Genomic DNA, 144,179 nt, shown 5'->3' on the forward strand with positions numbered 1-144,179 from the left:
ACAAAGCAGTTGGGCATGTCCTTAAAGATTCTTGGCAGAGGAAAAACCCTAACTCCGCATTTCACAAGCAGCCTCCCATTGCTAATCTCTTTGCCACCTTACGGCCTCTTCACAGTGTCACCCTGTGCCTCTATTCTGGTTCCACCCTTTACTCACATGCCCCCCCCCCCCTCTCGCATCTCACTTCTTTGTCCCTCTCCCATTCGACACCCTCTTTTGAGCACGGACTCGAGACCCATTTCTCCATTTCCATATGGCAAGGACTAGAGGGGCCCTTGCTGATTCTTCACAGAGTCGCACTCTGAGGTAGAGAGCCTCCTTTGCTCGGGTGCCTCATGATTCACCACCACAGAGGCCCCATAGATTCCCCTTTCTGAGGGCGGAGCGCCTACTAGTCCTTCCTCTTCTGCTCCTCAGAGCAGGTATGAGACTAGGAGACCAGCTACTACACAAGGGGCGAATTCTTCGTGCCCTCAGAGTTCAGTGCGGCGTCCTCCTTCCAAGAGGGCCAGGACTTTAGGCCTAGGCGAGTCATTCAGAGCTTCACAACTTAAGCCTCCTATAGCTACACATGCTCAAGCTCCTGCAAATTTTGAGCTTCCTTCCAACATGTCACCAAGGTCTATTATCAGACGCCCGATGCTCACAGCACCGCCCATTGAGGGTAACTCAGATTGAAGATCGAGACCTTTCCACTTAGAGTTCTATTTTGATCATGAGGCCTTTCGACAGAAGCTTGAGCTCCAAGACTCTTATGGCTTACTGTAGAGGTATTATCTTGAGCAACTTATGACTCCTCGTGAGTTCTTTTATCCCAGAGTAGCATTAGACTTTTACCAGTCCATGACTACTCGTGGCGTCCCAAGTCCTACCTCGATTCACTTCACCATTGATGGACGTCATGGTATTCTCAAGGCCAGAGATATTGCAGAGGCTCTATAGATTCCTTTTGAGCCAGTTGATCCATCTGCTTTCTGCCAGTGGTTCCCAGTATCTCAAAGGGACATGGTCCATATTTTATCCAGGGGGACCTCTATAGATTTGATCCTTCTTCGGAAGGAGTTTTCACCTGGAGCGGTTGTCAAGAACTACTTCAATTGTTCAAAACTCTTTTGACATCTCTCACCCCATACAAATTTAGCATCTTTCACTAATAGTTCACAAAGAGGCTTTGAAAGTTTAGAAAAATCTTTAATAAACCTCCTGTAGAACCCAGCATGGCCAAGGAATTGCCTCACTCCTTTTATAGTTGTTGGGGATGGCAATTTGACAATAAGTTCCACCTTTGCTTTATCAACTTCAATGCCTTTCTTGGAGATGATGTGGCAAAGGATGATTCCTTGCTATACCATAAAATGGCATTTCTCCCAGTTAACCACTAAGTCCTTTTCAATGCATCGGTTCAGAATAGCTTCCAAGTTGACTAAGCATTCCTCAAATGTGCTTCCATATATGGTGATATCATCCATAAATACTTCCATAATATGCTCCACCATATCACTGAAAATGCTTAACATACATCGTTGGAATGTTGCAGGTGCATTGCATAAACCAAAAAGCATTCTTCTGTAGGCATATGCTCCAAATGGACATGTGAAAGTGGTCTTCTCCTGGTCTTCATCATCAATTTCTATTTGAAAATACCTGGAGTAGTCGTCCAAGAAACAATAGAAAGGATGACTTGAGACTCTCTCAAACACTTGATTAATAAATGGCAATGGAAAATGATCCTTCCTTGTCACAGCATTCAATTTTCTATAATCAATACACACCCTCCAACCTAAAGTGAGGTGTGTAGCAACTTCTTCTCGCTTATCATTTTGCACCAATGTGATCCCTGATTTCTTTGGCACTACTTGAGTAGGACTCACCCATGGGCTATCTGATATGGGGTCGATAATATCGACCTGAAGTAGCTTAAGAACCTCAGCTCGCACCACATCTTGCATATGAGGATTCAATCTTCTTTGAGGTTGATGAACTGGCTTAGCTTCTTCTTCCATGTATATATGATGTGTATAGACTAAAGGGCTGATACCTTTCAAGTCAGATATTTGTCATCCTATTGCTTTCTTACATTTCTTGAGAACTTCAAGTAAACACTCCTCCTGAGGAGTGGTAAGAGATGAAGATATAATAATAGGGCACTTCTTATTCTCTTCTAGGTATGCATACTCCAACTCTGTGGGTAGTGGCTTCAGACTAAGCTTTGGGGCCTCCTATTTAACCATTTCTTGTGCCTTCTCCTCATTGAACAAAGATAGAATTTCTTCTATCCTCCTCCAAGGTGGTAGAGTAGCAAGCAAATATAAGGGTTCAGGTAACCCTTCATTAAGATCCCCAAGACTTTCATTCAACTTCCCTTGTATTTTCTGATTACAATGCTCTTCCACTAAAGTGTCAATGATGCACACCTCTTCTAGACCTTCTTCTTCTTCCGGATTGATTGGCTTCTTGCACATATAGAAGATATTGAGCTCTAATGTCATGTTGCCAAATGTGAGTTGCATGAGCCCATTCCTACAATTGATGATTGCATTTGATGTAGCTAGGAATGGTCTTCTAAGTATGATAGGTGATTACTACTCAAAAAGTGCTATTTCATAGCTTGTAATTAACTCTTTTAAACACTTTTGAGTAGTAGTTATTGCCTTTTAACCCAATTAACATGTTAAGGACCTTTGCAATCAATTCTAATCAAATTGTGTTAAGTTTTGGTGTTTTGATAGCTTTTTGATCACCAAAGCAATCTGAGATTGAGGAGAGTTATTTGGAATCCATGGCAAAGCAATGGAAAGCTCAGAAACCAAAGCTGTGAAGTCCTTTGCCATAAGCAAATCCGGAATGCAAGGAGAGAAGCAAAGAGGAGAAAAACAAAGAGGAAAACAGAGGACATCAGCTGCAGTCTTCCTTTGCACTTTTGGAGCACTTCCCGAAGTCCATTTTCTACATGCTATATACCATTTCAAAGATCAGGAAGTCAAGAATCCAAAGCTTCAAACTGTGTATGATTTGGACCTGAAAAGAGGAAGTTACAGCCTTTGGAAGACAACTGCATCAAGCTGAAGGAAGAATTTTGCTCGGCTGTGAAATCACCCTTTTGTTGCGAAATGATTTCGCAGCCATTTTGCACAGTGCTATGGAATTCCTCCTGAAGTTTCACGGCAAGTTGGAAGGCGACCACCGCAAGCTGAAAGACCACTTTGCAGTGGTGCGAAATCAGCCGTTTGCTGCGAAGTAATTTCGCAGCCCTTTTTGTGCATCTGCGAAATCTCGCAGACCTCATTTTCACCTGCGAAATGGTCCTTAGTGCTTCTCGATATTTGTGACCGACACTTTGAGACATTTTTCTTCAGATTTTTGTGTCTAAATTTCCATTTTCTCCTTGTATTCAACCACTCATGTAATTCTTTAGCTAGGAAGTATCCAAGGAAGGGTAAATTACCTTCCTATATAAACTCTCTTGTAAACACTAAAAAATGACTCTTGGAGGAGCTTGTTCCAGGGTGACTCTCGGGGAGCTTTTTCCAGGAGATCCATTATATAGTATATAATTATATAGAATATACAGAGCCTTTCTCTATTTTTCCTTCTCTTTCATTTTCATTTTCTTGCTAGCCAAACATTCTCTGAGATGTTTTCTCAGAGAATGAGAGGCTAGGTTCTTTGTCTCTTGGAGTGAAGAAAGCCGGGTAAGTTCCCTCATGCATAAATTGGAAGTTTTGTTGTTTTAGTTTTTAATGAAGAGAAAGAGTGACCCGTTAATGGTTTTTATCTTTTTAGTTAACTTAAAACGCCTTTAAATCACCTGGGCCAACACTTGGTAAGGCAAGTGATCTCTGTCCATGGAGATTCACTAGTTTACCCCTTGCGAGCCTCTGGGAGGTGACTTGAAGGTAGGATTTTCTAGAATAGCCAACACTTGGTAAGCTTTTGGACTCCAAGGAGACATCCATTAGTTATCTCTTGCGAGCTTTTGACGGGTAATCCAAGGTTAAAGATCACCTTGAATGACAAGTGCTAGGTGAGAGGTATGAGCCATTGCAAGGTGCATCAGTGAGAGGGATTTAGTGTTTGAACCCATTAATGGGAAGCATCTGTATAACACCAGTTGGAGAAGGAACTATATGTTAATTCTCTAATGTGAGGAAAAGAAACAAGTGACCGGAACTCCCTTTTTGTATGAGGAATCTGAGCCTAGTGATCTGAAACTCCAAGAAACACTTTTCTTTATAATTAAAATCAGTTACTATTTTTGGTTAGTTTAAAACCAAACCTTTTTCCACCAAAGATCATGTTTTCTTTTAAAGCTAACCTTGAAATGAAAAGGCACCAATTCAACTTTGAATTAATATCATTTGTGAAGTGAAAACCCATCCCAGTGAACGATCCTAGAGCCACTATGCTATAGTAGCTTTGTCTTTGCTACCCTAGTATATGGTGTAATAGGTTATAAATTTTGTTGATTACTCCCTCAATCATGGAGCACCAGCTGGACACGAATCAGCTGAGACACCAAATGGGCATGAATCAAATGGCGCCGTTGCCAGGGATGGTGCCACTTTACAGTGATATCACCTTTCTAGAGTACTTGTGATCTTCATCACAAGTTTGGTGACTTTTCTTTTCCTTTTACTAACTCTTTTTATTTGTTTCTTTTTCTTTGTTCATATTTTAGTATACCTTTTCTTTAGTTTTTAGTCTACCTTAATTTTTTTTTCTTTGAATTGTTTTTCTTTTGTTTCTTTTGTTTTCTTTGTTTTATAATTCACAAATTGCTAGTTGTGCATGCCATATTGAATATGAGATAGCAGAGGAAGCCATGAACTTCATCAGTTATGAGGCTGAATTTTCAAGAGAATGGGATGAACCAAATGCTAGAGATATGGGAAGAATGACGTCTCAACATAAAGCTAAGGGTGAGATGTATATTTTGAATGACGGCATGGACATGAAGGCAAAGTTTGCAACTATGGAAAGGAGATTGGAAAAGCTAGAAATGACGAATATGCAACCAGTGCAAGCCATCTCTCAAACACCATTGCAAGCTATGCCTTGTGCCATTTGTCTATCTTATGAGCACTTGGGGGAAGAGTGTTCTACCATACCAAGGGTGAGAGAAATGTTTGGTGATTGCAACACCTACAATTCCAATTGGAGGGACCATCCAAATTTCTCTTGGAAACCACAGCCGCCTCAATACAAGCAACCTGCTCAAGCACCACAGCAAGCCTCAAACCTTGAACAAGCTATGATGAATCTTAACAAGGTCATGGAAGACTTTGTTGAAGCTAAAAAATCCATCAATGCTCAGCTCAGTCAAAGAATTGACAGTGTAGAGAGTTCATTGAACAAAAAGATGGATGAAGTGCAAAATGATCTATCTCAGAAGATAGATAATCTCCAAGATTCAATCTCAAGGTTTGCCAACCTCAACACGATGCAAGAGAAAGAAAACTCTCCTTCTCAACCTTATCAAAATTCCATGAGTATCCATGAAATGGAGGCTAAGGAGGGAGAATCTTCACAAAAGAGGGAAGTCAAAGAAGTGATCACTCTGAGGAGTGGTAAAGAGGTTGATCTGCCCACATGCAAGCTAGAGCATAAGGTAGAGAGTGAAATAGAGAAAGAAAAGAGGGAGGTAATCAAAGGAAAGAAATAGGGGAAAAGCAGAGAAAGATGACTATGATCTTAATATAGATGAAGAACCACAGAGGATAGTCATCAAGGAAGAAATGACGAAGAAACACATGCATCCGCTTTTTCTCCAAGCTTTGTATGGGAAAATCATACAAACCAAGTCTCAAGTGAGGGATGCAAACTTCATATGGGATCCAGGCAAGCTAAATCAGGATCAAATTTTTTTGATGGACTTAGTCTTTCTAAAGACTAGCTAGTCCATATCTTTTTGTTTTACTTATTAATTGTTTTAATTTTGATTTCAATGTTTTAATTTTAATTTAAATGTTTTAATTTTGATTTAAATGCTTTAATTCTAATTTATGTTGATGTAATATAGGTTTTTGGATGATCAAAATCAGGAGGAATTGCAAAGAAATTGAAAGGAAGTCTTTCGAAGCGAGAAAAGTGCAAAAACAGGGCAAAAACAGGGGTCTGCGAGATTTCGCAGCCTCTGTGAAATTGGCACTTTGTTGCGAAACCATTTTGCAGCCTCAGGAACCTCTCTGCGAAAATTTTTGCAACTGCGAAACCAAGTTTGGCACACGAGTGTGATTCGACTCATGGTAGCTTAGCTTTAAAGGCGTATCAACAAAATTTATACCTAAGATACTATTACTAAAGTAGCCAAGCTACTATAGCATAGTGGTTCTAGGATCGTTCACTGGGAAGGGTTTTCGCAAACATAAGTGATATTCAAATTAGGAAAATATGTGATTTTCTTATGGATGTTAGCTTTAAAAGAAGATGTAAATGTTTTAAAAAGATTTAAACTAATTTAAGCTAACATTAAAGACTAAAATGAAAGGGTGTAAAAACAAGTTTCTCAAAGATAGGATAGCTATGCTCTAGCTCTTATGCAAATTGGAAATTCCAGGATAGGCTCCTCGCGTTGGGGTTGCAACTATGGTGATGCTTGCTTTCCAAACCGGTATGGATTTAGCAAATCAAGTTTTAATCCTTTAAAATGGCAAAACAGATGGTAGTGAATTTCATCAATGGTTATTCACCTTAGACTTCCTTTGAATGGCTCGTAAGAGATAACTAATAGTCTAAAGCTAAAAGCTTACCAAATATTGGCAACTCAAAGTCATTCTAGGTGATAAACTCACCTTTCAATGGCCATTGAAATTGGTTCTAATGGATTAATGCAAAACTTGGAATTGAAAACCTCACCTTCCAATAGCTCGTAGGAGATAACTAATGGATAGAAATCCAAAAGCTTATCAAGTATTGGCCGTTGGAAGTTGTCCCAAGGAAATAAAAACTAAACTTTGCATTAATGAACCATTAATGAAAAACGACTGCCTTACCTTCTGGGTGCGAGAAATTTCCATGGGAATGCATCCAAGCCATCACATAACATCCATACTTTGAGAAACTTAAAAGGTTAGCCTCTCATCCTTGGGGATTTCATCCACCAAGGATGTTTGGCTACTAAGAAAATAGAAATGGAGAAGAACCGGAGAAGAGAAAAAAACCAAGCTTTATATATTTCTATATATATCTTACATATCTTCCATATATTCCATACCTATTACAACGGATGCAAGGGAGTATAAATAGAGAAGTTTTTCCAACTTTCCTAGCTAAGAAATCTTATGATTGGTGGATTACAAGGAGAAGAATGGAAATTTATACAAAAATATCTAAAAGAAAAGATCTTGTGTGGAGTTGGCAAAACAGGGGAAAATTTGCACCAAGGGGTGTGCGAAATTTTCGCACACCTGAAGGGGGTGTGCGAAACTCGCACACCATTCGCACACCTGAAGGGGGTGTGCGAAATTTTCGCACACCTAGAGCAGTTGTCTTCCGAAGGCCATAACTTCCTCGTTTCAGCTCCAAATCGTACACGGTTTGAAGCGTTGGATTCTTGACTTCCTGAGCTTTGAAATGGTATATAGAATGTAGAAAATGGACTTTGGGAAGTGCTCCAAAAGTGCCAAAGAAGACTGAAGCTGCTGTCCTCTGTTTTCCTCCTTGCTTCTCTTTGCTTCTCTTTGCTTTTCTTTGCTTTTCTTCTTTGGTTGGCTTATCTAAGTAGCTCCTCTATCATTTGGCATGCTTGAATTGATTCATAAGCTGATATAAACATGTAAACTTGCCACAAAATGGTTAAAACCAATTACTAAGGACCTTAATGAATTAATTGGGTTAAATGAATATGATTACTACACAAAGGTGCTTAAAACCATTATAATTAGGTCTACAAAATAGCACTTTTTGGTAGTAATCAGAGTGCCACTTCGCAGCATAAGAACCCCCATTTCGCAGCTGCAAAACGGCTGCGAAGCTCCAAAGCGTAAAAACTTCCAATTTCGCAGCCAAAGCTCCATTTTGCAGGGTATTTCAAAGCTGCGAAGCCAACTTTTGGCACACGAGTGCCATTTCGCAGCACAGTGACCCTCATTTCGCAACTGCGAAACGACTGCGAAATCATAAAGCGTAAAAATTCCCAATTTCGCAACCAAAGCTCCATTTCGCAGGGTATTTTGAAGCTGCGAAGCCAACTTTTGGCACACGAGTGCCATTTCGCAGCACAGTGACCCTCATTTTGCAGCTGCGAAACGGCTGCGAAATCACAAAGCGTAAAAACTCCCAATTTCGTAGCCAAAGCTCCATTTCGCAGGGTATTTCGCGACTGCGAAACCAAATTTTGGCACACGAGTGCCATTTGGAAGCCCCGTACACTCATTTCGCAACTGTGAAATGGCTGCGAAACCTCCACACCTTAAAATCCTTCAGCGTGCACACCATGAACAGACATGTCATAGCCGCTCCCCCATTTCGGCAACTATTGGACACATTTGGATCACTTTCTGAAGTTCATTTCATGCATACCATATATCATTTGAAATCTTGGGAAGTCAGGAGTCCATAGCTTCAAACGGTGCTCGATTTGGATTTGAAACGGAAAAGTTATGGCTGTTTGAAGACGACTATGCAAACCATGAGCGGAAATGTCGTACCTCCATTTCGCTACTATTGGACACATTTTTGAAGCACTTCTTGGAGCTCGAATTATGCATACCATATCTTGTTTCAAAGCTTGGGAAGTCAGGAGTCCAGTGCTTCAAACGGTATGCAATTTAGAGGTGAAATGAAGAAGTTATGGCGTTTGAAGACGAGCGCGCAAAGCTGAGCGGGAATTTCGTAGTCGAGACACCATTTGGAAGGGTGTTTCGCAGCTGCGAAACCACTTTTTGGCACACGAGTGCCATTTTGCAGCATAGTGACCCTCATTTCGCAGCTGCAAGATGGCTGCAAAATCCCAAAGCGTAAAAACTTCCAATTTCGCAGGGTATTTCGAAGCTGTGAAACCACTTTTTGGCACACGAGTACCATTTGGAAGCCCCGTACACTCATTTTGAAGCTGCGAAATGGGCTGCGAAATCACCTTTAGGCTGCGAAATGGTTTACGAGCTTCGAAATGGCTGCGAAATCACCTCCAAGCTTCAAAATGGCTGCGAAATCACCTCCAAGCGTCGAAATGGCCTTCAAATTGCGAAATTGACTTGCAAAATGGAGGGAAGTTTGCAAAAACACCTTGCAAAGCTAAGGGAAGTTGCTAAAATGCCAACAGAGCCCCACGCACTAGCTGAGTACCCTCTAGAACTCATGAACAGCCACCTCTCCATTTCAGCCATGGCCAAGACTAGAGGAAAGCCCCGCGCACCCTGAGATCACACACATAAAGCCTCTCATTCCATTTCTGACCTCCTTAAAACCATCAAAGCCCATAGCTCCAGCTGAGGATACTATGCCACCAAAGGAGACTACCAGAACATAGGCCAAAATCCTAATCCAATCCACTCAAGAGGCCACCAGAGATGCATCAGCTCCATAGGACCCTACCACTACTTGATCATCTTTTTATTTTTTGTATTTACTTACTATATTAGTATAAATAATTCCATATTTTGATGTCTTATATTCTAGGATTGGATGTATTACTGATGATGCATCATATATAGACATCAATTCTTGTTTAAACTTGGCATTTTTCTATTTCCTCTACTCACTAACTCTTATGTTTTCTTTGAAACATGTGGTTTCTCCTCTACGACCAAGACTCCATGTCACTAAGGAGGTACCACTTCCTCCCTATTTTTTAATCGCTTTTGGCACATTGAGGACAATGTTCAGCTTGGTTGGGGGGAGAGTTGAGGAAGTAAGTATTGTTATTAATGCTAAGTTATTTTGGTAATTTAGTTGCTTTTTGTTTAATTTTAAAAATTTTTTAAGTTTTTTATTCTACTATCCATGGTTATTAAGGAAAAATTTTCAAAATGAAAAGGGAGAAATTGAATTTTTGTCTTTTTACTTGACTTAGAGTTTGTATTATGCTTATTAAAGTTGATGAATTGTTGAAACATCTATTGAATTCAACCTCAGTTCTTCCACTTTAAGCTATTCACACACTGTGCACAATAGGTTCTGATTATAAAATGAAAAACTATTTCCCTCTTGACTTAGGAAAATTTTAGACTTGGTACATTTGACCTCATTTAATAGTGTTGGGACACCTTATAAAAGGCCAATGAGTCTTTGAAAAAAGAAAGAAAGAAAGAAAGAAAAATGTTTGCTTACCTTGAAACCCGAGCAAGGTCTAAGGGCTATATGGTGAAAATCTTTAATGCCTGGTGCCCTAAGCCTTCATTGGTTGGGAGTCACCGGCCTCAATGCTCGTTATAAGGGTGGATAGGTGGAGTTTAACATACTGTAGGTGCTTGGGTATTAAAAATTAATTCTCAAAAGTCCGGGGTGAAATCCGAGGAGTTAGTGGTTGAAAAATCCTTAAAGCTTGATGCCCTAAACCTTGATTGGTTGGGAGTCATCAATGGACCCCCGTTACATGAACAATTTAGAAAAGAATGCCTTTAAGCTTTGCACTCCTACAAGAAAAAAAAAATTGTGAAAAAAAAAGGTGCGTTCTTAGCCTATTGGAGGTTGATTAGTTTGCTAAGCTTTGAAAAAAAACTAGGTTGAGGGGAGAGATTAGTTCAACATACTATATTCGGAAGCTAATAAGTAACACTTAGATTTTTGTGGAAGAGTAAGGTTTGGTCCTTTGGAAGTGGAAATGATTTTAAAGCTTAATGCCTTCTCTTTAAGAATTGTGATTAGACAAGTTATTTGATAACTCTTGTTGAAGTTTGAGTTTTATTTCTTTAATGTTCCATGTGAGAGTTTGATCAGTCATGCCACTTAAACAATTTTTGAAGTGATCAGCATGATGTTGTAAATTATGGTACTTTTATTTTATTTTTCTCTCCTTCATTGCTAAAGGACTAGCAATATGTCGGTTGGGGGAAGTGATTACTACTCAAAAAGTACTATTTCATAGCTTGTAATTAACTCTTTTAAACACTTTTGAGTCGTAGTTATTGTCTTTTAACCCAATTAACATGTTAAGGACCCTTGCAATCAATTCTAATCAAATTGTGTTAAGTTTTGGTGTTTTGATAGCTTTTTTATCACCAAAGCAATCCGAGATTGAGGAGAGTTATTTGGAATCCATGGCAAAGCAATGGAAAGCTCAGAAACCAAAGTTGTGAAGTCCTTTGCCATAAGCAAATCCGGAATGCAAGGAGAGAAGCAAAGAGGAGAAAAACAAAGAGGAAAATAGAGGAAAGCAGCTGCAGTCTTCCTTTGCACTTTTGGAATACTTCCCGAAGTCCATTTTCTACATGCTATATACCATTTCAAATCTCAGGAAGTCAAGAATCCAACGCTTCAAACCGTGTATGATTTGGAGCTGAAAAGAGGAAGTTACAGCCTTTGGAAGACAACTGCATCAAGCTGAAGGAAGAATTTTGCTCGGCTGCGAAATCACCCTTTTGTTGCGAAATGATTTCGCAGCCATTTTGCACAGTGCTATGGAATTCCTCCTGAAGTTTCACGGCAAGTTGGAAGGCGACCACCGCAAGCTGAAAGACCACTTCGCAGCGGTGCGAAATCAACCGTTTGCTAAGAAGTAATTTCGCAGCCCTTTTTGTGCATCTGCGAAATCTCGCAGACCTCATTTTCACATGTGAAATGGTCCTTAGTGCTTCCCAATATTTGTGACCGACACTTTGAGATATTTTTCTTCAGATTTTTGTGTCTAAATTTCCATTTTCTCCTTGTATTCAACCACTCATGTAATTCCTTAGCTAGGAAGTATCCAAGGAAGGGTAAATTACCTTCCTATATAAACTCTCTTGTAAACACTAAAAAAGGACTCTTGGAGGAGCTTGTTCCAGGATGACTCTCGGGGAGCTTTTTCCAGGAGATCCATTATATAGTATATAATTATATAGAATATACAGAGCCTTGCTCTATTTTTCCTTCTCTTTCATTTTCATTTTCTTGCTAGCCAAACATTCTCTGAGATGTTTTCTCAGAGAATGAGAGGCTAGGTTCTTTGTCTCTTGGAGTGAAGAAAGCCGAGTAAGTTCCCTCATGCATAAATTGGAAGTTTTGTTGTTTTAGTTTTTAATGAAGAGAAAGAGTGACCCGTTAATGGTTTTTATCTTTTTAGTTAACTTAAAACGCCTTTAAATCACCTGGGCCAACACTTGGTAAGGCAAGTGATCTCCGTCCATGGAGATTCACTAGTTTACCTCTTGCGAGCCTCTAGGAGGTGACTTGAAGGTAGGATTTTCTAGAATAGCCAACACTTGGTAAGCTTTTGGACTCCAAGGAGACATCCATTAGTTATCTCTTGCGAGCTTTTGACGGGTAATCCAAGGTTAAAGATCACCTTGAATGGCAAGTGCTAGGTGAGAGGTATGAGCCATTGCAAGGTGCATCAGTGAGAGGGATTTAGTGTTTGAACCCATTAATGGGAAGCATCTGTACAACACCGGTTGGAGAAGGAACTATATGTTAATTCTCTAATGCAAGGAAAAGAAACAAGTGACCGGAACTCCCTTTTTGTATGAGGAATCTGAGCCTAGTAATCTGAAACTCCAAGAAACACTTTTCTTTGTAAGTAAAATCAGTTACTATTTTTGGTTAGTTTAAAACCGAACCTTTTTCATTCAAACATCTTTATGTTTTCTTTTAAAGCTAACCTTGAAATGAACAGGCACCAATTCGGCTTTGAATTAATATCATTTGCAAAGTGAAAACCCATCCCAGTGAACGATCCTAGAGCCACTATGCTATAGTAGCTTTGTCTTTGCTACCCTAGTATATGGTGTAATAGGTTATAAATTTTGTCGATTACTCCCTCAATCAAGGAGCACTAGTTGGACACGAATCAGCTGAGACACCAATTGGGCACGAATCAATAAGAACATAATTAGTTTCCTTGACAATTGGGTTTATATTAAGAACAACAAAATCCACTGGATAGTAGAAATTGTCAACTTGAACTAAGACATCTTCAATCATCCCTCTTGGAATCTTCACTGATCTATCCGCTAGAGATAGAGTGATTGATGTTGTCTTCAATTCACCAAGTCCCAATTGCTTGTAGATAGAGTATGGTAGCAAATTCACACTTTCCCCAAGTCCAACAAAGCTTTCTCCACTATCTTCCTTCCAATCATGACTGAGATGGTAGGGCAACCCAGATCTTTGTACTTCACTGGAGACTTGCACTGTATGATAGCACTTACTTGCTCAGTCAAGAAGGCTTTCTTAGTCACATTCAACCCTCTTTTGATAGTGCACAAGCCCTTTAGGAATTTTGCATAATTCAACACTTGTTTGATCATGTCTAGCAATGGGATGTTGACCTTCACTTGCCTTAACACTTCAAGAATTTCTGATGCATTATTGATTCCCTTCTTCCCATGCAAAGCTTGAGGAAAAGGTGGAGGCATGTGTTTCTTCATCACATCTTCATTGATAACTATCTTCTCCAGAACTTCATTCATTGTTGAATCATGGTCCTCTTTTCTTCCACTTCTTCCTTTCTTCTTTCCTTTGATTTCCTCGCTCTTCTCTATCTCTTTTTCACTCTCTATTTCATCATGTGGCTTAGGTGGTTGCAGCTCAACCTCTTTACCACTTATCAGAGTGATAATGGATTTGACATCCCTCACCTGTGAAGATTCTCCCTCATGAGCCTCCACTTCATGGATACCCTTGGGGTTTTGGAGAGGTCGAGAGGGAAATCTTCCCTTCTCTTGCATTGTGTTAAGGTTGGTGAGCCTTGAGATTGAGTATTGGAGATTATCTATCTTCTGAGATAGATCATTTTGCATTCCATCCATCCTTTTATTCAACGTATTCTCTAGATTGTTGATTCTTTGACTGAGTTGAGCATTGATGGACTTATGGTCTCCAAAAAAATCTCCCACGACCTTGCTTAGATTCACTATTGCTTGCCCAAGATTTGAAGCTTGTTGAGATGTTTGGCCTGGTTGCGTGTACTGAAGTGCTCTTGGTTTCTAGGAGAAATTTGGATGGTTCTTAATTTCATGCCCAACTGGTGTATGTCTTGTTGATTGGTGATCAATTAACTAGTGTACCTTGATTTCGGTCCTCAGACAGGAGTAATCAACAAAATTTATAACCTATTTCACCATGTACTAGGATAGCCTCAGCTAGCATAGCATAGTGGCTCTAGGATCGTTCACTGGGAAGGGCTTTCAAATTACAACTGATATTAATTTAAAGTTGAAATGGTGCTTTTACATTTCAAGGTTAGCTTTAAAAGAAAACATAAACTTTGGTTAAAAAGGGTTGGTTTTAAGCTAACCAAAAATAGTAACTAAAATTACTTATAAAGAAAAGTGTTTCTTGGAGTTTTTGTATTACTGGGGTCAGGCTCCTATTACAAAAATAGAGTTTCGGTCACTTGAATCTTTTTCTCGCATTGGGGATTTAACATATAGTTATTTCCCGAACCGGTGTGGTAAAAATGCTTCCCTTTTATGGATTCCAACACTAATTCCCTATCATTGAATCATCTTGCAATGGCTCATGCCTCTCACCTAGCATTTGCCATTCAAGGTGATCCTTAACCTTGGACTACCCTTCAAAAGCTCACAAGAGATAACTAATGGATGTCTCCTTAGAGTCCAAAAGCTTACCAAGTGTTGGCTATTCTAGATGATCCTACCTTTGAACCACCTCCCAAAGGCTCGCAAGAGATAAACTAGTGTATCTCAATGGACGGAGATGACTTGCCTTACCAAGTGTTGGCCCAGGTGATTTTAAGGCGTTTTAAGTCAACTAAAAACACAAAAACCATTAACAGGTCACACTTTCTCTTCATTAAAAACTGAAACAAAAAAACTTCCAATTTTGCATTCGACACCTTACCCAGCTTCCTTAATTCTAAGGGACAAAAAGCCTAGCCACTCATTCTATGAGGAAACATCCTCAAAGCTTGTTTGACTAGTGAGAAAAATACAATCAAAATGAGTAGGTAAGGCAGAACAAAGCTTTGTGTATTACTTTCTTCAAAACTATACAAAAGTTGGTCTCTGAGAAAAAGCTCCCGAGATATCCTTATGTAAAGAAAATTACAAATGATATATAAGAGGTTATTCACCCTTTCTTCTTACTTCCTAACTAAGGAATCTTATGATTGGTGGATTATAAGGAGAAAATGGGGATTTAAACAACAAATATCTGAAGAAAAAAATCTAAAAGAGTCGGTCACAAATATCTGGGAGCACACAGGTGGATTTTACAGCTTGCAACATGAGTTGCAAAAATTTCTCAAGCTGAAAGTGTCAATTTCACAAGAAAAGGCTGATTTCGCAGCTTGCACTTTGTGATTTCGCAGCTTGTGAAATTGCCTTTTGGCTTGGTGCGATTGTCTTCCAATGGCCACAAATTCTTCATTTCAGCTCTGATTTACACACCGTTTGAAGCATTGGACTCCTAACTTCGCAAGCTTCAGAAACGACATATAGTATGAATAAAATAGACTCTAGAAAGTGGTTTAAATGTGTCCAACAGTTGCTATTCTCTTGGATTTCTTCACGTTAGATTCCTCTCTCTGTTTTTCCTCCTTGCATTCTTTATTTACTTTTGGCAAAGGACTACAAAGCTCAAAAGCTTGGATTCTTCCTATAAATGAGCTTCCATTTGCTTTTCCATGGATTATATAAAACTCTCCCTCATCTTAGATTGCTTTGGTGATCCTAAAGCTATCAAAAACACCAAAACCTCACACAATTTGATTAGAAATGATTGCAAGGGTCCTTAACATGCCAATTGAGTTATAAGGTAATAACCACTACTTAAAAGTGTTTAAAAGAGTTAATTTCAAGCTATAAAATAACACTTTTTGAGTAGCAATCACTCCTCTCAACTGACATATTGCTAGTCCCTTAGCAATGAAGGAGAGAAAAAGGAAAATAAACAGTACAATAATTTACAAAATCATGCTGATCACTTCAAAAAATTTTAAGTGGCATGATGATCAAACTCTCACATGGAACATTAAAGAAATAAAACTCAAACTTCAACAAGAGTTGTCAAATAACTTGTCTAATCCCAATTCATAAAGAGAAAGCATTATGCAAATTTAAGCTTTAAAAGAGTTTCCACTCCCAAAGGGTCAAACCTTAATCTTCCATAAAAATCTAAGTGTTACTTATTAGTTTCTGAAAATAGTATGTTGAACTAATTTCTCCCCTCAACCTAGTTCTTTTTCAACACTTAGCAAACTAACAACCTTCAATAGGTTAGGAACACACCTCTTGGTTCACAATTTTTTTTTTTATTGTAGGAGTACAAGGCTTAAAGGTATTCTTTTCTAATTTGTCCATGTAACGGGGGTCCATCGATAACTCCCAACCAATTAAGGTTTAGGGCATCAAGCTTTAAGGATCTTTCAACCACTGACTCCTCAGATTTTACTTCGGACTTTTTAGAATGAATTATAATACCCAAGCACCTACAGTATGTTAAACTCCACCTATTCACCCTGGTACGAGCATTGAGGTCGGTGACTCCCAACCAATGAAGGCTTAGGGCATTAAGTTTTAAAGATTTTCACCATATACCCCTCAAACCTTGCTCGGGTTTCAAGGCAAGTAAACATTTTTTCTTTCTTTTTTCAAAAGGCTCATTGGCCTTTTATAAGGTGTCCCAACACTATTAAATGAGGTCAAAAGTACCAAGTCTAAATTTTCCTAAGTCAAAAGGGGAAATAGTTTTTCATCTTATAATCGAAACCTAGTGTGCACATTGTGTGAATAGCTTAAAGTGGAAGAAATAAGGTTGAATTCAATAGAAGTTTCAACAACATCAACTTTAGTAAGCATAATACAAACCCTAATTCAAGTAAAAAGATAAAAATTCAATTTCTCCCTTTTTAGTTTGAAAATTTTTCCTTAATAACCATGGAGAGTAGAATAAAAACCTAAAAATTTTAAAAATTAAGCAAAAACAACTAAATTACCAAATTAACTTAGCATTAAAAGCAAAACTTTCTTCCTCAACTCTTTTCCCCCCAACCAAGCTGAACATTGCCCTCAATGTGGCTAGAGCGATTGAAAATATAGGGAGGAAGTGGTACCTCCTGAGTGACATCGAGTCTGAGTCGTCTAGGAGAAACCACATGATTCAAAAACAACAAAAAATTATGAGTAGAGAAAATAAAATGAGATTATGCCAAGTATACTAAAAAATGATGGATATGTATTACTTTAAGAAAGTACACTATGAACTAAGAACAAGTAATACATCCAATCCCAGTATATAAAACATAAAAAAAACATGGGATTACGAGTTCTACTATAATAAGTAAATACAAAAAAGAAAATAGATAGATGATCAGGTGGTTGTGGGAGGATCATGTGGAGACGATGGCTCAGCTATAGAAGTCTGAGTGCTTGGGATCAGTGTCTTGATCTCCCCTGTAGTCGTCTCCTTAGTGGGCACAGTCTGCTATGCTAGAAGAGCGTCCTGTGATGGATCTATAGCCTCTGATGGGCCAGGCATATCATGCTCAGGTGGCGATAAAATACCCAAATGCTACTGTATCTACCTAAGGATGATAGTATGCTGAGTCTATGTGGTAATAAGCTGATCCTGATGTTCATGTACAATTGTCATCTACTGGGCAAGGATGCTCTGAGTAGCGGTCAATGTTTGCAAAGTATGACATAGGCCTCTGAAGTCTGAAATAGATATGGCGATAGTAGACTCAGATGGATGAGGCGCGGATGTAGCTGGTACAACTGGGGGAGTCCTAGAAGTGGTAGGAGAATTAGATGATGTGGCCTCAGGCGTGGGTACCGTAGAAGGAACTGTAGGGGCAGGTGCTATGATCTCTGTAGGTATCTCAGCCTACTATGGCTCCTCTGGTTGTGGTATCTTTGGATGCTCTGGTCCAGTTGGGGCTTCTGTTTATGCAATATAAGCCGTCATACTAGTCCATTTGTCGAGAGTGAATATCTCTTGGCAAATGCATTTGCATTCAAGCTGAGGCTCAGAAGGATAACCCAAATGCTCTAATATTTGACAGAGCAACCTCGGGAATAGTAGTGGAATCGCATCTGCTCTCAATAGCTTCTTCTTGTGGTCCTTCTCTTCAAAGTAAAGAAGAGTAGTCATGATCAAATGATGAGGGCCAAAGTAAAAACCCTCTGAAATCCTAAACAAGGCCTCCAGTATAGCTCCCCTCCTTTGCACCATGTGCTGAAGTGGAAATATGTTGTGGCGTAGGAGTGCATCTAGAAGAAACATGGTGGGTGGAAGCTCCTTCTTCAAAAGAAATGAGCGTGTGGATGTCCCCTTGGACAATATACGAACCATATCACTCTGAGAAGGATAAGCCCACTCTCTATAATCCTCGGGATGCACTGGCTCATATGGAATGCTCAAGGCCTTTGCAATGTGTCTGCCTCCTAAGATACCATGACGTCCATCAATAGTGAAATGGATGACAGTAGGATTCCGGATGTGATGCGTAGTCATAGACTGATAAAAGTCTAACACTACTCAGGGATAGAAGAAATCCCTTGGAGTCATCAGGTGCTCTAAATGGTAACTCTGAAGTAAGTGGAATGAATTTTTGAGCTCTGGCTGGTGTCTAAAAGTCTCTCTGTCAAAACATAGCTCAGAGTAGAATGGCCTAGCCCGGTAATCCAAATTTCTCTCTATGGGCGGCTGAGTAACCATAGGTCGCCTGATAACCACTTCCAGAGTCATCCTAGAAGGAATCTAAGACTCTATAGTAGGCGGCTATGGTTGTGGAGGCTCAGATGGCTCTACTAGAGCTGAGACTCTGGCTTTCTTTGTAGGAGGATGACTAGCTAACTTCTTGGGACGTGAGGAGCTTACCCCTGGTGTGGTGGGTGGTCTCCTGGTCTGATATCTTCGCTGAGGAGGACTAGACAACACTCTATCTTCGGAAGGCAGAATGGTGGGTGGCTGTGGAGGCTCAATCATGGAGTCTCACACAAGTGAGGCTCTTAGTGTACTGCTGCGGGCTGATGGAGATGGGGTCTTGGCTCCTCTCATTTTGGCCATGGCTGAAGTGAAGAGGATTCAAAGGGTGGGCGGAGGTGCGCGGGGTGCTTTGGACTTCCCTTGGAGATGGCTCTCTAATTTTGGTTGAGTTTTGCACTTGAAAAGGCTTTTCCTAGGTCAAAATAGTTGTGCGAAATGAAATTTATGAATTTAGAGGCTTAAATAGATATTCAAATGACGGTTGGAATTTTCACAGGAGGAGGCCCATTTCACAGCCAAAGGAGGATTTCACAACAAAAGGGGAATTTGGCAGGTGGTTTTGCAGCAGAGAAATGGACTTTGGAGGCTGCGAAATGGCACACGTGTGCCTGGGGGTAGTTTTGCAGCTGCGAAAATTTTCATAGGCGGGGTCTTGTGGCTGCGAAATTTTGCTTTAGAGGGTTTCGTAGTTCATTTCACAGCTGCGAAATGGGCTTTTGGGCTGTGAATTGGCACACGTGTGCCTAGGGATGGTTTTGCAGCTGCGAAAATTTTCGCGGGGGGGGGGGGGGGGGGGGGTTTTGTGGTTACGAAATTGTTTCGTAGGGGGACCCTCTTTTCGCAGGCGGATCCTCTTTTCGTAGGGTAGCTCTTTTGGCAGTGAAATTTTCGCAGGAGAATAAATTTCCTCTGTTTTTGTGCTTCTTTGGTTCCTTATGGCTTCTCTCCACTTTTTTTGAAATTCCTCTTGATTTTGATCATTCAAAAAGTCTAAGTTATATCAAAATAACATAAATCAAAGCTAAGATCAAAATTAAAACAATTAATAAAGCTTTAAAATTAACAAAATTAAAACAAAAACATGGACTTTGGCAAGACCAAGTCCATCTAACCCCTTTTTGGTCAGGATTTATGTGGCTCAAGGAAGTTGACTTCCTCTTTGTCTTGATTGAATGGCTCCATGAATGGTTTGAGACGGTGGCCATTGACTTTAAAAGTGTTTGTGCTGTTGCAATTTAGTAGTTCCACCACTCCATGGAGATGCACTTGGTGAATAATGAAAGGGCCTATACACCTTGACTTTAGCTTTCCAAGAAAGATATGGAGCCTAGAGTCATGAGTAAAACTCTTTGTCCCTTCTAGAATTCTTTGTTGGAGATTAACTGATCATGCCACTTCTTCATCCTCTGTTTTGCAACTTTGGAATTGATGTAGGCATCATTTCTTAATTCCTCCATCTCATTAAGGTCTAAGCACCTCTTTGCCCCAGCTCTGGTCAAGTCCATGTTTACTTTCTTAATTGCCCACCAAGCCTTATATTCAACTTCCACAAGGAGACATGCTTTGCCATAGACTAGGCGATAAGGAGACATGCCAAGAATAGTCTTGTAGGCTGTTTTATATGCCCATAGTGAATCATGGAGCTTAACAGACCAATCTCTTCTGCTCGTGTTTACCACCTTCATCAATATATTTTTGATTCCTTGTTTGCTAACTCAACTTGTCCATAATTTTGAGGGTGATAAGGTGTAGCTACCTTATGCTTCACCCCATACTTGGCTAAAAGGGTTTCAAAAGGCTTGTTGCAAAAATGAGAACCCCTATCACTGACATAGCCTTGGGCACCCCAAATCTTGAGAAGATGTTCTATTTGAGAAACTTAAGAACAACTTTGTGATCATTGTGTTTACATGGGATTGCCTCAACCCATTTAGAAACATAGTCTACCCCCACCAAAACGTAAGAGTTACCAAAAGACATTGGGAAAGGTCCCATGAAGTTAATGCCCCAAGCATCAAAGAGATCAACTATTAAAATGGGGTTCATAGGCATTTGATTTCTCTGTGTCAGCTTCCCAAGCCTTTGGCATCTATTACAGCTCCTATACATGGTGTGGGCATCTTTGAAGAGTGATGGCCAACTAAAACCTGATTGCAACACCTTCATAGTTGTTTTCTGAGAGGCCAAGTGGCCCCACATGCACTCTCATGGCAATGACTGAGGATTCCTTGTTGCTCTTCTTCAGGGACACACTTCCTTATTATTTGATCTACACAATACTTGAAAAGAAAAGGTTCTTCCCAATAGTAGGCATGAATCTTTGCAAAGAAGTGCTTCCTATCTTGTGCTTTCCACTCACTTGGAACTTCACTAGTAACTAGATAGTTAGCAATATGAGCATACCAAGGAGTATTTGCTAGCAACATGAGCGATTCCTCTGGAAAGTCATCATTAAAAGGTAAAACATGGGAATGATGTGTTATTGCCAACCTTGAAAGGTGGTCAGCTACCACATTCTCCACTCCTTTCTTATCTGTGATTTGGAGATTAAACTCTTGTAGTAAGAGGATCCATCTAATCAACCTTGCTTTTGCATCTTGCTTTGTTAATAAATAGTTCAAGGCTGCATGGTCAGTGAAAACAATGATGAAAAACCCTACTAGATAAGCACAAAACTTGTCTAAGGAAAACACTACAACTAACAATTCTTTCTCTGTGGTTGTGTAGTTCCTTTGCGTTTCATTCAATGCTTTGCTTGCATAGTAGATCACATAGGGCTTTCCATCTTCTTTTTTGGCCAAGAACAGCTCCTATAGCAAAGTCACTGGCATCACACATCACTTCAAAGGGTAGTTGCCAGTTAGGAGCCCTCATTATTGGAGCGATTGTCAAGAATTGCTTCAATTGCTCAAAACTCCTTTGACATCTGACATCCGATACAAATTTAGCATCCTTAGCCAATAGTTCACAAAGAGGCTTTGAAAGCTTAGAAAAATCTTTTATAAACCTCCTGTAGAACCCTGAATGGCTAAGGAATTGCCTTACTCCTTTTATAGTTGTTGGGGACGGCAATTCGACAAAAAGTTCCACCTTTGCTTTATCAACTTCAATGCCTTTCTCGGAGATGATATGGTGATTCCGTGTAAATCCAGTCGGGTCATTTAATCAAAAACATTTATAAAACCTATGACCTCATACTAGCATAGCAAAGCTACTATAGTATAGTGGCTCTAGGGTCGAACTCTGAGATGGGTTTTCATTCTACTAGTGATATACTCAAGATTAGAAATTGAATTTAATGATTTCCTTTATCAAAAACTTAAAGTTTAAAAGAAAATAAAATTTGTTTTGAAAGTGTTTGAAACTAAATTAACATAAACTAATTAAAAATGGAAGAAAGAAAGTCTCCCGGAGCTAAGGATTGCTAGGATCAAGTTCAGAATGCAAAGTGGAAAATTCCGGATTTTTCTCCTCGCATTGGGGATTTAACCTATAGTTATTTCCTGAACTGGTATAGGTTTAACAATGAAGATTTAATCCATAAAAAGTCAATAGAAATGGTAGTCAAGGTCCGTTAATGGCTTTAGACACTATGGGTCTTCACCTTGAACCACTTTCCAATGGCTCGTACATGATAACTAATGGACTGATATGGATCTAGCAATAAGCATCCATAGAGACCTGAAGCTTACCATGTATTGGCCATTCAAAGTGATTCTAAGGGATTTAAAGAAAAACTTTGGATTTAAAAACCATTTATGAACTCCAACTACCTGTATTTAATGCACGGGAACTTTCCACCTTTGCATCTGGACTTTTCACCTAGCTTCCTTCACTCCAAGAAACTATAAGTTTAGCCTCTCATCCTCTAGGAAAACATCCTCAGAGGTTGTTTGGCTTCTGAGAAAAAGAAAATAGTAAAGAGAAAAGGAAAATGAGAGAGCTCTATATTTCACTAAGTGTAAAATGTAACATACATGTTCCTCCTTCGAGAGGTGATTTCCACCCCTTATATAGTCTTTACAAAAGCAAAGCTTGTGATTGGTTAGTTACAAGGATAAGAAAGGAAATTACATAAAAAATACATAAGAAAAGATCTAAAGTGGAGTTGGAAAAAACAGAGGAAAATTCGCACCACGCATGGGCTGTGCGAATTTGGAAGGTGTTGTGTGAATTTCGCACAACCTGGAGGTGTTGTGCGAATTTCAAGGTGTTGTACGAATTTCGCACAAGCCTGGAGCAGTTGTCTTCCAAAGGCCATATCTTCCTCATTTCAGCTCCAAATTGTACACGGTTTGAAGCGTTGAATTCTTGACTTCCTGAGCTTTGCAATGGTATATAGTATGTAAAAAATGGACTTCGGAGAGTGCTCTAAAAGTGCAAAAGAAGACTGCATCTGATGTCCTCTATTTTCTTCACTGTGCTTGTTTTTCCTCTTTGCTTCTCTCCTTTACTTGGCTTGTCTTAATGATCCAAAAAGCTGTCAAAACACTAAAACTAGCTACAAATATGATTATAAGTCATTGATAGGTCCTTAACATGCCAATTGGAATAAAGATGGAGAACTACTACACAAAAGTGCTTAAAACATAATGACTTAAAGGTGTAAAATAACACTTTTTGGGTAGTAATCACTCCCCCCAACTAACACATTGCTAGTCCCTGAGCAATGAAGGAGAGAAAATAGATAATATAATAATTTACAAAATCATGCTGATCACTCCAAAAAATAATCAAGTGGCATGATTGGATCAAACTCTCACATGGCAAGTCAAGGATATAAAACTCAATCATCAACAAGAGTCATCAAATAACTTACCCATCACAACATACAAAGAGTGGGCATTATGCAAATTTGAGTATCAAAATAATTTCCACTCCCAAAGGACCAACTCTTAATCTTCCACAAAAATCTAAGTGTTAAGGTGCTTAGTTTCCAGTTATAGTATGTCAAACTATATTCTCCCCCCAACTAAGGTTTTTCTCTAACTTTAGCAACACTAACTCATATATAAAAGGCTAAGAACGCACCTCTTTTTCTTTTTTCTTTTTTTTTCTTTATATATATATATATATATATACTCCACCCATCCACCCATGTAACGAGCAGTGAGGTCGGTGACTTTCAACCAGTAAAGGCTTAGGGCACCAGGCTTTAAAGATTTTCACCATATACCCCTCGGACCTTGCTCAGGTTTCAAAGCAAGTGAAGCAAAAAAATTTTTTTTTTCATAAGACACATTGGCCTTTTATAAGGTGTCCCAACACTAATAAAATGAGGTCAATGACACCAAGTCGAAAATTTCCTAAGTTTAGGGGGGTGAGAAAGTTTTCCATCTTATAACTAAAATCTAATGTGTTCAGTGTGTGAAAAGATTAGAGTGGACGACTTAAGATTGAAATCAAAAGGAACTTCAACAATTTATCAACTTTAATAAGCATAATACAAACTCTGAGACTATGGCAATGATTCGTGCCCAGTTGGTGTCTCAGCTGATTCGTGTCCAGCTGGTGCTCCTTGATTGAGGGAGTAATCAACAAAATTTATAACCTATTACACCATATACTAGGGTAGTAAAGACAAAGCTACTATAGCATAGTGGCTCTAGGATCGTTCATTGGGATGGGTTTTCACTTCACAAATGATATTAATTCAAAGCTGAATTGGTGCCTTTTCATTTCAAGGTTAGCTTTAAAAGAAAACATAAAGATGTTTGAGTAAAAAAGGTTTGGTTTTAAACTAACCAAAAATAGTAATTGATTTTACTTACAAAGAAAAGTGTTTCTTGGAGTTTCAGATCACTAGGCTCAGATTCCTCATACAAAAAGGGAGTTCCGATCACTTGTTTCTTTTCCTCGCATTAGAGAATTAACATATAGTTCCTTCTCCAACCGGTGTTGTACAGATTCTTCCCATTAATGGGTTCAAACACTAAATCCCTCTCACTGATGCACCTTGCAATGGCTCATACCTCTCACCTAGCACTTGCCATTCAAGGTGATCTTTAACCTTGGATTACCCGTCAAAAGCTCGCAAGAGATAACTAATGGATGTCTCCTTGGAGTCCAAAAGCTTACCAAGTGTTGGCAATTCTAGAAAATCCTACCTTCAAGTCACCTCCCAAAGGCTCGCAAGGGGTAAACTAGTGAATCTCCATGGACGGAGATCACTTGCCTTACCAAGTGTTGGCCCAGGTGATTTAAAGACGTTTTAAGTTAACTAAAAAGATAAAAACCATTAACGGGTCACACTTTCTCTTCATTAAAAACTAAAACAAAAAAACTTCCAATTTTTCATTCGGAAACTTACCCGGCTTTCTTCACTCCAAGAGACGAAGAGCCTAGCCTCTCATCCTCTGAGGAAAAATCCTCAGAGTTTAATTGGCTAGAAAGAAAAATAACGAGAAAACAAAAATATAAAGAAGAAACAGAGCAAGCGCTCTGTTTGTCAATTTCACATATATTATATATCTATCTATCTATATGATGGATCTCCTGGAAAAAGCTCCCCGAGAGTCTCTTTTTTAGTGTTTACAAGAGAGTTTATATAGGAAGGTAATTTACCCTTCCTTGGATACTTCCTAGCTAAGGAATTACATGAGTGACTGAATACAAGGAGAAAATGGAAATTTATACAAAAATATCTGAAGAAAATATCTAAAAGAGTCGGTCACAAATATCGGGAAACTTCAGGAGAAATTCCACACCACTGTGCAAAATGGCTGCAAAATCATTTCGCAGCAAAAGGGTGATTTCGCAGCCGTGCAAAATTCTTCCTTCAGCTTGGAGTGATTGGCTTCCAATGGCTGTAACTCCTTCATTTCAACTCCGAATCGTGTACCGTTTAAAGGATTGGATTCTTGACTTCCTGAGCTTTGAAATGGTATATAGCATGTAGAAAATGGACTTCATGAAGTGCTCCAAAAGTACAAAAGAATACTATAGCTACTGTCCTCAGTTTTCCTCTTTACTTTTCTCCTCTTTGCTTCTCTCCTTTGCTTGGCTTGTCTTAATGATCCAAAAAGCTGTCAAAACACTAAAACTAGCCACAAATATGATTAGAAGTCATTTCTAGGTCCTTAACATGCCAATTGGAATAAAAATGAAGAACTACTACACAAAAGTGCTTAAAACATAATGACTTAAAGGCGCAAAATAACCCTTTTTGGGTAGTAATCACTTCCCCCAACTGACACATTGCTAGTCCCTGAGCAATGAAGGAAAGAAAAATAAAGAAAAATAGATAATATAATATTTTATAAAATCATGCTGATCACTCCAAAAAATAATCAAGTGGCATGACTGATCAAACTCTCACATGGAACATGAAAGAAATAAAACTGAAACTTCAATAGGAGCTATCAAATAATTTTCCTAGTCACAATTCATAAAGAGTAGGCATTATGCAAATTTAAGCTTCAAAATAATTTTCACTCCCAAAGGTCCAACCCTTACTCTTCCACAAAAATCTGTGCTATTTATTAGTTTCCGGATATAGTATGTCAAACTAATCTCTCCCCTCAACCTAGATCTTTTCAAAGCTTAGCAAACTAATCAACCTCCAATAGGGTAAGAACACACCTTTTTTCTTTCACAATTTTTTCTTGTAGGAGTGCAAAGCTTAAAGGCATTTTTTTCTAAATTGTCCATGTAACGGGGGTCCATCGATGACTCCCAACCAATCAAGGTTTAGGGCATCAAGCTTTAAGGATTTTTCAACCACTAACTCCTCGGATTTCACCCCGGACTTTTGAGAATGAATTTTTAAATACCCAAGCACCTACAGTATGTTAAACTCCACCTATTCACCCATGTAACGAGCATTAAGGTCGGTGACTCCCAACCAATGAAGGCTTAGGGCACCAGGTTTTAAAGATTTTCACCATATACCCCTCAGACCTTGCTCGGGTTTCAAGGCAAGCAAACATTTTTCTTTTTTTTTTTTTTTTCAAAGACTCATTGGCCTTTTACAAGGTGTCCCAACACTATTAAATGAGGTCAAAGGTACCAAGTCTAAAATTTTCTTAAGTGAAGAGGGAAATAGTTTTTCATCTTATACTCAAAACCTAGTGTGCACAGTGTGTGGATAGCTTAAAGTGGAAGAACTGAGGTTGAATTCAATAGATGTTTCAACAATTCATCAACTTTAGTAAGCATAATACAAACTCTAAGTCGAGTAAAAAGACAAAAATTCAATTTCTCCCTTTTCATTTTGAAAATTTTTCCTTAATAACCATGGAGAGTATAATAAAAACTTAAATTTTTTTAAAAAAATTAAGCAAAAAAACAAAAACAACTAAATTACCAAAATAACTTAGCATTATTAACAATACTTACTTCCTCAACTCTCCCCCCAACCAAGCTGAACATTGTCCTCAATGTGACAAAAGAGATTGAAAAATAGGGAGGAAGTGGTACCTCCTGAGTGACATGGAGTCTGAGTCATATAGGAGAAACCACATGTTTTAAAAAAAAAACAAAAGAATCAATGAGTAGAGAAAATAGAAAAATGCTAAGTTTAAACAAAAAATGATGTTTATATATGAATTTGAGAAAGTAGAATATAAGATATGATCAATGGATACCTCCAATCCCAGAATATAAAACATCAAAACATGGAGCTATGTATAATATATAAAGACAAAAAGTAAAGAGATGATCAAGTAATGGTAAGGTCCTGTGGAGCTGATGCATCTGCGGTGGCCTTTTGAGTGGGTTGGATCAGGACTTTGGCCTTTGTTCTGGTAGTCTCCTTAGGTGGCATAGTCTCCTCAACTGGAGCTCTCAGTTGGTAGCTATGGGATTTGATGGTTTAAGGAGGTCAGAAATGGAGTGAAAGGCTTCATGTGTGTGATCTCAGGGTTCGCGGGGCTCTCCTCTTCATATGCATGGTCGTGGGGCTCTGTTGGCATTTTAGCAACTTCCCTTGGCTTTGCAAGGTGTTTTTGAAAACCTCCCTCCATTTTTCAAGTCAATTTCGCAATTTGAAGGCCATTTCGACGCTTGGAGGTGATTTTGCAACCATTTCGAAGCTTGGAGATCATTTTGTAGCGGAGAAATATTTTCGCAGCCAATGGGCAATTTCACAGCCCATTTCGTAGCTTCGAAATGAGGGGAAATGTGCTGCAAAATGGCACTCGTGTGCCAAAAAGTGGTTTCGCAGCTGCGAAACACCCTTCCAAATGGCGTCTCGACTGCGAAATTCCCGCTCAGCTTTGCGCGCTCATCTTCAAACAACCATAACTTCTTCATTTCACCTCCAAATCGCATACCGTTTGAAGCGCTGGACTCCTGACTTCCCAAGATTTGAAACCAGATATGGTATGCATAATTTGAGCTCCAGGAAGTGCTTCAAAAATGTGTCCAACAGTAGCGAAATGGAGGTGCGACATTTCCGCTCATGGTTTGCATAGTCATCTTCAAACAGCCATAACTTTTCCGTTTCAAATCCAAATCAAGCACCGTTTGAAGCTATGGATTCCTGACTTTCCAAGATTTCAAAAGATATATGGTATGCATGAAATGAACTTCGGAAATTGATCAAAATGTGTCCAATAGTTTCCGAAATGGGGGTGCAGCTGTGACATGTCTGTTCATGGTGTGTGCACTGAAGGATTTTAAGGTGTGGAGGTTTCAAAGCCATTTCACAGCTGCGAAATGAGTGTATGGGGCTTCCAAATGGCACTCGTGTGCCAAAAAGTGGTTTCGCAGCTGCGAAATACCCTGCGAAATGGAGCTTTGGCTACGAAATTGGAAGTTTTTACGTTTTGGGATTTTGTAGCCGTTTCGCAGCTGCGAAATGAGGGTCACTGTGCTACGAAATGGCACTCGTGTGCCAAAAGTTGGCTTCGCAGCTTCGAAATACCCTGCGAAATGGAGCTTTGGCTGCGAAATTGGGAATTTTCATGTTTTGGAGCTTCGCAACCGTTTCGTAGCTGCGAAATGGGGGTTCCTATGCTGCGAAGTGGCACTCGTGTGCCAAACTTGGTTTCGTAGCTGCGAAAATTTTCGCAGAGAGGGGCCTGAGGCTGCGAAATGGTTTCGCAGCAAAGTGCCGATTTCGCAGAGGCTGCGAAATCTCGCAGACCCCTGTTTTTGCACTTTTCTCGCTCCGAAAGACTTTTCTTCAATTTCTTTGCAATTCCTCCTGATTTTGATCATCCAAAAACCTATATTACATAAAAAAAAAAAATTAGAATTAAAGCATTGAAATCAAAATTAAAGCATTGAAATCAAAATTAAAACATTGAAATCAAAATTAAAACAAGTAATAAGTAAAACAAAAAGCTATGGACTAGTTAGTCTTAAGAAAGACTAAGTCCATCAAAAAATTTGATCCTGACTTAGCTTGCCCGGATCCCATATGAAGTTAGCATCCTTCATTAGAGATTTGCTTTGTATGATTTTCCCATACAAAGCTTAGAGAAAAGGTGGAGGCATGTGTTTCATCATTTCTTCCTTGATGACTATCCTCTGTGATTTTTCATCTATACTTAGATCATAGTCATCTTTCTCTATGCTTTTCCCCTTTCTCTTTCCTTTGATTTCCTCCCTCTTTTCTTTCTCTGTTTCACTCTCTACCTCATGCTCTAGCTTGGATGTGGGCAGATCAACCTCTTTATCTCCCTCCTTAGCCTCCATTTCATGGATACCCTTTTGATTTTGATGAGATTGAGAAGGAGAGTTTTCTTTCTCTTGCATTGTGTTGAGGTTGGCAAACCTTGAGATTGAATCTTGAAGATTATCTATCTTCTGAGATAGATCATGTTGCATTCCATCCATCTTTTTGTCCAATGAACTCTCTACACTGTCAATTCTTTGACTGAGCTGAGCATTGATGGATTTTTGAGCTTCAACAAAGTCTTCCATGACCTTGTTAAGATTCATCATAGCTTGTTCAAGGTTTGAGGCTTGCTGAAGTGCTTGAACATGTTGCTTGTATTGAGGTGGTTGTTGTTTCCAAGGGAAATTTGGATGGTCCCTCCAATTGGAATTGTAGGTGTTGCAATCACCAAACATTTCCCTTGCCACTGGAATGGTAGGACACTCCTTCACCAAGTGCTCATAAGATAGACAAATGGCACAAGGCATAGCTTGCAATGGTGTCTGAGAGATGGCTTGCACTTCTTGCATCTGTTTCATTTCCAGCTCTTCCAATCTCCTTTCCATAGCTGCAATCCTTGCCTTCATGTCCATGCCATCATCCAAAATATACATCTCACCCTTAGCTTTAGGTTGAGACGTCATTCTTCCCATATCTCTAGCATTTGGTTCACCCCATTCTCTTGAAAATTTAGCCACATAACTAATGAAGTTCATGGCTTCCTCTGCTATCTCAGATTCAATATGGTATGCACAACTAGCAATTTGTGTATTAAAAACAGAGGAAACAAAAGAAAACAAAATAAAACAATTCTAAAGAAAAAAAGAAAATTATTAAGATTAACTAAAAACTAAATAAAAGATATACTAAAATATAAACAAAGAAAAATAAACAAATAAAAAGAGTTAGTAAAAAGAAAAGAAAAGTCACCAAACTTGTGATGAAGATCACAAGTACTTTGAAAAGGTGATATCACTGTAAAGTGACACCATTCCCGGCAATGGTGCCATTTGATTCATGCCCAGTTGGTGTCTCAGGTGATTTGTGTCCAGCTGGTGCTCCTTGATTGAGGGTGTAACCAACAAAATTTATAACCTATTACACCATATACTAGGGTAGCAAAGACAAAGCTACTATAGCATAGTGGCTCTAGGATCGTTCACTGGGATGAGTTTTCACTTCACAAATGATATTAATTCAAAGCTGAATTGGTGCCTTTTCATTTCAAGGTTAGCTTTAAAAGAAAACATAAAGATGTTTGAGTAAAAAAGGTTTGGTTTTAAACTAACCAAAAATAGTAATTGATTTTACTTACAAAGAAAAGTGTTTCTTGGAGTTTCAGATCACTAGGCTCAGATTCCTCATACAAAAAGGGAGTTCCGGTCACTTGTTTCTTTTCCTCGCATTAGAGAATTAACATATAGTTCCTTCTCCAACCGATGTTGTATAGATGCTTCCCATTAATGGGTTCAAACACTAAATCCCTCTCACTGATGCACCTTGCAATGGCTCATACCTCTCACCTAGCACTTGCCATTCAAGGTGATCTTTAACCTTGGATTACCCGTCAAAAGCTCGCAAGAGATAACTAATGGATGTCTCCTTGGAGTCCAAAAGCTTACCAAGTGTTGGCAATTCTAGAAAATCCTACCTTTAAGTCACCTCCTAAAGGCTCGCAAGGGGTAAACTAGTGAATCTCCATGGACGGAGATCACTTGCCTTACCAAGTGTTGGCCCAGGTGATTTAATGACGTTTTATGTTAACTAAAAAGATAAAAACCATTAACAGGTCACACTTTCTCTTCATTAAAAACTAAAACAACAAAACTTCCAATTTTTCATTCAGAAACTTACCCGGCTTTCTTCACTCCAAGAGACGAAGAGCCTAGCCTCTCATCCTCTGAGGAAAAATCCTCAGAGTTTGATTGGCTAGAAAGAAAAATAACAAGAAAACAAAAATATAAAGAAGAAACAGAGTAAGTGCTCTGTTTGTCGATTTCACATATATTATATATCTATCTATCTATATGATGGATCTCTTGGAAAAAGCTCCCCGAGAGTCTCTTTTTTAGTGTTTACAAGAGAGTTTATATAGGAAGGTAATTTACCCTTCCTTGGATACTTCCTAGCTAAGGAATTACATGAGTGGCTGAATACAAGGAGAAAATGGAAATTTATACAAAAATATTTGAAGAAAATATCTAAAAGAGTCGGTCGCAAATATCGGGAAACTTCAGGAGAAATTCCACACCACTGTGCAAAATGGCTGCAAAATCATTTCGCAGCAAAAGGGTGATTTCGCAGCCGTGCAAAATTCTTCCTTCAGCTTGGTGTGATTGGCTTCCAATGGCTGTAACTCCTTCATTTCAATTCCGAATCATGTACCATTTGAAGCATTGGATTCTTAACTTCCTGAGCTTTGGAATGGTATATAGCATGTAGAAAATGGACTTCGGGAAGTGCTCCAAAAGTGTGAAAGAAGACTGCAGCTGCTGTCCTCTGTTTTCCTCTTTACTTTTCTCCTCTTTGCTTCTCTCCTTTGCTTGGCTTGTCTTAATGATCCAAAAATCTGTCAAAACACTAAAACTAGCCACAAATATGATTAAAAGTCATTGCTAAGTCCTTGACATGCCAATTGGAATAAAAATGAAGAACTACTACACAAAAGTGCTTAAAACATAATGACTTAAAGGGCGCAAAATAGCACTTTTTGGGTAGTAATCAGGCAATAAGATAAGAATTTTATTTCTCCCATTTACTTTTGAGAATTTATCTTTGATAAAACAAAGGAAGTTTGCAAAAAATTTGTTAGCAAAATAACTTAACCAAAAATTCAACAAATTACTTCCTCAACTCTCTCCCAACTAGGATGAACATTGTCCCCAATGTTCCAAAAGCAAATGATAATAAAAGGGAGGAAGTGATACCTCCTGATAGCAAGGGACTCTGAATAGACAGGAGAAACCACATGTTGCATAAGAAAAGAAAAATCATAAGAGTGATGATTAGAGGAAATAAAAAGGAATAGCTAAAATACACAAAAAGGAAGATGTCTATATAAACTGAGAGAGTGCAATATACAAGATAAACATGGAATATATCCAATCCCAATATAAAAGTGGTCAAAAATATATAAGACATCCAAAAACGTAGAATATAGATACAAAAAGGGAGAGGAGTGATCGTATGATCAAGTACTAGGCTCCTTTGGTGGATAGGAGGGGTCCTCCGCTACAACTGTGGAAGGTACCACTACAGGTGGAGCTGGTGGCAAAAGACCGAGGTGCTGCTGAATCTCACGGAGAATGAGAGTCTGTTGGTCCTGCCTAAGCTGGAAGTGGTCCATCCGCTCCATAATGGCCATCTAAGTAGTGGTTAGAGTCTGGAAAGAAGCAAGCAAGGCACGGTACTCTACACCAAGGATAGTAATGGGCAGCTCTGAGGTAGGAGGAATAGCAGGTGGGGCATCAGATGATGCTGCCTCTGGTACAGGCTCCGAAGGAGCTGAAGTGGACGGAGCAGGAGGGACTTCCCTTGGCTTGGGAAGTTTTGGGGAATGCTGATGGAGCCATACCTGATTCCATTGGTCAAGAGAGAAGCTCTCTCGACAATGGCGGCAGGGCTCAGAATGAGGGTCTACAGGAAAACCCATATGCGCCAGAACATGGCATAGCAGCTGAGGGAAAAGTAAATGAATGGTGTCTACCCTCGCAAGACGCCGTGTATGCACCTTCTCCTCAAAATGGAGGAGAGCGGCCATAATCAAATGATGGGGGCTAAAGTAGTAGCCCTCAGAGATACGGAATAATGCCTCCAGAATGGCCCCTCGCCTCTGCACTCTATGTTGAAGAGGAAAAAGATTGGCGCGAAGCACCACATCAACTAGGAGCATCCCTGGGGGAAGCTCCCTCCTCAAAATGGTCCTCTGGGAAGATGTCCCTCGAGATAGGATACGAACCATGTCCCACTCAGAAAGTGGGGCCCAGCGTCTAAATGCAGTGGGATCTACTGGTGCATAAGGGATATGGAAAGCATCGGCAATTTGTCTAGCCCCCAAAATACCCTGGCGTCCACCAATGGTAAAAAGGATCGAGGCTGGTACCGGGATGCCACGAGTAGTCATAGACTGGTAAAAGTCTAAAGTTACTCGAGGATAAAAGAACTAAGGCAGAGTCATAAAGGGTACAAGATGGTACCTCTCAAGTAGGCGATATGAATCTCGCAACTCAGTCTGCTGTCGCAAAATAGAGTGATCAAAATATGCCTCGACATGAAATGCTCTCGATTGGCAATCTGAGTTGCCCTCAATGGGCGAGCTAGCTCTAGGGCGCTTGGCGGAAGGAGGCGGAGATTGTTAATCTTGAGGTGCTCTGGAGGACTCTCCTGGCTCTGAAGTCTTGGCTTTCTTTGTAGGAGGACTCCGAGGTGGAATCTGAGTAGGGGCCACATGCGTGGCAGATGCTCTCCTCGTATGATATCTGCTCTGAGGGGCAGAATCAAGTAAATGTGGAGGTGCATCTAGTGGGGCCCGCACAGGGGCAGCTCTTTGACTGCTCTAGGGAGCTGAGGTATATCCTCCTCGGGTCTTAGGCATGAGGAAGCGATGAAATGAGGCTCAGAGGCTTGGGATTAGGGAGGGTAGGGATGGAGAAGCTGAAAATTTCGTACAAGGGGGGTGTTGTGCGAAAATTTCGCACAAGGGAGGGTGTTGTGTGAATTTTTCGCACAAGGCACTATTCACCCGTCCTTTTGAAAAATTGAGGCTCGTTCAAATGGTGAAAATTTTTGGCTTTTGAGGGTGGGAAATGCTGGCTGAGGTAGGAAAAGGATTTTTCATGGTGGCTAGGCTTGGAAATTGGAGCTTTTCAAGAAGAGAATTTAGGATTTGGAAGCTCCTCTAACCGGCGGAAATGGGTTTCTTATGAAAAAACCGTGGCTTGAATCCTTAGCTTGAGGTTTTGGTTTGGTAAAAGCAAGGTTGGGATTGGTTTAGGGATGGATTTAGAGTGTTGAGTGAAGAATTGAAGGGTTTTTGATGGTGGAAGGAGGAGATAGAGCTGAAAATTGAAGGTGTGGACTGTGGTGAATAGTGAAGGCCACGGCTATGGAGTGGAGCTATGGAGATGGGCTGCCATGGTGGTGTTGAGGATGGGGGATGATGAAGGAGAGGAACTTTGTGGATGGAAATGGGTGATCGGAAGAGAGGTGTTGAGAGAAATGAAGAAGCTTCTTAGAATTTGAAGAGGAGAACATGGCTTTTAAAGAGGAAGTGCGAATTTCGCATAAGGTGATACGTAGTGCGAAATTTTCGCATTCCTAAGGTTCTCCAAGACAGAGAGCTTGGTTTTGAAAATTTGTCACAAAAAACGAATTCGCACAAGGTTCGCATTCCTGTGAAATTCGCACTGAGATTTTTGGGAAGGGACCGAGAGCATGCATTTTTGAAAATTGGTACAAAAGCGAATTCGCACAAGGGATGTGTTGTGCGAAAATTTCGCACAAGGGGAAGTGTTGTGCGAAAATTGCTGAGTCTTGGCTTTTCTCCCCTGTTTTCCCTTGTTTTCCCCATGACTTCATTCTTCAAGCTTTCCTACCTACATGTTAACACAAAAAACCAATTCAAACCACATTAGAATGAAATTAAAGTCAAAAATAAAAATCAAAACATGCATAAACACAAGAAAAACACTAGATTAAACTAAAATCAACTTAAAAAGAAAACAAAAAGAGGATGAACTTTTTAGTCTTTGGAGAGACTAAGTTCAACCATGAACCAAGTGTTTTCATGTTAGAGGTGGATCAAAGAGGATGAATTTCTCCTTGTCTCGGGAAAATGATTCGATATAGGGCTTGAGACGATGCCCATTCACTTTGAAAGTTCGAGTGCTATTGAAGTTGAGTAGTTCCACTACTCCAATTGGTTGCACATCATGAATTATGAAAGGACCCGTCCACCTTGATTTCAATTTTCCCGGAAAAAGATGAAGCTAAGAGTCATAAAGTAAGACTCTTTGCCCGTTGGCAAAATTCTTCTGATTTACCAACTGATCATTCCATTTCTTCAACCTCTCCTTTGTAATTTTTGAATTGAGGTAAGCATCATTCCTCATTTCCTCCAATTCATTCAAATCCAAACATCTTTTCAACCCGGCTCTTGTCAAATCCATGTTGAGCTTCTTGATTGCCCACCATGCTTTATATTCAACCTCCACTGGAAGATGACACGCTTTGCCATAAACAAGGCGATAAGGAGACATTCCAAGAATGGTCTTGTAAGCGGTCCTATACGCCCATAAGGAATCCAGGAGCTTAATAGACCAATCCTTCCTATTCACATTCACCACCTTCATCAATATATTCTTGATCTCCCGGTTGGCTAACTCAACTTGGCCACTTGTTTAAGGGTGATAAGGTGTAGCTACCTTGTGCTTAACCCCATATTTGGCTAGAAGAGTCTCAAAAGGTTTATTGCAAAAGTGGGTTCCTCCATCACTTATAATGGCCTTAGGCACTCCAAATCTTGCAAAGATGTTGTCCTTGAGGAATTTAAGAACCACCTTATGATCATTGCTCCTACATGGGATTGCTTCTACCCACTTAGAGACATAATCCACTCCCACCAAAATGTAGGAATGTCCAAATGACATTGGAAATGGTCCCATGAAGTCTATCCCCCAAACATCAAACACATCCACTATCAAGATGGGGTTCAAGGGCATCATATTTCGGCGTGTAAGCTTACCAAGCCTTTGACACCGATCACATCCCTTGCACATAGAGTGGGCATCCTTGAAAAGAGAGGGCCACCAAAAACCTGATTGGATCACTTTCATAGCTATTTTCTGAGAGGCAAAATGACCTCCACATGCACTATCATGGCAATGGGAAAGAATTCCTGATTGCTTTTGTTCAGGAACACATTTCCTTATGATTTGGTCCGCACAATATTTGAAGAGAAAAGGCTCCTCCCAATAATAGGCATGGATCTTAGCAAATAAATGCCTCTTGTCTTAGGCACTCCACTCACTTGGAACTTCTCCAGTAACCAAGTAATTTGCAATGTGAGAATACCATGGAGCTACCCCTATTAACATGAGAGACTCCTCAGGGAAGTCATCATTGATAGGTAGACCATGTGAGTCATGTGCTATCACAAGTCTTGACAAGTGGTCAGCTACCACATTTTCTACTTCCTTTTTATCTCAGATTTGGAGATTGAATTCTTGGAGCAAAAGGATCCATCTTATCAATCTTGCCTTGGCATCTTGCTTGGTTAGCAAGTACTTTAAAGTGGAATGGTCAGTGAACACCACTATAGAGGACCCTACCAAATAGGCACGAAACTTATCCAAGGCAAAAACTACTGCCAACAACTTCTTCTCAATAGTTCTGTAGTTCCTTTGAGCCTCGTTCAAAGTTTTGCTTGCATAATAAATCACATAGGGCTTTCCATCTTCTCTTTGCCCCAAAACAGCCCCCATAGCAAGATCACTTGCATCACACATTACCTCAAAAGGTAATTTCCAATTTGGGGCTCTCACTATTGGTGCAGTTGTGAGGAATTGCTTCAGTTCCTCAAAACTCTTCTGACATTTCTCATCCCACACAAACTTGGCATCCTTTACCAAGAGTTCACAAAGAGGCTTTGAGATTTTTGAGAAATCCTTAATGAACCTCCTATAGAACCCGGCATGTCCTAGGAATTGCCTAATTCCTTTAACATTTGTGGGAGGTGGCAACTTAACAATTAGCTCCACCTTTGCCTTATCTACCTCAATGCCATTTTTGGAGATTATATGTCCTAAGACAATGCCTTGTTGTACCATAAAAATGGCACTTCTCCCAATTTAGCACTAGGTCTTTCTCAATACATCTTTGGAGAACAACTTCTAAGTGCAAAAAACACTCCTCATAAGAACTTCCATATACAGTGATGTCATTCATGAAGACTTCTATGATGCGTTCCACCATATCACTGAAGATGCTGAGCATACATCTTTGGAAAGTTGCAGAAGCATTACATAAACCAAAGGGCATTCTCCTATAAGCAAAAGTACCAAAGAGGCAAGTGAAGGTTGTCTTTTCTTAATCTTCAAAATCAATCTCTATTTGGAAGTACCCCGAGTAACCATCCAGAAAACAGTAGAAAGGATGTCCTGAGACTCTCTTAAGGACTTGGTCCATGAAAGGCAATGGGAAATGGTCCTTCCTAGTCACTGAATTCAACCTCCTGTAGTCTATACACACCCTCCATCCTGAGGTAGGACGTGTAGAGACTTCCTTCCCTTTCTCATTCTGGATCACAGTAATTCCAGATTTCTTTGGAACTACTTGGGTGGGGCTCACCCACAAGCTATCTGAAATGGGATATATGATCCCTGCTTGAAGTAGCTTCAGAACTTCACCCCTCACCACCTATTGCATGTGAGGATTCAACCTCCTTTGGGGCTACCTCACTGGTTTTGCATCTTCCTCCATATAGATATGGTGGGTGCACACCAAAGGGCTAATCCCTTTCAGATCATAAATTTGCCATCCAATGGCTTTCTTGCATTTTCTGAGGACTCCCAAAAGACTATCCTCTTGATCACTAGTGAGAGTTGAAGAAACCACCACTGGACATTTCTCATCTTCCTCCAAAAATGCATACTTCAAATTAACAGGAAGCGACTTCAAAACAAGCTTTGGAGGGTCCTCCATAGCTACTCCTTTTGAGTCCTCCTTATTGAACAGTGGTAAGATCTCTTCCCGTCTCCTCCAAGGAGACATGATGGCTAGCACATCAAAGGGTTCAGGTAACCCTTCTTCAAGCACTTCAAGGCTTTCATTCAAGCTCTCTTCTAAATTCTTGTCACAATGCTCTTCAACCAAGGTGTTGATCAAGCACACCTCCTCCAATCCTTCCTCCTCTTCTGGGTGAAGATGCCTCTTGCATAGGTGGAATATGTTTAATTCTAAAAGATTCAAGTGACCGGAACTTTGTTTTTGTATTAGGAGCCTGACCCCAGTGATCCTAAAACTCCAAGAAGCATTTTTCTTTATAAGTAATTTCCGTTTCTTTATTTTTAGTTAGCTTAAAACCAACCCTTTCTAAACCAAAGTTATGTTTTCTTTTGAAGCTAACCTTGAAATGAAAAAGCATCAATTCAACTTTGAATTAATGTCAATAGTAAGTTGAAAACCCTTCCTAGTGAACGATCCTAGAGCCACTATGCTATACTAGCTGAGGCTATCCTAGTACATGGTGATATAGGTTATAAATTTTGTTGATTACTCCTATCTGAGGACCGAAATCAAGGTACACCAGCTGGGCACGAATCAGCTCTCGATGCTATGAACAACTTAGGGTTGTGCATAACATGAACAACTTTTGGTCATGAGCTCTAGCCTCTAGATACTATGAACAACTCAAGGCTATGGTTGACATGAAAGACTCCAAGTCATGTGCCTAGGGCTCTAAATGCTATGAACAACTCAGGGTTTTGGTTGACATGAACGCCTACGATTCATGGGCTTAGGGCTATAGAAGCAATGAACAACTCAAAGTTTTGGATTATATGAACGACTCAGGATCCCATGGGCTTAAGCCTCTAGTTGCTACAAACCCTTTAAGGCTATGGATGAAATAAAGGATTTTGCATCATGAGCTAAGGACTCTAGATGCTATGAATAGCTTAAGGTTGTGGATGACATGAACGACTCCTAGTCGTGAGCTCTATGCTCTAGATACTATGAACATCACAAGGCTATGGTTGACATGAAAGACTCCAAGTCGTGAGCTTAGGGCTCTTGATGATATGAACACTCAGGGTTATGCATGACATGAACAACTTCCGATCATGAGCTCTAGCCTCTAGATACTATGAACAACTCAGAGCTATGGTTGACATGAAAGACTCCAAGTTGTGAGCTCAGGAATATTGATGCTATGAACAACTCAGGGGTGTGGTTGACATGAACGACTACAAGTTGTGAGCTCAGGGGTTTAGATGTTATGAAGAACTCATGATTGTGCATGACATGAACTAGTCTCACTCATGAGTTTAGGGCTCATCATACTATGAACTACTAAGGGTTGTGGCTGACATGAAAGACTCCGAGTCGTGAGCTTAGGCCTTTAAGTGCTATATATAGCTCAGGGTTGTCAATGACATGAGAGACTCCAGGTCGTGAGCTCAAGGCTTTAGATGCCATGAACATCTATGGGTTATGGTCAACATGAATGACTCTAGGTCGTGAGCTTTGGGCTTTAGATACTATGAACAGATTACAACTATTGTTGACATGGACGATATCGGGTCATCATCTCAAGGCTCTAGATGTTATGAACAGTTCGAGGTTGTAGTTGACATGAATAACTCTGGGACATGAGCTTAGGGCTTTAGAAGCTATGAACAACTCAAGGTTGTAGATGACATGAATGAATCTGGGTCATGACCTCAGGCCTCGAGATACTAAGACCAACTCAGGGTTGTTGTTGAAATGAAAGATTTTGAGTCATGAGCTAAGGCATTTAGATGTTATGCACAACTTAGGGCTATTGATGACATTAAAGACTATGGCTTCTGATCTTGGGGCTCTAGATGTTATGAACAGCTCTCATGGTTGACATGAACTACTCTGGGTCGTGAGCTCAAGGCTCTAGAAACTATGAACAACTCAGGGTTGTGTTTGACATGAATGGTTCTAGGTCGTGAGCTCATGCCTCTAGATGCTATGAACAACTTAGCACTATTGATGACATAAGCTACTACGGGTCATGAGCTTAGGGCTATGGATGCTATTAACATCTTAAAGTTATGGATGATATGAATGACTAAGGATCCCTTTAGCTCAAGCCCCATGATGCTATGAGTCGCTTAATGTTGTGGATGATATGAAAGATTCTATGTCATGAGCTCAATCCTTAAGATGTTACGAATGGCTCATGGCTGTGGATGATATGAACAACTTCAGGTTGTGAGCTCAAGGCTCTAGATCTTATGAATAGCTCAAGGTTGTGGTTGACATAAACGGCTACAAGTTTTGAGCCTAGAGTTTTAAATGTTGTGAACAACCCAAGGTTGTGGATGATATGAATGACACTAGGTGATGAGCTCAAGGCTCTAGATATTATGAACAACTCAAGGCTATGGTTGACATGAAAAACTCAAGGTCGTGAGCTCAAGGCTCTAGAAGCTATGAATAGCTCAGAGTTATAGATAACCTACTCCAGATCATGAGATCGGGGCTTTAGATGCTATGAATAGCTAAAGGTTGTGAATGACATGAGCTACTCCAGGTCATGAGCTCAAGGCTCTTAATGCTATGAACAACCTAGAGTTGTGAATGATATGAATGACTAAGGATCGCATGAGCTTAAATTGCTATGAACAACTCGGGGTTGTGGATGACATGAATGACTCCAGTTCATGAGCTCAGGCCTCTAGATACTATGAACAACTCATCAGGGTTGTGATTGACATGAAAGACTTCGGCTCATGTGCTCAAGGCTCTAGATGCTATGAACAACTCTAAGTTGTGGATGAAATGAGTGTGGTTCATGAGCTCAAGCTTTTAGATACTTTGAACAGCTCAAGGATGTGGTTGACATGGAAGACTTCGTCACATGTGCTAAGAGCTCTAAATGTTATAAACAACTCAAGGTTATGGTTGACATGAATAAGTACGAGTAATCACCTCAAAGCTATAGATGATACGAAAAAATCTCGGTCATGAGCATAAACCTCTAGATACTATGAATAGCTCAGGGCTATGGTGGACATGAAAGACTTCAATTTGTGAGTTCAGGCCTATATATGCTATGCACCGCTAAAGGTTGTTAATGACATGAAAGACTCCAAATCATGAGTTAAAGGCTTTAGATGCTATGAACATCTCTTGGCTATGGTTAACATGAACAACTCCAGGTCGTGAGCTAAACGTTCTCGATACTATAAACAATTCACGGCTATGGATGATAGGAATGATTTTGTGTCATGAGCTCAAGCCTCTAGATGCTATGAACAACTTAGGGATGTGGATGACATGAACGACTTTGGGTTGTCATCTTAGGACTCTAGATGGTATGAATATCTTTATGCTATGATTGTAATAAATGACTCTGGGTCATGAGCTTAGGGCTCTAGATGCTCTAAAGAACTCATGGTTGTAGATGACATGAACAACTCTGGGTCATAAGCTAGGGCCCCTAGATACTATGAACAGGTTGGGACTATAGTTGACATGAAAGACTTTGAGTCGTGAGCTCAAGGATTTAAAAGCTATGAATAACACAAGGTTATGGTTAACATGAATGACTTTCAGTTTGAGCTCAACTTAGGGTTGTGCATGACATGAACGACTCCCAATCATGAGCTCAAGCCTCTAGATACTATGAACGGTTGAGGGTTATGGTTGACATGAAAGACTCTGGGTTGTGAGCTCAGGTCTTTAGATGCTATGCACAACTCAAGGCTATCGATGACATGAAAGACTTTAGGTCGTGAGTTTAGAACTCTAAATTCTTTGAACAACTCTTGGTTGTGGTTGACATGAACAACTCTAGGTCGTGAGCTTAGTGCTCTAGATACTATGAACAACTCAAGGTTGTGCTTGACATGAATGACTTCAGCTTGTGAGCTCAAGGCTTTATATGTTATGAACAACTCAGAGTTGTAGATGATATGAACGACTCAGGATCCCTTGAGCTTAGGCCTTTAGATGTTATGAACTATTTAGGGTTATGGATGATTTGATCAATTCTACATCATGAGCTCAAGCCTATAAATGTTATAAAGAGCTTAGGGTCATGGATAACATGAACAACTCAAGGTTGTGGATAACATTAAGAACTCCGGGTCGTGAGATTAGGGCTTTAGATGTTATGAGAAACTCTTGGCTATGGTTTACATGAATCAATCTAGGTTGTGAGCTTAGGGCTTTAGATGCTATGAACAACTCAAGTGTATAGATGAAATTAACTACTCCAAGTTATGTGCTCAGGCCTCTAGATACTATCAACAACTTAGGACTTTGGATGAGATGAATGACTCCCATTCATGAGCTGAAACTTGTTGATGCTATGAATAGCTCATGGCTATGGTCGACATGAAAGATTCCGGGTCGTGAGCTCAAGCCTCTAGATGCTATGCACAATGGAGGTCGATCATTGACATGAAAACTCTTGGTCCTGATCTCAAGGCTAGCTCTAGATGCTACACACAACTATGAGCAATTGATGACGTAAAGACTCCGAGTCATGAGTTTAAGAATTTAGATGCTATGAACAACTTCGGGCTATGGATGACATGAACAACTCTAACTTGTGAGCTCAAGACTCAAGATGCTATGAATAGTTGAGAGTTGTGGATGATATGAATAACTCGATTCATGAGGTGAGACCTCTAGATAAAATGAATAGCTTAGGGTTGCGGTTGACATGAAAGCCTCTAGGTCGTTTCCTTAGGCCTTTAGATGTTATGAGCAGCTCAAAGCTATGCTTGACATGAAAGACTATGTGTCATTAATTCAAGGCTTTAGATTTTATGAACAACTAAGGGTTGTGGATGACATAACGACTCTCGATCATGAGCTAAGACCTCTAAATACTATGAACAACTCAAGGCTATGGTGGACATGAAAGACTCCGAGTCATGAGCTCAGGCCTCTAGATGCTATGCATAACTCACAGTTGTCTATGACATGAAAGACTTTGGGTCGTGATTTCAGGGCTAGCACTAGATACTATGCACAACTTAGGGCTTTCGATGACATGAAAGACTTTGGGTCATGAGCTTAGAGCTTTAGATGCTATGAACAACTCAGGGCTATGGATGACAAGAATAAGTTAGGGTCATGAGCTCAAGGCTCTATGTGCTATGAATAGCGCATTGTTGTAGATGATATGAATAACTTGAGAACCCATGAGGTTAGGCCTCTAGTTGCTTTGAACAACCTAGGATTGTGGATGACATGAACAACTCTAGGTCCTGAGCTCAAACCTCTAGATGGTATGAAAAACTCTAGGATGTGGTTGACATGAATGATTTTAGGTCGTGAGCCTAAGACTCTAGATGCTCTGAACAGCTTAGGGTTATGGTTTATACAAATGACACTGGGTTGTGAGCTCAGGACTCTAGATGCTATGAACAACTGAAAGTTGTGCATGACATGAATGACTCCCGATCATGAGCTCAAGCCTTTAGATATTATGAACAACTTAGGGTTGTGGTTGGCATGAAAGGCTTTAGGTCATGAGCTCAGCCTCTAGATGCTATGTACAACTTAGGGTTGTCGATAATATGAAAGACTCCAGGTCGTGAATTTAAGAATCTAGATGCTATAAACAACTATGGGTTATGGTTAACATCTAAGACTTCAAGTCGTGAGCTCAGGGCTCTAGAAGCTATCAACAACTCAAAGTTGTGGATGATATGAATGACTCGAGATCCCATGAGCTCAAGCCACTAGATGCTATGAACCGCTTAAGGATATGGATGGTATAAACAATTTTGTGTCATGAGCTCAAGCCTCTAGATGCTTTGAACAACTCATGTTTGTGGATGACATGAACGACTCTAGGTACTTGATTCGTGATTCCCAATTGGTGTCTCAATTGGTGTTCCTTGATTGTGGTCCTCAGAAGGGAGTAATCAACAAAATTTATAACCTATGTCACCATGCATTAGAATAGCTTTAGCTAATGTAGCATAGTGGCTCTAGGATCGTTCACTTGGAAGGGTTTTCAACTTACAACTGATATCAATTCAAAGTTAAATTGGTGTTTTTTCATTTCAAGGTTAGCTTAAGAAGAAAACATAAACTTTGGTTGAAAAAGGTTTTGTTTTAAGCTAACTAAAAAGAAAGTAATGGAAATTACTTATGACGAAAAACATTCCTTGGAGTTTTAGGTTTGCAGGGGAGGCTCCTCATGCAAAAACAGAGCTCCGGTCACTTGGTTCTTTTCCTCGCATTAGAGAATTAACATATAGTTAATTCTCTAACCGGGGTTGTACAGATGCTTCCCTTTAATGGATTTCAGCACTAATTCCCTCTCATTGATGCAACTTGCAATGGCTCGTACCTCTCACCTAGCATTTTCCATTCAAGGTGATCATTAACCTTGGACTTCCCTTCTCAAGCTCGCAAGAGATAACTAATGGATGTCTCCTTAGAGTCTAAAAGCTTACCAAGTGTTGGCAATTCTAGAAAATCCTACCTTCAAGTCACCTCCCAAAAGCTCGCAAGAGATAAACTAGTGCATCTCGATGGACGGAGATCACTTGCCTTACCAAGTGTTGGCTCAGGTGAATTGAAGGTGTTTTAAGTTAACTAAAAACATAGAAATCATTAATGGGTCACACTTTCTCTTCATTAATGGCTGAAACAACAAAACTACCAATTCTTGCATTTGGGGTCTTACCCGACAACCTTAGCTCCAAGGAACTAAAAGCCTAGCCACTCATTCTTTGAGGAAACATCCTCAGAGCTTGTTTGTCTAGTAAGAAAAATTAAATAAATATATACATTCAAAACGAGAAGGTAAGGCAGAGCAAAGGCTCTGTATTTTACTTCCTTGCAAAACTATACAAAGTTGTCTAAGAACAAGCTCCCGATCTCTCTCTTTGTAATGGAAATTACAAACAATATATATGGGGTTATTTATTTACCCTTTGTTCTTGCTTAAAGACTAAGGAATCCTATGATAGGTGGATTACAAGGAGAGTTTGGGGATTTAGACATCAAATATCTAAAGCAAAAAATCTCAAAATGTCGGTCGCAAATATCGGGAATCTTCAGGAGAATTTCGCAGCCGTGTAAGAGAGCTACGAAATTTCGCAGCATGAAGGACACCATTTCGCAGCCAAAGGCTGATTTCGCAGCCATCCTCTTGTGATTTCGTAGCCAAAGGCTGATTTCGTAGCCCTGCAAAATTGGCCTTCAGCTTGGAGTGATCGGCTTCCAATGGCTGTAACTCCTTCATTCAACTCTAAATCACGTACCATTTGAAGCATTGGATTGCTAACTTCCCTAGATTCGAAACGACATATAGTATGCATAAATTGAGCTCCAGGAAGTGCTCTAAAAGTAGCTGAGCTTTGGTTATGGCAAAGGACTATATGCATAAATTCCGGATTTGCTTATGGTAAATGACTATAAAGCTTCAAAACTTTGGTTCTTCATGTTTCTGAGCTTTCCATTGCTTTGCCATGGATTTCAAAGAACTCTCCTCAATCTCAGATTGCTTTGGTGATCAAATTACTAACAAAAACACCAAAACTTACACAATTTGATTAGAAATGATTACAAAGGTCCTTAATATGTTAATTGGGTTAAGAGGTAATAACTACTACTCAAAAGTGTTTAAAAGAGTTAATTACAAGCTATCAAATAGCACTTTTTGAGTATTAATCACTCCCCCCAACCGACATATTGCTAGCCCCTTAGCAATAAAGGAGAGAAAAAGTACTAAAAAGTAATATACTTTACAAGATCATGCTTATCACTTCCAAAAAATTTTAAGTGGCATGATGATCAAACTCTCACATGAAGCATTAAAGAAATATAAACTCAAATTTCAACAAGAGTTATCAAATATAGCATGCATTAGGATAGCTTTAGCTAATATAGCATAGTGGCTCTAGGATCATTCACTGGGAAGGGTTTTTAACTCACAACTGATACCAATTCAAAGTTAAATTGGTGCTTTTTTATTTCAAGGTTAGCTTAAGAAATAAAACACAAACTTTTTTTAAATGAGGTTTTGTTTAAAGCTAACTAAAAAGAAAGTAATGGAAATTACTTATGAAGAAAAAAATTCCTTGGAGGTTTGGGTTCACATGGGAGGTCCCTTATGCAAAAACAGAGCTCTGGTCATTTTGTTCTTTTCCTCGCATTAGAGAATTAACTATAGTCAATTCTCTAACCGGTGTTGTACAGATGTATCCTTTAAATGGATTTCAGCTCTAATTCCCTCTCACTGATGGAACTTGCAATGGCTCGTGCCTCTCACCTAGCATTTGCCATTCAAGGTGATCTTTAACTTTGGACTTCCCTTCTCAAGCTCGCAAGAGATAACTAATGGATGTCTCCTTGGAGTCCAAAAGCTTACCAAGTGTTGGCAATTCTAGAAAATCCTACCTTCAAGTCACTTCCCAAAAGCTCGCAAGAGGTAAACTAGTGCATCTCAATGGATGGAGATCACTTGCTTTACCAAGTGTTCACTCAAGTGAATTGAAGGTGTTTTAAGTTAACTAAAAACATAGAAATCATTAAAGGATCACACTTTCTCTTCATTAATGGCTGAAACCACAAAGGTATAAATTCTTGCACTTGGAACCTTTCCCGGCAACCTTAGCTCCAAGGAACTAAAAGTCTAGCCACTCATTCTCTGAGGAAACTTCCTTAGAGCTTGTTTGGGTAGTAAGAAAAAGAACGAGAAAACAAATAAAATATATAGGAAAAATAGAGCAAGTGCTCTGTAAAATATATTTCTTGCAAAATTGTACAAAGGATGCGTCTGAGAATAAGCTCCCGACTTTATATTATATGCTTGTGTAAAGAAAATTACAAACTATATATTAGAGGTTATTCACCCTTTGTTCTTACTTAAAGACTAAGGAATCCTATGATAGGTGGGTTACACGGAGAGTTTGGGGATTTAGACATCAAATATCTAAAGCAAAATATCTCAAAAAGTCGATCGGAAATATCAGGAAGCTTCAGGAGAACACCGCGGCACTGTATACTAAGAGAAAAACTCTCCGGGTAAGCGCTATCAGAGGATCCGGACATGTCTGATCGGGGAAGTTGAAACGTCCTCCTCTCCCATCCGACTGTGAGATATCTGGATGTGAAATATCCGATCAGAGGATCCGGACATGTCTAACCGGGGAAGTTGAAACGTCCTCCTCTCCCATCCGACTGTGAGATATCCGGATGTGAAATGTCAGCGGACGGAATTCCGGATGTGAATTATCCAGAGAAGGTGGAAAGTCGGCCGGATAGAATTCCTCCCCCGGGTGGAATGAGCTATGTTGCAAGGGGGACCGTCTGTGTGTGCAAGGTGTAGGGACCCTTCCCCCTGATGACACGGAGCGCGCAAGGCTATCCGGATCAACTCCATCCGGATTCCCCAAGAGGACATGTGGCACGCTCCCCTATCCGAACTCCCTCAGGGAGAAGCACACGACACTCGTGAACATCACACCCGGACGATAGCATATCCTATCCGGATATGTTATCCGAATCATTGACTAAAGTGAGCAAGCCTTGCTACATCATTCCGCCATCATCCGATGGTGTGTCCGGACACCTTGTCCGGACATCTTTTGCTCCTTGCATTCCTGATTTGCTGATGGCAAAGGACTTCAAAGCTTCGGTTCTTCATGTTTCTGAGCTTTCCATTGCTTTGCCATGGATTCCAAAGAACTCTCCTCAATCTCGGATTGCTTTGGTGATAAAAAAGCTATCAAAACACCAAAACTTAACACAATTTGATTAGAATTGATTGCAAGGGTCCTTAATATGTTAATTGGGTTAAAAGGTGATAACTACTACTCAAAAGTGTTTATAAGAGTTAATTACAAGCTATGAAATAACACTTTTTGAGTAGTAATCAATAGGTTAAGAACACACCCTTTTGTTTCACAATTTTTTTCATTGTAGGAGTACAAGGCTTAAGGGTATTCTTTTCTAAATTGTCCATGTAATGGGGGTCCATCGATGACTCCCAACCAATTAAGGTTTAGGGCATCAAGCTTTAAGGATCTTTCAACCACTAACTCCTCGAATTTTACCCCGGACTTTTGAGAATGACTTTTAATACCCAATCACCTATAGTATGTTAAACTCCACCTATTCACCCTTGTAATGAGCATTGAGGTCGGTGGCTCCCAACCAATTAAGGCTTAGGGCACCAGGCTTTAAAGATTTTCACCATATACCCCTCAGACCTTGCTCGGGTTTCAAGGCAAGCAAATATTTTTCTTCTTTTTTTTTTTTTTTTTCAAAGGTTCATTGGCTTTCTATAAGGTGTCCCAACACTATTAAAATAAGGTCAAAGGTACCAAGTCTAAATTTTCCTAAGTCTAGAGGGAAATAGTTTTTCATCTTATAATCGGAACCTATTGTGCACAGTGTGTGAATAGCTTAAAGTGAAAGAACTAAGCTTGAATTCAATAGAAGATTCAACAATTCATCAACTTTAGTAAGCATAATACAAACTCTAAGTCAAGTTAAAAACAAAAATTCAATTTCTCCCATTTCAATTTGAAAATGTTTCCTTAGTAACCATGGATAGTAGAATAAAAAACTTAAAAAATTTTAAAATTAAACAAAAATCAACTAAATTATCAAAATAACTTAGCATAAATAACAAAAAACTTCCTTCCTCAACTCTCCTCCCAACCAAGCTGAACATTGTCCTCAATGTGGCATGAGCGATTGAGATTATAGGGAGGAAGTGGTACCTCCTAAGTGATATCAATTTCGAGTATTGATTGGAGAAACCACATGTTTCAAAAACAATAAAAGATATGAGTAGAGGAAATAAGAGTAAAAATAATGCTAAGAGTGATAAAAAAGTGATAGATTTGTATTACTTCAATTCATGTAAGTACAAAATGGAGAATAAGTAATACAAGCAATCCCAATATATAATATCAAAAGTATGGGATATCAAGTGCTACTATGATAAGGAAATACATAATCGAAATATATAAAGGAAACTATCAAAATGATCAGATGGTGGGTGGAGGATGTTGTAGAGATGATGGCTCAGCTGCTTCTACCTCTCATGTACTCGGCTCCTCAGGAGGCATAGGCTGATCGACGAAAGGAGGGGCCTGTGCAGGCTCTAGTAGGCTAGGAGTGGCATGCTCAAGAGCTGATATAAGACCCAGATGATGCTGAATTTGCCTCAGGATGGTAGTGTGTTGGGCCTGAGTGGCAATAATCTGCTCTTGATGAGCACGAAGAGCTATCATCTGCTAAGTGAGGATGCTCTGAGAAGTGGCTAATGTCTGGAAAGTGTGGCATAGGCCTCTATACTCGATAATGGGTATAGCTATCCTTGGCTCAGCTGAAGGAGATGACTCTGAAATAGGTGGAATAATAGGGGGAGGATGTGGTGTGGCCTGAGGAGCAAAGGGTGGAACCTCTGGTATAGGCTCACTAGAGGCCACTGCAAGAGCAGGTGGCTAAGTGAAAGCAGGTGTGTCAACTAGCTCCTCTGGCTGCTCTGGATGCTCTAGTCCAGCTGGTGCTCCCTGGTCTACACCACCATAAGCTGTCATACTGGTCCATTTGTCGAGAGTGAATATCTCTTGACAAATGTGTCTACGCTCATGTTGAGGCTCTGTTGGTATCCCAGGTGCTCCAATATCTGGCATAATAGTCTGGGGAAGAGAAGTGGAATGGCATCTGCTCGGAGTAGCTTTTTCCGATGCACCTTCTCTTCAAAGTACAGAAGAGGGGCCATGATGAGATGGTGAGGGCCAAAGAAGTATCCCTTAGAGATCCTAAACAATGCCTCCAGCAAAACTCCTCTCATCTGCACCCAATGCTGAAGTGGGAAAATGTTATGGCGGAGGAGTGCATCAATGAAGAACATGCTGGGAGGAAGCTCCTTCCTCAAGATATAGTGGCGTGAGGATGCCCCTCTAGACAAAGTATGAACGATGTCGCTCTGTGAAGGATGAGTCCAGGCTTAAAAATCCTCTAGACATGCTGGCTCATAGGGGATATGGAGTGCCTCTGCTATATGTCGAGCTCCCAAAATACCATGGCGTCCGTCTATGGTAAAATGGATGACTGTAGGATCCCAGACCTGGTTTGTGGTCATGGACTAATAGAAGTCCAATGCCACATGGGGATAGAAAAAATCCCTGGGATTCAGCAAGTGCTCCATATGATACCTCTATAGCAGAAGGAAGGAATCCTTGAGCTCAGGCTGAAGTCTAAAAGTGGCTATGTCGAAACAGAGCTTGGAGTGGAACGACCTTACCCTGCAATCCAAATTTCCTTCAATTGGTGGCTGAATGACCATGAGTAGTCTGATAATGACCTCAGGGGTCATGCTTGAGGGGATTTGAGATTCTTTTGTAGGTGTCTGAGATGGCTGAGGCTTCTTCGCAGGTGCTGGAGACTTTTTGGCAGGCGGTGGAGATGGCGTAGGCTATGATTCAGGCTCTGAAGACGACTTTGTTAGATCAATTGGCTCAGAGACCTTGGCTTTCTTCTTTGGGGGACCCGTACCTGATTTTTGTCCTCTAGAAGAGCTCGCATTGGCTATGGTAAGTGACCTCCTTGTCTTATAACGCCTGGGTGGAGGACTGATGGGTGCGTCCTCTACCGGAGGTGGGATGACTCGTAGCCTCAGAGGCTCGGAGGTGGAACCTTGGATAGGTGTGTCTCTTGGGATTCTCAGGCGAGTCGATGGGGGCGAGGACTTAGCTCCTCGGGTTCTAGCCATGGCTATGTTGGATAAAACGGTCGGAGGTGCGTGCGGTTTGTTCAGGCGGAGGAGGCAGACGGGAGGGTGCTCTGGCTTGGCTCCTCTTGGTACCTTTTTGAAGTTCAAATGACCAGTTAGACTAGGAAAAATGGAATTTATACCGTTTAAAAGGGACGCCAAGGGACACTGTTCATTTTCGCAGTAGGGGGTAATTTCGCAGTGGGAGGCGGATTTCGCAGAGAGGGCCATTTTTGTAACATTTTTCACAACCCATTTCGCAGCTGCGAAACAGGGGTACGACGCTGCGAAATGGCACTCGTGTGCTAAGGGGTGGTTTCGCAGTTGCGAAACCACCTGCGAAATGGAGTCTCGGCTGCAAAATGAAGGATTTCAAGGCATGGAGGTTTCACAACCATTTCGCAGCTACGAAATTTCGCAAACCATGCTTTCTCCTTGCTTTGAGCTCCTCTTGATTCCTAGCTTCCTTCTTTTAATTTCTTTGCAATTCCTCTTGATTTTGATCATTCAAAAAGATTAAGTTACATATAAGTAACATAATTTAAGACCAAAATTAAAAGCAAAACAATTTACAAAGCTTATAAATTAACATAATTAAACAAAAATATGGACTTTGGTGAAACCAAGTCCATCTAACCCTTCTTTGATTAGGCTTTTTGTGGCTTAAGGAGGTTGATTTCCTCATTTTCTTGCTTGAATGGCTCAATAAATGGCTTGAGACGATGACCATTGACTTTAAAGATGTCCATGCCATTGGAATTCAGTAATTCCACCACTCCATTGAGATGCACTTGGTGAATAATGAAAGGACTTATCCACCTTGACTTGAGCTTCCTAGGAAAGATATGGAGCCTTGAGTCATAGAGTAAGACTCTTTGTCCTTTTCGGAATTCTTTGTTGGAGATTAGTTGATCATGCCACCTCTTCATCCTCTGTTTTGCAACTTTGGAATTGATGTAAGCATCATTTCTTAATTCCTCCATCTCATTAAGGTCTAAGCACCTCTTTGCCCTGGCTCTGATCAAGTCCATGTTTAACCTCTTGATTGCCCACCAAGCCTTATATTCAACTTCCACAGGGAGATGGCATGCTTTTCCATAGACTAGGCGATAGGGAGACATACCAAAATAGTCTTGTAAGTTGTTCTATATGCCCATAATGAATCATGAAGCTTAATAGACCAATCTTTTCTGCTCGTGATCACCACCTTCATCAATATGTTCTTGATTTCCCTGTTTGCTAGCTCCACTTGCCCGGAAGTTTGAGGGTGATAAGGTGTAGCTACCTTATGCTTCACTCCATACTTGGCTAATAGGGTTTCAAAAGGTTTGTTGCAAAAATGAGTACCTCCATCAATGATTATGGCCTTGGGCACCCCAAATCTTGAGAAGATGTTTTCCTTAAGAAATTTGAGAACCACCCTGTGATCATTGTGTTTATAGGGGATTGCCTCAACCCATTTAGAAACATAGTCCACCCCCACCAAGATATAAGAGTTGCCAAAAGACATTGGGAAAGGTCCCATGAAGTCAATACCCCAAATATCAAAAAGATCAACTATTAGGATGGGGTTCATGGGCATTTGATTTCTTCTTGTAAGCTTCCCGAACCTTTGGCATTTATCACAACTCCTACACATGATGTGGGCATCTTTGAAAAGTGATGGCCAAGTGAACCCTGATTGTAACACCTTCATGGTTGTTTTCTGGGAGGCAAAGTGGCCTCCACATGCATTCTCATGGCAATGGCTGAGGATTCCTTGTTGCTCTTCTTCAGGGACACACTTCCTTATGATCTGATCTGCACAATACTTGAAAAGAAAAGGGTCTTCCCAATAATAAGCATGAATCTTTGCAAAGAAGTGCTTCCTGTTTTGTGCTTTCCACTCACTTGGAACTTCACCGGTAACCAAATAGTTAGCAATATGAGCATACCAAGGAGTTTTCTCTAGCAACATGAGTGATTCCTTAGGAAAGTCATCATTAATAGGTAAGACATGGGAATTGTGTGCTATAGCCAACCTTGAAAGGTGGTCGGTTAGCTACCACATTGAACTCTTGTAATAAAAGAATCCATCTAATCAACCTTGCTTTTGCATCTTGCTTTGTCAATAAATACTTTAAGGCTGAATGGTTAGTGAAAATAATGATGAAAGACCATACCAAATAAGCACAAAACTTGTCTAAGGCAAACACCACAACTAACAATTCTTTCTCTGTAGTTGTGTAGTTCCTTTGAGCTTCGTTCAATGTTTTTCTTGCATAGTAGATCACATAAGGCTTCCCATCTTCTCTTTGGCCAAGTACAGCTCCTATAGCAAAGTCACTGGCATCACACATTACTTCAAAGGGTAGTTGCCAGTTGGGGGCCCTCACTATTGGAGTGATTGTCAAAAATTGCTTCAATTGATCAAAACTCTTTTCACATCTTTCATCCCATATAAACTTAGCATCCTTAGCTAAAAGTTCACAAAGAGGCTTTGAAAGCTTAGAGAAGTCTTTTATAAATCTCCTGTAGAACCCTACATGGCCAAGGAATTGCCTTACTCCTTTTACAGTTGTTGGGGATGGAAATTTGACAATAAGTTCCACCTTTGCTTTATCAACTTCAATGCCTTTCTCGGAGATGATATGGCCAAGGACAATTACTTGATGTACCATAAAGTGGCATTTCTCTCAGTTGAGCACCAAGTCTTTTTCAATGCATCTATTAAGAACAACTTCCAAATTGACTAAGCATTCTTCAAATATACCTTCATATATGGTGATATCATCCATGAAAACCTCCATAATTGCATAAACCAAAAGGCATTCTTCTGTAGGCATATGTTCCAAATGGACATGTAAAAGTGGTCTTCTCCTGATCTTCAACATCAATTTCAATTTGGAAATACCTTGAGTACCCATCTAAGAAGCAATAGAAAGGATGGCCATAGACTCTTTCCAGCACTTGATCAATAAACGGGAGTAGAAAATGATCTTTCCTTGTCACAGCATTCAATTTCCTATAGTCAATACACACCCTCCAACCTGAAGTGAGGCGTGTAGCAATTTCTTCTCCTTTTTCATTTTGAACCACAGTAATCCCTGACTTCTTTGGTACCACTTGAGTATGACTCACCCAAGGGCTGTTAGATATGGGATAAATAATACCCGCTTGAAGTAGCTTCATCACCTCAGCTCGCACCACTTCTTGCAAATGAGGATTCAATCTTCTTTGAGGTTGACGAATTGGTTTAGCTTCTTTCTCCATATATATGTGATGTGTACAAACCAAAGGACTAATTCCTTTCAAGTCAAATATTTTCCATCCTATTGCTTTCTTACACCTCTTGAGAACTTCAAGTAGAGAAATTTGCTGATGAGTAGTAAGAAATGAAGATATAACAACAGGGCATTGGTTATTTTCTTCTAGGTACATGTATTTTAACTCCATGGGTAGAGGTTTCAAATTGAGCTTTGGGATCTCTTCCTTAGCAGCTTCTTGTGCCTCCTCTTTATTGAATAAAGGTAAAATCTCTTCTTTCCTCTTCCAACCTTGTAGAGTAGCAAGCACATCAGCGGGTTCAGACAACCCTTCTTCAAGATCCTTAAGACTTTCATTCAACTTGTCTTGCATATTCTGATTACAATGCTCCTCCACTAGAGTGTCAATAATGCATACCTCTTCTGGACCTTCTTCTTCTTTTAGAGTGATTAGCTTCTTAGACATATAAAATATATTAAGGTCAAGTGTCATGTTGCCAAAAGTGAGTTGCATAAGTCAATTCCTACAATTGATGATTGCATTTGAGGTAGCAAGAAATGGCCTTCCAAGGATGATTGGAACATAATTAGCTTCCTTAACAAAGGGGTCAATATCAAGAACAACAAAATCTACTAGATAGTAGAAATTATCAACTTGAACTAAGACATCTTCAATTATCCCCCTTGGAATTTTCACTGATCTATCAGCTAAAGATAGAGTGATTGATGTTGGCTTCAATTCACCAAGTCCCAATTGCTTGTAGACAGAGTATGGTAGCAAATTCACACTTGCTCCCAAGTCTAACAAAGCTTTTTCCACTACCTTTCCTCCAATCATGACTGAAATGGTAGGACATCTCGGATCTTTGTACTTCAAAGGAGATTTGCATTGTATGATGGGACTCACTTGCTCAGTCAAGAAGGCTTTCTTATTCACATTCAACCCTCTTTTGATAATACACAGGTCCTTTAGGAATTTTGCATATGTTGGAACTTTCTTAATCATATCCAGCAATGGAATATTAACTTTCACTTGTCTCAATACTTCAAGGATTTCTGATGCATTTTTTATCCCCATTTTCCCATGCAAAGCTTGAGGAAAAGGTGGAGATGTGTGTTTCTTCATCATTTCTTCCTTAATATGTTCTTTCTTCGGATTTGCATTCACTGTTGAATCATGGTCCTCTTTCCCTTCACTAATATCTTTCTTCTTTCCTTTGATTTCTTCCCTCTTCTTTGTCTCTTCTTCTTCTTCCTCTTCAACATGTGGCTTGGGTGTCGGTGACTCAACCTTTTTACCACTCCTTAGAGTGATCAAGGCTTTGACATCTCTCACCTGTGAAGATTCTCCCTCATGAGTTTCTACTTCATGGATACCCTTGGGGTTTTACTGAGGTTGAGAAGGAAATCTACCCTTCTCTTGCACTGTGTTCAAATTAGTGAGCCTTGAAATTGAGTATTGGAGATTATCTATCTTCTGAGATAAGTCATTTTGATCCCATCCATCCTTTTATTCAAAGTATTCCCTACATTGTCAATTCTTTGACTGAGTTGAGCATTGATGGATTTTTGGTCTCCAACAAAATCTCCCACAACTTTGCTGAGATTCACTATTGCTTGTTCAAGACTTGAAGCTTGTCGAGATGGTTGAGCCGGCTGTTGGTACTGAGGTGCTCTTGGCTTCCATGAAAAATTTGAATGATTCCTCCAACTTGAGTTGTAAGTGTTTCCATACGAAGCATTTCTATTGGTCTTGAATTGTCCAATGACATTTGCTTGATCTCCAAACATTTCTCTAGCAACTGGAATTGTAGGGCACTCCTCCACTAAGTGTTCATAAGATTGAAAAATAGAACATGGCTTTACTTGCACTGGTGCTTTATCAACAGCTTGCACTTCATGCACCTTTTTCAGTTCTAGCTCCTCTAATCTTCTTGTCATAGCTGCAAATTTTGCTTTCATATCAACTTCTTCATTCAAGGTGTACATCCCAGCCTTAGCATGAAAATCATTTGGTTCAGACTTCATTTTTCCCACTTTTCCTTTATTCGGTTCATCCCATCCCCTTGAGACTTCAGCCACATAACTCAAGAAATCCATAGCTTCCTCAGGATTCTTACTCATGAAATCACCTCCACACATTGTTTCGAGGAGTTGCTTCATTGAGGAAGACATCCCATCATAGAAATAACTCACCAATAGCCATGTATCAAAACCATGGTGAGGACAAGCATTAATGGCTTCCATGTATCTTTCCCAACACTCATAGAATTTCTCATTCTCTTTAGCTAAGAAGTTTGAAATTTGCCTTTTCAAGCCGTTTGTTATGTGAGTAGGAAAAAACTTTTTGAGGAATTCAGCTTGTAAATCAGTCCAAGTACGAATACTCCTTGGCCTTAAAGAATTAAGCCAAATCTTGGCCTTATCCTTTAAAGTAAAAGGAAATAGCTTAAGCCTCATCAAGTCGATTGAAGCTCCTCTCCCTCGAAATGTATTACAAACATCCTCAAATTCCTTGATATGTGCATAGGGATTCTTACTTTCCATTCCATGGAAAGTTGGTAGAAGTGGAACAATATGGGGTCTGATCACTAGCTGCTCTGTAGGGGGCACTATACATGATGGTGCACTCATACGAGGTAGATGCATGTGGTCCCCCATTGATCTGAATTCATTGGGATTGTCCTGATGACCATGGTGACTATGCTAATCTTCAGGTGTAGTTTCCATGATGTTCAAGGTCAATTCCAATTCCTTGTTATGAGGTGTTTCACGTTTAACAAGCCTTCCTCCACTATCTCGTATCCAATTTAGCATACACAACTAGTATCAACTGTAACAAAAAACAAAAACAGAGGAAAACAAAAAAAACAAGACTACAAAAAGACTTAGATTAACTAAAACTAAATTAAAAGCTATGTTAGAATATGAACAAGTAAAAGAAACAACTAAAAGAGTTAGAAAAATGAAAGAAAATTCACCAAACTTGTGATGAAAATCACAAGTACGCTAAAATAATATCACTGTGAAGTTGGCACCTTCCCCGGCAATGGTGCCATTTGATTCATCATTCCCAATTGGTGTCTCAGCTGATTCATGTCCAGTTGGTGTTCCTTGATTGTGGTCCTCAGAAGGGAGTAATCAACAAAATTTATAACCTATATCTCCATGCATTAGGATAGCTTTAGCTAATGTAGCATAGTGGCTTTAGGATCGTTCACTTGGAAGGGTTTTCAACTTACAACTGATATCAATTTAAAGTTAAATTGGTGCTTTTTCATTTCAAGGTTAGCTTAAGAAGAAAACATAAACTTGGTTGAAAAAGGTTTTGTTTTAAGCTAACTAAAAAGAAAGTAATGGAAATTACTTATGAAGAAAAACATTCCTTGGAGTTTTAGGTTCACAGGGGAGGCTCCTCATGCAAAAACAGAGCTCCGGTCACTTGGTTCTTTTCCTCGCATTAGAGAATTAACATATAGTTAATTCTCTAACCGGTGTTGTACAGATGTTTCCTTTTAATGGATTTCAACACTAATTCCCTCTCACTGATGCAACTTGCAATGGCTCGTACCTCTCACCTGGCATTTGCCATTCAAGGTGATCATTAACCTTGGACTTCCCTTCTCAAGCTCGCAAAAGATAACTAATGGATGTCTCCTTAGAGTCCAAAAGCTTACCAAGTGTTGGCAATTCTAGAAAATCCTAGCTTCAAGTCACCTCCCAAAAGCTCGCAAGAGATAAACTAGTGCATCTCCATGGACGGAGATCACTTGCCTTACCAAGTGTTGGCTCAAGTGAATTGAAGGTGTTTTAAGCTAATTAAAAACATAGAAATTATTAATGGGTCACACTTTCTCTTCATTAATGGCTGAAACAACAAAACTACCAATTCTTGCATTTAGGGCCTTACCCGCCAACCTTAGCTCCAAGGAACTAAAAGCCTAGCCACTCATTCTCTGAGGAAAGATCCTCAGAGCTTGTTTGGCTAGTAAGAAAAATTAAATAAATATATACAATCAAAACGAGAAGGTAAGGCAGAGCAAAGGCTCTGTATTTTACTTCCTTGCAAAACTATACAAAGTTGTCTGAGAACAAGCTCCCGATCTCTCTCTTTGTAATGGAAATTACAAACAATATATATGGGGTTATTTACCATTTGTTCTTGCTTAAAGACTAAGGAATCCTATGATAGGTGGATTACAAGGATAGTTTGGGGATTTAGACATCAAATATTTAAAGCAAAAAATCTCAAAATGTCGGTCGCAAATATCAGGAAGTTTTAGGAGAATTTCACAGCCGTGCAAGAGGGCTGCGAAATTTTGCAGCATGAATGACACCATTTCGAAGCCATCCTCTTGTGATTTTGCAGTCAAAGGCTGATTTCGCAACACTGCGAAATTGGCCTTCAGCTTGGAGTGATCGGCTTCCAATGGCTGTAACTCCTTCATTTCAACTACAAATTGTGCACTGTTTGAAGCATTGAATTGCTAACTTCCTGAGCTTCGAAACGACATATATTATGCATAAATTGCGCTTCAGAAAGTGCTCCAAAAGTGGCTGACAGTGGCTGTCCTCTAGAATGCTTTATGGTAGATTTCTCTTTGCTTCCCCTCCTTGCATTCCGGATTTGCTTATGGAAAAGGACTATAAAGCTTCAAAGCTTTAGTTCTTTATGTTTATGAGATTTCCATTGCTTTGGTGATCAAATTACTAACAAAAACACCAAAACTTACACAATTTGATTAGAAATGATTGCAAAGGTCCTTAATATGTTAATTGGGTTAAAAGGTAATAACTACTACTAAAAAGTGTTTAAAAGAGTTAATTACAAGCTATCAAATAGCACTTTTTGAGTAGTAATCAGTACTATGAACATCTCAGGGTTTATGTTCACATGAATGACACTGGATCGTAAGCTGAGAGCCTTAGATGCTATGAACAACTCAAGGTTGTGGTTGACATGAACGACTACATGTCGTGAGCTCAAGGCTCTAGATGCTAAAAACAACTTAAGGTTGTGCATGACATGAGTAACTCTCGATAATGGGCTTAGACCACTAGATATTATGAGCAGCTCAAGGTTATGGCAGATATGAAAGAGTCTAGGTCGTGAGCTCAGGCCTCTAGATGTTATGTAAAGTTAAGGCCTATTGTTGACATGAAAGACTTTGGGTCGTGAGCTTAGGTCTAGCTCTAGATGCTACACACAACTCAGGGTTTCGATGACATGAAAGACTCCAGGCTCTAAGTTCAAGGCTTTAGATGCTATAAACGGATCAAAGCTATGGATGACATGAACAACTCTAGCTCGTGAACATAGGGCTCTAGATACTATTAACAACTCAGAGTTGTGGATGATATGAACGAATCAGGATCCCGTGAGCTTAGGCCTCTAGATGCTATGAACCGGTTAGGGCTATGGATGATGTGAACAATTTTGAATCATAAGCTCAAGCCTCTAGATGCTAGGAATAGCTCAAGGTGGTGGATGACATGAACAACTCTAGGTTGTTAGCTTAGGGATCTAGATTCTATGAACAACTAAGGGCTATGGATGACATGAACTACTCCATGTCAGCTTAGGACTTTAGATGCTATGAACAGATTTAGGCTATGGTTGACATGAACAACTTTAAGTCATGAGCTCACGACTCTAGATACTATAAACAACACATGGTTGTGGATGATATCAACGATTCTGAGTCATGAGTGAAATTCTTTATATGTGATGAACAGCTCAGGGTTATGGATTACATGAACAACTTTGGGTCCTAATCTCAAGGCTCTACATGTTGTGCATGGCTCTCGGCTATGGTTGACTGAATGACTCCAGGTCATGAGCTTAGGCCTCTAGATACTATGAATAACTCTGGGTTGTGGTTGACATGAAAGACTCTGAGTCGTGAGCTCAAGGCTCTAGATGCAATGAACAACTTAGGGTTGTGCTTGACATGAACGACTTGTTGTGGTTGACATGAACAACTCTGGTTCATGAGCTTAAGCCTCTAGATACTATGAACAGTTATGTGTTGTGGTTTAGATGAAAGACCCCAAGTCATGAGCTCAAGGTTTTAGATGTTATAATCAACTTAGAGTTGTGGATGATATGAACATGTCCCAGTCATGAGCTTAAACCTCTAGATACTATGAACAACTCAAGATTGTGGTGGACATGAAAGACACCACTGAGTCATAGGCTTAAGCCTTTATATGTTATGCATAGCTCAAGGCTCTCAATGACACGAAAAACACTAGGTTGTGAGCTTAGGGCTCTAGATGCTATGCACCACCCAAGGCTTGCAATGACATGAAAGACTCCAGGTCATGAGCTTAAGGCTTTAGATTCTATGAACAACTCAAGATTGTGGATGACATGAACAACTTTGTATAGTAAGCTCAAGGCTCTAGATGTTATGAACAACTTAGAGTTGTAGATGAAATGAACGACTCATGATCCCGTAAGCTCAAGCCTCTAGATGTTATGAACCGCTCAAAGTGTTGTATGATATGAATGATTCTATGTTATGAGCTCATTCCTCTAAAAGCCTTGAATAGGTTAAGGTTATGAATGACATGAATGACTCTTGGTCATGAGTTCAGGGCTCTAGATCCTATGAATAGCTCTAAGTTGTGGTTGACATGAATGACTCCTAGTCATGGGCTTAAGCTTCTAGATAATATGAAGAGTGTAAAGATGTGGTTAACATTAAATACTCCAAGTTGTGAGCTCAGGGTTATAGATGCTATGCACAGCTCAGGGTTGTCGATGACATGAAAAACTCCAGGTCGTGAGCTTAGGGCTCTAGAAGCTACACACAGCTCAAGGTTTTCGATGACATGAAAGACTTTAGGTCATGATTTCGTGCCCAGTTGGTGTGTGTCTTGTTGATTAGTGTTCAATCAACCAGTGTACCTTGATTTCGGTCCTCAGACGGGAGTAATCAACAAAATTTATAAACCTATTTCACCATGTACTAGGATAGCCTCAACTAGCATAGCATAATGGCTCTAGGATCATTCATTGGGATGGGTTTTCAAATTACAACTGATATTAATTCAAAGCTGAATTAGTACTTTTTCATTTCAAGGTTAGCTTTAAAAGAAAAATAAAGATGTTTGAAAAGGTTGGTTTTAAAGTGAAACCAATAAAGTAACGAAAATTACTTACAAAGAAAAGTGTTTCTTGGAGTTGGATCACTGGGCTCAGGTTCCTATTACAAAAATAGAGTTCCGATCACTTGAATCTTTTCCTCACATTGGGATTTAACATATAGTTATTTCATGAACCGGTGTGGTACAGATGCTTCCCCTTAATGGGTTCAAACACTAAATCCCTCTCATTGATGCATCTTGCAATGGTTCATACCTCTCACCTAGTATTGGCCATTCAAGGTGATCCTTAACCTTGGATTACCCATCAAAAGCTCACAAGAGATAACTAATGGATGTCTCCTTGGAGTCCAAAAGCTTACCAAGTATTGGCTATTCTAGAAAATCCTACCTTTAAACCACCTTCCAAAGGCTCGCAAGAGACAAACTAGTGTGTCTTAATGGACGGAGACCACTTGCCTTACCAAGTGTTGGCCCAAGTGATTTTAAGGCATTTTAAGTTAACTAAAAACATAAAAACCATTAACAGGTCACACTTTCTCTTCATTAAAAGCTGAAACAACAAAACTTCCAATTTTTGCATTCGGCACCTTACCCAGCTTGCTTCACTCCAAGAGACAAAAATCCTAACCACTCATTCTCTGAGGAAACATCCTCAAAGCTTGTTTGGCTAGTGAGAAAAATACAATCAAAACGAGTAGGTAAGGCAAAGCAAAGCTCTGTGTATTACTTTCTTAAAAACTATACAAAAAGTTGGTATCCAAGAACAAATTCCCCGAGAGATATCTGTAAAAAGAAAATTAAAAATGATATATAGGAGGTTATTCACCCTTTTTTCTTACTTCCTAACTAAGGAATCCTATGATTGGTGGATTACAAGGAGAAAATAGGGATTTAAACAACAAATATCATAAGAAAAAATCTAAAGAGTCAATCGCAAATATCTGGGAGCACATAGGTGGATTTCACAGCTTGCAACATGATCTATGAAAATTTCGCAAGCTGAAAGTGTCCATTTTGCAAGAAAAGGTTGATTTCGCAGCTTGCATTTTGTGATTTCTGATTACTACCAAAAAGTGCTATTTTGTAGACCTAATTATAATGGTTTTAAGCACCTTTGAGTAGTAATCATATTCATTTAACCCAATTAATTCATTAAGGTCCTTAGTAATTGGTTTTAACCATTTTGTGGCAAGTTTACATGTTTATATCAGCTTATGAATCAATTCAAGCATGCCAAATGATGGAGGAGCTACTTAGACAAGCCAACCAAAGAAGAAAAGCAAAGAAAAGCAAAGAAAAGCAAAGAGAAGCAAAGAAAAGCAAAAGAAAAGCAAAGAGAAGCAAGGAGGAAATCTGAGGACAGCAGCTGCAGTCTTCTTTGGCACTTTTGGGGCACTTCCCGAAGTCCATTTTTTACATGCTATATACCGTTTCGAAGCTCAAGAAGTCAAGAATCCAACTCTTCAAACCGTGCACAATTTGGAGCTGAAACGAGGAAGTTATGACTTTCGGAAGAAAACTGCTCCAGGTATGCGAAAATTTCGCATACCTTCTGAAGGGTGTGCGAAATTCGCACACCTGTGCGAAATCTCTTCTGAATGGTATGCGAAATCTCCCCTGTTTTGCCGACTCCACACGAGATCTTTTCTTTTAGATATTTTTGTATAAATTTCCATTCTTCTCCTTGTAATCCACCAATCATAAGATTTCTTAGCTAGGAAGGATGGAAAAGCTTCTCTATTTATACTCCTTTGCATCCGTTGAAACAGGATGGAGAAATATATGTAATATACCCATATGTATTGAAATATACCACAGAGCCTTGCTCTGTTTTCTCCTTCCTTTCTTATTTCTATTTTCTTAGTAGCCAAACATCCTTGGTGGATGAAATCCCCAAGGATGAGAGGCTAACCTTTTAAGTTTCTCAAAGTATGGATGTTATGTGATGGCTTGGATGCATTCCCATGGAAATTTCTTGCACCTGGAAGGTAAGGTAGTCGTTTTTCATTAATGCAAAGTTTAGTTTTTATTTCCATTGAACAACTTCCAACGGCCAATACTTGATAAGCTTTTGGATTTCTATCCATTAGTTATCTCCTACGAGCTATTGGAAGGTGAGGTTTTCAATTCCAAGTTTTGCATTAATCCATTAGAACCAATTTCAATGGCCATTGAAAGGTGAGTTTATCACTTGGAATGACTTTGAGTTGCCAATATTTGGTAAGCTTTTGGCTTTAGACCATTAGTTATCTTTTACGAGCCATTCAAAGGAAGTCTAAGGTGAATAACCATTGATGAAATTCACTACCATCTGTTTTGTCATTTTAAAGGATTAAAACTTGATTTGCTAAATCCATACCGGTTCGGGAAGCAAGCATCACCATAGTTGCAACCCCAACGCGAGGAGCCTATCCTGAGATTTCCAATTTGCCTAAGAGCCAGAGCATAACTATCCTATCTTTGAGAAACTTGTTTTTACACCCTTTCATTTTAGTCTTTAATGTTAGCTTAAATTAGTTTAAATCTTTCTAAAAACATTTACATCTTCTTTTAAAGCTAACATCCATAAGAAAATCACCTATTTTCCTAATTTGAATATCACTTGTGTTTGCGAAAACCCTTCCCAGTGAACGATCCTAGAACCACTATGCTATAGTAGCTTGCCTACTTTAGTAATAGTATCTAAGGTATAAATTTTGTTGATACGCCTTTAAAGCTAAGCTACCTTGAGTCGCATCAAATGGCACTGTTGCCGGGGATGAATCAAATGGCGCCGTTGCTTGAGTCGCATCAATTTCGCAGCTTGCGAAATTGTCTTTTAGCTTGGTGTAGTTGTTTTCCAATGGCCATAACTTGTTTATTTTAGCTCTGATTTACGCACTGTTTAAAGCGTTGGACTCCTGACTTCCTGAGCTTCGAAACAACATATAGTATGCATAAGATAGACTCCAGGAAGTACTCAGAATGTGTCCTACAGTTGCTGTCCTCTTGGATTTCTTCATGTTAGATTCCTCTCTGTTTTTCCTCCTTGCATTCTTGATTTGATTTTGGCAAAGGACTACAAAGCTCCAAAGCTTGGATTATTCTTGTAAATGAGCTTCCATTTTCTTTTCCATTTATTATATAGAACTCTCCCTCATCTTAGATTGCTTTGGTGATCAAAAAGCTATCAAAAACACCAAAACTTAACACAATTTGATTAGAAATGATTGCAAGGGTCCTTAACATGCCAATTGAGTTAAAAGATAATAACTACTACTCAAAAGTGTTTAAAAGAGTTAATTATAAGCTATAAAATAACACTTTTTGAGTAGTAATCGCTCCCCCCAATTGACATATTGCTAGTCCCTTAGCAATGAAGGAGAGAAAAAGAAAAATAAACAGTACTATCATTTACAACATCATGCTGATCACTCCAAAAAATTTCAAGTGGCATGATGATCAAACTCTCACATGGAACATTAAAGATATAAAACTCAAACTTCAACAAGAGTTATCAAATAACTTGTCTAATCACAATTCATGAAGAGAAAACATTATGCAAGTTTAAGCTTCAAAATGATTTCCACTCCCAAAGGTCCAATCCTAACTCTTCCAGAAAAATCTTTATGTTACTTGTTAGTTTCCGAATATAGTATGCTAAACTAATCTCTCCCCCCAACCTAGCTCTTTTTCAACTCTTAGCAACTTGACAACCTTCAATAGGCTAAGAACGCACCTCTTGGTTCACAATTTTTTTCACTGTAGGAGTACAAGGCTTAAAGGTTTCTAAATTGTCCATGTAACGGGGGCCCATCGATGACTCCCAACCAATTAAGGTTTAAGGCATCAAGCTTTAAGGATCTTTCAACCACTAACTCCTCGGATTTTACCCTAGACTTTTGAGATTGGAATTCAATACCCAAGCACCTACAGTATGTTAAACTCCACCTATTCACCCTTGTAACGAGAATTGAGGTCGGTGACTCCCAACCGATGAAGGCTTAGTGATTCGTTCCCAATTGGTGTCTCAGCTGATTCATATCCTCTCAATGGTCCCTGACAGTGGTGCCATTTGATACGTGTCCAGCTGGTGTTCCTTAATTGTGGTCCTCAGAAGGGAGTAATCAACAAAATTTATAACCTATTACACTATGTACTAGGATAGCCTTAGCTAGCATAGCATAGTGGCTCTAGGGTCGTTCATTGGGATGGGTTTTCACTCCACAATTGATATTAATTCAAAGATGAATTGGTGCCTTTTCATTTCAAGGTTAGCTTTAAAAGAAAACATAAACTTTGGTTGAAAATGTTGGTTTTAAGCTAACCAAAAATAGTAACTGATTTTACTTACAAAGAAAAGTGTTTCTTGGAGTTTAGATCACTAGGCTCAGGTTCCTCATACAAAAAGGAAATTCCGGTCACTTGTTTCTTTTCCTCGCATTAGAGAATTAACATATAGTTAATTCTCTAACCGGTGTGGTACAAATGCTTCCCTTTAATGGGTTCAAACACTAAATCCCTCTCACTGATTCATCTTGCAATGGCTCATGCCTCTCACCTAGCATTTGCCATTCAAGGTGATCCTTAACCTTGGATTACCCGTCAAAAGCTCGCAAGAGATAACTAATGGATGTCTCCTTAGAGTCCAAAAGCTTACCAAGTGTTGGCTATTCTAGAAAATCCTACATTTAAACCACCTCCCAAAGGCTCGCAAGAGATAAACTAGTGCATCTCAATGGATGGAGACCACTTGCCTTATCAAGTGGCCCAAGTGATTTAAAGGCGTTTTAAGTTAACTAAAAAGATAAAAACCATTAACGCGTCACACTTTCTCTTCATTAAAAACTAAAACAACAAAACTTCCAATTTATGCATGAGGAAACTTACCCGACTTTCTTCATTCCAAGAGACAAAGAGCCTAGCCACTCATCCTCTGAGGAAAAATCCTCAGAGTTTGATTGGCTAGAAATAAAAAGTAAATAATATACAATACAATCGAAACGAGAAGGTAAGGCAGAGCAAAGGCTCTGTATTTTACTTCCTTGCAAAACTGTACAAATGATGCATCTCTGAGAACAAGCTCTCGAGATTCGATTGATGCTTGTGTAAAGAAAATTATAAACTATATATAAGAGGTTATTCACCCTTTGTTCTTACTTAAAGACTAAGGAATCCTATGATAGGTGGGTTACAAGGAGAGTTTGGGGATTTAGACATCAAATATCTAAAGCAAAAAATCTCAAAATGTTAGTTGCAAATATCGGGAAGCTTCAGGAGAAATTCTGTTGCACTGTGCAAAATGGCTGTGAAATTTTCGCAGCAAAAGGACAACATTTTCGCAGCCCAAGGCTGATTTCGCAGCAGTGCAAGAATTGCCTTCAACTTGGAGTGATCTGCTTGCAATGGCTGTAACTCCTTCATTTCAACTCCGAATCATGTACCATTTGAAGCATTGGATTGTTGACTTCCTAAGCTTCGAAACAACATATAGAATACATAAATTGAACTCCATTAAGTGCTCCAAAAGTAGCTGACATGACTGTCATCTAGAATGCTTCATGGCAGATTTCTCTTTGCTTCCCCTCCTTGCATTCCGAATTTGCTTAAGGCAAAGGACTTTAAAGCTTCAATACTTTGGTTCTTCATGTTTCTAAGCTCTTCATTGCTTTTCCATGGATTCCAAATAACTCTCCTCAATCTTGGATTGCTTTGGTGATCAAATTACTAACAAAAACACCAAAACTTACACACTTTGATTAGAATTGATTGCAAGGGTCCTTAACATGCCAATTGAGTTAAAAGGTAATAACTACTACTCAAAAGTGTTTAAAAGAGTTAATTACAAGCTATGAAATAGCACGTTTTGAGTAGTAATCACTTAGGGCACCAGGTTTTAAAGATTTTCACCATATACCCCTCAAACCTTGCTCGGGTTTCAAGGTAAGTAAAACAATTTTTTTCTTTCTTTGTTTTTTTTATCAAAGGCTCATTGGCCTTTTATAAGGTGTCCCAACACTATTAAATGAGGTTAAAAGTACCAAGTCTAAATTTTCCTAAGCCAAGGGGGAAATAGTTTTTCATCTTATAATCGGAACCTAGCGTGCACAATGTGTGAATAGCTTAAAGTGGAAGAAATAAGGTTGAATTCAATAGAAGCTTCAACAATTCATCAACTTTAGTAAGCATAATACAAACTCTATGTCAAGTAAAAAGACAAAAATTCAATTTCTCCCTTTTTAGTTTGAAAATTTTTCCTTGATAACCATGCAGAGTAGAATAAAAACTTAAATTTTTAAAAAAAATTAAGCAAAAAGCAACTAAATTACTAAAATAACTTAGCATTAATAACAAAACTTCCTCTCTGCCCCCGAACCAAGCTGAACATTGCCCTCAATGTGGCAAGAGCGATTAAAAATACAGGTAGGAAGTGGTACCTCCTGAATGACATGGAGTCTGAGTAGTCTAGGAGAAATCACATGATTCAAAAACAACAAAAATTTATGAGTAGAGGAAATAAAATGCTATTATGCCAAGTATACTAAAAAATGATGGATATGTATTACTTTAAGAAAGTACACTATGAACTATGAACAAGTAAGACATCTTATCCCAGTATATAAAACATAAAAAACATGGGATTTCGAGTTCTACTATAATACGTAAATAATAAATAAAAAAAAATAGATAGATGATCAGGTGGTGGTGGGAGGATGGTGTGGAGACGATGGCTTGGTTGTGGAAGTCTGAGCGCTCGGGATTGGTGTCTCTATCTCTCCTATAGTAGTCTCCTCATGGGGCATAGTCTGCTCTACTGGAGGAGCGTCCTGGGATGGATCTATAGGCTCTGATGGGCCAGGCATATCATGCTTAGGTGGCGATACAATACCCAAATACTGTTGTATTTGCATAAGGATGACAATATGCTGGGTCTGGGTGGCGATAAGTTGAGTAGCGGTAAGGTTGCCATCTACTGGGCAAGGACGCTATGAGTAGCGGTCAATGTCTGCAATGTATGACATAGGCCTCTGAACTCTGAAAGAGATATGGTGATACTAGACTCGGATAGATGCGGCGCGGATTTAGCTAGTACAATTGGCAGAGTTCCAGGAGTGGTAAGAGGAGTAGAAGATGTAGCCTTAGGCGTGAGCACTATAGAAGGCGCTGCAGGGGCAGGTGCTATGATCTTTGTAGGTATCTCAGCCTGCTGTACCTACTGTGGCTGTTGTGGCTGCTATGGCTGCTCATCCTGTGGTATCTCTGGATGCTCTGGTCCAGCTAGGGCTCCTAGATGTGCAACATAAGCCGTCATACTAGTCCATTTGTCGAGAGTGAATATTTCTCGGCAAATGTGTCTACGCTCAAGTTGAGGCTTAGAAGGATAACCCAAATGCTCCAATATCTAATAGAGTAGCCTAGGAAAAAGTAGTGGAATGGCATCTGCTCTCTGTAGCTTCTTCCTGTGGACTTTCTCTTCAAAGTAAAGAAGAGCGGTCATGATATCCTGAACAAGGCCTCCAATATAGCTCCCTTCCTCTATACCATATGCTAAAGTGGAAATATGTTGTGGTGTAGGAGTGCATCCAGAAGAAACATGCTGGGTGGAAGCTCCTTCCTCAAAAGAAATGAGTGTGTGGATGTCCCCCTGGACAATATATAAACCACATCGCTCTAAGAAAGATGAGCCCACTCTCTATAATTTGCTGGACTCACTGGCTCATATGGAATGCACAGGGCCTCTATAATGTGTCTGGTTCCTAAGATACCATGACGTCCATCAATAGTGAAGTGAATGACAGTAGGATCCCAGACACGATGCGTAGTCATAGACTGATAAAAGTCTAATGCTACTCAGGGATAGAAGAAATCCCTTGGAGTCATCAGGTGCTCCAAATGGTACCTCTGTAGTAGGTGGAATGAATCTCTGATCTCTGGCTGGTGTCTGAAAGTCTCTCTATCAAAACATAGCTCAAAGTGGAATGGCCTAGCCCGACAATCCAAATTTCCCTCTATGGGTGGCTGAGTAACCATAGGTCGCCTGATAATCACTTCCGGAGTCATCCCAGAAGGAATCTGAGACTCTATAGTAGGCTGCTGAGGCTGTGTAGGCTCTGATGGCTCTACTGGACCTGAGACTTTGGCTTTCTTCGCAAGAGGGCGACTAAGACTTCTTGGGGAGTGAAGAGCTTGCCCCTGGTGTAGTGGGTGGTCTCTTAGTCTGATATCTTCGCTGAGAAGGACTAGGCGGCGTTCCATCTTCGGAAGGTGGTATGGCGGGTGGCTGTGGAGGCTCAGTTATGGAGTCTCGCATAGGTGAGGCTCTTGGTCTACTGCTACGAGCTAATGGAGATAGGGTCTTGGCTCCTCTCATTTTCGCCATGGCTGAAGTGAAGAGGCTCCAAAGGGTAGGCAGAGGTGCATAGGGTGTTCTTCTTCAAACGCACGTCCTCTAGACTTCCCTTGGAGAGGGTCCTCTAATATTCTTGAGTTTCGTAACTTAAAGAGATTTTTCATAGGTTAAAATAGCTGTGTTAAATGAAAATTTAGGAAATTATAGGCTTAAATAGATATTCAAATGACGGTTGACATTTTCATAGCTGGAGGGCCATTTCGCAGCATGATGGAGATTTTGCAACTAGATGGGAATTTCGCAGGTGGTTTCACAGCTCATTTCGCAGCTGCGAAATGACACACGTGTGCCTGAAGGTGGTTTTGCAACTGCGAAAATTTTCATGGCTTGGGAGCCTGAACATGCGAAAACATGCTTTGGGGATTTCGTAGCTCATTTCGTAGCTGCGAAATGGGCTTTGGAGGCTGGAAAATGGCACACGTGTGCCTGGAGGTGGTTTCGCAGCTGGAAGCCTTTCGGTTGCGAAATTTTTTCACAGAAGGACCCCATTTTCGCAAGATAACCTCATTTTCGCAGGATGGCTTTTTAGCTTGCAAAATGTTTTTGCAGGATGACCCCATTTTCCCAAGATGACTTTTCATCTTGTGAAATTTTCGCAAGTAAAATGAATTCCTCTGTTTTTGTCCTTCTTTGGTTCTCTGTGGCTTCCCACCACTTCTTTTGAAATTCCTCCTAATTTTGATCATTCAAAAAGTCTAAGTTATATCAAAATAACATAAATCGAAGCTAATATCAAAATTAAAACAATTAATAAAGCTTTTAAATTAACAAAATTAAAACAAAAAACATGGACTTTGGTTAGTATTCAAAAAGACCAAGTCCATCTAACCCCTTTTTGGTCAGGATTTTTGTGGCTCAAGGAGGCTGACTTCCTCCTTGTCTTGATTGAATGGCTCCATGAATGGTTTGAGATGGTGGCCATTGACTTTGAAAGTGTCTGTGCTATTGGAATTTAGTAGTTCCACCACTCCATTGACATGCACTTGGTGAATAATGAAAAGGCCTATCCACCTTGACTTTAGCTTTCTAGGAAAGACATGGAGCCTAGAGTCATAGAGTAAAACTCTTTGTCCCTTCCGAAATTCTTTGTTGGAGATTAACTGATCATGCCTCTGTTTTGCAACTTTGGAATTGATGTAGGTATCATTTCTTAATTCCTCCATCTCATTAAGGTCTAAGCACCTCTTTATCCCGACTCTGGTCAAGTCCATGTTTACCTTCTTAATTGCCCACCAAGCCTTATATTCAACTTCCATAGGGAGATGGCACGCTTTGCCATAGACTAGGCGATAAGGAGACATGCCAAGAATAGTCTTGTAAGTTGTTCTATACGCCCATAGTGAATCTTTGAGCTTAACAGACCAATCTCTTCTGCTTATGTTCACCACCTTCATCAATATATTCTTGATTTCCCTGTTTGCTAATTCAACTTGCCAGGAAGTTTGAGGGTGATAAGGTGTAGCTACCTTATGCTTCACCCCATACTTGGCTAAAAGAGTTTCAAAAGGCTTGTTGCAAAAATGAGTACCCCCATCACTGATTATGGCCTTGGGCACCCCAAATCTTGAGAAGATGTTCTCTTTGAGAAATTTGAGAACAACTCTGTGATCATTGTGTTTACATAGGATTGCCTCAACCCATTTAGAAACATAGTCTATCCTTACCAAAATGTAAGAGTTACCAAAAGACATTGGGAAAGGTCCCATGAAGTCAATGCCCCAAACATCAAAGAGATCAACTATTAAAATGGGGTTCATAGGCATTTGATTTCTTTGTGTCAGCTTCCCAAGCCTTTGGCATTTATCACAGCTACTACACATGGTGTGGGCATCTTTGAAAAGTGATGGCCAACTGAAACCTGATTGCAACACCTTCATGGCTATTTTTTGAGAGGCAAAGTGGCCTCCACATGCACTTTCATGGCAATAACTGAGGATTCCTTGTTGCTCTTCTTCAAGGACACACTTCTTTATAATTTGATCTGCACAATACTTGAAAAGAAAAGGTTCTTCCTAATAGTAGGCACGAATCTTTGCAAAAAAGTGCTTCCTATCTTGTGTTTTCCACTCACTTGGAACTTCACCAATAACTAGATAGTTAGCAATATGAGCATACCAAGGAGCATTTTCTAGCAACATGAGTGATTCCTCTGGAAAGTCATCATTAATAGGTAAAACATGGGAATTATGTGCTATAGCCAACCTTGAAAGGTGGTCAGCTACCACATTCTCCACTCATTTCTGATCTTTGATTTGGATATTGAACTCCTGTAGTAAGAGAATCTATCTAATCAACCTTGCTTTTGCATCTTGCTTTGTCAATAAATACTTCAAGGCCGAATGGTTAGTGAAAACCATGATGAAAGACCCTACTAGATAAGCATGAAACTTGTCTAAGGCAAACACTATAGCTAACAATTCTTTATCTATGGTTGTGTAGTTCCTTTGCACTTCATTCAATGTTTTGCTTGCATAATAGATCAGATAGGGTTTTCCATCCTCTGTTTGACCAAGAACAGCTCTTATAGCAAAGTCACTGGCATCACACATCACTTCAAAAGGTAGTTTCCAGTTAAGAGCCCTCACTATTGGAGCGGTTGTCAAAAATTGTTTCAATTACTCAAAACTCCTTTGACATCTCTCATCCCATACAAATTTAGCATCCTTACCTAATAGCTCACAAAGAGGCTTTGAAAGCTTAGAGAAATCATTTATAAACCTCCTGTAGAAACTTGCATGGCTAAGTAATTGCCTTACTATTTTTACAGTTGTTAGGGGTGGCAATATGATAATAAGTTCCACCTTTGCTTTATCAAATTCAATGCCTTTCTCAGAGATGATGTGGCCAAGGACAATTCCTTGTTGTACCATAAAATGGCATTTCTCCCAGTTAAGCACCAAGTCCTTTTCAATGCATCTGTTTAGAACCGCTTCTAAGTTAACTAAGCATTCCTCAAATGTACTTCCATGTATGGTGATGTCATGCATAAAAACCTCCATAATTCGCTCCACCATATCACTTAAGATACTTAACATACATCGTTGGAATGTTGTAGGTGCATTGCATAAACCAAAAGGCATTCTTCTGTAGGCATATGTTCCAAATGGACATGTGAAAGTGGTCTTCTCCTGATCTTCAACATCGATTTCTATTTGAAAATACTCGGAGTAGCCGTGCAAGAAACAATAGAAAGGATGGCCTGAGACTCTCTCCAACACTTGATCAATAAATGGCAATGGAAAATGATCCTTTCTTGTCACAACATTCAATTTTCTATAATCAATACACACCCTCCAACCTGAAGTGAGGCGTGTAGCAACTTCTTCTCCCTTTTCGTTTTGCATCACCATGATCCCTGACTTCTTTGGTATCACTTGAGTATGACTCACCCATGGGTTATCTGATATGGGGTAGATAATACCTACTTGAAGTAGCTTAAGAACCTCAGCCCGCACCACCTTTTGCATATGAGGATTCAATCTTCTTTGAGGTTGATGAATTGGTTTAGCTTCTTCTTCTATGTATATATGATGTGTACAGACCAAAGGACTGATGCCTTTCAAGTCAGATATTTGCCATCATATTGCTTTCTTACACCTCTTTAGAACTTCAAGTAGACACACCTCCTAAGGAGTAGTAAGAGATGAAGATATAACAACAGGGCACTTTTTATTCTCTTCTAGGTATGTATACTTCAACTCTGTGGGCAGGGGTTTCAGATTGAGCTTTGGGGTCTCCTCTTTATCAGCTTTTTGTGTCTCCTCTTTATCGAACAAAGGTAGAATTTCTTCTATCCTCTTCCAACTTTGTAGAGTAGTAAGCAAATCTAAGGGTTCGAGCAACCCTTCTTCAAGATCCCCAAGACCTTCATTCAACTTCTCTTGCATTTTCTAATTACAATGCTCCTCCACTAGCGTGTCAATAATGCACACCTCTTCTGGACCTTCCTCTTCTTCCGGAGTAATTGGCTTTTTGGACATGTAGAAGATATTAAGCTCCAATGTCATGTTGCCAAACGTGAGTTGCATGAGTTCATTCCTACAATTTATGATTGCATTTGATGTAGCTAGGAATGGCCTTCCAAGTATGATAGGAACATAATTAATTTCCTTCACAATTGGGTCTGTGTCAAGAACAACAAAGTCTACTGGATAGTAGAAATTATCAACTTGAACTAAGACATCTTCAATTCCCTCTTGGAATTTTCACTGATCTATCTGCTAGAGATAGAGTGATTGATGTTAGCTTCAATTCACCAAGTCCCAATTTCTTGTAGACAGAGTATGGTAGCAAATTCACACTTGCTCCCAAGTCTAACAAAGCTTTTTCCACTACAATTCCTTCAATCATGACTGAGATGGTAGGGCAACCCGGATCTTTGTACTTCAATGGAGACTTTCACTGTATGATAGCACTTACTTGCTCAGTCAAGAAGGCTTTCTTATTCACATTCAACCCTCTTTTGATAGTACACAAGTCCTTTAGGAATTTTGCGTAAGTTGGCACTTGTTTAATCATATCTAGCAATGGGATGTTGACCTTCACCTGTCTCAATACTTCAAGAATTTCCGATGCATTTCTGATTCCCTTTTTCCCATGCAACGCTTGAGGAAAAGGCGGAGGTGTGCGTTTCTTTATCACATCTCCCTTGATAACTACTTTCTCCGGATTTTCATTCACAATTAAATCATGGTCCTCTTTCTTTTCACTGTTATCTTTCTTCTTTCCTTTGGTTTCCTCCCTCTTCTCTGTCTCTTCTTCTTCTTCCTCTTTCTCAACATGTGGCTTGGATGTTGGCAACTCAACCTTTTTACCACTCCTTAAAGTGATCAAGGCTTTGACGTCTCTCACCTGTGAAGACTCTCCCTCGTGAGTTTCCAATTCATGGATACCCTTGGGGTTTTGGTGAGGTTGAGAAGGAAATCTCCCTTTCTCTTACACTGTGTTAAGGTTAGTGAGCCTTGAGATTGAATGTTGGAGATTATCTATCTTCTAAAATAAATGATTTTGCATTCCATCCATCCTTTTATTCAATGTATTCTCTACACTGTCAATTCTTTGACTGAGTGGAGCATTGATGGATTTCTGATCTCTAACAAAATCTCCTACGACCTTGCTTAGATTCACTATTGCTTGCTCAAGATTTGAAGCTTGTTGAGATGCTTGGCTTGGCTGTGTATACTGAGGTGCTCTTGGCTTCTAGGAGAAATTTGGATGGTTCCTGCAATTTGAGTTGTAGGTATTACTGTATGAAGCATTTTTTTTTGGGCTTGAATTGTCCAATGACATTTGCTTGATCTCTAAACATTTCCCTAGTAGCTGGAATTGTAGGACACTCCTCCACCAAGTGCTCATAAGATTGACAAATAGGACATGGCATGACTTGCACTGGTGTTTCAGCAATAGCTTACACTTCATGTATTTTTTTCAGTTCTAGCTCCTCCAATCTTCTTGTCATAGCTGCAACTTTTTCTTTCATGTCAATATCTTCATTCAAGGTATACATCACAACCTTATCATTAAGGGAATTTGGTTGAGACTTCATCTTCCCCACTTCTCCTTTGTTCAGTTCATCCCATCCCCTTGAAACTTCGGCCACATAACTCAAGAGTCCATGGCTTCCTCCTGATTCTTACTCATGAAATCTCCTCCACACATGGTCTCGAGGATTTGCTTCATTGAGGAAGACATTCCATCATAAAAGTAACTCACCAATAGCCTTGTATCAAAACCATGGTGAGGACAAGCATTGATGGCTTCTATGTATCTTTCCCAACACTCATAGAATTTCTCATTCTCTTTAGCTGAGAAGTTTGAAATTTGCCTTTTCAAGCCATTTGTCCTATGAGTAGGGAAAATTTTCTTGAGGAATTCAACTTGCAAATCAGTCCAAGTTTGGATACTCCTTGGCCTTAAAGAATTAAGCCAAATCTTGACCTTATTCGTCAAAGTAAAAGGAAATAGCTTTAGCCTCATCAAGTCGATTGAAGCTTCTCCCTCTTGGAATGTATTACAAGCATCTTCAAATTCCTTCATATGTGCATAGGGATTCTCACTTTCCATCCCATGGAAAGTAGGTAGAAGTGGAACAATATGCAGTCTAATTACTAGCTGCTTTGTAGGAGGCACTATACATGATGGTGCACTCATACGAGGTGCATGCATGCGGTCTCTCATTGATCTGAATGCATTGGGATTGTCCTGGTGACCATGGTGACTATGTTGATCTTCAGGTGTAGCTTCCATGATGTTCAAGCTCAATTCCAACTCCATTTTATGAGGTGTTTCAAGTTTCACATGTCTTCCTCCATTGTCTCGTATCCAATTTAGCATACACAACTAGTAACAATTGTAACAAAAATAAAAAAAAAAGAAAAGAAAACAAAACTACAAAAAGACTAAGATTAACTAAAAATAAATTAAAAGATATGCTAAAATATGAACAAGGAAAAAGAAACAAATAAAAAGAGTTAGTAAAATGAAAGAAAAATCATCAAACTTGTGATGAAGATCACAAGTACTCTGAAAAGATGATTTCATTGTAAAGTTATCACCATCCCTAGCAATAGCGCCATTTGATTTTGTGCCCAGCTAGTGTGTGTCCTGTTGATTGGTGTTCAATCAACTGGTGTACCTTGATTTTGGTCCTCAAACAGGAGTAATCAACAAAATTTCTAAACCTATTTCACCATGTACTAGGATAGCCTCAGCTAGCATAGCATAGTGGCTCTAGGATCATTCACTAGAATGGCTTTTCAAATTACAACTGATATTAATTCAAACCTGAATTGGTGCTTTTTCATTTCAAGGTTAGCTTTAAAAGAAAACATAAAGATGTTTGAAAAGGTTGGTTTTAAAGTGAAACCAATAAAGTAACGAAAATTACTTACAATGAAAAGTGTTTCTTGGAGTTTTTGGATCACTAGGCTCAGGTTCCTATTACAAAAATAGAGTTCCGGTCACTTGAATCTTTTCCTCGCATTGGGGATTTAACATATAGTTATTTCCCGAATCGGAGTGGTACAGATGCTTCCCCTTAATGGGTTCAAACACTAAATCCCTCTCACTGATGCATCTTGCAATGGTTCATACCTCTCACTTAGTATTGGCCATTCAAGGTGATCCTTAACCTTGGATTACCTGTCAAAATCTCGCAAGAGATAACTAATGGATGTCTTCTTGGAGTCCAAAAGCTAACCAAGTGTTGGCTATTCTAAAAAAATCCTACCTTTAAACCACTTCCCAAAGGCTCGCAAGAGATAAACTAGTGTGTCTCAATGGACGGAGACCACTTGCCTTACCAAGTGCTGGCCCAAGTGATTTTAAGGCGTTTTAAGTTAACTAAAAACATAAAAACCATTAACGGGTCACACTTTCTCTTCATTAAAAGCTTAAACAACAAAACTTCCAATTTTTGCATTCGGCACCTTACCCGCTTCCTTTTTTCCAAAAGATAAAAAGCCTAGCCACTCATTCTCTAAGGAAACATCCTCAGAGCTTGTTTGGCTAGTGAGAAAAATACAATCAAAATGAGTAGGTAAGGTAGAGCAAAGCTCTGTGTATTACTTTCTTCAAAACTATACAAAAAGCTGGTCTCCGAGAACAAATTCCTCGAGAAATATCTATAAAAAGAAAATTATAAATGATATATAGGAGGTTATTCACCCTTTCTTCTTACTTCCTAACTAAGGAATCCTATGATTGGTGGATTACAAGGAGAAAATAGGGATTTAAACAACAAATATCTGAAGAAAAAATCTAAAAGAGTCAGTCGCAAATATCTGGGAGTACATAGGTGGATTTCGCAACTTGCAGCATGACCTATGAAGATTTCACAAGCTAAAAGTGTCAATTTCACAAGAAAAGGCTGATTTTGCAGCTTGCACTTTGTGATTTCGCAACTTGCACTTTGTGATTTCGCAGCTTGCGAAATTGTCTTTCAGCTTGGTGTTGTTGTCTTCCAATGGCCATAAATTCTTCATTTCAGCTTTGATTTGTGCACTGTTTAAGGTGTTGGACTCTTGACTTCCTGAGCTTCGAAACAACATATAGTATGCATAAAATGAACTCCAGGAAGTACTCAAAATGTGTCCTACAATTGCTATCCTCTTGGATTTCTTCATGTTAGATTCCTCTCTCTGTTTTTCCTCCTTGCATTCTTGATTTGCTTTTGGCAAAGGACTACAAAGCTCCAAAGCTTGGATTCTTCTTGTAAATGAGCTTCCATTTGCTTTACCATGGATTATATAGAACTCTCCCTCATCTTAGATTGCTTTGGTGATCAAAAAGCTATCAAAAACACCAAAACTTAACACAATTTGATTAGAAATGATTGCAAGGGTCCTTAACATGCCAATTAAGTTAAAAGGTAATAACTACTACTCAAAAGTGTTTAATAGAGTTAATTATAAGCTATAAAATAACACTTTTTGAGTAGTAATCAGGTCATGACCTCAAGGCTCGAGATGCTAGGAACATGTCAGGGTTATGGATGACATGAGCTACTTCAAGTCGTGAGCTTAGGTCTCTAGATGCCATGAACAACTCAGAGTTGCTAATGATATGAACGACTTGGGATCCTGTGAGCTCAAATCTCTAGATGCTATAAATTGATTAGGCAGTGGATGATATGAACGATTCTATGTCATGAGCTCATGCCTCTAGATGCTATGAACGACTTAGGGTTATGAATGACTTGTACAACTCCAAGTCATGAGCTCAGGGCTTTAGATGCCATGTACAACTTAAGGTTATGGATGACATGAATGACTCCGGGTTGTGAGCTCAAGGCTTTAGATACTATGAACAACTCAGGGTTGTGGATGACATGAACGACTCTAGTTCATGAGCTCAAGCCTCTAGATACTATGAATAACTCAAGGCTGCAGTTGACATAAAAGATTGCATATAGTAAACCGAGGGCCCTAGAAGTTATGAACACCTCAAAATTATGGATGATATGATTTACTCGGGATCCCATGTCCTTAATGCTTTGAATGCTATGAAGTAGTTAGGACTGTGGATGATATGAATGGTTCTGCATCATGAGACCAAGCCCCTAAATGCTAAGAACAGCTCACAGCTATGGATGATTAGAACAACTATAAGTTATGAGCTCAAGGTTCTAGATACTATGAAAAACTTAGGGTTGTGGTTGACATGAATGACTCTAGATCGTGAGCTCATGCCTCTAGATTCTATGAACAACTCAAGGCTATAGATCACATGAATGACTCCGGGTCATGAGTTCAAGCCTCTAGATACTATGAAAAGCTCAGGGTTGTGGTTGACATGAAAGACTCTAGGTCGTGAGCTCAAGGCTTTAGAGGCTATGCATAACTTAAGGTTGTTGATAACATAAAAAACTCTAGGTTGTGAGCTCAGGGCTCTAGACGCTATGAACAACACAAGTCTATGGATGAAATGAATAACTATACGTCATGAGATCGGGGCTCTAAATGCCATGAACAACTTAGTGTTGTGGTTGACATGAATGACTCTAGATCATGAGCTTGAGCCTCTAGATATTGTGAACAACTTAAGGTTGTGGTTGACGTTAAAGACATCGGGTTGAAAGCCTAGAGCTCTAGATTCTATGAATAGTTCAAGGCTGTGAATGACATGAACGACTCAAGGTCATGAGCTAAGGGCTTTAAATACTATGAACAACTTAAGATTGTGGTTGACATGAACGACTTTGGGTCAAGAGCTTAGGGCTCTGGGTTCCATGAACAACTCAAGGTTGCGGATGACATGAACGACTTAGGCAACTGAGCTTAAGCCTCTAAATACTATGAATGGATTAAGTTTGTGGTTGACAGGAAAGACTCTGGGTCATGAGCTGAGGCTCTAGATGCTATGCACAGTTTAAGATTGTCAAAGACATGGAAGACTCTGAGTCGATAGCTCAAGGCTCTAGATGTTATGCATAACTCAGGGTTGTCGATGACATGAAAGACTCTAGGTTGTGAGCTTAGGGTTGTAGAAGCTATGAATAGCTTAGGGCTTTGGATGACATAAATGACTTTGGGTCATGAGCACAGGGCTCTAGATGCTATCATAGCTCAGGGTTGTCAATGACATGAAAGACTCCAGGCTGTAAGCTCAAGGCTCTAGATGCTATGAACAACTCAAGGCTCTAGATGACATGAACGACACTAGGTCATGAGAACTCAAGGTTGTGTTTGACGTACATGACTCTGGATCATGAGCTTAGGGCTCCAAATACTATGAACAACTCAGGGATGTTGTTGATGTGAACGACCCTGGGTCGTGAGCTTAAGGCTTTAGATACTATAAACAACTTAGAGCTATGGATGACATGAACGACTCTAGGTCGTGATTTAAGGGCTCTAGATACTATGAATAGCTCAGGACTGTGGTTAACATGAACGAATTTGGGTCAAGAGCTTAAGGCTTTAGGTTCTATGAACAACTCAGGGTTGTGGATAACATGAATGACTTTGGGTCTTAAGCTTAATCCTCTAGATACTATGAACAGCTCAATATTGTGGTTCACATGAAAGACTTCGGGTCATTAGCCTAGGGCTCTATATGCTATGCATAACTCACGATTGTCAATGACATGAAAGACTCAGGGTCGATAGCTCGGGGCTCTAGATGTTATCCATAACATAAGGTTGTCGATGACATGAAAGAATTTGAGTCGTTAGATAAGCATTGTAAATAATGCTATGAATAGCTCAAAGCTATGGATGACATGAATGACTCTAGGTCGTGAGCTCAGGGCTCTAGATACTATGAACAACTTAGGGTTGTGGTTAACATGAACAATTCTAAGTCATGAGCTCGAGGCTCTAGATGCTATGAACAACATAGGGCTATAGATGACATGAGCTACTCTGGGTCATGAGCACAGGACTTTAGATGCCATAAACAGCTCCAGGTCATAAGCTCAAGGCTTTAAATACAATGAACAACTCAAGGTGATGGTTGATATGAAAGACTCTAGGTCCTGAGCTCACAGCTCTAGAGCTATGAATAACTCAGAGTTGTGGTTGATCTGAATGACTCAAGATGTCATGAGATCAGACCTCTAAATGTTATGAACCACTCAAGATAGTGGATGATATGAACAATTTAGCATCATGAGCTCAAGCCTCTAGATTCTATCAACGGCTCAAGGCTATGGATGACATGAATGAATTCTAGTCATGAGCTTAGGGTTATAAATGCTATGAGTAGCTTTGGGTTGTGGTTGACATCAATGACTCCAGGTCATGAGCTTAAGGTTCTAGATGTCATGAAAAACTCAAGGCTGAGGATGACATGAACAACTCTAGGTCACAAGTTTAGTCCTCTAGATACTATAAACAACTCAAATTTGTGGCAAAGACAAAGGTCATTGAGTCGTGAGCTCAGGGTTCAAGATGCAATGAACTGCTCAAAGTTGTGGTTGACATGAATGACTTCGGGTCGTGAACTCAAGGCTCTAGATTCTATGAAAAACTTAAGGTTGTGGATGACATCAATGACTCTTGGTCATGAACTCAGGCCTCTAAATGTTATGAACAGCTCAAGGCAGTGGTTGACATGAAAAACTCTGGGTCATGAGTTCAAGGCTCTAGATACTAAGCACAACTAGGGTTGTTAATGACATGAAAGCCTCTAGGCTGTGAGCTTAGGGCTATAAATGTTATGCATTACTCAATGCTATCGATGATATGAAAGACTCTTGGTTGTGAGCTTTAGGCTTTAAATGCTATGAACAGCTCAGTGTTGTCGATGACATGAACAACTTAGGTTGTGAGCTCAGGTCTTTAGATGTTATGAACAACTCAAGGATGTAGTTGACAAGAATAACTCTAGGTCATGATCCAAGGGTTCTAGATGTTATGAACTACTTAGTGTTGTGGATGACATGAACAACTCTATGTCATGAGCTCAAGGCTCTAAATACTATGAATAGTTCAGGCCTATGGATGACATTAATGACTCCGAGTCATAAGGTTAAGCCTCTAGATTCTATGAATAGCTCAGGGCTATGGCTAACATGGATGACTCAGGGTTGTGAGCTCAGGGCTTTAGATGTTATGAATAACTTAAGGCTATCGATGACATGAACTACTCCGGGGCATGAGCTCAAGGCTTTGGATGTCATGAACAACCTAGAGTTGTGAATGATATGAATGACTTGGGATGTCGTGAGTTGAGACCTTTAGATGCTATGAACTGTTTAGGGCTTTGGTTGACATTAACAACTACAGGTTGTGAGCATAGAGCTTTAGACATTATGAACACCTACAAATAGTGGATTATATGAAGGACTTGGTATCTCGTGAGCTCAGACCTCAAAATGCTATGAACTACTCAAAGTTTTGGATGATATGAATGACTCGGGATCCCATGAGCTCAAGCCTCTATATGGTATGAACCACTCAAGGCTTTAAATGATATAAATGATTTTACATCATGAGTTAAAGCCTTTAGATGCTATGACCTACTCATGGCTCTAGATATGTTGAATAGCTCAAGGTGGCGGTTGACATGAAAGACTCCAAGTCCTGAGCTCATGACTTTAAAGCTATGAAAAGCTCAGAGTTATGGTCGATCTGAACGACACAAGACACCATGAGCTCAGGCCTCTAGATGTTACTAACTGCTCAAGGCTTTTGATGATATGAACAATTTTGCATCATGAGATTAGGCCTCTAGATGTTATAAACAACTCAAGGATGTAGATGACATGAATAACTTTAGGTCATGAGCTTAGGGCTCTAAATGCTATGAACAACTTAGGGCTTTAATGAGATGAGATACTCTAGGTCATGAGCTCAAGGCTCTAGATGTTATGAACAACCTAGAGTTGTGAATGATATGAACAACTCAGGGCTCTAGATGCTATAAACAACTAAAATTTGTGGATAATATAAATGACTTTGCATCCCATGAGCTCAAACCTCTAGATGCTATGAACAACTCAGAGTTATGGATAATATGAATGACTCGGGATCCAGTGAGCTTAAGCCTCTAAAGGGTATGAACCGCTCAAGGATGTGCATGATATGAACAATTCTGCTTTATGAGCTCTAACCTCTAAATGCTATGAATAGCTCAGGGTTGTGGTTGACATGAATGACTTGGGGTCGGGAGCTTAGGGCTTTAGATGCTATGAACAACTTAGGGTTATGGATGAGATGAGCTACTCTGAGTGATGAGCTTAGGGCTTTGGATGCTATGAAAAACTCAGGTTTAAGCTACTCTGACTCATGAGCTCAGGGCTCTAGATACTATAAACAACCTAGAGTTGTGGATGATATGAATGACTCGACATCTGGTGAGCTCAAGACTCTAAATGCTATGAATCAATTAGGGCTTTGGTTGACATGAACGACTCTAGGTTGTGAGCTTAGGGCTCTAGATCCTATGAACAATTCAAAGTTGTGGATGATATGAACGACTCAGGATCCCATGAGCTTAGGCCACTAGATGCTATGAACCACTCAGGACTATAGATGATATGAACAATTATGAGTCATGAGCTTAAGACTCTAGATGCTATGAATAGATCTGGGTTGTGGTTGACATGAACAACTTTGAGTCGTGAGATCAAGACTCTAGATGTTATGAATAGTAGAGGGTTGTGGTTGACTTGAATGACTCTAGATCGTGACCTCAGGGCTCTAGATGCTATGAACAACTTAGGGTTGTCGTTGACATGAACGACTCTAGGTCGTGAGCTCAAGGCTCTAGATGTTATGAATAATTTAGGGTTGTGGTTAACATGAACAACTCTGGGTCATGAGCTCTGGGCTCTAGATGCTATGCACAACTCAAGGTTATGGATGACATGAATGACTCAAGGTTATAAGCTGAGGGCTCTAAAAACTATGAACAACTTAGAGTGGTGGTTCACATGAAAGACATTATGTCCTAAGTTCAAGGCTCTAGAAGCTATGAACAACTCAGAGTTATGTTTGATATGAATGACTAGGGATCCCCTAAGCTCAGGCCTCTAAATGTTATGCTTACTCAGGGTTGTGGATGATAAGAATGATTCTATATTTTGAGCTCTAGCCTCTAGATGTTATGAACAACTAAGGGTTGTGGATGACAAGAATGACTTCAGGTCATGAGCTTAGAGCTCTAGATGCTATGAACAACTCTAGGCTATGGTTGAAATGAATGACTTTGGGTCATGAGCTCTAGGCTCTAGATGCTATAAATAGCTTAGGGTTGCGGTTAACATGAATGAAACTAGGTGGTGAACTTAATGCTCTAAATGCTATGAATAGCTCAGGGCTATATTGACATCAATGACTCTGGTTTGTGAGCTCAAGGCTCCAGAGCTCAGGGTTATGGTTGACATGAAAGCCTTTGAGCCATGAGCTCAAGGCTCTAAATTCTATGAACAACTTAGTGTTGTTGATGACATGAAAGACTCCAACTCATGAGGCTAGAGCTCTAGTTGCTATGAACAACTCGAGGCTATGGATGATATGAAAGATTCAGCGTCATGTGGTCAAACCTTTAGATGTTATTAACAGCTCAAGGCTGTGGATGACATGAAGGACTTTAAGTCGTTAGCTCAAGGCTCTAGATGTTATAATCAACTCAGGGCTATGGTTGACATAAATGACTCTGGGTCGTGAGCACATGGCTCTAGATGCTACAAACAGCTCAGGGTTATGGTTTACATGAACGAATCTAGGCCGTTAGCTCTAAGCTGTAGATGATATGCACAACTCAAGGTTGTGGATGACATGAACAACTCCATGTAATGAGCTGAGGGTTCTAGACACTATGAACAACTTAGGGTGGTGGTTGACATGAAAGACCCCAGGTCCAGAGCTCAAGGCTCTAGAAGTTATGAACAGCTGAGAGTTATGGATGATATGAATGACTTGAGATCCCATGAGCTCAGGCCTCTAGATGCTATGAACTACTAAAGGTTGTGGAAGATAAAAACGATTATGTGTCTTGAGCTCAAGCCTCTAGATGCTATGAATAGCTTAGGGTTGTGGATGATAAGAATAACTCTGAGTCATGAGCTTAGGGCTCTAAATGCTATGAACAACTCAGGTTTATGGTTGACGTGAACAACTCTAGGTCATAAGCTCGAAGCTCTAAATGTTATGAACAACACAGGGTTGTGGTTGACATGAACAACTTTGAGTGCTGAAATCAAGGTTATAGATTCTATGAACCTCTTAGGGCTATGGATGATATGAACAATTCTATGTCATGAGCTCAATCCTCTACATGCTATGAGCAGCTCAGGGTTGTGGATTATATGAATGACTCAAGGTGTGGAACTCAGAGCTCTAGATGCTATGCACAACTCGGTTCTATCAATGACATGAAAGACTCTAGGTCATGAGCTCAAGGCTCTAGATGCTATGAAAATCTTTGGGCAATGGATGATAAGAATGATTTGGTGTCATGAGCTTAAACTTCTAATTACTAAAAATAGCTCAAGGTTATGGAGGACATGAATGACTCTGAGTTGTGAGCTCAAGGTTATGGTTGACATGAACGACTTTAGGTCATTTGATTAGGGCTCTAGATGCTATGCACAACTTAGGGAGACTATGGGTCCTTAGCGCAAGGCCCTAAAAGATATGAAAAGCTTAGAGTTATGCATGATATGAATGACTTGAGATCTCGTGAGCTTAGGCCTATAGATGTTATGAACTGCTCAAGGCTGTGGATGATAAGAATGATTTTGCATCATAACCTCAAGCCTCTAGATGTTATGTGATTACTACTCAAAAAGTGTTATTTTATAGCTTGTGATTAACTCTTTTAAACACTTTTAAGTAGTAGTTATTACCTTTTAACTCAATTGGCATGTTAAGGACCCTTGTAATTGTTTATAATCAAATTGTGTTAAGTTTTGGTGTTTTTGATAGCTTTTTTTATTACCAAAGCAATCTAAGATAGAGGGAGAGCTCTGTATAATACATGGAAAAGCAAATGGAAGCTCATTTACAAGAAGAATACAAGCTTTGGAGCTTTGTAGTCCTTTTCCAAAAGCAAATAAAAAATGCAAGGAGGAAAAACAGAGAAAGGAATCTAACATGAAGAAATCCAAGAGGGCAGCAACTGTAGGACACATTTTGAGTACTTTCTAGAGTCCATTTTATGTATACTATATTTTTTTTTGAAGCTTGGGAAGTTAGGAGTCCAACACTTCAAACGGTGCACAAATCAGAGCTGAAATGAAGAAGTTATGGTCATTGGAAGACAATCTCACCAAGCTAAAAGGCAATTTCGCAAGCTGCGAAATCACAAAGTGCAAGCTGCGAAATCAGCCTTTTCTTGCGAAATTGACACTTTCAGCTTGTGAAATTTTCGTTGGTCATGTTGCAAGCTACGAAATCCACCTATGTGCTCCTAGATATTTGCGACCGACTCTTTTAGATTTTTTTCTTTAGATATTTGTTGTTTGAATCCCCATTTTCTCCTTGTAATCCACCAATCATAGGATTCCTTAGTTAAGAAGTAAGAAGAAAGGGTGAATAGTCTCCTATATATCATTTGTAATTTTCTTTCTAAAGATATATCTCGGGAGTTTATTCTTAGAGACCAACTTTTGTATAGTTTTTGGAAGAAAGTAATACACAGAGCTTTGTTATACCTTACCTACTCATTTTGATTGTATTTTTCACACTAGCCAAACAACTCTGAGGATGTTTCCTCAGAGAATGAGTGGCTAGGATTTTTGTCTCTTGGAGTTAAGGGAGCTAGGTAAGGTGCCGAATGCAAAAATTGGAAGTTTTGTTGTTTCAGCTTTTAATAAAGAGAAAGTGTGACCCGTTAATGGTTTCTATCTTTTTAGTTAACTTAAAATGCCTTAAAATCACCTAGGCCAACACTTGGTAAGGCAAGTGGTCTTCGTCCATTGAGATACACTAGTTTATCTCTTGCAAGCCTTTGCGAGGTGGTTTAAAGGTAGGATTTTCTAGAATAGCCAACACTTGGTAAGCTTTTGGACTCTAAGGAGACATCCATTAGTTATCGCTTGCGAGCTTTTGATGGGTAATCCAAGGTTAAGGATCACCTTGAATGGCCAATACTAGGTGAGAGGTATGAACCATTGCAAGATGATTCAGTGACAGGGAATTAGTGGTTGAACTCATTAAGGGGAAGCATCTGTACCACACCGGTTCGGGAAATAACTATATGTTAAATCCCCAATGCGAGGAAACGTTTCAAGTGACCAAAACTCCCTTTTTGTATGACGAACTTGAGCCTAGTGATCTAAAACTCCAAGAAGCACTTTTCTTTGTAATTAAAATCAGTTACTATTTTTGGTTAGCTTAAAACCAACCCTTTTTCAACCAAAGATTATGTTTTCTTTTAAATCTAACCTTGAAATGAAAAATCACCAATTTAACTGTTTAACTAATATCAATTGTGGAGTGAAAACCCATCCCAGCGAATGATCCTAGAGCCACTATGCTATGCTAGCTGAGGCTTTCCTAGTACATGGTGAAATAGGTTTAAATTTTGTTAATTACTCCCGTTTGAGGACCGAAATTAAGGTACACCAATTGATTGAGCACCAATCAACAGGACATACACCAACTGGGCACGAAATCAAATGGCGCCGTTGCCGGGGATGGTGCCAACTTTACAGTGATATCATCTTTTCAGAGTACTTGTGATCTTTATCACAAGTTTGGTGATTTTTCTTTCATTTTACTAATTATTTTTAATTGTTTTTTCTACTTGTTCATATTTTAGCATATCTTTTAATTTAATTTTAGTTAATCCTAGTCTTTTTGTAGTTTTGTTTTCTTTTGTTTCTTTGTTTTTGTCACAGTTGATACTAGTTGTGTATGCCAAATTGGATACGAGACAATGGAGGAAGACTTGTGAAACTTGAAACACCTCATAAAACGGAGTTGGAATTGAGCTTGAACATCATGGAAGCTACACTTGAAGATCAGGATAGTCACCATGGTCAGTAGGATAATCCTAATGCATTCAGATCAATGAGGGACCGCATGCATCCACCTCGTATGAGTGCACCATCATGTATAGTGCCCCCTACAGAGCAGCAAGTAATTAGACCGCATATTGTTCCGCTTCTACCTACTTTCCATGGGATGGAAAGTGAGAACCCCTATGCACATATCAAAGAATTTGAAGATGTTTGTAATACATTCCAAGAGGGAGGAGCTCCAATCGACTTGATGAGGCTAAAGCTATTTTCATTTGCTTTGAAGGATAAGGCCAAGATTTGGCTTAATTCTTTAAGGCCAAGGAGTATCCGAACTTTGATTGATTTGCAAGCTGAATTCCTCAAGAAATTTTTCCCTACTCATAGGACAAATGGCTTGAAAAAGCAAATTTCAAACTTCTCAGCTAAAGAGAATGAGAAATTCTATGAGTGTTGGGAGAGATACATGGAAGCCATCATGCTTGTCCTCACCATGGTTTTGATACATGGCTATTGGTGAGTTACTTTTATGACAGAATGTCTTCCTCAATGAAGCAACTCCTCGAGACTATGTGTGGAGGAGATTTCATGAGTAAAAATCCGGAGGAAGCCATGGACTTCTTGAGTTATGTGGCTGAAGTTTCAAGGGGATGGGATGAACCGAACAAATGAGAAGATGGGAAGACGAAGTCTTAACCAAATTCCTTTAATGCTAAGGCTGGGATGTATACCTTGAATGAAGATATTGACATGAAAGCAAAAGTTGCAGCTATAACAAGAAGATTGGAAGAGCTAGAACTGAAAAAGATACATGAAGTGTAAGCCGTTGCTGAGACACCAGTGCAAGTCATGCCATATCTTATTTGTCAGTCTTATGAGCACTTGGTGGAGGAGTGTCCTACAATTCCAGTTGCTAGGGAAATGTTTGGAGATCAAGCAAATGTCATTGGACAATTCAAGCCCAACAACAATGCTTCATACGGTAATACCTACAACTCAAATTGGAGGAATCATCCAAATTTCTCCTGGAAGCTAAGAGCACCTCAGTATACACAACCAGCTCAAGCATCCTAACAAGCTTTGAATCTTGAGCAAGCAATAGTGAATCTAAGCAAGGTCATGGGAGATTTTGTTGGAGATCAGAAATCTATCAATGCTCAACTCAGTCAAAGAATTGATAGTGTAAAGAATACATTGAATAAAATGATGGATGGAATGCAAAATGATTTATCTCAGAAGATAGATAATCTCTAATACTCGATCTCAAGGTTCACTAACCTTACCACAGTGCAAGAGAAGGGGAGATTTCCTTCTCAACCTCACCAAAACCCCAAGGGTATCCATGAAGGGGAAACTCATGAAGGAGAGTCTTCATAGGTGAGAGATGTCAAAGCCTTGATCACTCTAAGGAGTGGTAAAAAGGTTTAGCCGCCAACACCCAAGCCACATGTTGAGAAAAAAGAAGAAGAAGAAGAGACAGAGAAGAGAGAGGAAATCAAAGGAAAGAAGAAAGATAGCAGTGGAAGGAAAGAGGACCATGATTCAACAGTGAATGCAAATTCGGAGAAAGTACTTATCAAGGAAGATGTGATGAAGAAACACACACCTCCACCTTTTCCTCAAGCTTTGCAAAGGGAAAAGGGAATCATAAATGCATAAGAAATTCTTGAAGTATTGAGACAGGTGAAGGTCAACATCCCATTGCTAGATATGATTAAACAAGTGTCAACTTATGCAAAATTCCTAAAGGACTTGTGTACTATCAAAAGAGGATTGAATGTGAATAAGAAAGCCTTCTTGATTGAGCAAGTAAGTGCTATCATACAGTGCAAGTTTCCTTTGAAGTACAAAGATCTAGGTTGCCCTACCATTTCAGTCATGATTGGAGAAACTATAGTGGAGAAAGCTTTGTTAGACTTGGGAGCAAGTGTGAATTTGCTACCATACTCTGTCTACAAGCAATTGGGACTTGGTGAATTGAAGCCAACATCAGTCACTCTATCTCTAGCAGATAGATCAGTGAAAATTCCAAGAGGGATAATTGAAGATGTCTTAGTTCAAGTTGATAATTTCTACTATCCAGTAGACTTTGTTGTTCTTGACACAGACCCAATTGTCAAGGAAACTCATTATGTTCCTATCACCCTTGGAAGGTCATTCCTAGCTACATCAAATGCAATCATAAATTGTAGGAATGGACTCATGCAACTCATGTTTGGCAACATTACATTGGAGCTCAATATCTTCTATATGTCCAAAAAGCCAATCACTCCAGAAGAAGAGGAAGGTCCAAAAGAGGTGTGCATCATTGACACTTTGGTGGAGGAGCATTGTAATCAGAAAATGCAAGAGAGGTTGAATGAAAGTCTTGGGGATCTTGAAGAAGGGTTGCTTGAACCCTTAGATTTGCTTGCTACTCTACAAGGTTGGAGGAAGAGAGAAGAAATTCTACCTTTGTTCAATAAAGAGGAAGTACAAGAAGCTGCTAAAGAGGAGACCCCAAAGCTCAATCTGAAGCCCCTACCCACGGAGTTGAAGTATACATACCTAGAAGAGAATAAAAAGTGCCCTATTGTTATATCTTCATCTCTTACAACTCCTCAGGAGATGTGTCTATTCGAAGTTCTCAAGAGATGTAAGAAAGCAATAGGATGGCAAATATCTGAATTGAAAGGCATCAGTCCTTTAATCTGTACACATCATATATATACATGGAAGAAGAAGCTAAACCAATTCGTCAACCTCAAAGAAGATTGAATCCTCATATGCAAGAGGTAGTGTGAGCTGAGGTTCTTAAGCTACTTCAAGCAGGTATTATTTACCCCACATTAGACAGCCCATGGGTGAGTCCTACTCAAGTGGTACCAAAGAAGTCAGGGATCACGATGGTGCAAAATGAAAAGGGAGAAGAAGTTGCTACATGCCTTACTTCAAGTTGGAGGGTGTGTATTGATTATAGAAACTTGAGTGTTGTGACAAGGAAGCATCATTTTCCATTGCCATTTATTGATCAAGTGTTGGAAAGAGTCTCAAGCCATCCTTTCTATTGTTTCTTGGACGGCTACTCCGGGTATTTTCAAATAGAAATCGATGTTGAAGATTAGGAGAAAAGCACTTTCACATGTCCATTTGGAACATATGCCTACAGAAGAATGCCTTTTGGTTTATGCAATGCACCTGCAACATTCCAATGATGTATGTTAAGTATCTTCAGTGATATGGTGGAGCAAATTATGGAGGTTTTCATGGATGACATCACCATATATGGAAGTACATTTGAGGAATGCTTAGTTAACTTGGAAGCGATTCTTAACAGATGCATTGAAAAGGATTTGGTGCTTAACTGGGAGAAATGTCATTTTATGGTACAACAAGGAATTATCCTTGGCCACATCATCTCTGAGAAAGGCATTGAAGTTGACAAAGCAAAGGTGGAACTTATTGTCAAATTGCCATCCCCAACAACTGTAAAAGGAGTAAGGCAATTCCTTGGCCATGCAGGTTTCTACAGGAGGTTTATAAAAGATTTCTCTAAGCTTTCAAAGCCTCTTTGTGAACTATTGGCTAAGGATACTAAATCTGTATGGGATGAGAGATGTCAAAGGAGTTTTGAGTAACTGAAGCAATTCTTGACAACCGCTCCAATAGTGAGGGCTCCTAACTGGCAACTACCTTTTAAAGTGATGTGTGATGCCAGCGACTTTGCTATAGGAGTTGTTCTTGGCCAAAGAGAAGATGGAAAGCCCTATGTGATCTACTATGCGACTGATTACTACCAAAAAGTGCTATTTTGTAGACCTAATTATAATGGTTTTAAGCACCTTTGAGTAGTAATCATATTCATTTAACCCAATTAATTCATTAAGGTCCTTAGTAATTGGTTTTAACCATTTTGTGGCAAGTTTACATGTTTATATCAGCTTATGAATCAATTCAAGCATGCCAAATGATGGAAGAGCTACTTAGACAAGCCAACCAAAGAGGAAAAGCAAAGAAAAGCAAAGAAAAGCAAAGAAAAGCAAAGAAAAGCAAAGAGAAGCAAAGAGAAGCAAGGAGGAAAACAGAGGACAGCAGCTGCAGTATTCTTTGGCACTTTTGGAGCACTTCCCGAAGTCCATTTTTTACATGCTATATATCATTTCAAAGCTCAAGAAGTCAAGAATCCAACACTTCAAACCGTGTATGATTTGGAGCTGAAACGAGGAAGTTATGGCCTTCGGAAGACAACTGCTCCAGGTGTGTGAAAATTTCGCACACCCCCTTCAGGTGTGCGAGTTTCGCACACCCCCTTCAAGTGTGCGAAAATTTCGCACACCCCTTCCCCTGTTTTGCCAACTCCACACGAGATATTTTCTTTTAGATATTTTTGTATAAATTTCCATTCTTCTCCTTGTAATCCACCAATCATAAGATTTCTTAGCTAGGAAGGTTGGAAAAACTTCTCTATTTATACTCCTTTGCATCCGTTGAAACATATATGGAATAGATGGAAAAATATATGTAAGATATATATAGAAATATATAAATCTTGGTTTTTCTCTCTTCTCCGGTTCTTCTCCAGTTCTATTTTCTTAGTAGCCAAACATCCTTGGTGGATGAAATCCCCAAGGATGAGAGGCTAACATTTTAAGTTTCTCAAAGTATGGATGTTATGTGATGGCTTGGATGCATTCCCATGGAAATTTCTCGCACCCGGAAGGTAAGGTAATCGTTTTTCATTAATAGTTCATTAATGCAAAGTTTAGTTTTTATTTCCATTGGACAACTTCCAACGGCCAATACTTGATAAACTTTTGGATTTCTATCCATTAGTTATCTCCTACGAGCTATTGGAAGGTGAGGTTTTCAATTCCAAGTTTTGAATTAATCCATTAGAACCAATTTCAATGGCCATTGAAAGGTGAGTTTATCACTTGGAATGACTTTGAGTTGCCAATATTTGGTAAGCTTTTAGCTTTAGACTATTAGTTATCTCTTACGAGCCATTCAAAGGAAGTCTAAGGTGAATAACCATTGATGAAATTCACTACCATCTGTTTTGCCATTTTAAAGGATTAAAACTTGATTTGCTAAATCCATACCGGTTCGGGAAGCAAGCATCACCATAGTTGCAACCCCAACGCGAGGAGCCTATCCTGAGATTTCCAATTTGCATAAGAGCCAGAGCATAGCTATCCTATCTTTGAGAAACTTGTTTTTACACCCTTTCATTTTAGCCTTTAATGTTAGCTAAAATTAGTTTAAATCTTTCTAAAACATTTACATCTTCTTTTAAAGCTAACATCCATAAGAAAATCACCTATTTTCCTAATTTGAATATCACTTGTGTTTGCGAAAACCCTTCCCAGTGAACGATCCTAGAACCACTATGCTATAGTAGCTTGGCTACTTTAGTAATAGTATCTAAGGTATAAATTTTGTTGATACGCCTTTAAAGCTAAGCTAGCATGAGTCGAATCAGCGACCAAAACATTGAACGAAGCGCAAAGGAACTACATAACCACAGAGAAATAATTGTTAGCTGTAGTGTTAGCCTTGGACAAGTTTGTGCTTATCTAGTAGGGGCTTTCATCATGGTTTTCACTGAACATTCAGCCTTGAAGTATTTATTGACAAAGCAAGATGCAAAAGCAAGGTTGATTAGATGGATTCTCTTACTACAAGAGTTCAATCTCTAAATCAGAGATAAGAAAGGCGTGGAGAATGTGGTAGCTGACCACCTTTCAAGGTTGGCTATGACACATAATTCCCATGTTTTACCTATTAATGATGACTTTCCAGAGGAATCAATCATGTTGCTAGAAAATACTCCTTGGTATGCTCATATTGCCAACTATCTAGTTACTGGTGAATTTCCAAGTGAGTGGAAAGCACAAGATATGAAGCACTTCTTTGCAAAGATTCATGCCTACTATTGGGAAGAACCTTTTCTTTTCAAGTATTGTGCAAATCAAATAATAAGGAAGTGTGTAGAAGAGCAACAAGGAATCGTCAGTCATTGCCATGAGAGTGCATGTGGAGGCCACTTTGCCTCTCATAAAATAGCCATGAAGGTGTTGCAATCAAGTTTTAGTTGGCCATCACTCTTCAAAGATGCCCACACCATGTGTAGGAGCTGTGATAGATGCCAAAGGCTTGGGAAGCTGACACGAAGAAATCAAATGCCCATGAACCTCATTCTAATAGTTGATCTCTTTGATGATTGGGGCATTGACTTCATGGGACCTTTCCCAATGTCTTTTGGTAACTCTTACATTTTGGTGGGGGTACACTATGTTTCTAAATGGGTTGAGGCAATCCCATGTAAACACAATGATCATAGAGTTGTTCTCAAGTTTCTCAAAGAGAACATCTTCTCAAGATTTGGGGTGCCCAAGGCCATAATCAGTGATGGGGGTACTCATTTTTGCAACAAGCCTTTTGAAACCCTTTTAGCCAAGTATGGGGTGAAGCATCAGGTAGCTATACCTTATCACCCTCAGACTTCCAGGCAAGTTGAGTTAGCAAACAGGGAAATCAAGAATATATTGATGAAGGTGGTGAACACGAGCAGAAGAGATTGGTCTATTAAGCTCCATGATTCACTATGGGCATATTAGACAGTTTACAAGACTATTCTTGGCATGTCTCGGATTACTACTCAAAAAGTGCTATTTTGTAGCTTGTAATTAACTCTTTTAAATACTCTTGAGTAGTAATTATTACCTTTTAACTCAATTGACATGTTAAGGACCCTTGCAATCGTTTCTAATCAAATTGTGTTAAGTTTTGGTGTTTTTGATAGCTTTCAGCTACACCAAAGCAATCCAAGAATGAGGGAAAGCTGTATATAGTTCATGACAAAGCTTTTGGAAGCTCAAATTCATGAAGAACCAGGGTTTGGGGCTCCATATCCCTTTGCTTTGCCAAAGTCGTTCAAAGTATGCAAGGAAAGAACTACGGAGAGAGGAAAAACAAAGTGAAGAAAACAGAAGACAGCAGCTGCAGTCTTCTTTCACACTTTTGGAGCACTTTCCGAAGTCCATTTTCTACATTATATATACCATTTCAAATCTCAGGAAGTCAAGAATCCAACACTTCAAACGGTGTATGAATTGGAGCTGAAATGAGGAAGATATGGCCTTCGCAAGACAACTACATCCAGCTGAAAGACAAATTCGCATCTTGCGAATTTGGAACTCCAACGTGCGAAATTAAAGCCTACCTTGCGAAATGGAAATGAAATACAGCCGCACAGTCACAGAGAAGCCCAACTTGCGAAAGTGATTTTGCAACTTGCAAACTTGGAGCTCAACGTGCGAAAATGGATTCCAAGTTGCGAAATCAACTTGCGAGATTTTCGCAAGTCACCATGCAACGTGCGAAATCTACATGCGAACTAGGATATTTGTGCACCGACTCTTTTAGATCTTTTCTTCAGATATTTTTGTATAAATTTCCATTCTTCTCCTTGTAATCCACCAACCATAAGATTTCTTAGCTAGGAAGGTTGGAAAAACTTCTCTATATATATTCCCTTGCATCCATTGTAAAAGATATAGATAGATACGTATGTAGAATCGATCAATATATAGAATATACAGAGCCTTGCTCTGTTTTTCCTTCTCTTTCATTTTCATGTTCTTGCTAGCCAAACATTCTCTTAGATGTTTTCTCAGAGGATGAGTGGCTAGGCTTTTTGTTTCTTGGGTGAAGGAAGCTAAGTAAGGTTCCGGCTACATAAGTGTGAGATTTTGTTGTTTCCATTTTTAATGAAGAGAAAGTGTGATCCGTTTTTGGTTTTTATATTTTTAGTTAACTAGGATTACCATGAATAGCCAATACTTGGTAAGCTTTCAGATTCCATGGATTCTTATTGCTTACAATCTTGCTCCATGGAGGTCTAATTGTTATCTCTTGTTCGCTTGTGAAGGATGATCCAATGCTAAGGATCACCTTGAATGGCAAATACTAGGTGAGAGGTACGAGCCATTGCAAGGTGTATCAGTGAGAGGGATTTAGCGTTGAAACCATTAATGGCAAGCATCTGTATCACACCGGTTCGGGAAATAACTATAGGTTAAATTCCGAATGCGAGGAAAAGATTCAAGTGACCAGAATCTCCCTCTTTGTAGTTGGCACCTGATCCTAGTAACCTGAAATCCCAAGAAACACCTTTCTTTCTAATTTCTTTCTAGTTAATTTTAGTTACTTTATGTTAGGTTAGCTTAATACCATCCATTTTCATTCAAACTTATGTCTTCTTTTAAAGCTAACAAAGAAAAGAAAAAGCACCAATTCAGTTTTTGAACTAATATCAATTGCGAAGTGAAAACCTATCTCTGTGGACGATCCTAGAGCCACTATACTATGCTAGCTAAATGCTACCCCGGTATATGGTGAAATAGGTTTATAAATATTGTTGATTACTCCCGTCTGAGGATTCAGATCAAAGCACATCAATTGAGTTGAATCAATTGGAACACCAATCGGGCACGAATCAAATGCTTATCGCCTAGTCTATGGCAAAGCATGCCATCTCCCTGTGGAAGTTGAATATAAGGCTTGGTGGGCAATTAAGAAGGTAAACATGGACTTGACCAAAGCCAGGGTAAAGTGGTGCTTAGACCTTAATGAGATGGAGGAATTAAGAAATGATGCCTATATCAATTCCAAAGTTGCAAAACAAAGTATGAAGAGGTGGCATGTTCAATTAATCTCCAACAAAGAATTTCAGAAGGGACAAAGAGTCTTACTCTATGACTCTAGGCTCCATATCTTTCCTGGAAAGCTAAAGTCAAGGCCCTTTCATTACTCACCAAGTGCATCTCAATGGAGTGGTGGAACTACTAAATTCCAACAGCACAAACATTTTTAAAGTCAATGGCCACCGTCTCAAACCATTCATGGAGCCATTCAATCAAGACAAGGAGGAAGTCAACCTCCTTGAGCCATAGAAATCCTGACCAGAAAGGTGTTAGATGGACTTGCTCTTTTTGAAGACTAACCAAAGTCCATGTTTTTGTTTTAATTTTGTTAATTTAAAAGCTTTATTAATTGTTTTAATTTTGATCTTAGCTTTGATTTATGTTATTTTGATATAACTTAGACTTTTTGAATGATCAAAATTAGGAGGAATTTCAAAAGAAGTGGAGGAAAGCCACAGAGAACTAAAGAAGGACAAAAACAAATCAATTTATTTTCCTTGCGCAAATTTCACAAGGTAAAAAATCACCCTGTGAAAATAGGGTCCTCTTGCGAAAAAATTTCACAAGTCAAAGAGCCATCCTGCAAAAATGAAGTTGTCCTGCAAAAATATGGTCCTTCTGTGAAACAATTTCATAGCCAAAGGGGTTCAAGCTGCAAAAATTTTTGCAGCTATGAAACCACCTCCAGGGACACGTGTGCCAATTCGCAGCCCCAAAGCCCATTTTGCAGCTGTGAAATGAGCTGTGAAACCCTTCAAAGCATAATTTCACAAGCCAAGGCCCTAAGCTACGAAAATTTTCGCAACTACGAAACCACCTCCAGGCACACGTGTGCCATTTCGCAACTAAGAAATGAGCTGCGAAACCACCTGTGAAATCCCCCTTTTGTTGCGAAATGGTCCTCCAGCTGCGAAAATTCCAACCGTCAATTGAATACCTATTTAAGCCTCTGATTTCCTAAATTCTCATTTTGCACAGCTATTTCCACCTACGAAAAGCCTCTTCAAGTGCGAAACTCAACCAAAATTAGAGGACCCTCTCCAAGGGAAGTTAAGAGGACATCCGTCTGAAGCATAGCCCCCTGCGCCCCTCCGTCCACCCTTTGAAGCCTCTTCACTTCAGCCATGGCCAAAATGAGAGAAGCCAAGACCCCATCTTCATCAGCCCGCAGCAGTACACCAAGAGCCTCACCTGTGCGAGACTCCATGATTGAGCCTCCACAGCCACTAGCCATGCCACCTTTCGAAGATGGAGTGCCGTCTAGTCCTCCTCAACGAATATATCAGACTAGGAGACCACCCACTACACTAGGGGCAAGCTCTTGACGTCCCAAGAAGTCATCTAGTCGCCCTCCTGTGAAGAAAGCCAGAGTCTCAGCTCCAGTAGAGCCATCTAAGCCTCCACAGCCACAGTCGCCTATTACGGAGTCTCAGATTCCTTCTGGGATGACTCCGGAAGTGATTATCAGGCGACCTATGGTTACTCAGCCACCCATAGAGGGAAATTTGGATTGTCGGGCTAGACCATTCCACTCTGAGCTATGTTTTGACAGAGAGACTTTCAGACACCAGCTAGAGCTCAGAGATTCATTCCACTTACTTCAAAGGTACCATTTGGAGCACCTAATGACTCCAAGGGATTTCTTCTATCCCCGAGTAGCATTAGACTTTTATCAGTCTATGACTACGCATCGCGTCCGGGATCCTACTGTCATCCACTTCATTATTGATGAACGTCATGGTATCTTAGGAGCTAGACACATTGCAGAGGCCCTGCGCATTCGATATGAGCCAGTGTGTCCAGCAAATTATAGAGAGTGGGCTCATCCTTCTCAGAGTGATATGGTTCGTATATTGTCCAGGGGACATCCACACGCTCGTTTCTTTTAAGGAAAGAGCTTCCACCCAGCATGTTTCTTCTGGATGCACTTCTACACTACAACATATTTCCACTTTAGCATATGATGCAGAGGAGGGGAGCTATATTGGAGGCCTTGTTCAGGATATCAGAGGGTTTTTACTTTGGCCCTCATCATCTGATCATGATCGCTCTTCTTTACTTTGAAGAGAAAGTCCACAGGAAGAAGCTATTGAGAGTAGATGCCTTTCCACTACTTTTCCCGAGGTTGCTTTGTCAGATATTAGAGCACTTAAGCTATCTTTCTGAGCATCAGCTTGAGCGCAGACGCATTTGCCAAGAAATATTCACTCTCGATAAATGGACTAGTATGACGACTTATGTTCCATATCCAGGAGCCCTAACTGGACCAAAGCATCCAGAGATACCACAGGACGAGCAGCCATAGTAGTCACACCAGCCACACCAGCCATAGCAAGTACAGCAGGCTGAGATACCTACAGAGATCATAGAACCTGCCCCTGCAGCACCTTCTACAATACTCATGCCTGAGGCTACATCTTTTTCTCCTCCTACCAGTCTTGGGACTCCGCCAATTGTACCAGTTACATCTGTGCCTCATCCATCTGAGTCTAGTATCACCATATCTATTTCAAAGTTCAGAGGCCTATGTCATACATTGCAGACATTAACTGCTACTCAGAGCGTCCTTGCCCAGCAGATGGCAGCCGTACGTGCACATCAGGATTAGCTTATCGCCACCTAGACCCAGCATACTGTCATCCTTAGGCAGATACAACAGCATTTGGGTATTCTATCGCCACCTGAGCATGATATGTCTGGCCCATCAGAGCCTACAAATCCATCCTAGGATGCTCCTCCAACAGAGCAAACTGTGCCCCCTGAGGAGACGACTACAAGAGAGATCGAGACATCGATCCCGAGCACTCAAACTTCCACAGTCGAGCCATCGTCTCCACATGATCCTCCCACCACCACCTGATCATCTATCTATTTTCTTTTTTGTATTTACTTATTATAGTAGAACTCATAATCCCATGTTTTTGATGTTTTATATACTGGGATTGGATGTATTACTTGTTCGTAGTTCATAGTGTACTTTCTTAAAGTAATACATATCCATCATTTTTTAGTATACTTGGCATAATATCATTTTATTTCCTCTACTTATAATTTGTTGTTGTTTTTGAATCATGTGGTTTCTCCTAGACGATTCAGACTTCGTGTCACTCAGGAGGTACCACTTCCTCCCTGTAATTTCAATCGCTCTTGCCACATTGAAGGCAATGTTCAGCTTGGTTGGGGGGAAGAAAGTTAAGGAAGGAAGTTTTGCTATTAATGCTAAGTTATTTTGGTAATTTAGTTGTTTTTACTTAATATTTAAAATTTTTTAAAGTTCTTATTCTACTCATCATGGTTATTAAGAAAAAATTCTCAAAATGAAATGGGAGAAATTGAATTTTTGTCTTTTTACTTGACTTAGAATTTGTATTATGCTTATTAAAGTTGATGAATTGCGGAAACTTCTATTGAGTTTAACCTTATGTCTTCCACTTTAAGCTATTCACACATTGTGCACACTAGGTTCCAATTATAAGATGAAAAACTATTTCCCCTTTTGACTTAGGAAAATTTAGACTTGGTACTTTTGACCTTATTTAATAGTGTTGGGACACCTTATAAAAGGCCAATGAGCCTTTGAAAAAAAAAGAGAAAAAAAAAATGTTTTACTTGCCTTGAAACCCAAGCAAGGTCTGAGGGCTATATGGTGAAAATCTTTAAAACCTGGTGCCCTAAGCCTTCATTGGTTGGGAGTCACTGACCTCAATGCTCGTTATAAGGGTGAATAGGTGGAGTTTAACATATTGTAGGTGCTTGGGTATTAAAATTCATTCTCAAAAGTCCGGGGTAAAATTCGAGGAGCTAGTGGTTGAAAGATCCTTAAAGCTTAATGCCCTAAACCTTAATTGGTTGGGAGTCATCGATGGACCCCCGTTACATAGAAAATTTAGAAAAGAATACCTTTAAGCCTTGTACTCCTACAATGAAAAAAATTGTGAACCAAGAGGTGTGTTCTTAGCCTATTGAATGTTGTCAGTTTGCTAAGTGTTGAAAAAGAACTAGGTTGGGGAAAGAGATTAGTTTAGCATACTATATTCGGAAACTAATAAGTAACACATAGATTTTTGTGGAAGAATTAGGATTGACCCTTTGGGAGTGGAAATCATTTTCAAGCTTAAACTTGCATAATGCTTTCTCTTCATGAATTGTAATTAGACAAGTTATTTGACAACTCTTGTTGAAGTTTGAGTTTTATATCTTTAATGTTCCATGTGAGAGTTTGATCATCATGCCACTTGAAATTTTTTGAAGCGATCAGTATGATGTTGTAAATTATAGTACTGTTTATTTATCTTTTTCTTTCCTTCATTGCTAAGGGACTAGCAATATGTTGGTTGGGGGGAGTGATTACTACTCAAAAAGTGTTATTTTATAGCTTGTAATTAACGCTTTTAAACACTTTTGAGTAGTAGTTATTACCTTTTAACTCAATTGGCATGTTAAGGACCCTTTCAATCATTTCTAATCAAATTGTGTTAAGTTTTGGTGTTTTTGATAGCTTTTTTATCACAAAAGCAATCTAAGATAGAAGGAGAGCTCTGTATAATCCATGGAAAAGCAAATGGAAGCTCATTTACAAGAAGAATACAAGCTTTGGAGCTTTATAGTCCTTTGCCAAAAGCAAATCAAGAATGTAAGGAGGAAAAACAGAGAAAGGAATCTAACATGAAGAAATCCAAGAAGGCATCAACTGTAGGACACATTTCGAGTAATTCTTAGAGTCCATTTTATGCATACTATATTTCATTTCAAAGCTCGGTAAGTTAGGAGTCTAACGCTTTAAACGGTGCACAAATCAGAGCTGAAATGAAGAAGTTATGGTCATTGGAAGACAATTGCACCAAGCTAAAAGGCAATTTCGCAAGCTGCGAAATCACAAAGTGCAAGCTGCGAAATCAGCCTTTTCTTGCGAAATTGACACTTTCAGCTTGTGAAATTTTCGCAGGTCATGTTGCAAGCTGTGAAATCCACCTGTGTGCTCCCAAATATTTGCAACCGACTCTTTTAGATTTTTTTCTTCAGATATTTGTTGTTTGAATCCCCATTTTCTCCTTGTAATCCACCAATCATAGGATTCCTTAGTTAAGAAGTAAGAAGAAAGGGTGAATAACCTCTTATATATCATTTTTAATTTTCTTTCTAAAGATATATCTCAGGAGTTTGTTCTCAGATACCAACTTTTGTATAGTTTTTGGAAAAAAGTAATACATAGAGCTTTGTTATGCCTTACCTACTCATTTTGGTTGTATTTTTCACACTAGCCAAACAAGCTCTAAGGATGTTTCCTCAGAGAATGAGTGGCTAGGCTTTTTGTCTCTTGGAGTTAAGGGAGCTGGGTAAGGTGCTGAATGGAAAAATTGGAAGTTTTGTTGTTTTAGCTTTTAATGAAGAGAAAGTGTGACCCGTTAATAGTTTCTATCTTTTTAGTTAACTTAAAATGCCTTAAAATCACATGGGCCAACACTTGGTAAGGCAAGTGGTCTCCGTCCATTGAGATACACTAGTTTATCTGTTGCGAGCCTTTTGGAGGTGGTTTAAAGGTAGGATTTTCTAGAATAGCCAACACTTGGTAAGCTTTTGGACTCTAAGGAGACATCCATTAGTTATCTCTTGCGAGCTTTTGACGAGTAATCCAAGGTTAAGGATCACCTTGAATGGCCAATACTAGGTGAGAGGTATGAACAGTTGCAAGATGATTCAATGATAGGGAATTAGTGGTTGAACTCATTAAGGGGAAGCATCTATACCACACCGGTTCGGGAAATAACTATATGTTAAATCCCCAATGCGAGGAAACATTTCAAGTGATCGAAACTCCCTTTTTGTATGACGAACTTGAGCCTAGTGATCTAAAATTCCAAGAAGCACTTTTCTTTGTAATTAAAATCAGTTACTATTTTTGGTTAGCTTAAAACCAACCCTTTTTCAACCAAAGATTATGTTTTCTTTTAAAGCTAACCTTGAAATGAAAAAGCACCAATTCAACTCTTTACCTAATATCAATTGTGAAGTGAAAACCCATCCCAATGAACGATCCTAGAGCCACTATGCTATGCTAGCTGAGGCTATCCTAGTACATGGTGAAATAGGTTATAAATTTTGTTGATTACTCCCGTTTGAGGACCCAAATCAAGGTACACCAGTTGATTGAGCACCAATCAACAGGACATACACAAGCTGGGCACGAAATCATTATGAACAGCTTAGGGCTATGGATGACATGAACGACTCCCAGTCATAAGCTCAAGGCTTTAGATGCTATGAACAACTGAGGGTTGTAGTTGACATGAACGACTTCGGGTCGTGAGCATAGGGCTCTAAATGCTATGAGTAGCCAAGCGTTATGGTTGACATGAAGAACTATGGGTCATGTGCTAAGGGCTCTAAATGCTATGCACAACTCAGGGTTATGGAAGACATGAACTACACTATGTTATAAGCTCAAGGCTTTAGATACCATGAAAAAATTATGGTGATGGTTCACATTAAAGACTATGGGTCCTGAGTGTAGGGCTCTAAAAGCTATGAACAACTCAGAGTTCTGCATGATATAAATGATTAAAGATTATGTGAGCTTAGACCTATGGATGTTATGAATAGCTCAGGGTTGTGGATGATATGAACAATTCTTTGTCATGAGCTCAATTCTCTTGATGCTATGAACTACTCAAGGCTGTTTTTTACATGAAGGACTCTAAGTTGTGAGCTCAGAGCTCTTGATGCTATGAACAAATCAAGGCAATGGATGACATGAACAACTCTAGGTCATGAGCTCAAGCCTCTAGATACTATAAACAACTCAGGGTTGTGGCTGAGATGAAAGACTTCGGGTCATGAGCTTAGGCCTTTAGATGTCATGCACAGCTTAGGGTTGTCGATGTCATGAAAGACTCTGGGTCATGACCTTAAGGCTCTAGATGATATGCATAGCTCAAGGCTATCGATGACATGAAAGACTATGGGTTGTGAGCTCAAGCCTTTAGATATTATGAACACCTAATGACCCTATAGACATAAAAGATTTGGGTCATGAGCTCAGGCCTCTAGATGCTATGCTTAACTCAAGGTTATCGATGACATGAAAGACTCCAGATTGTGAGCTTAGGTCTTTAGATGTTATGTATAGCCAAAGGCTATCGATGACTTGAAAGACACCGGGTCGAGAGCTTAAGGCTCTAGATGCTACGAACCACTTAGGCTTTAGATAATAAGAACAATTTTGCATCATGAGCTCAAGCCTATAGATGTTATGAATAGCTCAGAGCTGTGGATGACATGAACAACTCTGGGTCGTGAGCTCAAGCTTTAGATGCTATGAATAGCTCTATGCTACGTTTGACATATGACTCGGGTTCGTGAGCTCAGAGCTCTAGATGCTACAAACAACTCAGGGTTATGGTTGACATGAACAACTCTGAGTCGTGAGCCCAAGGCTCTAGATGCTATGCATAACTCAGGGTTGTGGATGACATGAATAACTCCAAGTTATGACTTAGGGCTTTAGATACTATGAATAGTTCAGGACGATTATTGATATGAAAGACTTTGTATCCTAAGCTTAAGGCTTTAGATTTTATGAACAACACTACATTGTGGTTGACATGAATGACTCTAAGCCATGAGCTCAAGGCTCTAGATGCTATGAACCACTCAAGGGTGTGAATGATATGATTGATTCTGCGTCATGAGATCAAGCCTATAGATGCTATGAACAGCTCAAAGTTGTGAATGACACAAGTGACTCCGAGTCATGAGCTCAAGACTCCAGATGTTATGAATAGCTAAGGGTTATGGTTAACATGAACGACTTCGGGTCTTGAGCTTAGGCCTCTAAATGCCATGCATAGCTTAGGACTGTTGATGACATGAAAGACTTCGAGTCATGAGCTCAGGCCTCTAGATGTTATGCATAGCTCAAGGCTTTCAATGACATGAAAAACTCTGGGTCGTGACCTTACGGCTCTAAAAGTTATGCATAACTCATAGTTGTCGATGACATGAAAGACTCTAGGTCGTAAGCTCAATCTTCTATATACTGTGAACAACTCAGGGCTATAGTTGACATGAAAAACTCTAGGTCATGATCTTAAGCCTCTAGATGCTATGCACAACTCATGGTTGTCAATGACAAGAAATACTCCAGGCCATGAGCTCATAGCTCCACATGCTACAAACAACTCGAGGCAGTGGATGATATGAATGACTCTGGGTCATGAGCTCAAGCCTCTAAATACTATTAATAGCTCAAGGTTGTGGTTGACATAGAAGACTCCGGGTTGTTAGCTCAAGCCCCTAGATGTTATACATAACTTAGGGTTATCGATGACATGAAAGACTCTGGGTTATGACCTTAAAGCTCAAGATGTTATGCACATCTCCAGGCTGTGATCACATGAAAGACTCCATGTCATGAGCTCAAGCTTCTAGATTTCATGCACAACTCAGGTTTGTAGATGACATGAAAAACTCTAAATCATGAGATTAGGTCTCCAGATGTTATGCACAACTCAGGGTTGTCAATGACTTGAAAGACTTTGGGTTGTGAGCTAAGGTTTTAGATGCTATGAAAAGCTAAGGGTTGTGGATGACATGAACAACTCTGGGTCATGACCTTAGGGATCTAGATGGTATAAATCATTCAAGGTTGTGGATGATAAGAACGATTTTGCATCATGAGCTCAAGCCTCTAGATGTTGTGAATAGCTCAAGGTTGTGCATTACATGAACAACTTTAGGTCATGAGCTTAGGGCTCTAGGCACTATGAACAACTCTGCACTATGGTTAACATGAATGACTTAAGGGTATGAGCAAGGGGCTCTAGATTCTATGAACGGATCAGGGTTGTGGTTGACATGAATGAATCTAGGTCATGAAGTTAAGCTATAAATGTTATGCATAACTCAATGTTGTGGATGACATTAAAGACTCCGGGTTATAAGCTCAGAGCTTTAGATACTATGAACAGCTTAGAATGGTGGTTCACATGAAAGATGTCGGGTCCTAATCTTAGGGCTCTAAAAGCTATGAAGATCTTAGAGTTATGGATGATATGAACGACTCAGCATCCTGTGAGCTTAGGCCTCTAGATGCTATGAACTGCTCAAGGATGTGGATGATAAGAATGATTTTGAGTCATGAGCTAAAGCCTCTAGATGTTATGAACAGCTTAGGGCTGTGGATTACATGAACAACTCCAAGTTGTAAGTTCAGGGCTCTAGATGCTATGAGCAGCTCAGGGTTGTGGTTAACATCAACGACTATGGGTTGTGAGCTTAGGGCTCTAAATACCATGAACAAATGAGCACTGTGGTTAACAGGAATGACTTCGGGTCATGAGCTCACAGCTATAGATGTTATGCTAGAACTCAAGGCTATAGATGACATGAATGACTCCAGGTTACTAGCTCAGGGCTCTAGATATTATGAATAACTAAGGGTGGTGGATGACATGGAAGACTCTAGGTCTTGAGCTCAGGGTTCTAAATGCTATGAACAACACTAAGATGTGGTAAACATGAATGACTTCGAGTCATGAGCTCAAGGCTCTAGATGATATGAACCACTTAAGGTTGTAGATTATATGAACTATTTTGCATCATGAGCTCAAGCCTTTAGATGCTATGAACATCTCAATGTTGTGAATGACCTAAACAACTCCAGGTCATGCACTCAGAGCTCTAGATGTTACAACTAGCTCAGGGCTACGGTTGACATGAACAACTGCGGGTTGTGAGCTCAGACCTCTTTGATGCTATGAACAACTCGAGGTAGTGGTTGACATGAATGACTTCGGGTCATGAGCTTGGGCCTTTAGATACTATACATAACTCAAGGTTATGGTTGACATGAAAGACTCCGGGTTATGAGCTCTAGCCTCTATATGCTATGCATAACTTAGGGTTGTTGATGTCATGAAAGACTTTGATTCGTGACCTTAAGGATCTAGATATTATGCATAGCTCATGCCTGTTGATGACATGAAAGACTCCCGACCATGAGCTCAAGCCTCTAGATACTATGAATAAATCAGGGTTGTAGTAGACATGAAAGACTCTGGATTGTGAGCTCAGGCCTGTAGCTGCTATGCATAGCTCAGGGTTGTCAATGACAAGAAAGACTCCAGGTGGTGACCTTAGGGCTTTAAATATTATGCATAACTCACGTCAGTCAATGACATGAAAGACTCCAAGTCACAAGCTTAGGCCTGTAGATATTTTGAACAGCTCAAAGTTGTAGTTGACATGAAAGTCTTTGGGTCATGAGCTCAGGCCTCTAGATGTTATGCATAGATCAGGGTTGTCAATGTAATAAAAGACTTTAGGTCGTGACCTTAAGGCTCTCAATGTTATGCAGAACTGAGGGTTGTCAATGGCATGAAAGACTTCGGGTTGTGAGCTCAGGGCTCTAGATGCTATGAATAGTTGAGGGTTGTAGATCACATGTACGACTTTGGGTCATGAGATGAGAGCCCTAGATGCTATGAACCGCTTAGGGCTATCAATGATAGGAATGAGTTGACATCATGAGCTCAAGCCTCTAGATGCTATGAACAACTCCGGGCTATGGTTGGCATGAACAACTCTAAGTCATGAGCTTAGGGCTCTAAATGCTAGGAAAAAATGGGGGTAATGGATGACAAGAACGACTCTTAGTCATGAGCTCATGACTCTCAATACTATGAACAAGTTAAGGTTATGGCTGACATGAAAGACCCCGAGTAGTGAGCTTAGGCCTCTAGATGCTATTCATTACATAAGGCTTTCGATGATATGAAAGTCTCTAGGTCATGACCTTAGGGCTCTACATGTTATGCACAACTCAAGGATGTTGATGACATGAATGAATCTAGGTCAGGAGCTCAAGCCTCTAGATATTATGAACAACTCATGGTTGCATTTGACATGAAAGGAAGGTCATGAGCTCAAGCCGCTAGATACTATGCACAACTTAGGGTTGTCAATGACATGAAAGACTCCAGATCGTAAGCTTAAGCCTCTAGATGTTAAGCATGGCTCAAGGTTGTCAATGACTTGAAAAACTCTGGGTTGTGAGCTCAGGGCTCTAGATGTTATAAATAGTTGAGGGTTGTGGTTGGCATGAGCAAATCTGGGTTGTTAGCTCAGGGCTCTAGATGCTATAGACCGCTTAGGGTTTTTGATGATATGAGTTACTTAGGGTCATGATCTTAGGGCTTTAGATGTGATGAACAACTCTTGGTTGTGATTGACATTAATGACTTTGGGTCATAAGCTCAGGGCTCTAATTGTTATGAACAACCTAAGGTTGTTGATGACATGAGTTACTCTGGATCTTGAGCTCAGGACTTTATATGCTATGAAAAGCTTTAGGCTCTCGTTGATATGCATGACTCCGATTTGTTAGCTCAGGGCTCTAGATGCTATAAACAGCTCAAGGTTGTGGATGACATGTGTTACTTGGGGTTGTGAGCTCAGGGCTTTGGATGTTATAACCAGCTTTGAACTTTGGTTGGCATGAACGACTCTAGGTCGTTAGCTCAAGGCTCTAAATGCTATAAACAACTGAGGGTTGTGGATGACATGAGCAAATCTGGGTTGTTAGCTCAAGGCTCTAGATGCTATGAACCACTCAGGGCTTTAGATGATATGAGCTACTTAGGGTTGTGATCTTAGGGCTCTAGATGTGATGAACAGCTCTTGGTTATGGTTGATATTAAGGACTCTGAGTCATAAGCTCAGGGCTCTAGTTGCTATGAACAGCATAAGGTTGTGGATGACATGAGTTACTCTGGGTCTTGAGCTCAAGACTTTATATGCTATAAAAGCTTTAGGCTCTTATTGACTCCGGGTTGTTAACTCAGTGCTCTAGATGATATAAACAGCTCAAGGTTGTGGATCACATATGTTACTTGGGGTTGTGAGCTCAGGGCTTTGGATGTTATAACCAACTTTGAACTTTGGTTGACATGAACAACTCTGGGTCGTGAGCTCAAGGCTCTAGATACTAAGAATAACTTGGAGCAGTGGATGTCATAAATGACTCTGGTTCATGGGCTTAGGCCTCTGAATACTATGAACAACTTAAGGTCATGGTTGACATAAAAGAATCTGGGTCGTGAGCTCAATCTTGTAAATGCTATGTACAACTTAGGCCTGTAGTTCACTTGAAAGACATGAAATAGCCTAAGTCGTGACCTTCGGGCTCTAGATGTTATTATGCATAACTCAAGGTTGTTGATGATATGAAAGAATCCGAGTTGTGAGATTAGGCCTCTAGATACTCTTAACAACCCAAGTTTATAGTTCACTTAAAAGAATCTAAGTCTTGAGCTCAAACCTGTAGATGTTATGCACAACTTAAGGCTATCGATGACATGAAAAAATCCAAGTGGTCACCTTAGGGATCTAAATGTTGTCCAGAGCTCATGCCTCTCGACGACATGAAAGACTCTAGGGCATAAGCTTAGGCCTCTAGATACTATGAACAACTCAAGGTTATAGTTGACTTGAAAGACTATTGGTCATTAGCTCAGGCCTCTAGATGCTATGCACAACTCACAACTGTTGATGACATGAAAGAATCCAAGTCGTGAGCTTGGGGTGCAAGATGCTATGAACAGTTGAGGGTTGTCGATGACATGAATGATTCTCGATCATGAGTTCAAGACTCTAGATGTTATGAATTGCTCAGAGCTATCGATGATAGGAATGATTCTACATCATGAGCTCAAACCTCTAGATGCTTGGAATAGCTCATGGATGTGGATGACATGAACGAATCTAGGCCAGATCTTAGGCCTGTAAATGTTATGCACGGCTCAAGGTTGTTAATGACATGAAAGACTCTAGGTCATGACCTTAGGGCTCTAGATGTTATTCACAACTCACGACTATCGATCGCATCAAAGACTATGGGTTGTGAGCTCAAACATTTAGATACTATGAATAACTCAAGGTTGTAGTTGACATGAAAGACTTCAGGTTGTGAGCTTAGAGCTTTAAATGTTATCAACAGCTCTGTGTTATGGTTCATATGAATAACTCTGGGTCATTAGCTTAGGGCTCTAAATGCTATACACAACTCACAGCTATGGATGACATGAACGACTCTAATATATAAGCTCAAGGGTCCAGATGCTATGAACAGCTCAGGGTGGTGGTTGACATGAAAGACTCCGAGTCTTGAGCTCTAGGCTCTAGATGCTACGAATAGTTTTGGACTGTGGTTAAAGTGAACGAATCTAAGTCATGAGCACTTTGTTTTAGTTGCTATGAACCACTCAAGGTTGTGGATGATATGAACAGTTTTGTGTCATAAACTCAAGCATCTAGATGCTATGTATAGCTGAGGGCTGTGGATTACTTAAACGTGTTTGGGTCGTGAGCTCAAGGCTCTAGATGCTATGAACAACTTAAGGTCATGGTTGACATGAACAACTCTAGGTTGCCAGCTCAGGACTCTAGATGCTATGAACAACTTGGGGTAGTGCATGACACAAATAACTTCGGTTGTGAGCTCAGGCCTCTCAATAACTATGAATAGCTCATGATTATGATTGATATGAAAGACTCCAACTTGTGAGCTCAAGCCTTTAGATGCTATGCATAGCTCAGCATTGTCGATGACATGAAAACTTTAGGTCATGACCTTAGGGCTCTAGATGTAATGCACAATTTAGGGTTTTTGATGACATGAAAGACTTCAATTCCTGAGCTCAAGCCTCTAGATACTCTAAACAGTTAAGGGTTATTATTGATATGAAAGACTCCCGATTATGAGCTCAAGCCTTTAGATGTTACGCACAACTTTAGGTTGTCAAAGACATGAAAGACTTTTAGGTGTAAGGTTAGGTCTCTAGATGTTATTCATAGCTTAGGGTTGTCAATCACTTGAAAAACCCCGAGTCGTTAGCTCAAGGCTCTAGATTTCATGAACAATTGAGGGTTGTGGATGAGATGAATGACTATTGGTCATGGGCTTAGTACTTTAAATGCTATGAACTGTTAAGGTTTGTGGATGATAAGAACGATTCTATGTCATGAGCTCAAGCCTCTACATGTTATGAATAGCTCAAGGTCATGGATGACATGAACGACTCCGGGTCATGAGACTTTCAGCTTGCGAAATCTCACAGCCCATGTTGCATGTTGTGAAATCCACCTGAGTGCTTCTAGATATTTGCGACCAACTCTTTTAGATTTTTTCTTCAGATATTTGTTGTTTAAATCCCCATTTTCTCCTTATAATCCACCAATCATAGGATTCCTTAGTTAATAAGTAAGAACAAAGGGTGAATAACCTCATATATATAGTTTGTAATTTTCTTTACACAGCCATCTCGGGAGCTTGTTCTCAGAGACCAACTTTTTTTATAGTTTTGAAGGAAGTAATACACAGAGCTTTGCTCTGCCTTACCTACTCATTTTGATTGTATTTTTCTTACTAGCCAAACAAGCTCTGAGGATGTTTCCTCAAAGTATGAGTGGCTAGGCTTTTTGTCTCTTAGAGCTAAGGAAGCTAGGTAAGGTGCCGAATGCAAGAATTGGAAGTTTTGTTGTTTCAGCTTTTAATGAAGAGAAAGTGTGACCCGTTAATGGTTTCTATGTTTTTAGTTAACTTAAAACACCTTTAAATCACCTGGGCCAACACTTGGTAAGGCAAGTGATCTCCGTCCATTGAGATGCACTAGTTTATCTCTTACGAGCCTTTGGGAGGTGGTTCAAACGTAGGATTTTCTAGAATAGCCAACACTTGGTAAGCTTTTGGACTCTAAGGAGACATCCATTAGTTATCTCTTGTGAGCTTTTGAAGGGAAATCCAAGGTTAAGGATCACCTTGAATGGCAAATGCTAGGTGAGAGGCACGAGCCATTGCAAGATGAATCAGTAAGAGGGATTTAGTGTTTGAATCCATAAAAGGGAAGCATCTATACCACACCGGTTCAAGAAATAACTATATGTCAAATCTCCAATTGGAGGAAAAGATTCAAGTGACCGGAACTCTATTTTTGTATTAGGAGCTTGACCCCAGTGATCCAAAAACTCCAAGAAACACTTTTCTTTGTAATTAAAAATCAATCACTTTAATTTTTGGTTAGCTCAAAAAAACAATCCTTTTTAAACCAATGATTCATTACCAATTGGTGTATCATGAGTTTGGTCCTCAAACGGGAGTAATCAACAAAATTTATAACCTATATCACCATGCACTAGGATAGCTTTAGCTAATATAGCATAGTGGCTCTAGGATCGTTCACTGGGAAGGGTTTTCAACTTACAACTGATACCAATTCAAAGTTGAATTGGTGTTTTTTCATTTCAAGGTTAGCTTAAGAAAAAAACATAAACTTTGGTTGAAAAAGGATTTGTTTTAAGCTAACCAAAAAGAAAGTAATGGGAATTACTTATGAAGAAAAGCGTTCCTTGGAGTTTTAGGTTCACTGGGGAGGCTCCTCATGTAAAAACAGAGCTCCGGTCACTTGAATCTTTTCCTTACATTAGAGAATTAACATATAGTTAATTCTCTAACCGGTGCTGTATAGATGTTTCCCTTTAATAGATTTCAGCACTAATTCCCTCTCATTGATGCAACTTGCAATGGCTCGTGCCTCTCAACTAGCATTCGCCATTCAAGGTGATCATTAACCTTGGACTTCCCTTCTCAAGCTCGCAAGAGATAACTAATGGATGTCTCCTTAGAGTCCAAAAGCTTACCAAGTGTTGGCAATTCTAGAAAATCCTACCTTCAAGTCACCTCCCAAAGGCTCGCAACAGATAAACTAGTGCATCTCCATGGATGGAGATCACTTTCCTTATCGAGTGTTGGCCTAGGTGAATTGAAGGCATTTTAAGTTAACTAAAAACATAGAAATCATTAATGGGTCACACTTTCTCTTCATTAACAGCTGAAACAACAAAACTACCAATTCTTGCATTCGGGGCCTTACCCGGCTACTTGAGCTCCAAGGAACTAAAAGTCTAGCCACTCATTCTCTGAGGAAACATCCTCAGAGCTTGTTTGGCTAGTAAAAAAAATATAAATACAATAAAAAAGAGTAAGTAAGGTAGAGCAAAGCTCTGTATTTTACTTTATTTCAAAACTATACAAAAGATGTCTCTGAGAACAAGCTTCCCGACATCTTTCTATAATGAAAATTACAAACAATATATATGAGGCTATTTACCCTTTGTTCTTGCTTAATAACTAAGGAATCCTATGATAGGTGGATTACAAGGAGAGAATGGGGATTTAGACATAAAATATCTAAAGTAAAAAATCTAAAAATGTCGGTCGCAAATATCGGGAAGCACTCAGGAGAATTTCGCAGGCGTGCAAGATGGCTGCGAAATTTCGCAACCTGAAGGACACCATTTGATTACTACTCAAAAAGTGCTATTTTGTAGCTTGTAATTAACTCTTTTAAACACTCTTGAGTATTAATTATTACCATTTAACTCAATTGACATGTTAAGGACCCTTGCAATCGTTTCTAATCAAATTGTGTTAAGTTTTGGTGTTTTTGATAGCTTTTAGCTACACCAAAGCAATCCAAGAATGAGGGAGTGTTGTATATAGTTCATGGAAAAGCTTTTGGAATCTCAAATTCATGAAGAACCAAGCTTTGGAGCTCCATAGCCCTTTTCCAAAGTCGTTCAAAGTATGCAAGGAAAGAACAACGGAGAGAGGAAAAACAGAGTGAAGAAAACAGAGGACAGCAGTTTCAGTCTTATTTCACACTTTTAGAGCACTTACTGAAGTCCACTTTCTACATGCTATATACCATTTCAAAGCTCAGGAAGTCAAGAATCCAACGCTTCAAACATTGTATGAATTGGAGCTGAAATGAGGAAGATATGGCCTTCACAAGACAACTACATCCAGCTGAAGGACAAATTCGCATCTTGCGAATTTGGAACTCCAACGTGCGAAATTAAAGCCTACCTTGCAAAATGGAAATGGAATACAGCCGCACAGTCACAGAGAAGCCCAACTTGCGAAATTGATTTTGCAACTTGCGAACTTGGAGCTCAACGTGCGAAAATGGATTCCAAGTTGCGAAATCAACTTGCGAGATTTTCGCAAGTCACCATGCAACGTGCGAAATCTACATGCGAACTGGGATATTTGTGCACCGACTCTTTTAGATCTTTTCTTCAGATATTTTTGTATAAATTTCCATTCTTCTCCTTGTAATCCACCAACCATAAGATTTCTTAGCTAGGAAGGTTGGAAAAACTTCTCTATATATATTCCCTTGCATCCATTGTAAAAGATATAGATATATAAGTATGTAGAATCGATCAATATAGAGAATATACAGAGCCTTGCTTTGTTTTTCTTTCTCTTTCATTTTTCATTTTCTTGCTAACCAAACATTCTCTGAGATGTTTTCTCAGAGGATGAGTGGCTAGGCTTTCTGTTTCTTGGGTGAAGGAAGCTAGGTAAGATTCCGGCTACATAAGTGTGAGATTTTGTTGTTTCTGTTTTTAATGAAGAGAAAGTGTGATCCATTTTTGGTTTTTATATTTTTAGTTAACTAGGATTACCATGAATAGCCAATACTTGGTAAGCTTTCGGATTCCATGGATTCTTATTGCTTGCAATCTTGCTCCATGGAGGTCTAATTGTTATCTCTTGTTCGCTTGTGAAGGATGATCCGATGATAAGGATCACCTTGAATGGAAAATACTAGGTGAGAGGTACGAGCCATTGCAAGGTGTATTAGTGAGAGGGATTTAGCGTTGAAACCATTAATGGCAAGCATCTGTATCACACCGGTTCGGGAAATAACTATAGGTTAAATTCCGAATGCGAGGAAAAGATTCAAGTGACCAGAATCTCCCTCTTTGTAGTTGGCATCTGATCCTAGTAACCTGAAATCCAAGAAACACCTTTCTTTCTAATTTCTTTCTAGTTAATTTTAGTTACTTTATGTTAGGTTAGCTTAATACCATCCATTTTCATTCAAACTTATGTCTTCTTTTAAAGCTAACAAAGAAAAGAAAAAGCACTAATTCAGTTTTTGAACTAATATCAATTGCGAAGTGAAAACCCATCTCTGTGGACGATCCTATAGCCACTATACTATGCTAGCTAAATGCTACCCCGGTATATGGTGAAATAGGTTTATAAATTTTGTTGATTACTCCCGTCTGAGGATTGAGATCAAAGCACATCAATTGAGTTGAATCAATTGGAACACCAATCGGGCATGAATCACCATTTCACAACCAAAGGCTGATTTCGCAGCCCGCGAAATTGGCCTTCAGCTTCGTGTGATCAGCTTCCAATGGCTCTAACTCCTTCATTTCAACTCTGAATCATGCACCATTTGAAGCACTGGATTGCTGACTTCCTAAGATTCGAAACGACATATAGTATGCATAATTTAAGCTCCAGGAAGTGCTCCAAAAGTGTCCAACAGTGACTGTCCTCTTGAATGCTTCATGTTATATTTCTCTCTTTGCTTTCCCTCCTTACATTCATGATTTGCTTATGGCAAAGGCCTCTAAAGCTTCAAATCTTTGGTTCTTCATGTTACTGAGCTTCCCATTGCTTTGCCATGGATTCCAAAGAACTCTCCTCAATCTTGGATTGCTTTGGTGATCAAACTACTATCAAAAGCACCAAAACTTACACAATTTGATTAGAAATGATTGCAAAGGTTCTTAATATGTTAATTGAGTTAAAAGGTAATAACTACTACTCAAAAGTGTTTAAAAGAGTTAATTACAAGCTATCAAATAGCACTTTTTGAGTAGTAATCAACCAAAGTTTATGTTTTCTTCTAAAGCTAACCTTGAAATGAAAAAGCACCAATTCAACTTTGAATTAATATCAGTTGTGAGTTGAAAACCCTTCCTAATGAACGATCCTAGAGCCACTATGCTATGCTAGCTGAGGCTATCTTAGTACATGGTGATATAGGTTATAAATTTTGTTGATTACTCCCGTCTAAGGACTGAAATCAAGGTACACCAATTGATTGAGCACCAATCAATAGGAAATACACTAGTTGGGCACCAAATGGCACCACTGCCTGGGAAGGTGCCAACTTCAAAGTGATATTATTACTTCAGAGTACTTGTGATCTTCATCACAAGTTTGGTGATTTTTCTTTCATTTTACTAACTCTTTTAATTGTTTCTTCTACTTGTTCATATTTTAGCATATCTTTTAATTTAGTTTTAGTTAATCTTAGTCTTTTTGTAGTTTTGTTTTTTTTTTTTTTTTTTGTTTCTTTGTTTTTGATACAGTTTATACTAGTTGTGTATGCCAAATTAGATAAGGGATAGTGGAGGAAGGCTTGTGAAACTTGAAACACCTCATAACAAGGAGTTGGAATTGAGCTTGAACATCATGGAAGCTACACCTGAAGATCAGCATAGTCACCATGGTCACCAAGACAATCCCAGTGCATTCAGATCAATGAGAGACCACATGCATCCACCTCGTATGAGTGCACCATCATGTATAGTGCCCCCTACAGAGCAGCTAGTAATTAGACCGCATATTGTTCCACTTCTACCTACTTTCCATGGGATGGAAAGTGATAATCCCTATGCACACATCAAGGAATTTGAAGATGTTTGTAATACATTCCAAGAGGAACGAGCTTCAATCAACTTGATGAGGCTAAAGCTATTTCCTTTTACTTTGAATGATAAAGCCAAGATTTGGCTTAATTCTTGGAGGCCAAGGAGTATCCGAACTTGGACTGATTTGCAAGCTGGATTCCTCAAGAAATTTTTCCTTACTCATAGAACAAATGGCTTGAAAAGGCAAATTTCAAACTTCTCAGCTAAAGAGAATGAGAAATTCTATGAGTGTTGGGAAAGATACATGGAAGCCATCAATGCTTGTCCTCACCATGGTTTTGATACATGGCTATTGGTGAGTTACTTTTATGATGGGATGTCTTCCTCAATGAAACAACTCCTCAAGACTATGTGTGAAGGAGATTTCATGAGTAAGAATTCGGAGGAAGCCATGGATTTCTTCAGTTATGTAGCTGAAGTTTCAAGAGGATGGGATGAACCGAATAAAGGAGAAATAGGGAAGATGAAGTCTCAACCAAATGCCTTTAATGCTAAGACTGGGATGTACACTTGGAATGAAGATATTAATATGAGAGCAAAGGTTGCAGCTATGACAAAAAGATTGGAAGAGTTAGAGCTGAAAAAGATACATGAGGTACAAGTTGTTGCTGAGACACTAATGCAAGTCAAGCCATGTCGTATATGTTAATCTTATGAGCACTTGGTGGAGGAGTGCCTTACAATTCCAACTGCTAGGAAATGTATGGAGATCAAGCAAATGTCATTGGACAATTCAAGCCCAACAACAATGCTTCATATGGAAATACTTACAACTCAAATTGGAGGAACCATCCAAATTTCTCCTGGAAGCCAAGAGCACCTCCGTATGCACAGCCAGCTCAACCATCTCAACAAGCTTCAAATCTTGAGCAAGCAATAGTGAATCTAAGTAAGGTCGTGGGAGATTTTTTTGGAGATAAAAAATTCATCACTGCTCAACTCAGTAAAAGAATTGACAGTGTAGAGAATACATTGAATAAAAGGATGGATGGAATGCAAAATGACTTATCTCAAAAGATAGATAATCTCCAATACTCAATCTCAAGGCTCACAAACCTTAACACAGTGCAAGAGAAAGGGAGATTTCCTTCTCAACCTCACCAAAACCCTAAGGGTATTCATGAAGTGGAAACTCATGGAGGAGAGTCTTCACAGGTGAGAGATGTCAAAGCCTTGATCACTCTAAGGAGTGGTAGAAAGGTTGAGCTGCCAACACCCAAGCCACATGTTGAGAAAGAAGAATAAGAAGAAAAGACAGAGAAGAGGGAGGAAATCAAAGGAAAGAAGGAAGATAGTAGTGAAGGAAAAGAGGACCATGATTCAACAGTGAAAGCAACTCCGAAGAAAGTACTTATCAAGGGAGATGTGATGAAGAAACACACACCTCCACCTTTTCCTCAAGCTTTGCATGGGAAAAAGGGAATCAAAAATGCATCAGAAATTCTTGAAGTATTGAGACAGGTGAAGATCAACATCCCATTGCTAGATATGATTAAACAAGTTCCAACTTATGCAAAATTCCTAAAGGACTTGTGTACTATCAAAAGAGGGTTGAATGTGAATAAGAAAGCCTTCTTGACTGAGCAAGTAAGTGCTATCATATAATGTAAGTCTCCTTTGAAGTATAAAGATCTAGGTTGTCTTACCATCTCAGTCATGATTGGAGGAACTGTAGTTGAGAAAGCTTTGTTAGACTTTGGAGCAAGTGTGAATTTGCTACCATACTATGTCTACAAGCAATTGGGACTTGGTGAATTGAAGCCAACATCAATCACTCTATCTTTAGCAGATAGATAAGTGAAAATTCCAAGGGGGAAATTGAAGATGTCTTAGTTCAAGTTGATAATTTATACTATTGATTACTACTTAAAAAGTGATATTTTATAGCTTGTAATTAACTCTTTTAAACACTTTTGAGTAGTAGTTATTACCTTTTAACTCAATTAGCATATTAAGGACCTTTGCAATCATTTCTAATCAAATTGTGTAAGTTTTGGTGTTTTTGATGGTAATTTGATCACCAAAGCAATCCAAGATTGAGGAGAGTTCTTTGGAATCCATGGCAAAGCAATGGGAAGCTCATTAACATGAAGAACCAAAGCTTTGAAGCTTTATAGTTCTTTGCCATAAGCAAATCATGAATGCAAGGAGAGAAAGCAAAGAGAGAAATCTAACATGAAGAATTCAAGAGGACAGCCACTGTTGGACACTTTTGGAGCACTTCCTGGAGCTCAATTTATGCATACTATATTTTTTTTCAAAGCTCAGGAAGTCAGTAATCCAACGCTTCAAATGGTGCACGATTCAGAGTTGAAATGAAGAAGTTAGAGCCATTGGAAGCCGATCACACCAAGTTGAAGGCTTATTTCGCAAGTTGCGAAATCAGCCTTTAGCTGCGAAATGGTGTCCTTCAGGTTGCGAAATTTTGCAACCATCTTGCACTCCTGCGAAATTCTCCTGAGTGCTTTCAGATATTTGCGACCGACATTTTTAGATTTTTTGCTTCAGATATTTGATGTCTAAATCCCCATTTTCTCCTTGTAATCCACCTATCATAGGATTCCTTAGTCTTTAAGTAAGAACAAAGGGTAAATAACCTCATATATATTGTTTTGTAATTTTCATCACAGATATCTTGGGAGCTTGTTCTCAGAGACATCTTTTATATAGTTTTAGAAGGAAATAAAATACAGAGCTTTGCTCTGCCTTACCTACTCAATTTGATTGTATTGTATTTATTTTTTTTCTTACTAGCCAAACAAGCTCTGAGGATGTTTCCTCAGAGAATGAGTGGCTAGGTTTTTAGTTCCTTGGAGCTAAGGTAGCCGGGTAAGGCCCCTAAAGCAAGAATTGGAAGTTTTGTTGTTTCAGCTTTTAATGAAGAGAAAGTGTGACTCGTTAATGATTTCTATGTTTTTAGTTAACTTAAAATGCCTTCAATTCACCTGAGCCAACACTTGGTAAGGCAAGTGATCTCCGTCCATGGAGATGCACTAGTTTATCTCTTGCGAGCCTTTGGGAGGTGACTTGAAGATAGGATTTTCTATAATTGCCAACACTTGGTAAGCTTTTGGACTCTAAGGAGACATCCATTAGTTATCTCTTGCGAGCTTGAGAAAGGAAGTCCAAGGTTAATGATCACCTTGAATGGCGAATGCTAGGTGAGAGGCATGAGCCATTGCAAGTTGCATCAGTGAGAGGAAATTAGTGTTGAAATCCATTAAAGGGAAACATATGATTACTACCCAAAAAGTGCTATTTTGCGCCTTTAATTCATTATGTTTTAAGCACTTTTGTGTAGTAGTTCTCCTTTTTTATTCCAATTGGCATGTTAAGGACCTAGCAATGACTTCTAATCATATTTGTGGCTAGTTTTAGTGTTTTGACAGCTTTTTGGATCATTTAGACAAGCTAAGTAAAGGAGAAAAGCAAAGAGGAAAAACAGAGGAAAGAAGTAGTTGTTGTAGTCGTGCACTGTCACTTTGGGAGGCTCTATTTTGTTCATCGTGCAAAATCACCTTTCAAGAATCCCATATTCGGAACCGGCTCGGAATTTCTGACAAATCAAGTACCTATAATGGTATATTGCCATTCGTATAAGGAGCTCAAAATGGCGAATTTCGCACCAGCCCATGCAAGTGCGAATTTCGCACCTTGTTTTGTTCATACGACTTTGGTGCGAAATCTCCTCTGTTCTGCCGACTCCACATAAGATCTTTTCTTTTGTATTTTTTGATGTAAATTCCTTTCTTATCCCTGTAATTAGCCAATCACAGGCTTTGCTTTGTAAAGACTATAAGAGGGGTGGAAATCATCTCTCGAAACAACTTATTGATTACTACTCAAAAAGTGTTATTTTGTAGCTTGTAATTAACTCTTTTAAACACTTTTGAGTAGTAATTATAACCTTTTAACTCAATTGACATGTTAAAGACCCTTGCAATCGTTTCTAATCAAATTGTGTCAAGTTTTGGTGTTTTTGATAGCTTTTAGCTACACCAAAACAATCCAAGAATGAGGAAGAGCTGTATATAGTTCATGGCAAAGCTTTTGGAATCTCAAATTCATGAAGAACCAAGCTTTGGAGCTCCATAGCCCTTTTCCAAAGTCGTTCAAAGTATGCAAGGAAAGAACAACGGAGAGAGGAAAAACAGAGTGAAGAAAACAGAGGACAGCAGCTGCAGTCTTCTTTCACACTTTTAGAGCACTTTCTGAAGTCCATTTTCTACATGCTATATACCATTTCAAAGCTCAGGAAGTCAAGAATCCAACTCTTCAAACTTTGTATGAATTGGAGCTGAAATGAGGAAGATATGGCCTTCTCAAGACAACTGCATCTAGCTGAAGGACAAATTCGCATCTTGCGAATTTGGAACTCCAATGTGCGAAATTAAAGCCTACCTTGCGAAATGGAAATGGAATACAGCTGCACAGTCACAGAGAAGCCCAACTTGCAAAAGTGATTTTGCAACTTGCGAACTTGAAATCCAAAGTGCGAAAATGGATTCCAAGTTGCGAAATCAACTTGCGAGATTTTCGCAAGTCACCATGCAACGTGCGAAATCTACATGCGAAATGGGATATTTGTGCACCGACTCTTTTAGATCTTTTCTTCAGATATTTTTGTATAAATTTCCATTCTTGTCCTTGTAATCCACCAACCAGAAAAACTTCTCTATATATATTCCCTTGCATCCATTGTAAAAGATATATAGAGAGAGATAGATACACATATAGTATAGAAGTATGTAATATAGATATATAAATATATAGAATATACAGAGCCTTGCTCTGTTTTTCCTTCTCTTTCATTTTCATTTTCTTGCTAGTCAAACATTTTCTGAGATGTTTTCTCAGAGGATGAGTGGCTAGGCTTTTTGTTTCTTGGGTGAAGGAAGCTAGGTGAAAAGTCCAGATGCAAAAGTGGAAAACTCTCGTGCTTTAAATACAGGTAGTTGGAGTTCATAAATGGCTTTTTAAATCTAAAGTTTTGCTTTAAATCCCTTAGAATCACTTTGAATGGCCAATACATGGTAAGCTTCAGGTCTCTGTGGATGCTTATTGCTAGATCCATATCAATCCATTAGTTATCATGTACGAGCCATTGGAAAGTGATTCAAGGTGAAGACCCATAGTGCCTAAAGCCATTAATGGAACTTGACTACCATTTCTATTGAATTTTTATGGATTAAATCTTCATTGTTACACCTATACCGGTTCGGGAAATAACTATAGGTTAAATCCCCAATGCGAGGAGAAAAATCTGGAATTTCCCACTTTGCAGTTGGCACTTGATCCTAGTAACCTGAAATCCTAAGAAACACCTTTCTTTCTAATTTCTTTCTAGTTAATTTTAGTTACTTTATGTTAGGTTAGCTTAATACCATCCGTTTTCATTCAAACTTATGTCTTCTTTTAAAGCTAACAAAGAAAAGAAAGAGCACCAATTCAGTTTTTGAACTAATATCAATTTGTGAAGTGAAAACCCATCTCTGTGGACGATCCTAGAGCCACTATACTATGCTAGCTAAATGCTACCCCGGTATATGGTGAAATAGGTTTATAAATTTTGTTGATTACTCCTGTCTGAGGATTCAGATCAAAACACATCAATTGAGTTGAATCAATTGGAACACTAATCGGGCATGAATCACTTATGTATATTTTACACTTAGTGAAATTTTCCTCTCGAGAAAAATATATAGCTCTCTTTGCTTTCCTTTTCTCTTTTCTATTTTTCTTTTTCTTAGAAGCCAAACAACCTCTGAGGATGTTTTCCCAGAGGATGAGAGACTAAACCTTTGGTTTCTTGGAGTGAACGAAATAGGTGAAAAGTCCAGAAGCAAAAATGGAAAGCTCTTCTGCATTAAATACAGGTAGTTGGAGTTCATAAATGGCTTTTAAATCTAAAGTTTTGCTTTAAATCCCTTAGAATCACTTTGAATGGCCAATACATGATAAGTTTTAGGTCTTTGTGGATACTTATTGCTAGATCCACATCAGACCATTAGTTATCATGTACGAGGCATTGGAAAGTGGCTCAAGGTGAAGACCCATAGTGTCTAAAGCCATTAATGGAACTTGACTACCATTTCTATTGACTTTTTATGGATTAAATCTTCATTGTTAAACCTATACCGGTTCAGGAAACAATCATCCTTTATGTTGTTGTCCCCAATACGAGGAGAAAAATCCGGAATTTCCCACTTTGCATTCTGAACTTGATCCTAGCAACCTTTAGCTCTGGGAGACTTTCTTTCTTCCATTTTTACCTAGTTCTATGTTAGTTTAGTTCCAAACACCACTTTCAAAACAAATTTTATTTTCTTTTAAACTTTAAGTTTTTGACAAAGGAAATCATCAGATTCAATTTCTAATCTTGAGTCTATCACTAGTAGAATGAAAACCCATCCCAGAGTTCAACCCTAGAGCTGTTATACTATAGTAGCTTTGCTATGCTAGTATGAGGTCATAGGATTTATAAATATTTTTTGATTAAAACTCAACTGGGCACGAATCAGCATCTGTACAACACCAGTTAAAGAATTAACTATATGTTAATTCTCTAATGCGAGGAAAATATTCAAGTGACCGGAGCTCTGTTTTTGCATGAGGAGCCTAACCCCAGTGATCCTAAAACTCCAAGGAACGCTTTTCTTCATAAGTAATTCCCATTACTTTCTTTTTAGTTAGTTTAAAACAAATCCTTTTCCAACCAAAGTTTATGTTTTCTTCTTAAGCTAACCTTGAAATGAAAAAGCACCAATTCAGCTTTGAATTGGTATCAGTTGTAAGTTGAAAACCCTTCCCAGTGAACGATCCTAGAGCCACTATGTTATATTAGCTAAGGCAATCCTAGTGCATGGTGATATAGGTTATAAATTTTGTTGATTACTCCCGTTTGAGGACCAAACTCATGATACACCAATTGGGAACGGATCAAATGGCGCCATTGCCGGGGAAGGTGCCAACTTCACAGTGATATTATTTCAGCATACTTGTGATTTTCATCACAAGTTTGGTGATTTTTCTTTCATTTTACTAACTCTTTTAATTGTTTCTTTACTTGTTCATATTCTAACATATCTTTTAATTTAGTTTTAGTTAATCTAAGTCTTTTTGTAGTCTTGTTTTCTTTTGTTTTCTTTTGTTACAGTTGATACTAGTTGTGTATGCCAAATTGGATACGAGATAGTGGAGGAAGGCTTATTAAACGTGAAACACCTCATAACAAGGAATTGGAATTGAGCTTGAACATCATGGAAACTACACTGATACGTTCCCAATTGGTGTCTCAGCTGATTCATGTCCACTCAATGGTCCTTGACAGTGGTACCATTTGATTCGTGTCCAGCTAGTGTCCCTTGATTGTGGTCCTCAGAAGGGAGTAATCAACAAAATTTATAACCTATTACACCATGTAGTAAGATAGCCTTAGCTAGCATAGCATAGTGGCTCTAGAGTCGTTCACTGGGATAGGTTTTCACTTCACAATTGATATTAATTCAAAGATGAATTGGTGCCTTTTCATTTCAAGGTTAGCTTTAAAAGAAAACATAAAGATGTTTGAGTGAAAAAGGTTTGGTTTTAAACTAACCAAAAATAGTAGCTAATTTTACTTACAAAGAAAAGTGTTTCTTGGAGTTTCAGATCACTAGGCTCAGGTTCCTTATACAAAAAGGGAGTTCCGGTCACTTTTTTCCTTTTCCTCGCATTAGAGAATTAACATATAGTTAATTCTCTAACCGGTGTGGTACAGATGCTTCCCCTTAAGGGTTCAAACACTAAATCCCTCTCACTGATGCATCTTGCAATGGCTCATGCCTCTCACCTAGCATTTACCATTCAAGGTGATCTTTAACCTTGGATTATCTGTCAAAAGCTCGCAAGAGATAACTAATGGATGTCTCCTTGGAGTCCAAAAGCTTACCAAGTGTTGTCTATTCTAGAAAATCCTACCTTTAAACCACCTCCCAAAGGCTCGCAAGAGGTAAACTAGTGCATCTCAATGGACGGAGATCACTTGCCTTACCAAGTGTTGGCCCAGGTGATTTAAAGGCGTTTTAAGTTAACTCAAAAGATAAAAACCATTAATGGGTTACACTTTCTCTTCATTAAAAACTAAAACAACAAAACTTCCAATTTATGCATTTGGAAACTTACCCGGCTTTCTTCACTCCAAGAGACAAAGAGCCTAGCCACTCATCCTCTGAGGAAAAATACTCAAAGTTTGATTTGCTAGAAATAAAAATAACGAGAAAACAAAAATATGAAGGAAAAACAGAGCAAGTGCTCTGTAAAATATATTTCTTCTTTCGTCGATTACATGATGATCCCTTGTGTAAAGGAAATTACAAACTATATATAAGAGGTTATTCACCCTTTGTTCTTACTTAAAGACTAAGGAATCCTATGATAGGTGGGTTACAAGGAGAGTTTGGGGATTTAGACGTCAAATATCTAGAGCAAAAAATCTCAAAATGTCGGTCACAAATATCGGGAAGCTTTAGGAGAAATTCCACCGTAAGAGGGCTGCGAAATTTCTCAACAAAAGGACACCATTTTCGCAGCCCAAGGATGATTTCGCAGCCGTGCAAAATTTTCCTTTAGCTTGGAGTGATCGGTTTCCAATGGTTGTAACTCCTTCATTTCAACTCCGAATCGCGCACCGTTTAAAGCATTAGATTGTTGACTTCCCGAGCTCGAAAGACATATAGCATGCATAAATTGAACTCCAGGAAGTGCTCCAAAAGTGGCTAACATGACTGTCATCTAGAATGCTTCATGTTAGATTTCTCTTTGCTTCCCCTCCTTGCATTCCGGATTTGCTTATGGCAAAGGACTTCAAAGCTTCGGTTCTTCATGTTTCTGATCTTTCCATTGCTTTGCCATGGATTCCAAAGAACTCTCCTCAATCTTGGATTGCTTTGGTGATCAAATTACTAACAAAAACACCAAAACTTACACAAAGTGATTAGAAATGATTGCAAAGGTCCTTAATATGTTAATTGGGTTAAAAGGTGATAACTACTACTCAAAAGTGTTTAAAAGAGTTAATTACAAGCTATGAAATAGCACTTTTTGAGTAGTAATCACTCCCCCCAACCGACATATTACTAGTCCCTTAGCAATGAAGGAGAGAAAAATAAAAATAAACAGTACTATAATTTACAACATCATGCTGATCAAAAAACAATTTTCAAGTGGTATGATGATCTAACTCTCACATGGAACATTAAAGAAATAAAACTCAAATTTCAACAAGAGTTATCAAATAACTTGTCTAATCACAATTCTTAAAGAGAAGGCATTATGCAAATTTAAGCTTTAAAAGAGTTTCCACTCCCAAAGGGCCAAACCTTACTCTTCCACAAAAATCTAAGTGTTATTTATTAGTTTCCGAATATAGTATGTTGAACTAACCTCTCCCCCGAACCTAGTTCTTTTTCAAAGCTTAGCAAACGGATCAACCTCCAATAGGCTAAGAACGCACCTCTTTTTTCACAAATTTTTTTTTTTCTTGTAGGAGTACAAAGCTTAAAGGTATTCTTTTTCTAAATTGTCCATGTAACAGGGGTCCATCGATGACTCCCAACCAATCAAGGCTTAGGGCATCAAGCTTTAAGGATCTTTCAACCACTAACTCCTCGGATTTTACCCCGGACTTTCGAGAATGAAATTTTAATACCCAAGCACCTACAGTATGTTAAACTCCACCTTTTCACCCTTGTAACGAGCATTGAGGTCGGTGACTCCCAACCAATGAAGGCTTAGGGCACCAGGTTTTAAAGATTTTCACCATATACCCCCCAGACCTTGCTCGGGTTTCAAGGCAAGTAAACATTTTTCTTTTTTTTTTTTTTTTTTTTCAAAGGCTCATTGGCCTTTTACAAGGTGTCCCAACACTATTAAATGAGGTCAAAGGTACCAAGTCTAAAATTTTCCTAAGTCAAGAGGGAAATAGTTTTTCATCTTATAATCGAAACCTATTGTGCACAGTGTGTGAATAACTTAAAGTGGAAGAACTAAGGTTGAATTCAATAGAAGTTTCAACAATTCATCAACTTTAGTGAGCACAATACAAACTCTAAGTCAAGTAAAAAGACAAAAATTCAATTTCTCCCTTTTCATTTTGAAAATTTATCCTTAATAACCATGGAGAGTAGAATAAAAACTTTAAAAAATTTTAAAATTAAGCAAAAAGCAACTAACACTACAAGAAAAATGGGAAACAATGACGCTTTATTTTATGACGTTTTCTAAAAGCGTCATTATTGAAGGGTATATAATGACGCTTATAAGAAGTGTCATAATTGTATTATTTACCTTGACACTTATTATAAGTGTCATTATTTGATGTGGTATTTTTCCTTATAACTGTGTATATAATGACGCTTATAAGAAGTGTCATAGTTTTATTATTTACCTTGACACTTATTATAAGCATCATTATTTGATGGGTATGTAATCACGCTTCTAAGAAGTGTCATAGTTGTATTGACTTTTAAAATTTTTGTTTTTAAGTTAACTTATACAAATTTTGATATTAGAATTTTATTCTATAAATTAATTATGGTAAATTGACACTAATATTAAGGACATAAAGTTGCTACATTAAGGTTTTTTTTAAAAAAAATTGGATATAAATAAAATAAGTCTTAATAAATTATTTTTTTATTATTTGATATTAATTTTTTTTTTATAGTTTGTATCAATACATTCTATTTTCATAAACTATTTTTCATTTTTATTAAATTAGAAATTATCTTATATTTCATTTAAAAATAATTTGTTAATTTATGTGTGGACCACAAAAAAGTGCCCTATTTTGAGCACTTGTTCGGGCCTTGGGCCACATTTGTTGGGTTTAACCCATTATTTGAGAAGGTTTTATAATTAATGAATATAAATTTGAAATTATTTAACTAAAATGAAATAAATTAATATTTAAATTAATTTAATGATGATTAGACTCACAATAAAACTAAATGCAATAAGAATATTTATAAAAATTTTCTAATATTTATGGGAAATAAGCCCATTCTATTAAATTAGTTTTTTTTTTTTAAATATCAATATTCAAATTAAACCAACATCAACCTAAAATATCAAATAATTAAACAATATAAATTCATTATGAGTTCAATATATAAAAATTATTATTGGAAGATGAAATAAAGAATACTATTTTTAATTTATTGAAAAGGGACATGCGTGGTATTTTGGAATTTGTTATAAAGTCCTATAAAAAGAGAAAAGAAGGGACGAAAAAGACATATTTCATATTTCAATAAGCCTTTACCATTTTCTTTATTGAAAACCCTAAATTTTCACTCTCCATTGAAAACCCTAACTTTTGGAAGACAAGAAAGAAGGGAGAGAGCCACCATTTTTAGAGAGAAAGAAGAGAAGAGAGAAAATGTAGATTTTTCTCATCATGCCCAGATTTCATCAAAGGTCCGATCCCACTTCGTCCGTGGTCCGATCGAGCTGAAATTTGGAGGAGAGTTTTATGACTCATTTATCTTCAATATGAACGGTAAAGATCGGATTTGGAGTTTCCGAAAGTCATTAGAAAGAAAGAGGAGAAGAGAGAAAAACGCAGGTTTTTCTCATCATGCTCAGATTTCATCAAATGTCCGATCCCGCTTCGTCCGTGGTCCGATCGAGTTGAAATTTTGAGGAGATGTTTGTGGCTCATGTATCTTCAATATGAACGATGGAGATCGGATTTGGAGTTTCGGACAGTCATTAGAGAGAAAGAGGAGAAGAGAGAAAAACGCAGGTTTTTTTCATCATGCCTAGATTTTATCAAAGGTCCGATGCCGCTTTGTCCATGGTCTGATCGAGCTGAAATTTGAAGGAGAGGTTCACAGATCATTAATCTTCAATTTGAACGGTGAAGATCGGATTTAGAGTTTTGGAAAGTCATCTTTCAACCAAAAATAGAACCTTTGTTTTGGTGGGCTTTTCTCTCCGGACTATTTTGATCGAGGTCAATTCGTAGTCTGATTGAGTTGCAATTTTAGGAGCACATTCAGCACACATTGATCTTGATTCTAACAGTGGAGATTGGATTTGGAGTTTGGAAAAATGGTATTTCAGTCCAAGAATAGTGGTTATGTTTGGTGAGATCTCTCCATTATTCTGGATTTAATTTTGGATTTATCTAGTGTTTATCTTATAGTGATTTACTATTTTTGATATAAATCAAATTTGTCTACTTTTCATGTCACTTTGCTTTGCTAACTAACAAATTAGAGCAGTTTCTTCTTTTATTTAATCAACCAGATGAAGATCTTAATTGATTCAAATTATAGATATTCTCAATCAGTTGACAAATTATAGATATATTGCATCCACCAAGTGTTCGATGCTTAGTCCATGAGAAGCCAAGAGCTTAAATCAATTGTTTAGCTTATTATTTTTATTATTAGTTTTATTATTTCTTCCCTTAAAGGCATTCTTGAAGAGCTTGAGAAGTTCATGGGAGGTAATAAAGCCATTGAACTTTTAAGTTAGTTTGAAGTGCTTGATTCAAATCCATCACCATGATGACTTAGATTCTTATTCTATTCTTGTAAAAAAAAAACTTCATTTTGACACTTTTTTAATCATATATTCTCAATTATATGATAAGTAAAAATAGTAATTCCATTAATATTTTATATTTTAATATTTTGCATAACCTACCATGCATGAATTACCTCATGTTTTATTGATTTCACAAGTTGGTTTGAGTTTTTGTGGTTTGATTTCATTTGGTTCAAGTTGTACCTTGTTATTTTGGAGCTGGTTTTGGGAGTTAAAAATGGTGATTCGTTGAAGAGAAGAGAGGCTGGGATTTTTCTTTTAGGAGAGTAGAAGTGTGAAGAAAGGGTGAGAATTTTCTAGGTAAGAGGAAACAAGAGAACAAGGGTTGTTCAATTAAAGATTTTTGATAGAGAGAGGGAAGAAAATTGAGGGAAGGAGCTGTGAGAGAAGGAGAGTTGTTTTGGGTGCTAGGCAAAAGGCAAGAAGTGAGGGTTGTTCGGTTAGATATCTTTGATAAAAAGAGTGAAGAAAAGGAGAGATGGAGTTGTGAGAGAAAGAAAGATAGAGAGGAAGACATATGAAGACTATGTTAATTTGTTAATGGAAAGATTGAGGGAAAGGTTGAAAGAGGAAAAAAAGAAGGAAAGAAAATATAAGATTGTTTGGTTGTTCATGGAAAGCTTGAGGGAAATGGGAGAAAGAGGAAAAAGAGAAGGAAAAAAATGTAAGATTGCTTGGTTGTCCATGGGAAAATTATTAAATTTAAGATGAATGCATATTTCCTACCTCTATTCAATGAAAATTGAGAGGAAATCTTTAGACATTTTTTCTACTTTTTTCCTTAATATTTTTTTCTTACATTTTCCCATAATATATAAAATTTCCCTTTGAAACTTTATTTACGTTTTGTTCTTTGGATTATATATTTGATTTTTTGTTTTTTAGGTAGAAGAATGATGAATAAAATATATTTTATTGGAGAAAATCAACTAATAATGCTCTTTACAGTTTAGTTCTTGGTAAATAACTCAAAACCCCATTTAGAAATTTATTTTTCTATTGCTCTTGAATCACCTAAACTAAAATAAATAAATAAATAAATAAATAAAAAAGAACTAGTGTTTTTTCTATTGTTTAATTTTCTCAAATTTTTCTACTTTTCATTTTATATTGGTTCTTGTGTTTTTTTTTCCTTTAAGATTTTTGTGAGAGTTTTAGTTTGAATTGCACTTTTTGGTTTTTGCATTTATAATTGAGAGATTTTTTATTCTCCTTGTATTTGTTTATAGGTTTCAAAGGAAATTGGTTGGCCAAAAGACAAGAAATCATAATGTTGAAGGAGGTAGTGATGCCGAAAACCATGAAGATTACATCAAAGTCATTTGGAGGATGATCTTATTTTTTATAGAATATAGATCTTAATAGTTGTTGCACTAATATTTGTTCTTTTGTAGAATTAGAAATTGTTATTGAAATATTTTGATATAATTAACAAATTTGTATGTAATTATTGTATGTAAGTATGAAGTTACATTAATGGTTTGAATTGTATATCAATATTTGAAAATATTTTTATTAGTAAAATTTAGTTTAATTTTGGGGCTTTTTTAATTTTATTTAATTATATAGGAAATCATTATTTTAATAATAGGATATAAAATAATGTGTCATGGATAAAATCTATTAAATATGACACTTCTATAAATGTCAAGATTGCTTATTTCATAAAAATGATATCACTAGAAAATGTTTAAAGTTGACACTTCTTATGAGTGTCGTTGTTAACATTATCCAAAGATGATGCTTCTTTAAACGTCATTGAAAGTATTTATCAAAGATGGCGATTCCTAAAAGCGTCATTGTTGCCTAAGACATACAATGACAGGGCCGAAGAGGACGCTTTAGAGAAGCGTCATCTTTTACCTTTCTTGATGCTTAAAAAACGTCATTGTTTCCCATTTTTCTTGTAGTGTAAATTACCAAAATAACTTAGCATTAATAACAAAACTTCCTTCCTCAACTCTCCCCCCAACTAAGCTGAACATTGTCCTCAATGTGACAAAAGCAATTGAAAAATAGGGAGGAAGTGGTACCTCCTTAGTGACATGGAGTCTGAGTCGTATAGGAGAAACCATATGTTTAAAAAAAAACAAAAGAGTTAGTGAGTAGAGGAAATAGAAAAATGCCAAGTTTAAACAAAAAATGATGTCCATATATGATGTACCATTAGTAATACATCCAATCCCATAGTATAAAACATCAAAACATGGAGCTATGTATACTAATATAATATGTACAGACAAAAAGTAAAGAGATGATCAAGTAATGGTAGGGTCCTGTGGAGCTGATGCATCTGTGGTGGCCTCCTGAGTGGGTTGGATCAAGGATTTGACCTCTGTTCTAGTAGTCTCCTTATGTGGCATAGTCTCCTCAACTGGAGCTCTCAGTTGGAGCTATGGGCTTTGATGGTTTAAGGAGGTCAGAAATGGAATGAGAGGCTTCATGTGTATGATCTCAATGAGAGGGCTCTCCTCTTTAGATGCATGGTTGCATGGCTCTGTTGGCATTTTCGCAACTTCCCTTGGCTTTGCAAGATGTTTTCGCAAACCTCCCTTCATTTTGCAAGTCATTTTTATAGCCTGGAGGTCATTTCGTAGCTTGGAGATCATTTTGCAGCCAAAGAAAAAAAGAAAAACATTTTTGCAGCCCATGGAAAAGAGAAACATTTTCGCAGCCCATTTTGAAGCTTGGAAATCATTTCATAGCCATTTTGAAACTTGGAGATCATTTTGTAGCCATTTTGAAGCTTAGAGATCATTTCACAGCCATTTGGAAGTTTGGAAATCATTTGGCAACAAAATGGAAATTTTGCAGAGGAGGGGGATTTTCGCAGCCCATTTTGCAGCTGCGAAATGGATGTACGGAGCTGCGAAGTGGCACTCATGTGCCAAGGGGTGGTTTCACAGCTACGAAACACCCTTCAAAATGGGGGCGTGGCTGCGAAATAAAAAAATTTCCGCTTTGGCTTTGCGCGATTCGTCTTCAAACGACCATAACTTCTTCATTTCAAATCCAAATCGTGCACCGTTTGAAGCACTGGACTCCTGACTTCCCGAGATTCGAAACGACATATGGTATGCATAATTTGAGCTCCAGGAAGTGCTCAAAAATGTGTCCAACAGTGGTGAAATGGGGTGCGACTGCAACATTTCCGTTCAGCTTTGCACAGTTGTCTTCAAATGGCCATAACTTCTTCGTTTCAACTCCAAATCGAGCACCGTTTGAAGCTCTGGACTCCTGACTTCCCAAGCTTTGAAAAGAAATATGGTATGCATGAAATGAACTTTTGGAAGTGATCGAAATGTGTCCAACAGTTGCCAAAATGGGGGTGCGGCAGCAACATTTCAGTTCATGGTGTGTGCGCTGAAGGATTTTAAGGCGTGGAGATTTCGCAACCATTTCACAGCTGTGAAATGAGTGTACAGGGCTGCAAAATGGCACTTGTGTGCCAAAGGGTGGTTTCGCAGCTGCGAAACACCCTTCCAAATGGCGTCTCGACTGCGAAATGGAGGATTTCAAGGCGTGGAGGTTTTGCAGCCATTTCGCAGCTGCGAAATGGATGTACTTGGCTGCGAAATGGTACTCGTGTGCCAAGGGGCCTCTTCGAAGCTGCGAAAATTTTCGCAGAGGAGGATGGGCAACTGTGAAACCATTTCACAACAGGAGACGATTTTCGCAGCGGGTCACTTTTGGCTACGAAATTTCGCAGGCCATGCTCTCTCCTTGCTTTTGAGCTCCTCTTGATTCCCAACTTCCTTCTTTCACCTATTTTGACATTCTTCTTGATTTTGATCATCCAAAAAACTATGTTACATCAAAACAAAGTAAAATTAAAGCATTAAAATCAAAATTAAAGCATTGAAATCAAAATTAAAACAAGTAATAAACAAAACAAAAAGATATAGACTAGCTAGTTTTTAGAAAGACTATGTCCATAAAAAAATTTGATCCTGATTTAGCTTGCCCGGATCCCATATGAAGTTTGCATCCCTCACTTGAGACTTGCTTTGTATGATTTTCCCATACAAAGCTTGGGGGAAAGGTGGAGGCATGTGTTTCTTCATCATTTCTTCCTTGATGACTATCCTGTGTGGTTCTCCTTGTACATTAACATCATAGCCATCTTTCTCTGTACTTTCCCCCTTTCTCTTTCCTTTGATTTCCTTCCTCTTTTCTTTCTCTGTTTCACTCTCTTCATCATGCTCTAGCTTGGATGTGGGCAGATCAACCTCTTTACCATTCCTCAAAATGATAACCGCTTTAACTTCCTTCACCATTAAAGATTTTCCCTTTTGAGCCTCCACTTCATGGATACCCTTGGAATTTTGACAAGGCTGAGAAGGAAAGTTTCCTTTTTCTTGCATTGTGTTGAGGTTGGCAAACCTTGAGATTGAATATTGGAGATTATCTATCTTCCGAGATAGATCATGTTGCATTCCATCCATCTTTTTGTTCAATGAACTCTCTACACTGTCAATTCTTTGACTGAGATGAGCATTGATGGATTTTTTATCTCCAACAAAGTCTCTCACGACCTTGCTAAGATTCACCATAGCTTGTTCAAGGTTTGAGGCTTGCGGAAGTGCTGGAACATGTTGCTTATACTGAGGTGGCTGTGGTTTCCAAGAGAAATTTGGATGGTCCCTCCAATTGGAATTGTAGGTGTTGCAATCACCAAACATTTCCCTCACCATTGGAATGGTATGACACTCTTCTACCAAGTGCTCATAAGATAGACAAATGGCACAAGGCATAGCTTGCAATGGTGTCTGAGAGATGGCTTGCACTTCTTGCATCTTCTTCATTTCTAGCTCTTCCAATCTCCTTGCCATAGCTGCAATCTGTGTCTTCATGTCTATGCCGTCATTCAAAATATACATCTCACCCTTAGCATTAGGTTGAGACGTCATTCTTCCCATATCTCTAGCATTTGGTTCATCCATCCTCTTGAAACTTCAGCCACATAACTCATGAAGTTCATGGCTTCCTCTGATATCTCGTATCTAATATGGCATGCACAACTAGCAATTTGTGAATTAAAAACAGAGAAAACAAAAGAAAATAAAAGAAAAAAATTCTAAAGAAAAAAGAAAATTATTAAGATTAACTAAAAACTAAATAAAAAATATACTAAAATATGAACAAAGGAAAATAGACAAATAAAAAGAGTTAGTAAAAAGAAAAGAAAAGTCACCAAACTTGTGATGAAGATCACAAGTACTCTGAAACGGTCATATCACTGTAAAGTGGCACCATCCCCGGCAACGGTGCCATTTGATACGTTCCCAATTGGTGTCTCAGCTGATTCATGTCCTCTCAATGGTCCCTGACAGTGGTACCATTTGATTCGTGTCCAGCTGGTGTCCTTTGATTGTGGTCCTCAGAAGGGAGTAATCAACAAAATTTATAACCTATTACACCATGTACTAGGATAGCCTTAGCTAGCATAGCATAGTGGCTCTAGGGTCGTTCACTGGGATAGGTTTTCACTTCACAATAGATATTAATTCAAAGATGAATTGGTGCCTTTTCATTTCAAGGTTAGCTTTAAAAGAAAACATAAAGATGTTTGAGTGAAAAAGGTTTGGTTTTAAACTAACCAAAAATAGTAACTGATTTTACTTACAAAGAAAAGTGTTTCTTGGAGTTTCAGATCACTAGGCTCAGGTTCCTTATACAAAAAGGGAGTTCCGGTCACTTGTTCCTTTTCCTCGCATTAGAGAATTAACATATGGTTAATTCTCTAACCGGTGTGGTACAGATGCTTCCCCTTAATGGGTTCAAACACTAAATCTCTCTCATTGATGCATCTTACAATGGCTCATGCCTCTCACCTAGCATTTACCATTCAAGGTGATCTTTAACCTTGGATTACCCATCAAAAGCTCGTAAGAGATAACTAATGGATGTCTCCTTGGAGTCCAAAAGCTTACCAAGTGTTGTCTATTCTAGAAAATCCTACCTTTAAACCACCTCCCAAAGTCTCGCAAGAGGTAAACTAGTGCATCTCAATGGACGGAGATCACTTGCCTTACCAAGTGTTGGCCCAGGTGATTTAAAGGCGTTTTAAATTAACTAAAAAGATAAAAACCATTAACGGGTTACACTTTCTCTTCATTAAAAACTAAAACAACAAAACTTCCAATTTATGCATTTGGAAACTTACCCGACTTTCTTCACTTCAAGAGACAAAGAGCCTAGCCACTCATCCTCTGAGGGAAAATACTCAGAGTTTGATTTGCTAGAAATAAAAATAACGAGAAAACAAAAATATGAAGGAAAAACAAAGCAAGTGCTCTGTAAAATATATATCTTCTTTCGCCGATTACATGATGATCCCTTGTGTAAAGGAAATTACAAACTATATATAAGAGGTTATTCAGCATTTGTTCTTACTTAAAGACTAAGGAATCCTATGATAAGTGGGTTACAAGGAGAGTTTGGGGATTTAGACGTAAAATATCTAAAGCAAAAAATCTCAAAATGTCGGTCGCAAATATCGGGAAGCTTTAGGAGAAATTCCACTGTAAGAGCGCTGCAAAATTTCGCAGCAAAAGGACACCATTTTCGCAGCCCAAGGATGATTTTGCAGTCGTGCAAAAATTTCCTTTAACTTGGAGTGATTGGCTTCCAATGGCTGTAACTCTTTCATTTCAACTCCGAATCGTGCACCGTTTGAAGCATTGGATTGTTGACTTCCTGAGCTCGAAACGACATATAGCATGCATAAATTGAACTCCAGGAAGTGCTCCAAAAGTGGCTGACATGACTGTCATCTAGAATGCTTCATGTTAGATTTCTCTTTGCTTCCCCTCCTTGCATTCCGGATTTGCTTATGGAAAAGGACTTCAAAGCTTCGGTTCTTCATGTTTCTGAGCTTTCCATTGCTTTTCCATGGATTCCAAAGAACTCTCCTCAATCTTGGATTGCTTTGGTGATCAAATTACTAACAAAAACACCAAAACTTACACAAAGTGATTAGAAATGATTGCAAAGGTCCTTAATATGTTAATTGGGTTAAAAGGTGATAACTACTCAAAAGTGTTTAAAGAGTTAATTACAAGCTATGAAATAGCACTTTTTGAGTAGTAATCATACACTTGAAGATCAGCATAGTGACCATGGTCACCAAGGCAATCCCAATGAATTCAGATCAATGAGGGACCGCATGCATCCACCTCGTATGAGTGCACCATCATGTATAGTGCCCCCTACAGAGCAGCTAGTGATCAGACCACATATTATACCACTTCTACCAACTTTCCATGGGATGGAAAGTGAGAATCTCTATGCATATATCAAGGAATTTGAAGATGTTTGTAATACATTCCAAGAAGGAGGAGCTTCAATCGACTTGATGAGGCTTAAGCTATTTCTTTTTACTTTAAAGGATAAGGCAAAGAATTGGCTTAATTCTTTAAGGCCAAGGAGTATCCGTACTTGGACTGATTTACAAGCTGAATTCCTCAAGAAGTTCTTTCCTACTCATAGAACAAATGGCTTGAAAAGGCAAATTTCAAACTTCTCAACTAAAGAAAATGAGAAATTCTATGAGTGTTGGGAAAGATACATGGAAGCCATCAATGCTTGTCCTCACCATGGTTTTGATACATGGGTATTGGTGAGTTATTTCTATGATGGGATGTCTTCCTCAATGAAGCAACTCCTCCAGACAATGTGTGGAGGAGATTTCATGAGTAAGAATCCGAAGGAAGCTATGTATTTCTTGAGTTATGCGGCTGAAGTTTCAAGAGGATGGGATGAACCGAACAATGGAGAAGTGGGGAAGATGAAGTCTCAATCGAATGCTTTCAATGCTAAGGCTGGGATGTACACCTTGAATGAAGATGTTGATATGAAAGCAAAATTTGCAACTATGACAAGAAGATTGGAGGAGCTAAAACTGAAAAAGATGCATGAAGTGCAAGCTGTTGCTGAAACACCAGTGCAAGTAAAGCCATGTCCTATTTCTTAATCTTATGAACACTTGGTGGAGGAGTGCCCTACAATTCCAGTTGCTAGAGAAATGTTTGGAGATCAAGCAAATGTCATTGGACAATTCAAGCCCAACAACAATACTTTGTATGGAAATACTTACAACTCAAGTTGGAGGAACCATCTAAATTTTTCATGGAAGCCAAGAGACCTCAGTACCAATTGCCTGCTCAACCATCTCAACAAGCTTTAAGTCTTGAACAAGCAATAGTGAATCTCAGCAAGGTTGTGGGAGATTTTGTTGGAGACCAAAAATCCATCAATGCTCAACTCAGTCAAAGAATTGACAGTGTAGAGAATACATTGAATAAAAGGATGGATGAGATGCAAAATGACTTATCTCAGAAGATAGATAATCTCCAATACTCAATCTCAAGGCTCACTAATTTGAACACAGTGCAAGAGAAGGGAAGATTTCCTTCTCAACCTCACTAAAACCCCAAGGGTATCCATGAAGTGGAAACTCATGAGGGAGAATCTTCACAGGTGAGAGATGTCAAAGCCTTGATCACTCTAAGGAGTGGTAAAAAGGTTGAGTTTCCAACACCCAAGCCACATATTTAAGAGGAAGAAGAAGAAGAGACAGAGAAGAGAGAGGAAATCAAAGGAAAGAAGAAAGATATCAGTGAAGGGAAAGAGGACCATGATTCAATAGTAAAAGCAAATCCAGAGAAAGAGTTTATTAAGGAAGAAATGTTGAAGAAACACACATCTCCACCTTTTCCTCAAGCTTTGCATGGGAAAAAGAGGATAAAAAATGCATCAGAAATCCTTGAAGTATTGAGACAAGTGAAAGTCAATATTCCTTTGTTGGATATGATTAAACAAGTTCCAACGTATGCAAAATTCCTAAAGGACTTGTGTACTATCAAAAGAGGGTTGAATGTGAATAAGAAAGCCTTCTTGACTGAGCAAGTAAGTGTTATCATACAATGCAAGTCTCCTTTGAAGTACAAAGATCCGGGATGTCCTACCATTTCAGTCATGATTGGAGGAAAGGTAGTGGAGAAAGCTTTGTTAGACTTGGGAACAAGTGTGAATTTGTTACCATACTCTGTCTACAAGCAATTGGGACTTGGTGAATTGAAGCTAACATCAATCACTCTATCTCTAGCTGATAAATCAGTGAAAATTCCAAGGGGGATAATTGAAGATGTCTTAGTTCAAGTTGATAATTTCTACTATTCAGTAGATTTTGTTGTTCTTGATACGGACCCCATTGTCAAGGAAGCTAATCATGTTCCTATCATCCTTGGAAGGCCATTCCTTGCTACCTCAAATGCAATCATCAATTGTAGGAATGGACTCATGTAACTCACTTTTGGTAACATGACACTTGAGCTCAATATCTTTTATATGTCCAAAAAGCTAATCACTCCGGAAGAAGAAGAAGGTCTAGAAGAGGTATGTATTATTGACACTCTAGTGGAGGAGCACTGTAATCATAATATGCAAGACAAGTTGAATGAAAGTCTTAGGGATCTTGAAGAAGGGTTGCCTAAACCTTCTGATATGCTTGCTACTCTAAAAGGTTGGAGGAGGAGAGAAGAGATTCTACCTTTATTCAATAAAGATGAGGCACAAGAAGCTGCTAAGGAAGAGATCCCAAAGCTCAATTTGAAGTCTATGCCCATGGAGTTTAAATACACGTACCTGGAAGAAAATAAACAATGCCCTGTTGTTATATCTTCATCTCTTACTACTCATCAGGAGATTTCTCTACTTGAAGTTCTTAAGAGGTGTAAGAAAGCAATAGGATGGCAAATATCTGACTTGAAAGGCATCAAACCTTTGGTTTGTACACATCATATATATATGGAGGAAGAAGCTAAACCAATTCGTCAACCTCAAAGAAGATTGAATCCTCATTTTCAAGAGGTGGTGCGAGCTGAGGTGCTGAAGCTACTTCAAGTAGGTATTATTTACCCCATATCTGACAGCCTTTGGGTGAGTCCTACTCAAGTGGTACCAAAGAAGTCAGGGATTACTGTGGTTCAAAATGAAAATGGAGAAGAAATTGCTACACGCCTCACTTCAGGTTGGAGGGTGTGTATTGATTATAGAAAATTGAATGCTCTGACAAGGAAAAATCATTTTCCATTGCCATTTATTGATCAAGTGTTGGAGAGAGTCTCTGGCCATCCTTTCTATTGTTTCTTGGATGGGTACTCCGGGTACTTTCAAATTGAAATTGATGTTGAAGATCAAGAGAAGACCACTTTCACATGTCCATTTGGAACATACACCTATAGAATAATGCCTTTTGGTTTATGCAATGCACATGCAACATTCCAAAGATGTATGCTTAGTATCTTCAGTGATATGGTGGAGCAAATTATGGAGGTTTTCATGGATGACATCACCATATATGGAGGTACATTTGAAGAATGCTTAGTCAACTTGGAAGCGGTTCTTAATAGATGCATTGAAAAGGACTTGGTGCTCAACTGGGAGAAATGCCATTTTATGATACATCAAGGAATTGTCCTTGGCCATATCATCTCCGAGAAAGGAATTGAAGTTGATAAAGCAAAGGTGGAACTTATTGTTAAATTGCCAACCCCAACAACTATAAAAGGAGTAAGGCAATTCCTTGGCCATGCAGGGTTCTACAGGAGATTTATAAAAGACTTCTCTAAGCTTTCAAAGCCTCTTTGTGAACTCTTGGCTAAGGATGCTAAGTTTATATGGGATGAAAGATGTCAAAAGAGTTTTGATCAATTGAAGCAATTTTTGACAACTGCTTCAATAGTGAGGGCTCCCAACTGGCAACTACCCTTTGAAGTAATGTGTGATGCCAGTGACTTTGCTATAGGAGCTATGCTTGGCCAAAGAGAAGATGGAAAGCCCTATGTGATCTACTATGCAAGCAAGACATTGAACGAAGCTCAAAGGAACTACACAACTATAGAGAAAGAATTGTTAGTTGTGGTGTTTGCCTTAGACAAGTTTCATGCTTATCTAGTAGGGTCTTTCATCATTGTTTTCACTGACCATTCAGCCTTGAAGTATTTATTGACAAAGCAAGATGCAAAAGCAAGGTTGATTAGATGAATTCTTTTATTACAAGAGTTCGATCTCCAAATCAGAGACAAGAAAGGAGTGGAGAATGTGGTAGTTGACCACCTTTCAAGGTTGGCTATAGCACACAATTCCCATGTCTTACCTATTAATGATGACTTTCCTGAGGAATCACTTATGTTGCTAGAGAAAACTCCTTGGTATGCTCATATTGCTAACTATCTAGTTACTGGTGAAGTTCCAAGTGAGTGGAAAGCACAAGACAGGAAGCAATTCTTTGCAAAGATTCATGCTTATTATTGGGAAGAGCCTTTTCTTTTCAAGCATTGTGTAGATCAGATAAAAAGAAAGTGTGTCTCTGAAGAAGAGCAACAAGGAATCCTTAGCCATTGCCATGAGAATGCATGTGGAGGCCACTTTGCCTCTCAGAAAATAGCCATGAAAGTGTTGCAATCAGGGTTTTGTTGGCCATCACTTTTCAAAGATGCCCACACCATGTGTAGGAGCTGTGATAGATGCCAAAGGCTCGAGAAGCTTACAAGAAGACATCAAATGCCTATGAACCCCATTCTAATAGTTGATCTCTTTGATGTTTGGGGCATTGACTTCATGGGACCTTTCCCAATGTCTTTTGGTAACTCTTATATCTTGGTGGGGTGGACTATGTTTCTAAATGGGTTGAGGCAATCCCCTGTAAATACAATGATCACAAGGTGGTTCTCAAGTTTCTCAAAGAGAACATCTTCTCAAGATTTGGGGTGCCCAAGGCCATAATTAGTGATGGAGGCACTCATTTTTGCAACAGACCTTTTGAAACCCTATTAGCCAAGTATGGAGTGAAGCATAAGGTAGCTACACCTCATCACCCTCAGACTTCCAGGCAAGTTGAGCTAGCAAACAGGGAAATCAAGAACATATTGATGAAGGTGGTGATCACAAGTAGAAGAGATTGGCCTATTAAGCTTTATGATTCACTATGGGCATATAGAACAGCTTACAAGACTATTCTTGGCATGCCTCCATATCGCCTAGTCTATGCTAAAACATGTTGTCTCCTTGTGGAAGTTGAATATAAGGCTTGGTGGGCAATCAAGAGGTTAAACATGGACTTCATCAGAGCCGGGGCAAAGAGGTGCTTAGACCTTAATGAGATGGAGGAATTAAGAAATGATGCTTACATCAATTCCAAAGTTGCAAAACAGAGGATGAAGAGGTGGCATGACCAATTAATCTCCAACAAAGAATTCCGGAAAGGACAAAGAGTCTTACTCTATGATTCAAGGCTCCATATCTTTCCTGGGAAGCTCAAGTCAAGGTGAATAGGCCTTTTCATTATTTACCAAGTGCATCTCAATGGAGTGGTGGAATTATTGAATTCCAATAGCATTGACACTTTCAAAGTCAATGGTCATCGTCTCAAGCCATTCATTGAGCCATTCAAACAAGAAAAAGGAGGAAATCAACCTCCTTGAGCCACAGAAAGCCTAATCAAAAAAGGGTTAGATGGACTTGGTTTCACTAAAGTCCAAATTTTTTGTTTAATTGTGTTAATTCATAAACTTTATAAATTGTTTTGGTTTTAATTTTGGTCTTAAATTGTGTTATTTATATGTAACTTAATCTTTTTGAATGATTTAATTTAGGAGGAATTGCAAAGAAATTGAAAGAAGGTCTCTGGGAACCAAGAGGAGCTCAAAAGCAAGGAAAATCCATGGTCTGCAAAATTTCGCAGCCTTAAAAGGGCCCTTGCGAAAATGGCCATTATTTCGCAGCCCCAAGGCCCCGCTGCGAAAACGCCCTTTAGTTGTGAAATGATTTCGCAGCCTCATACCCCCCTCTGCGAAAATTTTCGTAGCTGCGAAACACCCCTTTGGCACACGAGTGCAATTTCGCAGCCCTCCACCCTCATTTCACAGCTGCGAAATGGGCTGTGAAAATGCCCATCCGCTGCGAAATCCACCCCTTGTTGCGAAATCGACCATCTGCTGCGAAAATAAAAACCGTCCCTTGGCATTCTTTTTAAACGTTATAAATTCCATATTTCATTTAACCGGTCATTTGAACTTCAAATAGGTGCCAAAGATGAGCCAAACCAGAGCAACGCTCCGTCTGACCCTTCCACCTGAGCCAAGCCGCGCGCACCTCCGGGCACCTTCTCTGAGACAACCATGGCCAAAACCCGAGGAGCTAAGTCCTCGTCCCCATCAACTCACCTGAGAGTCCCAAGAGAGACCCCTGTCCAAGCTGCCATATCCGAGTCTCCGCGACCACTGGTCATCTCACATCCGATTGAGGACGCACCCATGAGTCCTCATTCGAGGCGCTATCAGACAAGGAGGTCACTCACCATGGTCGGGGCGAGCTCTTCCCAAGCCAAAAAGTCAGGTAGCGGTCCCCTAAAGAAGAAAGCCAAGGTATCAGAGCCAATTGATTTAACAGAGGCATCTTCAGAGCCTGAATCAAAGCCTCGGCCATCTCAACCACCTATCAAAAAAGCCTCAACTGTCTCAGCTACCAGCCAAAGAGTCTCAAATTTCCTCAGGCATGACTCCTAGGTGGTTATCAGACGTCCCATGGTTACTCAACCACCCATTAAGGGTAATTTGGATTACAGGGCAAGACCATTCAACTCCGAGCTCTGTTTTGACATAGCTACTTTCAGACTTCAGCTTGAGCTCAGGGATTCTTTCCATCTGCTACAGAGGTACCATATGGAGCACTTGCTGACTCCCAGGGATTTTTTCTATCCCCGTATAGCATTGGACTTTTATCAGTCCATGACTACACACCAGGTTCGGGATCCTACAGTCATCCACTTCACCATAGATGGACGCCATGGTATTCTGGGAGCCAGACACATAGCAGAGGCACTCTGTATTCCCTATGAGTCAGCACGTCCAGAGGATTTTCGAGTTTGGACTCATCCTGCACAGAGCAACATAGTTCATATTCTGTCCAGAAGGGCATCCTGCGCCAGTATTTGTTGAGGAATGAGCTCCCTCCCAGCATGTTCTTCATTGATGCACTCCTGCGCCATAACATCTTTCCACTTCAACATTAGGTGCAAAGGAGGGGAGTTTTGCTAGAGGCGTTGTTCAGGATATCTAAAGGATTCTTCTTTGGCCCTCATCATCTCATCATGGCCACTCTTCTGTACTTTGAAGAGAAGGTCCATAGGAAGAAGCTACTCCGAGCGGATGCTATTCCACTTCTCTTCCCTAGATTGTTATGCCAGATTTTGGAGCATTTAGGAAACCCAGCAGAGCCTCAGCTTGAGCATAGATGCATTTTTTGAGAGATATTCACTCTCGACAAATGGACGAGTATGATAGCCTATGGTGCAGACCAGGAAGCCCCAGTTGGACCAGAGCATCTAGAGATTCCACATCCAGAGCAGCCAGAGGAGCCACAGCCGGTTGAGATATCAGTTGACATGAGAGCACCTGCCCCTGCAATGGCCTCTCTAGAGCCTATTCCTGAGGTTGCACCATTTGCTCCTTTTGCCACACCACGGACTCCCCCTGTTATTCCACCCATATCCGAGCCATCTCCTTCATCTGAGCCTAGGATTGCTATACCCATTTCCGAGTATAGAGGCCTATGCCACACTTTCCAAGCATTGGTCATTTCTTAGAGCATCCTCACTCAGCAGATGACAGCTCTTCGCACTCATCAGGAGCAGATCATCGCCACTCAGACCCAGCATACTGCCATCCTAAGGCAGATTCAGCACCATCTCAGTATTCTATCAGCTCCTGAGCATGCCATTCCTATCCCACCAGAGCCATCTCAGGCCCCGCCTTTCGTAGAGCAGACTATGCCCTCTGATTGCTACTCAAAAAATGCTATTTCATAGCTTGTAATTAACTCTTTTAAACACTTTTAAGTAGTAGTTATCACCTTTTAACCCAATTAACATATTAAGGACCTTTGCAATCAATTCTAATCAAAGTGTGTAAGTTTTGGTGTTTTTGTTAGTAATTTGATCACCAAAGCAATCCAAAATTGAGGAGAGTTCTTTGGAATCCATGGCAAAGCAATGGAAAGCTCAGAAACATGAAGAACCGAAGCTTTGAAGTCCTTTGCCATAAGCAAATCCGGAATGGAAGGAGGGGAAGCAAAGAGAAATCTAACATGAAGCATTCTAGATGACAGTCGTATCAGCCACTTTTGGAGCACTTCCTGGAGTTCAATTTATGTATGCTATATGTCGTTTAGAAGCTCAGGAAGTCAACAATCCAAAACATCAAACGGTGTGCAATTTGGAGTTGAAATGAAGGAGTTACAGCCATTGGAAGCCGATCACTCCAAGTTAAAGGAAGATTTTTGCACGGCTGCGAAATCAGCCTTGGGCTGCGAAAATGTTGTCCTTTTGCTGTGAAATTTCGCAGCCCTCTTGTTGTGGAATTTCTCCTGAAGCTTCCCGATATTTGCGACCGACATTTTGAGATATTTTGCTTTAGATATTTGATGTCTAAATCCCCAAACTCTCCTTGTAACCCACTTATCATAGGATTCCTTAGTCTTTAAGTAAGAACAAAGGATGAATAACCTCTTATATATAGTTTGTAATTTTCTTTACACAGGCATCAATCTCTCGGGAGCTTGTTCTCAGAGACAACCTTTTGTAATTGTAAGAAATATATTTTACAGAGCACTTGCTCTGTTTTTCCTATATATTTTTGTTTTCTCGTTCTTTTTCTTTCTAGCCAATCAAACTCTGAGGATTTTTCCTCAGAGGATGAGAGGCTAGGCTCTTCGTCTCTTGGAGTGAAGAAATCC

The sequence above is a fragment of the Vitis riparia genome, chromosome 14, assembly GCF_004353265.1.
Source record: "Vitis riparia cultivar Riparia Gloire de Montpellier isolate 1030 chromosome 14, EGFV_Vit.rip_1.0, whole genome shotgun sequence".
Lineage (NCBI taxonomy): Eukaryota > Viridiplantae > Streptophyta > Magnoliopsida > Vitales > Vitaceae > Vitis > Vitis riparia.